Raw genomic sequence first — 144,179 nt, 5'->3', positions numbered from 1 at the left:
GCCAGTACCACAGGACAGACCTCACCCTAGAGGACATAGTGGAGAGAGAGGAGGGTGAAGTGCTGTTTGATAAGCTGGATTCTGGGCTCCAAGGTCAGTACGAGGGGGTAAGAGATGGCCAGCCAGGAGACTTCACCCACTCCTGCTCTACCACACTGTCAACTCCCCATTGCCATCAACCACGTCAGCCAGTCAACAAAGAACTTGTATGTACTAGAATTTGTTTGCATATGTCCACACACCTCAGTTTAAGAAATGCACAAAAGATGTTAACTGGAATTTAAATGAAAACTTGAAAAAAAAATGCACAGAAGAGCTGCATGGGGAGAAAGAACAGGGTAAGTGAAAATTTATTTTTATTGAAAATTATTCCTAAATTGTCTTCCTTTCCCATGTTTTCTTTTTGTAAATAATTCACTTTTAAGTTAGCTAAGGTCTTTTGATGTGTTTGTATGTTTATCATTTAGATGGATAAATAAACGGAGGCAGTTTGCTTAGTGGTTAGGAAAGGACACAGGCCTAAAAGCTGAGGGCACCTCGTTTCTAAGCCTGGCTCTGCCACTCACCGGCTGGGCGGCCTCTGGACAAGTTGCCTTCTCTCTCTCTAAGTCTGTTTCCTCAGCTGTCAACTTGACAAGAATGTTACAAGACTCAAATGATATAAATTAGGTCATTTATGACAATGGTTGTGCAGAAGGAGCATTCAAAGTTCAGCCCTATCATTCTGCTGGCGGCTGTTATCCCTCGTGTCCCTTGGAGATCAGACTGGATGGGTGAGCAGAACTCCCTAAAGGCTTGAGGGATTTCTAGAGGAGTCTATTCCATTCCCCTGCCTCCAAACTCAGACTTTTGGGTTGCAGAAGCACCAGGGTAAATGTTGCTGAACCCTCACCTGGAGACTTATTTCAGTGTCTCAGACCTCAGGGTAAGGACTTTTACAGCTCAGACATCTTTGCTACAGCCCATCTGGATCTCATTAAGAAAAGAATGCAAACAGTACCACTGTATAGTTTTAGAGCACCTGCTATGTGCCAGGCATAGCCGTTATGTGACCAAGAGCAGCGTCCAGATTACTTGGGCCTTTCCACAAGTGGTTTCATTAAGTGAGCCAGGGGCTTCAGGAAAATTTCAGATGATCATTTTTCAAAGACTGAGTCAATTCTCTGAAAAGTAAATTGCTAAGAGCCAATTTACTAAAAGCTAGTCTCCAAAAACCAGTTTGCCAGATGACCAGTTCACTGAAAACAGAAAAAAACTTTAGACTAGGACTAGGGTGTTTTGCCATGATATTACTCCCCAGGGACAGGGGGAAAAGCGTTAAGTACAGAAAAAAAATTGACAAGTTAACTTCCTTTAAGGGAAAGTCTGTCTGTTTGCATCAGGGACAGAGGTGAAACCAAACTTTGAAAAAAATCCTTAAGAATGAAGTGGATGGGTAATTTGAATTGATTTTTAGCAACTTGGCCTGCTTCCTTCTCAAATTGATTATTTTTTAATTATATGGTGCTGATGATGTGGTTAAGGTGGCATAGGTTTTTGTTTTGTTTTGTTTTGTTTTCCATTAACTAAAGTCTATATACTTTATTCTGATTATCTTGGTTCTTACCTAATATCCTTTCTCTGTTCCAAGATCTCATTCAGGATACCACATTACCTTTAGTTGTTGTATCTCCTGAGGCTTCTCTTGGCTCTGACAGTTTCTCAGACATTCCTTATTTTTGATGATCTTGACAGTTTTGACCAGTACTGGTCAGGCATATTATAGGATGCTTGTCTATTGGCATTTGCTTGACTTCTTTTCCTCATGGTTAGACTGAAGTAATGGGTTTTGGAGAGGAAGACCATCGAGGTAAGGTACTATTCTCACTGCATCATATCAAGGGTATGTGCTATCAACATGACTTATCACTGTTAATGTTGACCTTGGTCACCTGACTGAGGTGGTGTTTGTCAAGTTTCTCTACTGTAAAGTTAGCACGCCCCTTCCCCCCCCCCCCATATATTACATTGTTTTTGTGCTTAAGGCTTGATTTTTCTTTTGTCCTGGATAAAGTACATGTACACTTTTACATTGCTCAAGAAACAAATGGATCCTAGAATGTTAGTGTAACCCATACAGGACTGATTTGAGGCACCATTTCCGGTTCTGTCACGTTTCCGTCAGTTACAAAATGTGTTTGTCTCTGGAGATCCAGCCCTGCCCGACCCCCTAAACCTGGCTGTATGAGTTCCTCCTCGTCTGTAGGTTCACATTTGGGAGGTCTGAGAGAAAGGCAGTCAGCTGGCAGCATCTCCACACATGCTCCGCTAACCCCGGCACAGCAGCTGACTCGGAATCAAGGCCCTTATGAAAGTGGCTGATCAGTCTGGGCAGAGTCCACACGGATAGGCGGTGGTCCAGGATTGCTTCACTTTACACCTGCGTGGTTCATACAAACACCGGAGACTGAAGTCTGCTTAATTTTTATTTCTCAATTGGCAAGAGCTCCTAATTCTTTAGCTTTACTTTTCCTTGGCTCATTTCAGCCTCTCAGATAGTTAAATAGGACTAGCTCACATTTATTGAGCATTTAGTATGTGTGCAAGGCATTTTGCTAAGTGCCTAACTGCATTTTTTATTTAATTTCTTCAAGCACAGGAAGTAGGTACTATCAATATTCTCCTTCCATGAATAAAGAAACAGATTCAAAGAGGTTAAGTGACTTATCTAAGGTCATTTGGTAAGAAGGTGGCAGAATAGGTGCAAACCTGGGATTATGTGACCCTTGTGGTGACTCCTGATGAGCACAGCATTTCCTGGGAGCCACAGCTGGAGGATCTCTGCAGAAGGGAAGGGGATTGTAGAGGGGGAGCCCAGGATGGGGCTGCTCCGGGGAGAATTTTCTGCAGAGAGATCTTTTGGGTCAGCCTCAGTATGACCTTTACCCTTTCCAGGCCAAAAGGCTGAGTTCCAAGTTCTGGATGTGGTAGACTCAAAAGGAATGTTGATAGTGAAATTATCCAAAGAAATAATAATTGCAGGGACCTTCCACAGATCCCACAAGCAGAGAATCAAGACATTGGAGACCTGGATACCCAGCAGTATCTGGATTCCCTTGAGAACAGGTGAGGCTGGAGATGGGCAGCAGTGGGGAGTGAGAGGGGGAGATGCCCCTTTTGAGCACCAAGAGCATCTGAGATGGAGGTGCCCCGGCCAGTGCAGTCCCTCACGCCCAATTCCCGGCACTTCCCAAGCCCGTTCCTTACTCAGGCGTGGCCTCCTCTTCCCCCTTCGGAAAGCCTTCTCATTCTTCATGCATCAGCCTCCAGGAAACCCTCCAACACCCCCAGCTCACTTGCTTCCCTGCTACCCTCCAGGGTGATTGATTCTTCTGGCTTGGACCCAAACCTGCTGGTTTCAAGAGGCCACTTTCTGCTCTCCTTTGAGTTGCCAAAATCTGTGTTTTGTGCTGTTTTGCTCTGCCTTGTGGCAAGCCATGCCCCTGTTCCTCAGTGGACTGGGAATAGCTTGTGACCGCAACAGCTTTTACTAACCTCTCTGTGTTTATCCACAGCACACAGTAGGCGCTCACTAAGAGAGTCAAAGTAAAGCACAATGAAATCACAGCACCCCTGTAGAACATTTCCTGCACAGAAAGTGCCACAACTCCACCCCATCAGGGGGGCACTAACCAACTACCACAGAGTTTCTGATGGTTGAGGGCATGGTGCTTCCAAGGGACTTACAGGGACATCACCAGCTTTCTCCCTCAGTGGGCATTTTATTGTTGGTGTGGGTGTTTTCTCCCCTAGCTGAAATCGTTGGAGAGTGTGGAGCAGCTTAGTGGAGGGGACTCAACCTTTCTCCTGGCCTAGCCCTCCTTGAGTGAAATGCCTTTTGTTTTTCCTTTTTAGCTAAAAAGTGAAAGGCTTCCACTGAAATTTTACTGGTCCTTTGAACTACCCCTCCTTACCACAGTGTTGCTGGGGAGGGGTCTTTGGAGTTTTTCAAAGGGAGCTCAATGTTTTCTAGAATGCCTGTTGTTTCTAGTATGAGGCCCTGTGGTGTGTGCATATAGAGTGGGGTTGGGGAGGGTATTAGATAGGTAGAGGGAGGTCAGCAGAGGCAAGGATGTAGGTCTTCCTTGAGGGTTGTTTGCAAATACCAGAAGTTCCATCAGGCTATTTTTAGTCACAAAATACATTTCCTTATGGAATCAGAGATGCCTTCTGGAGCCCAAGGCTGTGGACAATGTGGCCAGGTCCCAGGGACCAGTATGAGGAACTGGAACCCCAACTCCCGAGAACTGGGTGTGATGATCTGGGAAGATGCCTGTCTCAGTGCCATGGGAAGGGCTCATGCTTTGGACTCCTACCGACTAGGATTTGAAATTCAGCTCTACACTCATTAGCTGTGTGACCTTGGACCATTCACAACCTGTCTCTAGGCCTTAGTTTCCTCATGAAAATGGGTGCAATTCTGCCTACACCATAAGTTTGTGGTGAGGGGTGAAATGAAATGCCATGTGAAGTATCTCATGGTGCTGGCACATTGTAGCCTTCCACAGATGCTAGTGAGTTCTCTTCCCACTTCCCACTTCCTTGCTCCCACAGTGGGTAAAGTGACTACGATGGGGTGCCATGTTCTTTGGTTTTCCAGCCCCAGAGACCCTTCATCTCAAATAGGAACTAGCTGATGGAGAGGGAGAAATGTCACTCCTGGGAGCCTGAGCTCTATTCCCCTCTATTCCCTCCAAGAGAAAACTACCTACTTTGTTGCAATCAATCTGGAGAAATGAGAGCAGACCTCTATCTGGTGACAGAGACTCTGGAGACAGCAAGGAAGGAAACCCTGAAAACTGAATGGCAGTGTATGTTGCGGAGCTGGATGGGAGGCAGGGTCTGTGAGAGAACCAGCCTTGGCCCACCCATGGTAAGTCAGGGAGATACCAGCCCAGATGTCAGGCTCTTCAGCTCTCCTTCCAGACCTCCCTGAGCAGTCTCAACTGCTTCCTGGCCTTCTTATGACTTCTCATCTTGCCCCAAAAAAGTGCCTGTGGCATTGCTAAGTCCTTCCCGTCACTCTCTAGTAATGCCCTGTTTTTATTTGCTTCTTAGCATTTCTCGTGGTTCATAATTACATGGGGATTTTTTGCTTATTCACTGTCTGCCTCCCTTTCCAAGATACAGGAGGGCAAGAGCCACAGTGCCTGGAATAAAAAGGTCCTCAATAAACATTTATTGACTCAACAGTGAAAGCAACATGAGTTTGGGGGTCAGATGTGGGTTCTTATTTCAGCTCTGCTACTGGTTTAGCTGTGAAACTGGCTTACCTACTGATCCTCTTTGAGCCTCAGTTCTCTCATCTGTAAAATGGGGATTGTTTGGGAGATCAAGCAAGGTAACTATGTAAAGCACCTAGGGATTAACCAACGTGAACTCCTTTTCCTAGCACCAAAGGTCAGTAACCAACCCCCTAAAGCAGGTCCTGAGCTATTGAGTAAAGCAGCTCATCTTTCCCAACATGGAGAGAATGAGTAAGCAAGGTCTGATGGGGGCAGACTGAGTGCAGGTAGGTTCAGCTAGACTCTGTGTCAGCCTGGAGGGGCCCTGGTGAGCTCGAAGGTGGGGGGAAATTCCAAGGAAGGGGTGGAGGGTTCAGGGCTGGGAAGAAGGACTGAAGCTCCTTGTGCAGACACCCAGGTTTTGCCCCATCATAACGCTAATCCTTCCCTAGCTAGAGGTGTTAAGTCTTATCTCTTTCTGAGCTTGTTTTTTTTTGTTTTGTTTTGTTTTGTTTTGGTGAGGGGCAGGGTATGAGAATGGGGAAAGATATGAAAGAGGAACTTATAGAGAAAGAACTTGTCTTTCTGATAACTGGTTTTCTCACTCTCTCTGGCACTAGCCATTTGTTTCTTGGGTAACACAAAATCCTTTCCAGAAAGAGAATGGCTTTTAGGCCTTCTGTTCATCATTCCAAAAAGGGCAAGGATAGTATTTTTTAAAAGAAGGTAACAAATGGCCCAGAATTATAGGGTTATCAGGGTTGAGAATGGAATAGGATGCACCCAGGGGTAGGGACCATGGTGTGAGCAGGAAAACATCCTGCCTATTGGAGAAGCAGATTGGATTGCATATGGGCCTAGGGTTTCCAGACTCTGACAACTTTGGCCTGCTTTGTGCAGGTTGGTGTGCTGGATCCTGGGGTCCCAGCCCTTACTGAAACCTGGGAAGCATAATTGCATTGCATGTCCAGTTCTCACATGGTAGCACTGGCTGTGAAAGGAGCACTGGAACTAGGAGTAGGAGGGTCTCAGGGTCTAGTGGCTCTGCCACTCACTGGCTCTGTAGCCTCTGGAGCCATGGTTATCCTGATGTTAGCATGACTAGAAGATCCCTGTGATTCTGAACGTTGCTTCCTCTGGAATTTCATAGTCTGCCTCTGGGTCCCAGAAAGGTTGTACTGCCTAAGAAGACTTGGGAAGGGATAGAAAGAGGTCTAGATGTGGTAGAAAATCCAGAAACTCCCAGAAGTTGTAGAAGTGGGTTTTTCAACCCTGGCAAGGTCTTGCTAGCTCAAGAGTGAATCTCTGTCATGTAAAGTGCTACACCTGGGTGGCTCAGTTGGCTAAGTGTCCAACTTTGGCTCAGGCTCACAATCTCACAGCCCGTGGGTTTGAGCCCTGCATTGGGTTCTGTGCTGAGAGCTCAGAGCCTGGAGCCTGCTTCGAATTCTGTGTCTCCCTCTCTCTCTGCCCCTCCCCTGCTTGCGCTCTGTCTCTTTCTCTCAAAAATAAGCATTAAAAAAAAACAATAAAGTGCCATAACAGGGCCATCTGGGTGGCTCAGTTGGTTAAACATCTGACTCTTAATTTTGGTTCAGGTCATGATTTCATGGTTTGTGAGACTGAGCTCTGTGTTGGGCTCTGTGCTGAGTGTGTGGCATGCTTGGGATTCTCTTTCTCCCTCTCTCTGCCTCTCCCCCTGCTCACACGTGCTCTCTCTCTCTCAAATAATTAATTAATTAATTAATTAAACAAACAAACTGCCATAACAGAGGAGGCGGGAGGTAGATTCCAATCCCTGCTCTGACCCACATTTGCTGAGTGACTGAGGACCTGTTGTACCCTCTCTGGGGTTCCGTTTCTTCTTCACTTATCTAGGCGTAATCCTATGGTTGTCTGTATCTGAGGATGTAGGAAGGTGTTTGCGTATATAGTGCTTTGTCATTTACATGAAATGATAAGGATACAGTCTCCCTGGCATGAGCAGTGAGGGCTCAGAGTCCAGGAATGAAAACTCCCACCATTGGGAAGAGAATGTCCAGAGAGGGCTGGAGGTGACCTGAAGACTTTCTGAAATTATTCTTCCCTTCTTTTCAGAGGAAGATGGTTCATCTTGCTTAAGTAAAGATTGGAGCTAGCTGTGTTCAGTGTAGCTGCACACTCACCCTTGAGCCTCCTGGCTTCAAGGACTTCAGCTCAGGTGGGAGAGCCTAGTATATGTGTATGGTGGAGGAGTTGGGGAGAGAAGGGTAGGGCAGTGCCCAAAGCAGTCTTCAACTTTAGTCTGGAGGTTGCATCTGTCTCCTTAAACACAGTGGTTCTCATTGATTATATGTAGACATCACCTGGGGGAACTTTAAAACTAGTGATGCCTGAGTCCCACCTCCAGAAATTCTGATTTAAGTTATCTGGGGATGTGGCCTGGGCATCAGGATTTTTAATCACTCCCCAGGTAATTCTCATGCACAAAGTTGAGAACCACTGCTCTAACTTTGTCTAAATCCTCACTACTACTAGCATGGTCCAGAGACTGAACTTTGAATGGCAAGGACTAAGTAAGTTTTGATTTATTGGAGGTGGAAAAGAATTTGGGATTGGTACTCAACTGGGGTTGAGCTGGGAAGGTGAAGGTGAGGTTGGCAGGAGGCAATGATGATGGGTATCTGGGAAGAAGGGTGCTTTACTTTAACTGGAAAAGATTAGAAGGGAAGCAGTAGAGAAGTGGTCTCATGAAGAATGGGGTCGACAGAGGCCTTGGTAATAATGGAGCTTGTTGGCTGGGTAGGTTGGGTTCTTAACTGCTGCCTCTACAGGGAAATCCTTGAGTTTGGAGGACTTCAGAAACATGAAGGAGAAGGTGCAGGACATGCTGAGAGGCCTCTAGGATCTGACTGACTGTGCTAAGCTGCCTCACTAAGCACCTCAACAAGGAGGGGCAGCGACAGAATCTAGAACAAAGAGTAAGGGACCCAGGAAAGAATTGGAGCAGAGAGAGGGAGGAACCAGCAGGAAGGGCAGTTACCGTACTGAAGACAGTCTGCTATAGTGGGACTGGCACTCATCTCCCCCATCTCCTGGCCCTCGGTGTCTGAGGCCCTGATCTCTGGTGACCTGGAGGGTCCAGCAGATCCTCTTGTAAGTAGCCTTTTTAATGCTTTTTAATGCTGCTGGGATCTTGGTAGAAACACATACAGAATCTATTCTGAATGTCCTGGATGCCTTGATTGGTGAGGAGGGATTTGGAAGTATGCTGGTGTGGAGGAAATGTGGAGCAAAGGGGTCTGTGGGGGTTCAAATCCTGGGAGGAAGGTGACATACATTGCCTTTTACATTTCATGAAGGATAGACTTTCACACTTTAGGAACTAGTCATTTTCCCCAGGCCAGGGGTTGGGGGATGCCTCCTCTACCCGCCTGGCAAGTCTGACCTCCTGCAAGCTAAGAGGGAAGAAAGATTCACCACAAGAGCCCATTTGGAATAACTCTCATCTATCATTGCTAGGGGCTCTCTGGAACCTCCTTCTGATGTTTGTCCCAGGTCTGATGAAATACTGAAGCCCTGTCCCTCTCTGCCAGCAACCCTCTTGACCCTCTTTTTTGCCCCGAGATATCTTAGGAGCAGCATCTTGTGGCTGAGGCCCTGGAAAAGGGGATCCTGTCCCTGTTGAAAGACCAGATAAGACACCCTGGACTGAGGGCTAGGGTCATAGTAGAAGTGAATGCCCGTGTTCTCAAGGGACTCAGAAGTCCCAGGGTACAGTCCTTCCTACTTCGTAGTTCTCTGTCAGTTTACATCCATTCAGCTGGTTTGTGGCAATTCCCTGGAACACATGGTTTCCAGGACAACTCAGGCTTAATAGGCTCTGTTGCTAGCCTATGGGTAAGAGAGGGGGGTGGAAAACTGTTAGTCTCAGGATGGCAGTGCCAACGCTGATTAGCAGTGCCTGTCACTGTGTTGAGAAAGAATGAGGCTCTCCAGGCCCCGCAGGAAAAAGTGCCATTATGGATTATTACATCTGCCATGGCCCAGGATTAAGAAGTGTGGTGAAATATTTGCCATTTCTGGTATGTTTCCTTGTTCCTAGCTTTTATAGTCTGGTGTGTTTCCTTCTAGGTGGAGTCTGTCCTGGAGCAGAACTGGGGTGAGCAGCCCCACGATGTGGGCTGTGACCCTGATGCAAGATTTCTCTGTGCCCTCCGTGTTGCTGTCTCCGTCCTGCTGCAGCTGGGTGAGAAGCCTATCTTAGTGTCTTCCTAACTGTGTTAGCTCTTGAACCATCTGGATGCTCCCCTCCCAGACCGTCCTCTCCCCCTGCACCCCCAATCACTAGAACAATGTCTTTATAACAAACAGCTGACTTTTCTTTGATAGATCCCATTCCCTTCATGATAATGCCCCCAAATCAGCCTACATTATATGCATGGACTTTTCTAAGAGTGGCAGATTGATCATATTAATTTTCTCTCCTTGAAATCTCACTAAATAAAGTACTAGAAAAGATGTAAACCCACAATGATAAAGAGAACAAGGCAGCAGATAAGAGATTCTGACACATCTTTGGAAACTAGCAGGTTACTAAAGGAGTTTAAGCCGGGAGGTGTGGGCCTGAGATGTGCTGGAAGTGTAGGAGGAGACTGCTCTTCTCTCATCTTGAGGCTTTTCTCTTTAATATTTTTAAGACAAGGTAATTAAAAGTAAAAGAAATATATGCTTGTAAAGCATTTCAAATATTTCTCAAAGTTGAAGGCGATCTCCCCTTCTTTCTCTAATATAACTACTGTTAACATTTTGGGGTATGTTAAGAGTCTTCCTATGAAACAGTGTTTAAAATGGTAATTTAGGAGCTTATGGGTGGCTCATTCAGTTAAGTGTCCAACTCTTGATTTTGGTTCAGGTTGTGATCTCATGGTTTGTGGGTTCGAGCCCTACATCGGGCTCTGCACTGACAGTGTGGAGCCTGCTTGGGATTCTCTCTCTCCCTCTCTCTCTCTGCCCCTACCCCACTCATGGGCATGCTCCCTCTCTTAAAATAAATAAATAAACCTCAAAATATGGTAATTTAAACATGAAACTAGGATGATATAACAAATTTGTTTTCTATTTTTTGCACTAGAGTTGTTTTTTCTTTTAAATTTGTAAAAATATCATATGCAACAAGAATTCTTGTAGATGCTGTTGGGAGTGTAGATTGGTCAACCACTTTAGAAAACTGACATATCTACTAAACACAAGCCTATGAGCTGGCGACTCCACTTTCTAGGCACGTACCCAAGAGAAATGAGTGCATGTCTTCACCAAAAGACATACATTTACAAAAACATTAGCATAAGAGCCCCAAGCTGAAAACTACTCAAATGTCCAATAACTTTAGGATGGATATGTATACTGTGCCATATTTATGCAATGAGAACAAATTACTGCTATACATAACAGTATGCATGACTTTCACAGACAATGCTGAGCAAATGAAGTCAGACACAAAAGAACATATTTATATTTGGGTCCTCTGAGAAGCAGGTGCCAAACTAGAATTAGACATGCCAAAGTCTTTTTAAGGGAAGAGCCTGTGAAGAATAAAGGGAGAGGAATGACAAGTCTTCAGTGCAGGTTTAAAACCTGTGAAGGGAGAGAAGGAGGGAAGAATCGAGTAGGAAGAGTCTCAGAATGCAGGGCAGTTTTGAGAGTCTCAGTCAAGTTGACTTCAGCAAAGGTTGTCTACTGGAGGAGCCCCCATCAGGCAGAAATGGCCAGGCTCTAGTATCCCTACCATGCTCAGCCTTTGGCTGGAAGCAGCCCAGGGGAGTTTGATCTCAGGAGGTAGATCTACAGGGCAGCAGCTAGAGGTTGTTAGTCAACTCTGCTTCTTGAAGCAGGTTCTCCTAAAGAAAAATCTGAGTGGCATCCTCCATGGCCACCACAATACTGTATGATTCCATTTATATGAGGCTCAAGAGCAGGGAATGCTTAATCAATGGTTGTTGAACTCAAAATAGTGGTTATCTTAGTGGGAATAGTCTTAACTGGAAAGAGACATGAGGGAATCTCCTGGGGTGCTGGAAATATATAAAGATTCATTGAGCTAACATTTAAGATCAGTATATTTCACTGTATTATTCATCAATAAAAAAAAAAAGTTGGGGCGCCTGGGTGGCTCAGTCGGTTAAGCGGCCATCTTCGGCTCAGGTCATGATTTCGCGGTCCGTGAGTTCGAGCCCCACATCGGGCTCTGTGCTGACAGCTCAGAGCCTGGAGCCTGTTTCAGATTCTGTGTCTCCCTCTCTCTGACCCTCCCCTGTTCATGCTCTGCCTCTCTCTGTCTCAAAAATAAATAAACATTAAAAAAAATTAAAAGAAAAAAGTTTTTTTTTTTAAGTACATAGTGTATAATTCCATATAAATGAAGTGAAAACTGGATGATGGTGGTAGAAGTCCAAATAGTGGGAGCAGTATTGGATAGGAAGGGGCATGAAGGAATCTTCTGAGGCATTGGAAATATTTTATATCTTGATTGGGATAGTGTCTATGTGGATGTTTACCTGTGTAGACATTATTAAGCTATACATTTAAGATCTGGGCACTTTAAGTTTTTTTTTTTTTTTAACTCCACTTTAAGTATTTTTTTTAACTACCATAAAAATTTTTATTTTAAAAACAATATATACACATGAACATACTTGAACAAACAGAAGAATACAAAAAAGTTAAATAAAAATTTCTTCTCAAATTCTTTTACCTTATAAACCTAGTCCCACTTTCTTGAGACAACCACTGTTTTAGTTTTTGTTACTATTACAACTAAAAATGATATTCTTATATTTGTTCTTGATTTATTAACTTTAGATAGTATTTATTGACTTCCCAGTACTATGGATGAATATTGAACAAGAAATACAAAGTAGGAAGAATATTATAAAAAAATCAAAGGTACCTTTTAAAGCGTTTAATAAAAGGTGACAGGTGGTCCCCTCTTACCTCCAACATTTTCCCCTTTCCTCTTCCTTAAATTCTGATTCCAGCCACACTAAACTATTTGCCTTTTATTTAAATGTGCCATCTACTTGTACAATCACATGCTATTTTTTAATTTTTTAAAGATTTTTTAGGGGCGCCTGGGTGGCTCGGTCAGTTAAGCATCCGACTTCAGCTCAGGTCATGATCTCACGGTCTGTGAGTTCGAGCCCCGTGTCGGGCTCTGTGCTGACAGCTTAGAGCCTGGAGCCTGTTTCCGATTCTGTGTCTCCCTCTCTCTCTGCCCCTCCCCTGTTCATGCTCTGTCTCTCTCTGTCTCAAAAATAAATAAAACGTTAAAAAATTTTTTTAAAGATTTTTAAAAAAGTTTTTATTTATTTGAGTAATTTCTATGCCCAATGTGGGGCTTAAACTCATGACCCCTAGATCAAGAGTCACGTGTTCTTCTGACTGAGCCAGCCAAGCGCCCCTACGATGATAAGTTTTTTAAAATACAGGTTTCCTGGGGCGCGTGGGTGGCTCAGTCAGTTAAGCATCCAACTCTTGATTTCGGCTCAGGTCTTGATCTCACCCTCATGAGATCAAGCCCCAAATCAGGCTCTGCACAGAGTGTGGAGCCTGCTTGGGATTCTCTTTCTTCCTCTGCCCCTCTGCCCCTTTTTCTCTCTCAAAATACATAAACATTTTAAAATACAGGTTTCACTCTCCCTCTGTGTAGATTACCTTTCTGCACCTTATCTACCCTTTACACTACAGTTCAAATATTCCTTCCTTAGTAGTCATCCTACTTACCCAAAGAATTTGGATAGTTCTGTATGACCCATAACACATTGAATGTATTTCTATTATGGCATTCATCATATTATACTGAAATTATTAGTACACTGTTTCACTAATGTAAAAGTTTCTGGAAAACAGAGTTTAAATCTAACTTTAATCTTTAAATCTTTGCTAGGGCTCAGTAAACAATTGTTTTTTTCAGAAGTGCCTTTGAGTTGGAAGAAGTTTGGGAGACACTCAAATTTTATAAGGCTGGCTCAACCTCAGAATTACCAGTTGTCAGTAATAATTTTTTTTGTTTTTTAAAATGTATATTTATTTTTGAGAGAGAGGGGGGAGAACATGAGTTGGGGAGGAGCAGAGAGAGAGGGAGACATAGAATCCAAAGCAGACTCCAGGCTCTGACCTGTCAGCACAGAGCCTGATGTGGGGCTCAAACTCACGAACCATGAGATCACAACTTGAGCCAAAGTTGGACTCAACTCACTGAGCCACCCAGGTGCCCCAAGAATTTTTTTCTGTCCTCTCACAATCTCAGCAAGGGAGTACTTGTCTACTGGGTTAGATTGAACTAACCCAGAAGCTTGAGGTTCATATTTCATCTGCTGATTTCCTTCACCTCACATTTCTGATTCCCATATGAAGTTCAATACATCAACTGCATATGTCTGCAAAAGGAATTTCCTATTCCAGCAGTTAAAACTGGTGATAGAGATGACTTTGAAATGGGGGCAGTTGCAATAGTCATTATTTGAGCTTGGAGAGATGTGGGAGACTCCACTAACTCTTACTTATTCTTCATAACTCTTCGCTTAAGTACTACTCCCTTCTGATACTTCCTGTATCTCTCCAGGCTGAGTTAGAGACTTCCAAACATAGTGCACCTACCCTTTTAGGGAAGGAAACCCTTTTGGAGAAATGTTAGTTAAGCCACCTGGGTACAAATATGATCCTATGGAGTTGGATGTCTTGGGTAAGGGGGAAAACTACTTTGTAGGAAACAAAATGAGGAATTTATTGATTTTGCTCCTGAGATGTTAGAGAGGGACATTGAAAGGAGAGAGAATGGAGAGACAGGGAAGCACAGGCAAGACAGAGAGAGGCTGAAATTGGGCAAGGTAGTAAAAACTTGTAGATATTACATATGAAAAACATTTAAGAATGGTGATACCAAACGTGTTTCTGGTAAATAGTAAGCTAGATTGTTTGCTCCAGCTCTCCCACAGAAAACAATTTTAAATGTTGGATAAGACAATTTAAAAACATTCATAAAAAGCATCTAATTGTTGACAAGAAACTGATAAGAAACTCAAGCCAAAATAATTAAAAAGGAGACCCAGGGAGATAAGTGAAGTATTAGAACACTAATGTAATTTTTCCTCATATGAAGGGGATTTACAAATCCAGGCAAGCTAGGGCTTTGCTTTGGCCAGCCTTGTAGACTGATGAGTCTAGAAATCAAGGCCAAGGACCCACCCAAGGTAGGGAATCTAATTAAAGGAGATCTTTCCCATATTAACTGGAATCTCAAAGGGCTACATCATTGAGGTAAGACTGAATCATCAGGAAACCTATAACTCTTGCCTCACCTGCAGGGAAGACTCTTGGTATTGGGTTAAGGGGTTAAAGAAAAAAAGAAAGGAAAAAAGTTCTGAAATGTGGCATAGGCTTGTGTTTTCAGATAACTTAGCCTGGATTTACATCATCTGGGTGTTTCAGAGAATCTCAAATTGCAAAGTTAGTTTGTGAGTGTCCAGGATTGGTTGTGTGTCTAGATGCTAGTCAGAATTAAACACACATCTTTCAGGAAGACATCATCTTCATTTCTACAAATAACTTTTTAAGGACAATGAGTTATTCACAACAAACAGTATCAAAGCACACAAGGAAATGACACAAGAATAAGCAGAAACAAAAGCAAAAAGAGGCACAGAAATATATCCTTATTGTAATTACTAGACTAGTTTATAAACATACTTATTACATTTAAAGAAATTTTAAAATGAGCTTGAAAAATCAATAGCAAGAAGAAACTATAAAAAGTCACCTGTCATATTTGTAAAAGGACCAAATATAACTTTTAGAAATGAAAAATTTGATCCTTTGGTAAAGATTTAATGAACAGGTAAAAGAATATATTGGACATCCCTGAGGAGACAGTGAAATTGAAACCAGAGAAAAATGCTCAAAATATAGAGAGACAAAAGATGGAAAATATGGAGTGAGGTCAATAGACATGGAGGATAGCATGAAAGGTATTAAATATGTTCAATCAGAGTTCCAAAAGAAGGGGAAAATGAGATTAAGAAGACGACAATATTTGAAGAGATGATGGTTGAGAATTTTGCAGAGCTAATGAAAGATACTAAGCCACAGATTCAAGAAGCTCAATGCATAACAGCAAGATCCATAAAAAGAACTCCACATCTAGACAAGTCATAGTAAAATTGCAGAACAACAGCAAAATGTTAAGAGCAACCAGAGAAAAAGATAGCTTACCTTCAAAGGAGTTACAGTTTAACTAAAACTTACTTTAAGGGAAGTCATTTGATGATGAAATTATAACCTCTGTGTGTTGAACTAATTGCCAACCTAAAATTTTATACTTAGCAAAACTATCATTTAAGAACAAAGGTAAATAAAGTTATTTTTTTGACAAAAATTGGGAGAGTTTTCCACCAGTAAGTTCTCATTAAAGTAAATTCTTGCCAAAGAGAAGAGATCCCAGAAGAAAAGTCTAAGATAAAAGAAGTAATGAAGCACAATAATAACAAAAACTAGTAAATATATTGTTAAATCTAAATAAGCAATAATTGTATATAAAAATAATAAAACAATATTAATAGTGTCTTTTGGGGTTAAGTAACAATAAAATAATATAATAATATATTGAATTTAAAGTGTTCTAAGGGTTATATTTTATCTGGGAAGAAAGAAAAGGTATTGCCTCATTTGGACTTTGATCATTTAGTATACATGCTATAATTTTTAAGGTAATCATTAACAAAATAGAAACAAACCAGTTTGGGAAAAAAATACAAAAAATGAGTGAAAGAGAAACCTAGAACAGATGAAACAAATAAAAAACCCAAAGGAAAATATGGAATGAAATCCAAATGTATTAGAAACTACATTGAATATACATGGGCTAAGCGAACCAGTAGAAATGCAAATATTGTCAGAATGGATAAGTTTATCTATTCAGTGCTTATGAGACATATCTAAGACATAAGGACATAAAATATTGAAAATAAAAGGATAGAAATATATTGGATATGTAAATACTAACCAAAAGGAAACTGGTGTGGCTATATTAACATTAGGCAAAATAAATTTAAGGCATAAAGAATTATTAGTGGCAAAGAATGTCACTTAAGAATGATAAAAGTTTCAATTTACCAGGAAGATATAACAATTTTGAATTGTTATGTAATAATAATATAGCCTCAAAATACAGAGGACAAGTATTGACAGATCAGAAGACAAAATATTCAAATATACAACCATAGTGAAAATAACACACTCCCCTTAGTAATTAACAGAATAAGCAGCTAAAAGTATCAGTCAGAATATAGACGTTTTGAACATGATCAGCAAACTTAACCTAATGGACATATTTAGAAAGCTGTACTTAACAGCTGTAGAATATATGCCTGAAATATTTATCAACATTGTCCATATGTTGAGCCATAAAATAAGTTTCAACATATTTCAAAAGATTGACATCATACATAGCATCTTCCCTGCCCCCTATACAATCAACCTGGAAATCTAAGAAAACATTACCAAATATCACCAAATTTTAGGGAAGTAAGGCACATATGTGTAAATAACCCATGAGTCAAGCAAAGGAGATATCCTAGTGAAAACTAGAATTTTTTTTTGTTTAACAATAAGAAAAATATACATATCAAACTTGTGTGATTAAGCTAAAGCCAGTTTTTAGAGGAACAATAATGTATCATCTTAATTATTCATGTTAGAAAAGAAGAAAGACCAAAAGAAAAAAATTCAGAGTTAAGTATCTATATCAAGAAGCTAGGGAAAAAAGCTGGCAAAATAAGTCCAAACAAATAAAAGGAAAGAAAATAAAGACAGGGCACAAGTTAATAAAATAGGAAACAAATAATAAAAAGGTTCAATAAAGACAGACATCAGATCTTTGAAATGACTAATAAAGTAGACATTCCTCTGACAAGAATGAAAAAAAAAAAGTGAGCACATAAAGTGGACAGTCCTACAGATGTTATTACAGGCATTAAAAAGAGAATATAAGGAACAATGTTATACCAATAAATTTGAGATTTTAGATGAAATGGGCACTATCCTAGAAAAGTATAATTTGCTAATGCTAAACCAAGAAGAAACAGAAAATATGAAAAATCCTATAATCACAAAGCATATTATAGTAGTAAAATATCTTCCCACAAAGAAAATTCCAAGCCTAATGGTTTCTCCAGTAAATTCAATTAAGCATTCTAGAATAAATAATTCCAATCTTATACAAACTCTTTCAGGAAACAGAAAAAAGAGGAAGCACTTTCTAACTCATTTATAATGCTAGTAAAATCTAACAAGAACAGGAGAAAGAAAAATGCTGGCCAGTTTTACCCATGAACTTACATGAAAAAATAAGAAAATATATTAGCAAACCAAATCCAGCAATGAAGAAAAGATAATACATTAGGACAAAGTTAGATTTATCTAGGATTTCAAGGTTGGTTTAACATTGAAAAATTAATTTATGTAATTCATGACATTAACAGTTTAAGAAAAAAAATAACATGATCATCATAATAGATACAGAAAATGTACTTGATAAAATTCAATTTCCATTCATGATAAAAATTCCTAGAAAACTAGGAATAGAAGGGAATTTCTTTAATCTGATAACCATATTATAAAACATCAGCAGTAAATATCATACTTAATGGTGAAATGTTATAAGCTTTCTTTCTGAGATGAGAAACAAAATAAGGATGCCTACTATCATTGTGTCTGACACTGTATAGAAGGTGCAAGTAAAAAAACAAAAACAAAAACAAACAAATATATATAAGGATTAAAAAAAGAAAATAACATTACTTGCAGGTGATCTAATGTGTTTATAGAAAACCCAAAAGAGTCTACAGATAAATTGTTAAAGTGAATAAGATAATTTAGCAATTTGCTAAAATCAATATACATATAAACCAATCATATTCTTATATACATCAACAGAAAATGAAATTTGGAAAATACTCATTGTAATAGCACCCAAAATATGAAATACCTAGGAATCTATCTAACAAAAGGTCTGGAAATGTTCTAACACATTAAGTTATACAATCTTATTGAGAGACCTGAGAAGACTTAATTAAAAGAAGAGATACTATGTTGAAGAATGATTACAAGAAACAGTACTGTGAAAATGTCAGTTCTTCCCAAATTAATTTCTGGATACAATAAAATTCTAACAAAATTTCAACAGTTCTGTGTGTGTGTATAACTTAAGCTGATTCTAAAATTTATACAGAAGTGCAAAAGGGCAAAAATAGCTATGATACTCTTGAAGAATGAGGTGAAAAAATCTGCTCTACCAGATTGTCAAGATGGATTATAAAAACTATAATACTTTAGTGCAGCATTAGAGCAGGGATAGACAAATAGAAAAACAAAAGAGACTGCTCAGATATAGATTCTCATGTGTAAATGGACACTTCATATATGAGAGAAGTATCATTGCAGATTAGTGGGGAAAGGCTAGACTTTTCAATAAATTGTGCCAGGACAATTGAGTAACCACATGGATAAAAAATGAAATTTGATCCCTACCACACAGCATATGTAAGAATTAATTCCAGGTGGATTTTAGACCTAAATGTGAAAGGTAAAATTATATTAACATTAAAAACTTACGTTCATCAAAAGGTATCATAAAGAGGTGAAAACACAAACAATAGAGTAGGAGAAGATATTTAAAACATATGTAACTTACAAAGCAAAGTATCCAGTATAGGGAGCTTATATAAATCAATTAAAAAAGATGACCCAACAGAAAAATAGATAAAAGTCTTCTATAGAACTTTTTAAAAGAGAAAATCCTAATGGATATGTTTGGTACTATCTACAATGTATCCCTCACAGGAATGTATCCTTCACAGATAAGCGGGGGAGGGATTACTGTATACCTATGTAATGGAATACTATACAGCAATGGATATAAATGAACTAATGATACATGAAATTAACCTTTAGAAAGAATCAAGGCATAAAAGAATATATTTAATATGATTCTCTCTACATAATGTTCAAAAATAGGGAAACTATATTGTTTAGGAGTCTACACTTTGGTGGTAAAACTCCAAGAAAAGGAAGAGAATTATTATTACAGAGCATCCTCTTTATTTATTTATTTTTTTAAAAGTAAGCTCCACACCCAGCATGGAGCCCAGTGTGGGGTCTGAACTCATGATCCTGAGATACAGACCTCAGCCAAGATCCAGAGTCAGACACTTAACCAACTGAGCCACGCAGGCACCCTTTTAATCATCCTCTTTGAAGGAGGGATATGATCAGGGAGAGGTGCATGGGAAAAGGGTGGGTTTCCAGGATGCTACTTGTATTGTATTTCTCCACTTAGGTGGTGGGTAGCTCAGATGTTTATTTGACAATTATTTGTTAAGCTATACTTTTGTCTGTAATACATTTTTCTGTATGCACGTTATAATTCACAATAAAAGTGGTAGAAAAAAGAAAGAATGGTGATGTTTACTATTCCACTTGAAGCTTTTTGCATCTGTTGTGGCCCTGTAAACCCTTCCTCATCTGCCTTCTGAAATCTTCCCTAAAGTCTACCACTGAAATATTCAAGGGACAGAGGGTCCTAAGCTGCCATCTAGGTCACAATAGCACTTAATCAAACAGTACTGTACTAACCTATCTCAGACGCTAGTCTGTGCCCTCCTTGGTGACAGAGACTGAGACTACTGAGCATAATACTAGTAGTAAATAAAAGCTTATTGACTGAAGTATACAAATTATGGTGAAAGCCATGGATCCCTAGCTGTATAGAATCACCTCTTTATATGTCCCACAATCTAATACAGAGCCTTGAAATTGTTGATTTATGGTTTACAAAGTTCTTTCTTATATATGACTACATAAAGTTACACTGTAAGAGAGGTTGAAACTGGTATTAGTTGAGATGAGAAAATGGTCTGTGCCAAAGATATACTAGAAAATGATGGCGCCAGGACTAGAATCAGAAAGCCAGGGTCTTTCCATTCATAGACTGCAGACTTTCCTCACTTGTTTCCTGTCAATCAGGACAGACATATTTTGGGAGATGCTTTAAAGACCATTGAATTTTGGGCTGAGCACTGGGTGTTGTATGGAAACCAATTTGACAATTACTTTCATATATTAAAAAAAATAAAGACCATTGAATATTAGACTCTAAGAGAGCTGGGTCAGAAGGAAAGGAGAGGCACACGCACGCATCTTTATCCTCAATTTAGTCTTCTTCTGCATTTTAAAATTTGGCTGACTTCCTTCTATGTGAGCCACATTCTAGAAAACTTCCACAGAAATGATGGAGGGCCCAGGAGCCTGTTCAGTCAAAAGCTGTGTGATCTATGTCTGCAAGAAATGGACTTCAAGCTAAAATTTGGACTGAAGTGTACTTCCTCTACCCTCTGAGTTGTTGTGCAACCTTTTCTAATCAGTGGTTGGTGGTTTAAACCACTTCTTTCTCTTTTTTTGCTTCCTGTTTCCTTATCTTTTTTGTTTTCCAAACACCTTCATTGCTCTCTATTTGTTTCTGGATTCAGATACCAGATGATCAATGTGTTACCCTGGGATGATCCAAAGTGATAGCATAGTATCTGTTTATCCAAACACTGCCTCAAATTTCTAGCAGTCTTCATAATAAACGCTGACACTCTGGAACGATACTTTGGCACCAATCATGTTTCTGCAACCTCAGGAGCTTTCAGACCTACATAAATCATTGTGCCATAGCTGTCTGAATTTATATTACTTCCTAACAGCTACAATTTGTTCTTTCTTGGCTACTTAATTTTCAATTCTGAGAAATGGGTTACTGATGAAATGATAAGCCTGCTATGGTAAGAAAATAATTTCTACTCTAGGTCACTGACACCTGCACAAACCTGGCAATCTTGTGTTTTTACCCATTATTCTAACTTAAAAATTATTTTTCTTGAGATCAAGTTTTGTTTTTGACTAAAACTATTCTACTCATAGAGCTAAAGGTAATCATACTAATCTGTCAATTTATCTACTGACATTCTTCCTTCCGAGGGACTGACAAGCTTATGAAACTGAACGTGGAAGGCAAGAAGGGCCCTGAGAAACATTTATCACATGCACGGGCTGTGGGGTAAGGAAAGCTTGCCAAAGGTGAACACAGTTAAGATGCAATATGTCAACAATCTAAAGTGTAAAAGGACACTGGAGGATGAAAAACAATATGTAAAAGGAGAAAATAGTTTCTGGGCTTAGGAAAAAAATTCACAAATTTAAGAGCAGGGCCTACATGCTGTGAGATTATCTAAAGAGCAGGGGAAGGAAAGTGAAGTCACGACTCACATCATCAGAAAGCAGCAGGTGGCAATCTTATGTACTCAGCACCATTGCTAGTTATCCCTTTAACCTGTACTGTTAGTTTTCCCTCACTGGGGTTGGTTAAAATTTGTATTTTGTTTATATCTTATTTGCGTAATGGGCACTTTTATTAAACTTTTATATGAAGAGCTCATATAAAATGTTAGGAATAGTTATTACCTGTTAAGCTAAAACTTCCTATGAAAAATGGAACAGCTAATTATTAAGAGCCTAGATGCTGGAGACTTCCAATGCCAACTCTACCACTTACTAGCTGTGTGACTTTGGGCAAATTACTTAACAATTATGTCCCTCTGTTTGCTCTCTATAAAATGTGAATAATGAGTATGTACCTACTATTATGAGCATGAGGACTACTGAATAAATACATCAAAAACATTTAGAATAGTACCTGGTACACAGTGCTATACATGTGTCAGCTATCATCTGGGAGCGGATGGAGCTTTTCCCTTTGAATTCCCTAGGCATCTATCTCTCTAGGATGGTCCCGGTGATAGTTCTGTTTTCAAGGAGACATTTAATTCTTGAGGGGACAGAAGTTTCCCCTTAGAATTCAATCATTAAAATGTTCATATTCTGTTTCTCACTTTTATAAAATTCTGTTTAAAAATGGGACAATGCTATTGTAAATAAAAAAGAATAATGCAGTAGTCTATCTCAGGGCAACATTATATTCATTAATATGTGTTAATGCTGACAGAGTAAAGCTGTCCAAACGGCAGAGATTTGACCTTACTGGAATAGACACAAATTCTGGGTGTGGATTTGCCTTCTGTGCTCATAATGCTGCTGCCAGCACCAGTGGACTCACAGGATGCCTTATCTACCATCATGACATTCCACACAGCATTGTGTCTGATCAAGGAACTCACTTCAAAGCAAAAGAAGTGAAGCAGTGGGCTCATAACCATGGAATTAAATGATCTTACCACATGCCCCATCACCCAGAAGCAACTGAAAGAAAAATGGCTTACAAAAATCTCACAGTGTCCTTTGGGAGACAATACCCTGAAATGAAGGGGTTCTGTTTCACAGGATGCAGTATATGCTTTGAATCAGAGACCAATATATAGTGCTGTCTCCCTCATAGCCAGAATAGTTCAGAAATCAGAGGTGCAAATAGGAGTGGGAAATTATACATAATAACCCACTTGCAGAATTTTTGCTTCCTATACTGGCAACTTTGAGCTCTACTGGTTTGGAGATCTTTGCCCTCAAATGTGGGATGCTTCCACCAGGAAACAATGGCTCTTGCCTGAATTGGAAGATTAGACTGCCACCTGGACATTTAAGCTCCATATGCTATGGCCAGAAAAAAGGGAGGTGCGGTATTAACCTACTGGATGGAGTGATGATCCTGATTACTAAGGGATAACTGTGTTGCTACAAAATGTTGGCAAGAAGGAGTGTTTCTGGAACCCAGGAGATTTTCTGGGGTGTCTCTTAGTTCATCCTTGCCTAATAATAAAAGTTAATGGAAAACTACATAGCAACAACAACAATAAAAAAGGGCAGAATATGAGGACCCATACCCCTTGGGAATGAAGGTTTTGGTTATTCTACCAGATAAAGAACCAGAGCAACTGTCTGAGGGCAAGAAAAATAAGGAATGAGTAGTTGAAGAAGGAATACATGGGTATCAATTACAACCTCAGGACCAATTATAGAAACCAAGTAGCTTTGCATATTTTCTATTTGCTTGCTATATTCATATGTTTATTTTGTTTTATTTATTTATTCATTTATTTATTGCATGCACAAGTGGGGGAGGGGCAGAAGGAAAGAGAGAATCTCAAGCAGGCTTCATGCCCAGCTCCATGAACTTGGGATCATGATCTGAGCTAAAATCAAGAATCTGATGCTCAATTGACTGAGCCACCCAGTGCCCCCATATGTTTATTTATTCATTTAAAAAATTTTAAGTTTATTTTGAGAGAGAGAGAGAGAAAGAGAGAATGAGTGGGTGATGGGCAGAGAGAGAGAGAGAATCCTAAGCAGCCCCCACACCCAGCATGAAGCCTGAAGCCTGATGTGGGGCTTGATCCGATGACCCTGAGATCATGACCTAAGCTGAAATCAAGAGTTGGATGCCTAACTGACTGAGCCACCCAGGTGCCCCCCCATATATTTATTTTAATTTGCTACCCATTTTCTCACTTTTTATGATTTTTAGTTTATATTCAAGTTGTTGGAAGTTAATTTTACAATTTAGTTCTTAGGAAACTGAATGGTTCTGTGAATGAATTTGGGGATAATTAATATAGCTAGGAATAAAAACAATGACTACTGGGACTATGTGTCTCTATGTTTTTAGGAAATGGTGGATACTTGTAGGATGGATAGCTGTATCTCCTCAGGTAGAAATATAAATTGTCAATGCACAAGAGTTCAAACATGTGTACAAAGGTGAATATGGAGGGGTGCCTGGGTGGCTCAGTCAGTTGAGCGTCTGACTTTGGCTCAGGTCGTGATCTCACGGCTCATGAGTTCGAGCCCTGTGTTAGGCTCTGTGCTGACAGCTCAGAGCCTGATGCCTGCTTCATATTCTGGGTCTCCCTCTCTCTCTCTGCCCTCTCCCACTCATGCTGTCTCTCTCTGTCTCTCAAAAATAAATAAACATTAAAAAAATTAATCAAAGGTGCATATGGAAGCTGACTAGCTAAAGGGTTGCATCATGCCAGTTATTATTTATTGCCTCTCAGCTCCAAATATATCCTTTTTGTCTGCTTTGTGAAAATGGATCTGGGCCCTGTAAATGTTTTCCTTCACCAGCTGGCACAGTGTTAAATTTTGTCAGAAGATGATGTTGGAGTGACACTGCAGGAGGAAAGGAACTTTCTTTCTGGTTCTGGATTATTGCCTTGTCAGGCTCCTGTAGTATGTGTAATATTTCCAGTGTCCATATGCCACAGTGCATGGTGGCCAGCAGCTTTGCCAACAACCTCTCCTCCTTGTGTGATTTTGTAGACTGAGAAATTTCCCCATGAACAGTTTTTCCTTGGCACCCTAGAGGGTGGATCTCTGGAAAGTTACAGAGAGTGTATTTCCAGCATTGGTGACATCTGCTACTCGGTGACCCATGGTTGTGCCCTCTTCAATAAGGTCTGGATGTCTGCTCTGGGAGATGGTACCTCTTTCTTGGAGACTCCATCTCAGTCCTAGTGGCAGTAGCTGCTCTTTATATCTGCTATTCCTATATTCTTAGTGTTATTTTTATATCTTACTAGCCAATTCCTTGCTATTCTAATCCTCTGTATAGTCTTCTTTATATTAAACTTTTCAAAATACTTTGTGTTTTCTGACTCCTAAGAGGGTCCTGACTGGCTCACATGTCTACAATGTTAATACTGATACTAAACAATACTATTATTAAAATCATATAATGATATTACAAGAAAGGAAAACTACAGACCAACATCTCATAAAAATAAAAGCAAGAATCCTCAACAGGATATTAGCAAATCAAATCCAACAACGTATAAAAATGGTTATACACCATGACCCAATGGGATTTATTCTAAATATACTAGGATGGTTCAACATTTGAAAATCAATTAATGTAATCCATCTCATTAACAAGCTAAAGAAGAAAAAATCATATTATCACATCAGTAAATGCAGAAAAAGCATTTGGTAAAATCTAATACCCATTCATGATAAAAAAAAAAAAACTCTCAGCAAACTAGGAATGGAGTAGAAATTCCTCAACTTCATAAAGAACATCTACTAAAAAAAAACTATAGCTAACATCATACTTACTGGTGAGAAACTGGATGCTTTCTCTCTAAGATCTGGAACAAGGCAAGGATGTCCCCTCTTATCACTCCTATTCAATATCATACTGGAAGTTCTAGTTAATGCAATAAGACAAGAAATGAAAGATATACTGATTGGTAATGAAGAAACCAAACTGTCTTTGTTCACAGATAACATGAATGTTTATGTAGAAAATCCCAAAGAATCAACAAAAAACGTCTTGGAATTTATAATTACAGTAAGATCACAGGATATAAAGTTAATATACAAAAGCCAATTGCCTTCCTAAATACCAGCAATGAACATCTGGAATTTGAAATAAAAAAGTTTTGCACCAAAAACTTTAAATATTTAGACATAGAAATCTAAGAAAGTATGTACAGGATCTATGTGAGGAGAACTACAAAACTCTGATTAAATAAATCAAAGAAGACCTAACTAAATAGAGAGCTATCACATGATCCTGGATAGGAAGACTCAGTATTTTTTTTTTTTAATTTTTTTTTTTTCAACGTTTATTTATTTTTGGGACAGAGAGAGACAGAGCATGAACGGGGGAGGGGCAGAGAGAGAAGGAGACACAGAATCGGAAACAGGCTCCAGGCTCTGGGCCATCAGCCCAGAGCCTGACGTGGGGCTCGAACTCACAGACCGCGAGATCGTGACCTGGCTGAAGTCGGACGCTTAACCGACTGCGCCACCCAGGCGCCCCAAGACTCAGTATTTTTAAGATGTCAATTTTCCCCCAGTCAGCCTATGGATTTAATGCAATTCCAACCAAACTCCCAGCAAGTCATCTGGGGGTTTTCCACAAACTCATTCTAAAGTTTATATGGAAAGCCAAAGATCCAGAATAACACAATACTAAAGAAGAACAAAGTCAGAGGACTGATACTAACCAAATTTAAGATGTACTATACAGCAATCAAGAAACATGGTATTGATGAAAGGATAGGCAAATCGATAAATGGAGCAGAATAGAGAACCCAGACACAGACCCACACAAATGTTGTCAAGCGATCATTGGCAAAGGAGCAAAGGTAATTCAATGGAGGAAGGATAATGTTTTCAACCAATGATGCTGGAACTGGACATCCATATGCAAATAAATAAAAATAATAAATAAATCTGGACACAAAACTTATCCTCTTCACAAAATTAATTAATTTTAGACCTAAATGCAAAACATGAAACTATATACTTTCTAGAATATAACGAAAAAAATCTAGATGACTTTGGGTTTGGTGAAGAGTTTTGGGGTATGATGCTAAAAGCATGATCCATGAAAGAAAACTGCTAAGTTGGACTTTACTAAAATTAAAAAACTTCTGCTTAATGAAAGACAACGTTAAAAGAATGAAGGGAAAGAATGGGAGAAAATATGTTCAAAACATGTAAGGAACTTGTAGCTAAAATATACAAAGAACTCTTAGAACTCAGCAATAAGAGGGGCGCCTGGGTGGCGCAGTCGGTTAAGCGTCCGACTTCAGCCAGGTCACGATCTCGCGGTCTGTGAGTTCGAGCCCCGCGTCAGGCTCTGGGCTGATGGCTCAGAGCCTGGAGCCTGTTTCCGATTCTGTGTCTCCCTCTCTCTGCCCCTCCCCCGTTCATGCTCTCTCTCTCTCTGTCCCAAAAATAAATAAACGTTGAAAAAAAAAAATTAAAAAAAAAAAAAAAGAACTCAGCAATAAGAGAATAAAACGATCCAACAAAAGAATGAACAAAGATCTGGACACCTAATCAAAGAAGATACACAAATAATTATATGAAAAGATGCTCAGCATCAGATGTCATTAGAAAATTTCAAATTAAAACAACAATGAAATACCACTATATACCTCAGAATGTCCAAAATCCAAAAAACTGAAAATACCAAAAGCTGGTGAGGATGAGAAGCAAGAAGAACACATTAATTGCTGGTGAGAACACAAAAATGGTAAACCAATTTGGGAGATGATTTGTCAGTTTCTTACAAAACTAAACATATTCTTACCATACAACCCAGCAATCACACTTCTAGGTATTTATGCAATTGAGTTGAAAACTTATGTCCACACAAAAACATGCACACAAATGTTTACAGCAGCTTTATTCATAATCACCCAAAACTAGAAGCAACCAAGATGTCCTTTATAAATCCATACAATGGGATATTACTCAGCAATAAAAAATGATCTATCAAGTCACAAAGAGACATGGAGGAATCTTAAATGCATATTACTAAGTGAAAGAAGCAAGCCTGAAAAGTCTGCACACTATATAATTCCAAGTACATGACATTTGGGCAAAGGCAAAATTATAGAGATAATAAAAAAATCAGTGGTGTCAAGGGTTGTGGAGCAAGAGGGAGAGATGAATAGGTAAAGCACACAGGATTTTTAGGGTGGTGAAAACTATTCTGTATGAAACTGTAATGGTAAACACAAGGCATTATATGCATTCATCAAACCCCACAGAACTGTATAATACAAAGAATGAACCTTAAACTATGAACTATAGTTAATAATAATGTATCAACATTAGTTCATTAATGTAACAAATGTATCACACTAACGCAGGAGGTTAATAATAGAGGAAACCAGAAAGGGAGGGGTGAGGGCATGAGCTGGAGTGGGTATGTGGAACTCTAATATCTCAGTTATTCTATAAATCTAAAACTGTATTTTTAAAAAGTCTTAATTATTTTAAAAACTAAAAGCAAAGGGACCAAAATAAATAACTTTTTTGGTTCTAATTACAACGGTAAAATATAGGCCTTTATATCATATCAGAGTGATTTCAAACAAATTAATATATGGGAGGTATAAAGTTTTTTATTATATTATACTTTGCTACTCTTTTTGATCTTAATATAGCCTTAAGTACAGAACAACAAATTCAGTTTGTAAACAGCAAAACATATTTCATTGAAAATCATCCACTAATACACTTTCCTTTGTACACTGGAGATATTAAATTCCTTCTTACAAATGCCATGTCAACTATCTTTTTAAAGTTCCTAAAATGTATGTTTTCCAATGTTCTGGTCTTACTGATCTTACTTAATGGATCTATGATGCTCTGGGATGTGAACAAATTATCTTATGTTCCCCACCTCCACAAGCAAGTAACAATACTTTCACCTCTAGTCTTCATATTACGATTTTTTATTTGAAGTTTATGTGCAAGATTTAGCTCCATAAATACGGACAGAAACGCAGTTTTGACAAGTAACATCAACATCAGGACTATAAGTCCCAGGACTACAAGCCACTGTAGAGGAAAAAACATGGAGTAGATTATTATAATTTCAGTTAGAGGTATTTTATACTAGTAATATAAATCTGCCCTCAATATCACACTGTTTCTATACCCATGTTATACTGAGTAATGTTCAGCCAATTAAGTTGTGAAAGATTATGAGTTTGAAACATTGTAATTTGATGATCTTAAAGGTAGGAGAAAGTCAGAATCCTATTTTTTCCTTTCAAATCAGCATTTTATAGTATCTTTTGCAGTGCCCCATTTACAAGTTCCTATTTCTAATGCTGTTTTCTAGGTAGGACCATTATGTCATTTTCCTCCATAGCCTAGCAGCTTAACTCAGAATACTATAGAGATGTATTATAATACAAAAGAATGAATTAGGAAAAATTAATATACATGAAGATAATTATATTTAGAAATCTGGGCTTTGAATTTTACTTCCCTTTAAATATAACTTTTTGTGAAAGAATCACTATATTCAATTATCCTATGGGAATTATTCATCTATTCTTCTGACTATATAATCTAAATATTTAGATATTTATATTTTATAATTACCGCAACAGCTAGCACAATTACTGTGTAGACCTTCATTTTTTCCAAAGCCTGGACGACAGCTATCCATACGTACTACTTGAAAACTGTGGTCCACAAAATGCATAGCTGGTATAGTTTTATTAAAGTTGTGGTAGTAAATATATGCTTGGCTCCGGAAAAATTCTTCTATCCGATCTCTTGCCTAAGATTTTAAAATACCAGAGAGAAGTACAATCACTAAACTGTGAACCAAATTTATCCTCCTGTATCAGAGGCAATGGAACATAGTACAAACATGTCATGCTTTATGCAACAGATGAATTCCTAAAAAGTTGTGTGTAAATACGAAAATTAGTCTAGCCGTGACCTTATCAATTATTGTCAATTCATATGTGCAATGGTTAAGAAAAATTAAATTGAGGTTTAAATTATTTGCAGCATGTCTATTCCATGTGTAGACAACTGAGAGTTCATTATTTCTTATTCCAAAGAGCCAAGCAAATTGGAAACCAAAACTGTTCTCTAATCAGCATTAAAACTAATAATGTACATTTTATTTTTTGAGTACAGAATTTAATAATAATTAATATTAACTGAGTGCTTTCCATAAGCCATGCACAATATTAAGGGCTCAAGTAACTAAATCAGGAGAGTAAAGGGATTTTTTTAGACTATGTCCTTAGCTTCTGAGAATGGCAGAGGGAAAGCAACTATAATGGCCAGCATAGATACAATTGTGGAAGAACTACTGGTTTAACCTAGGATTACATGATTGTGGAGTTGTTCTTCAAGATGCTACTTAGTTGCCATTTGGGAAACAAAAACCAGGGGTCCATTCTTCTATCATAGAAGAAATACATAATATTAACCTGGAGAGCTACATATTATTCTAGATGTATTATTCCAAAACAAAACATCTTGAGATGGCCCAGACTCTCACAATCTCTGCTTTAAAAACTGAAACCAGTGGTTGGTGGCGGCGGGGGGGGGGGGGGGGGGGGTAGGTGGGAAGCACCTTGGTGGCTCAGCCAGTCAAGTGTCCGACTTCTGCTCAGGTCATGATCTCACCCTTCGTGAGTTCAAGCCCTGCTTTGGGTTCTGTCCTGACAGCTTAGAGCCTGAAGCCTGCTTCCTATTCTGTGTCTCCCTCTCTCGGCCCCTCCCCTGCTCACACTCTGTCTTTCTCTCTCTCTCAAAAATAAATAAACAGGGGCGCCTGGGTGGCGCAGTCGGTTAAGCGTCCGACTTCAGCCAGGTCACGATCTCGCGGTCTGTGGGTTCGAGCCCCGCGTCGGGCTCTGGGCTGATGGCTCAGAGCCTGGAGCCTGTTTCCGATTCTGTGTCTCCCTCTCTCTCTGCCCCTCCCCCGTTCATGCTCTGTCTCTCTCTGTCCCAAAAATAAATAAAAAACGTTGAAAAAAAATTAAAAAAAATAAACAAACAAATAAGTAAATAGTAAGTAAAAACTGAAACTAGGGGCACTTGGGTGGCTCAGTGGGTTAGGCATCTGACTTAAGCTCAGGTCATGATCTCTCAGTTTGTGAGTTTGAGCCCCGCATTGGGCTCTGTGCTGACAGCTCAGAGCCTAGAGCCTGCTTCAGATTCTGTGTCTTCCTCTCTCTCTGTCCCTGCCCTCGTGTTCTCTTTCTCTCTCTCAAAAATAAATAAACATTAAAAAATTTTTTAAAAACTAAAGCCAAAAATCAATAATACTTTATATTTTTAAAAAGAATAATTTAAATCTACCTGCTTAGAATGTCTATTATTGATAAATATTCACAACATGGAGGAATAGATTTTTGAAGAAACTTTTAAATTAATAAAGTAGGGGCGCCTGGGTGGCGCAGTCGGTTAAGCGTCCGACTTCAGCCAGGTCACGATCTCGTGGTCCGTGAGTTCGAGCCCCGCGTCGGGCTCTGGGCTGATGGCTCAGAGCCTGGAGCCTGTTTCCGATTCTGTGTCTCCCTCTCTCTCTGCCCCTCCCCCGTTCATGCTCTGTCTCTCTCTGTCCCAAAAATAAATAAACATTCAAAAAAAAAATTAAAAAAAAAATTAATTAATAAAGTATTCACAACAATTTTTACACAGCTTTGTTAACTATTCAAATACTTTCCCCCTACATTGAAATTCTTACCTGGAGGATATTATGATTAGTGATATCTTCACAGTCAGCAGAATCATTGCATGCACCTTTCCACCCTGGTGCAAAAGGATTAACTGGAGAGAAATAAAATACCTTCACAAAAGAATTCTAAAAAGTTCCAAACATTCCAACAAAGCCTCCAGTGCTGAATTTAGTATGCATGTGTGCATGTGTTTATCTAATCTTAGTGATAAAGTAAAATACACAAGTTGAATAATTTATACATTATTATTTCACTCCATCTGGGGGCTAATCAAAGTAACTACAAGGGTTTAAAATGAATGGAAATAAATTTGGTTTGGTTCTTCTCTTTTATTAAGTTCTTCTCAAAAATACAATTTAAAATTTTATAAGAATTTATAAATTAAATATTAGCTGCATAGTTAAAGGCCATATTTATAAAGTGATATTGACTTCTAAAAGATAAGCAGCCTGGCTGCTCAGGGGTGCCTGGCTGGCTCAGTCAGTAGAGCATGCAACTCTTGATCTTGGGGTTGTGAGTTCAAGCCCCATGTTGGGCATGGAGCCTATTTAAAAAAATTTAAAAAGAGGTAAGCAAAAATATATCGTCGTTTAAGGTAAATAATTAAAACATTAATTTTTAAAACCATAACCAGGCTAGGACCAACAATATACTTTAGTGCGTAACAAACATTTAGGGCCTACTATTTGTAAGATATCTCACATTAAAGAAATGTTAAAATTTTTTTTTACCTTGAAAGGCTATAAATAGCTCATGTATGAGGCCATGTTTTGGAATTTTAACAAAATGGCATTTATATGATGGTTCTATGACATGGCATGACAAATCAGAGATTAAATTATCCAAGATTTTCTTCAGCACTCTAAAAAGCAGGTCATTATATCTTCCTTCACAAGACTTTGTGGTAAAACGTACAGCCATCTGATATGAGTAATCAGGTTCCCGATAGGCTTTAAAAAATTATGAGAATAAAAACAATTGTGCTTACCATTAATTTCTTCTACCAAAGAACTTGCAAATAACATGTAATATGAAATCCCATTAATCTTGCAAATCAACATAGAAATTTATCTAATAAAAACGTTTTATCAGTTTGTTCTCAAAAAATATATAAAATAACTTTAATGAAAAAAGGTTGTTTTCATCTGATATGTTATCTAATCAGTACAAGAGAAGAAATGGCTGGGTAGATAGATATGTTAACAGTATAAAAAAATAAAATGGTAAAATAGCTTAAAATGCAGAAAGTGTCACTGCTCTCAGCACATTCCAGTGAAAAGGATCATCAATTTGCTTTTATAGAATTAACATCAGTTTTTAAATTACTTGGCAAAATTGTGATATGGTAGATTATACTTGCATACCTAGAGGGTGGGAAGTGGGAGGCTGAAAGAGGATTGTTAAGGACATACTATCTAGATGTCAATTTAAGAGTTTGTGTGGTCATTCTTACTAAATGAAGAGACCATACACTTAATTCTTATCCAAACTAAATGTATAAGTTAAAATGTGCCCATAGTCTTACCAAAGATCATAAAGTCATATCTCTGCTTTACTATTGTTTCTTCTTGGGTTTCTGCTTTGACAGTCTTATAAGAAAGAGTACATGTGTAAAGTCCAGACAAAGCCTCCAGAAAATCTTTCACCATCAGCTTTCCTGTTTTAGTTATATTTATTTGATTATTTCCTAAACAGAAATAGTAAATTATTTGGTTGTTTAACATATAACAATTCAGACACTATTTTGTAAACTTGGGGTTACAAATAAACACAAAAATTTAAAAATTAATGGACTATTTAAACATTTAACTTCAAGAATTAAAAGAAATCTTAATTCTGTTATACTCTTGTGGAAAGCCACATGAGGTAAGCACACTTTTGAAATATATTTTGGTTTTCTTTAACTTGGTTCTTGGCCTCTAATTTCAATTGGTTTATGCTGGTAACTTAGTAAATGAAATTATACTGCTCTGTAGTACTACACAATTTCCTCATGTAAAACAGAAATTAATGCTAATATTCCCCAAAACTCTTCTAACATCATGAAAAAGTATATATTGGATATTCATCTCCAATACAGATACTACAAAGATAACTTTTAGGTTTTCTAAAAACTTTTGAACTAATACCGCTCTGAGAAGTAAGGTACAAAAGGTTTGTATGCTGGTTTTTACATACAGAGAAAATAAGGCACAGAGCAAGATACATAACATGATTTGTCTAAGTATGGAGCAAGTGAAACCCCAGTTAAAATTAAATTTCAGGAGTGCCTGCATGGCCCAGGCATCCAGCTTTCGGTTTTGGCTCAGTTCTTGACCTCACGGTTTTGTGAGTTCGAGCCTTGCGTCAGGCTCTGCACTAACAGTGCAGAGGCTGCTTGGGATTCTCTTTCTCTCCCTCTCTCTCTCCTCCTCCCCTGCTCACGCTGTCTCTGTCCTCTTGAAATAAATAAATAAAACTTTAAAAAAATAATTTAAAAAATAAATAAATTTCAGGGCACCTAGGTGGCTCAGTCGGTTGGGCCACTGTTGATTTTGGCTCTCAAAAATAAATACACACTAGGGGCGCCTGGGTGGCTCAGTCGGTTGAGCGACTGACTTCAGCTCAGGTCATTATCTCACGGTTTGGGAGTTTGAGCCCCGAGTTGGGCTCTGTGCTGACAGCTCAGAGCCTGGAGCCTGCTTTGGATTCTGTGTCTCCCTCTCTCTTTGCCCCTCCCCCACTCATGCTCTGTCTCTGAAATAAATAAACATTAAAAATAATAAAAATAAACACTAAAAAAATTAAATTTCAATTTGTTCATTCTAATAAGTGACAGTGGTTTTCTTTTTAAAAAAGTCCATATCATTTTAAAAGAAGATACTGATATCAAACAAATTACCTGTTAATGGCTTTTCATTAGGCCCAATCCATATGTAAGTGGGGTCCACTGTTTCTTTTTTAGCACGTCTAAAATCCATACAGACAAGGACTGGGCTATGATGATGTAATTTTACATATAATTTCACTGTGACAAAATAAAATAACATATAGCCATATTATTAGCAAAATTAAGAAATACACGTCCTACCATTTTGTCTCAAGGACACACTAATTCTTTTTGGATTTCCCTATTTGAAAAAATAGCCTATCATTATAACATTTAGAATACGAATATAAATTCCTTCTTGCTTCTTACAAGTTTTTAAAACTCTAGATTGATAGTAAATATTCTTTTTTTTCTGTGATATTATAGTTTTGTTTATAAAAATGTACATGATGCATTTAGTTCATTTTAATGTGCAGATTCAGAACTCACTTGAATCAATTTTTTGAAGGGTTAGTGGAATCAACTTAAAGATCAGAAAAGGGGGGCCCTTGGGTGGCTCAGTGGGCTGAGCGTCAGATGCTTACTTGGTTTCCGCCTAGGTCATGATCCCAGAGTCCTGGGATCCAGCTCTGTCTGGGTCTGGCTCCCCGCAGGTAGAGCCTGCTTGGGATTCTCTCCCTCCCATGTTTGCACTCCCCTCCCCTGCTGGCACTCACTCTCTCTCAAAATAAATAAATTAAAAAAAAAAAACCTTTAAAAATAAAAAATAGTCTACTGAATGCCAGCCCCTGAACATACAAAGAAGGTACCGTCCCACGGTTTGGCAGGTGGTGAAAAGGGGAGGGACTCCAAACATGGAGAGCTTCCAAACATGACAAATGCCCAAAGTTATCCCAAAGTTATCTCAAGTTAGCCTGTGGGACCAATTTTTCCTTGGGGAGTGTGGGGAAGTGTTATCACAGTGATAAACAACATTTGAGCTGAGCCTTAAAGGATGTGTAGGAACTCCAAACAGAGGACTTGCAGCCCTGGAAATCACTCTGAGTGGGCCTTGCATGTTGCAAAGCAGTAGAGATGCTTGGAAGAAAGGTGGCATCAGAGAAAGATCTGGATTGAATCCTAGCTCCTTACGAGCTGTGCGACTTTAGGCCAGGTGATACACTAAGGTGTAGCAGGGTCTCTGTAAGGATGAAAGGACGAGAGTGCCAAGCACCAGGTGGATGGTCAATGAACTTTCTCTCCCTTTCCCTCCGCTGGAAGAACCTTAAGCAGGTCCACTGCTCCCCCCCCCCCCCCCCCCCCCCCCCCCCGCTCTTCTGACAGACTCTGCGGGTGAAGAGTCCTTAGTACCTGGGTGTCCGGGCTTGCCATAAATGAAACCTTTGCTTGTGCGTTCCGAAGAACGCCGACCTCCAGCTGCGGAAGAAAGAAACCACTGACTTTTTCGGTAGAAGAGGAGCCGGGGCTCAGAGTGGGGTTAGGGCGGGGAGAAGCGGAGGGGGCAGGACTGGGAAGAGGGACAAGGCTGTGGGGGGAGGACCGAGCGGGAGGAGCCCCACCTCCAGTGAGGTACCAGAGCACTGCAGAGAGTAGGACCCACGCTCGCATCACGGCTCAGGGGCTAGCGTCGAGGGAGGCGTCGAGGGGCGGGCTCCTTCCTACCTCAGCCCCAGCCCAACGCCTCCCCATCTCTCCTCCACAGAGCGGAGCAAACCGCCGGGATCAGCTCCCCTACCCGTCCGTCGCTACCGCGGAGCAGACGCGCAGGAGAGCTCGCGTGCGTGCTCCGGTAGCTCGCGCGCGGGGGCGGGGCCGGCGCGCGCTGGGCCCGAGCGCCGGAGGCGAGCGCCCCGCCCTCTCGCGCACACTCGGCCGCCCTCGTGCGAGTGCCTCGCGCCACACGCCTGGCGACTGGTGGTGTCATTTTCCCGCGCTCTCCGCGACTTAATTCTGTGAACGGCTCCTGGGAGAAGGAAAGAGTAAAGTTAAAGAAGTCAAGGCTGCACGTTTCGGTTACTTAACCTTTCTGGAGGCTGAAGAGATCTACGAGAGGAACACTGTTGGGCCCCCAGTGGGACGATGGGGTAAGGCGAATGAGAGATGCAATTACATTAGGACCGGAGAGCGGGAGAAGCGTCGGAGAAATTTCCTCCCCACAGGACACAAAGAGCTTGTGGAAATTTCCTGTGCCTTGGTTCTCATGAATTCTGCCTGAAGTCGTGTGCACAATCTTTTCCAAACTCTTCCACCCGATTTTTACCTAACTGCATTTCCTACCCCCCAAACGAAGAACCTGAGGAACCACTGGTGCCCCAACAAGGCATCTCCAGCCCTTCCCACTCGAGAGGAACATTTAACCTTTATTTTCCACATCCCAGTATCAGGGTGTGGGGAGACCCCCATGCAAATTTATCTAGGGTTGTGAAGTAATCTTCTTTTGAAAACGGACCCATTTGAAAGGGCAAGATCCCCAGCTCTGCTTTGCCTGTGGGGATGGATGACAAATGAGTCGAGATCACAGAGCTCTGAAAGAGACCGTGCCCCGTCATTCATGGTTCCTTCTTGGCTACCAGTTTGGTGGCCTGTTTGTTGTCTATTTCTTAGCGGTGGGACACCCTGGGTGGTGGTTTTGAGTAAGCTGGTGGGTAAAGAGACCAAGGTTCAGACAGGGTGCAGAATGATTATTTGGGGTGAGATCAAGAGTTTTCAGTTTTATTTCCTTTGAGCCAAGTCAGTACTTGGACTATCTCAGATGGTCCAGGAGCAACCTTTGTCAGTGATTTCATTTTGAGTCACTGTTAATTATACCTACATAGCTGAAGCCATGAAATGTGACTCAGTGAGTCAGATCCACCCATGTCAGTTACTGTGTCTAGATTCATGGTTTAGTCTCAACTGTTCCTTTCTTAAGGTGGTGATAGTGGAGACAGATTTAGGCATTATCTTTAATTCCCTAGTAGTTTGACTTTCCAGTGTTAGTCAAAGTACCTTTGGTAGCTTCCCAGTTATTATAAGTAAATCGATCCTTATAAATCCTGTGTGATAAACTTTGACTACTGTGAGGAGAGACTAAACGAGTCGTGGTTGTTTGCTGAAAGTATGTGTCCATTCTTCTAAAATAAACTTTTAATTTTAAAACAGTTTTAGATTTATGGGAAAATGGGGAGTATAGTACAGAGTTCTCACGTGCTCCCACCTAGTTTTCCCTCCTGTTGCCATCTTACATTAGTACAGTACATTTCATACAGTTAATGAACCAGTGCTGATGCATTACTATTAAATAAAGCATGTACTTTATTTAGTTTCCTTCGTTTTTACCTCATGCCCTTTTTTTCTGCTCCAGAATCCCATAGTACATTAAGTCATCGTGTTTCCTTAGGTTCTTCTTGGCTGTGACAGTTTTTCAGACATTTCTTATTTTTGATAACTTTGACAGTTAATGACAATTTTGATGACATTGACCTGACCTTCACTGGTTAGGTACTTTGCAGAATGCCTCTCTATTGGAATTTGTCTGATGTTTCTCATTATTATACTAAGGTTATAGGTACTGGGGTGGAAGACAATAGAGGTAAAGTGCCATTCCCATCACATCATATTAAGGATACATACTGCCAACATGCTTTATCACTTTTGATGTTATCTTGCTCATCTGGCTAAGGTAGTGTTTGTCAGGTTTCTCTACTCGAAAGTTACTCTTTTTCCTCTCTTTCATACTGTGCACTTTGGAAGGAAGTCTCTATGTGCAGCCCACACTTAAGGATTGGGGATTTATGATCCACCTCCTTGAGGATGGAGTAGCTAGGCAAATTATTTCATGCATCTACTTTTTATCTATTCCCTTAAGTACCATTCTCTGAGTCTGAAATACTCCATTTTGGACTAATAATTTACAGAGTAGTAACATGTTCCACTGCTAAGTGTAATAAAAGTTTTTACATCCTTTTAATAACCAAACAACTATTCATCCTTAAACCATCCCTTGAAAATTTACAGTTCCTCTTCTGCTACTTTTGATGTGCTATTTTTGCTTTTAGAAACTAACAAACAACAAATTTCCCCTTTCAATACTATAATTAGACTTGGTGTTTAGAGTATTTCTCCAAAATGGACACTATCCTGTAGAACTCCAACCCCTACAAGCTACAGAGATACCACATTGGTGTCATGATATTAAAACAAAGCCAATGCAACTTATTTACTCATTAAAGAAAAATTGCCCACCACACATGTATGTGTATGTGTATAGATACACGTGCCTATATGTATGTGTGTGTGTGCCTCCTATACCAAGGCATATTTAAAATAAACTAAAATTCATAAAATTACAACATGTATATTTTAACTTGTAAGTGTGGGTTTCTTTTGATATGGTCTGCTGATGCGCAAACTCCCAACCTTAAGTCGGAAATATACACTAACAATGTAATTTTCTAGCAAGGGTGGAAGTGGCCTTTTTGAGAATCATTCACATGTTGTCCAATTCAAAACAATGGATATCTTTATAAGGATTCACCAAAACAATGTCCCTTAGACTTCAATGTGAAGAAAAGTTCTGCTTTTGAAATATTGTTATGTGGTCACTTCCCCTTTCCTTTTCCTATAGTCAAATTTGTGCTTTACCTCTATAAAGAGGGAGGGATGTTGGGGAAAGATGTTGACCGGTACATTTTTGTGCAGTAACATCTTTGAGTTAATTTTACTATCTTATCACCCCCTCCCCCTTAGCTCTATTTACTTTACTTACTTTTCTGATACAGCGTGTGTGTGTGTGTGTGCGCGCGCGCGCGCGTGCGTGTGCATTTTTTGGTAAGCTGTCTTAGATCCTCCTTTGAAGAAGTCAGAGTAATAGAAAATAAACACGTAAATAGAGTGCATAGTATTTTGTGAGTGGTGGCAACAGTTCTCAGACAGGAAAATAAAAGTGAGAGAATTTTTGCTTCGCGAAATGAAAAAGTTGAGTTGATAAAAGTGCCCAAATCCTTTTGAACTTAGAGTTTTCTGAAAACTTGGACGAAGAATTATCACGTGAAAAGCAAAACTGAAGAAGAAAAACAGAATACTTCAAATGAAGTGTGTTCTCTTTGATAGTATTCATGGCTATCATCCCCCAATCTAGACCAAAAGTTCCAGATCTTGTTACACTTAAGACAGACCTCTCTGAACTTAAACTTGTAACAAACAATCCAGAGCCCCCCTTCCCCCATATATTACGTTCCCATCCATTATCCTTCTTAGACACTTTGGGACAATTTACTGATGGGCCATTTCCATCCTATCTGGGTTCTCGGGTTTGACATTCAAAAAGGGGCTGGAGGTGAGGAACTCGGGCGCTCCGCGGTGAACGTGCTTTAAAGCCGCCGCCAGCCAGCGCCGCTGTAACCCTGTGCACCGGCGGGTCGCCCGCTCCTGCCCCTTTCAATCTGCGCCGACGCGGCGGCGCGATCCCGGGGACTCCCCGCGCCGGGAATCTCCCGCCAGCTGCGCGCTGCGTCCCGGCGACGGCAGGAGCACGTGGAGCGGCCGGGTAGCCAGAGCGGCAGCTCCAGCCCAACCCAGCCCGGCAGCGAGATGGAAGGTGAGCCTCCAGCCCGCTTCTTTTCTAAGGGGTCTTTGAAAAGCTCGACCGGTGCACGCAGCAGAGAGAGTACCTTCTGAATCTCGGTTTTGCTTCTATTTATTTCTTTTGTCAAAAGTAAATATGAGGCATTTCAGAGGGCAAAGCGTGTAGTTCTTAAACATCTCTCATTTTGCCCCCCCCCCAACCCCCACCTAACTTTGGGAAATGATAACTTCTCCGCAATTTTATGTCTTAAGGGTTGTCAGACATGAGGGCTCAACTCGAAGTCTGCAGAGGAAGAGTACTTATGGGGCGTCCCTGAAATGGCAGCAAACCTGGCTTGGAATAATTGATTCTTTTGGATTTTTTTTTTCTTCCATGGCCTCAGTGTCCATTGGATTCAGGCTAACCTGAGTGACTTATTTAGAATTAAACTTAACAGTTTTTCTTCTTCTAAGAGTAAATGCTGTCATATGGGGAAGGTAAATTTTAAACTGGTTGGCACTTGTGGTTCGCTTGGAACTCGATCTTCTAATGGTCCTTTATCCAAAGCAAAAACCAGGATCAATTAAAAAGTTTCATTTGAATTAATTTTGAGAGTCGTGAAACTATCCTCACTTCTCAAAAAATTTCAGTATATACTTACTTGGGATAACTAAAATTTCACACCACTGTTGTAAACTTTTCAACAAGGGTTTGTTACACTGAAAAATGGAAGATTTTCAAGTTGGGGAATGCATTTCAAGTTGGGGAAGGTGCTGATATTTGGAAAACTAGAATTTGTGAGAAACGGATTCATTCTCTTAATAAATGAGATACTGACACCTAATTAAAATGTTAATTTGATAAATATTATGAATAACATGGTTTTTTTCATAATAATGAATTGATCTTTGGCAACCCTAGGTCTAGAGTATATAAAGTTATTTAAATTTAATTAACTACTTTGAGATACAAGATACATGTGGCAGAACTTTTTTTTTTCCTTCAAAATATAATTAAGTGCAATATTGTGGTCCTGAATCCTCAGTTTGTACCTGGGTATGCTTACAATTTTTCTAACTGCTGTGGCCCATATAAAAAATTTTTTTTCTTTAAGTAGAATGCCAAACAATAAGTCAATAAACAGTATGTGTTTAGTATGGATATGACAACTTTTAAATAGCCATTATGAATAATGCTTCAAGTGTTTTATGAAAAACTATGCTTTTAAAATTTTAAATTATTAGGGTTTAAAAAAATAACTCTTAAAATTGACACTGAATATTTTAAAAATGGTCTATGAAGTATAATTGTTAACACGTAAAGGCTTTGTTGACCAAGAACAGGAAAAAAAATTAGGTCACTGTACACTATGAAAAAATAATTTTAAAAATTCTCATGCTTTAATTATTATAAATGAATTGCTGAATTTATTTTGTGAAGTCATAAATCAATATTCAACACTATTTTTTTCTTATTCCTAATCATTTCACTTCTCCAGACTAACATGCAGAATAGTGTAAATCCATGGAAACTAGAGTGTTTCCCTGTAAATGTTAATACTCTTGGATTCATTTATTTAATGTGAAATAAAGAAATTATTAAATAAATAGCATAATTTGGGATAGTAATGCCCTTAACAAAGACTTTTAGATAAGCCTGAATAAAGGCTCTCTGAAAAAGAAAGGAATGAAAACTTGTATAGAATTTGGTTTAGAATGCACAAACTATAAATGGAAAGAGATGGAATCTGGAATATAGGCAGTGATCAACTGTGAGTTTATATGTCTAGATTAAATTCATAGGTCCATAGAGATGGATGGTATATAGTATGCTTAATGCAAAAACTTGAAAGAAAAGAAAAGGTTAATGATATGAATTTGGCTGTGCTACTTGAGGACAGAGTATTTGATGCAGTAAAATATCTAGTTCTTTACCCAAGATTGACTAATCTGGTCCATGTGTTTGATATTTAAAATATTTTTATATTATCTTGACATTTTGGTCTCAATATAAAGAAATTTAACCTGGAATGTATACCTCTCATTTCTTGGTAGTATAAGAAAGTAGAATACTTTATGGAATACCTTTATTTTCTGCCTAATTTGGTGGTAAAATTAACATGCTATAGTTTATTGTAAAATGTGAAGGTGTTTAGTCATTCCTTCAACATATAAAATCTTTTTAAAATTCATTCATCAATAGATGTTTATTGAGACTTTCTATTATGATTTCAGATGAAATAAGCTTTGAAATTGAAATTTTGTCATGTAAAAATGAAAAGTTAATGCATATAATAAATCAAAAGCTGTAACTTTTTTCTTTTCTCACAATCTTTGATCCTAAGTATTTTCTATCCAAAGACTCTTGATGTTGCTAAGTTTTGTTATTTGTGTTATAGTAACAGTATCTTCTTCTTTTTGTTATGGTTGAGAAATGAGGTGGTTCACAAAAATGGATTTCATAGGTATTGGCATGTTTCTCATTTAATATAAAACCTTTCTATTTAAATGATACTGGGTAGAGATCTTTCTAAGTGTATTTATTACACAGCCCCCTCCCTGTCTTATAAACAAAGTACATGAGAGATCACTTTATCTTGGTAACCTTGAGTCACTATTCTGACCATCAGGTAATGTTCTATAGTATATTCTTATGGGGGATTTGATCTGTGCAGAACTGAATGCCGCTACACTAAATATTCCAGGGTTATTGAACAAATTTTGTTTCCTTGATGTCAGCTTCTGCTTCTTATCACATGGCTTTTGTGGAAGCCATTTTTCACTTCTAGGTCCCTTTCTATGTTTTGGATGGTTGAGTTTTACAGAGATATAGCCTCCAAATGGTGGAGTTTACTAGCCCTCCATTATGAGCATATGAAGGATGAAATGGTAAAGTTCAAAGGAACAAAAATGACAGAATATAATTTTAGAAAATTCCTGTGTGTACTTCCTATGATCCAATATGCTATTTCACATTTCCATGTCTTCACTAAGATTTTCAGCCCATTTTCTACCTGGTTATGCTTACTCATCCTTCGCTCTGCAGGTGCCCTCCTTCTGATGACCTTCTCTGATGCCTTCTGGTGGTCTCCCTACTGGTCCCTCACCTCCCTTCACCTAGGCCAAGGTCCTTTCCTTTCTGTACACACTTCTGCCAGTTGTATTTATTGCTTTAAATATTTCTAACCCCACTGGTCTTTAAGCTCTTAGAGGGCAGAGAGTATGTTTTATTTTTGTGTGCTCGGTGTCAGAAATGGTTTCTGTTCATAAAAGACCCTCACAGTTTGTTGCATTCAATTAAGAAAATAGTGCTGAAAAGTAATTTTCATTATGTTTATATGACACCTTTTATTTAATTAATTTCTATGAGTAGGAGATTGGTGCTAGCAATTCTTTGATAGAACTCAGAAAAATTTTAAAGTATTTAATTAAATGGTATAATAGAAAAAACAGAGAAAACAAAAATGTTATTTTTTTTTTTGGCTAAACTAGCCTTAAGGCAAAATCTTATCTATTAGCTATACATCAGCAGATTTCAGGATTACATGTAAGTCTATTAAAATATGAATCAAATATGAACAGAAATTTGCTTTCTCAGTCAGTAAGATAGAAATGACACTGTAAAATTAGCATACAACTTTCCAGTAATACCTTTTTAATACATTATTATAAACTTGTCAATATATTAACTGTATATACTCACTTATTTAGTACTAAAATGTTAGTCATAGATCTTTTATCAGACATTCAATGTAGACCATGTATGAGAAGAACTGAGTGATTAATACAGAAACTTGCCTGGAGTAGGTGCTCAATAAATGATGTTTTCATGCTAAGGGTTCATTAATTATTGTGAAAAGAGATTCTAAACATCACAAGGATATAGAGTGCATTCTGCTATCTAGCTTTTTAAAAATATAACTCTTCATTAGCTGGTATATTTATAATAATTAAGCATAAGGATGACTCTAAGGCCTTTTGAATCACTAAAAAAAGATGAAATAATGAAACAATTATATTTCTATTATATGTAGATTATTTGAAATGTAACCTATGTATAACAGTTATCATTACTATATAACCTATCAAAATACTTTAATCCCCAGTGATTATGAATAATTTTTTCAGTCTTAATTGAAATCTGCTTTCTGCATCCAAAATTAAAGTTCTTAGAGTCCAAAGTGTTGTAGAGTAAATCAAAATAGTGTGGAGTTGATACCATATTATATTAGATATGTGTTTCATCTAAGAGACATAAAAAGTAAGTGTTTAATAAAAGATATGAAACAATAAAATGTATTAATGGAACAATACTCTTCACTCATTGTCAAAAATTCAAAATCCACTTACCTCCTGACTTTTTGTATCAATAGAATTGGCAGCATATTACAAATTGTATTTGTTAATGTATGTTCTTAGAGATGAAATTTTTGGTACCTCAGATTATTTGTGGGTTTATAAAGGAAACTTTTTAAAATAAGAGAAATTGAAAACATTTCAATAGCATCACTGATGAAACAATACAAAGCTACATTTTTTAGTTATAACTCCTAATTATCTAAAAGATTACTTAACTAGATTTCTTGCTTATTTTGGTTGTTAACATACCTGTAGCCCTTCCTAGACTGTCAGGTTCCAAAGCATAGGCATATTTTTTATCATCAGCCCATTCCTCAGCACATAGTACAACAACAGTCATATTTATTGAACAAATTAATGAATGAGTTGCCTGTGTGTTTCGTCATTTGATTATTTATTTGTTCAGCTTTTAGGGCAAAGAGAGTAAAGAAAATAATGACATTGAAACTAGTTAATTATGCTGGTTAATTTGTCAGAGGTACTGTAAAAGGTTTGGTAGAAGAGTCTGGAATGTTGGCTAAATCTAACAATATGAATAGTACCATCTTTTTCTAATCCAATATTGACTCTACTCTGGGCAAAATAATATAGTGCCCTCTAACTTATGGATTTGTTTAAAATTTTTGCAGCATTCTTTATGTCAATGAAGCACTGCACTTTCCACAATAAACTATTTTTCACAACAAATGTTTTGATTCTTAAAGTTGACAATAATATACTTAATTTGAGTTCTCTAACACAGCATATCAGTTCACTTGCAAAGTGATATCTATTTGAGAGACTATTAACTTATCAGAATATTTGGCACATCAGAAGAGTTTCCTGTAATAGTAGTCATGTAGGCTGTGGATATGAAAAAAGATCATGCTCACAAACCTACAAACATTTTTTATAGATGTGGAATTACATCATAGTTAATATATAATAATAGCTCCAGTCTGAAAACTAAGTAATTTTTATATTTAACAACTAATCATTTTTGCTATCATCTATCTTTATCTCTGTAGTTAGGAAAGGACTTGCTAATACTCATTAATAGTTGATTTTATGCTTGCATGCAGTATAGACAGTACCATGTATGTGCATCAGAGGCTAACTTGATTTAAATTTCATTTGACTTTCATGAGTATCATTTACCAAATTTTAATGTGTTGAAGATTATCAATGTATAAATTTATACTCTGACCTCAAAGTGAAACTTTTTTTAATCAACTCTTTGAAACTCTTTGAAATATTAGCATTTTATAAATGTGATGAGTAAGATTACGGTTCTGCACTCTTGGTTTTTTTCCTGTGCATATTTGCTCATGTAAAATTATTGAATTAAGAACATCATTAACTCTTCTATTCCCTGTGTTTAATTAAGTACCTATAAAGGCTCAGGCTAAGGTGGTTGGGACATGCTTTTGTTACAGTGTAGTAACCAACTGCTCAATAACAAAAAAAACACATCATGATTATATATTATAAATTTTTAAAATACTTACTGTAAGTGTTGGGGGTACTTCTTGTCTTATTTTTATGTTCAGAGTTAAAGAATGTGAAGAATTGTTAAATATTTTGAGTGATTCAACTTTGAAACAAAGATAGTTTAAAAACTATTCTGAAATACAGGTGCTTGGGTGGCTTAGTCACTTAATCATCTGACTCGATCTCAGCTCTAGTCTTCATCTCAGGGTCATAAATTCAAGCCCTGTGCTGGGCTCTGTGCTGCGTGTGAAGCCTACTAGACAAACAAACAAACAAACTCTCCTGAAATAATAAGGTGAAACTCTTGCAAGTGGTAACAGTTTTTATATATATGCATCTTCATTTTTTTCATATTGACAAGACAAAATATAGAATAATGTATGTGTTGATGCTGATATAAACTGTAAGTTTCATCCATATCTATAGATTTTTAGTTTTTATTAAAAGGCATATTGTTCTCATTGTTTGACCTTTTGGTAATTATTACATATTTGAACTTACTATACTGTATACTACTAAGATACTCCTCTATGTATTTTACGTATGGCAATCTCTGTAAGATTTCATTTGAAAAATGAAGTCTCTCTTCAAAAAAAATTTTAAAAACTCCTGGGATAGAAATAGATGCTTTTTAACTAAGTAGTCTCTGGAAGCCAGTATTGTCTAAGATTCAGCAAGTTCTGTAAGTTGTGATTGTCAGAAATTAAACTCCTTTTCCCTTGGTTCTACAACTTCCTTTGTTAAGGCTAAGCTTCCTAACTTCATTTTGGTACTGTGGATGTTATGTTGTACCATTCAAACCTTGAGAAATAGCTGGCCCATTGGGCTGCATGAGATATTTGCCTAAAGCAGTTGTGTGCCAGTGGATTCAAGGGGACCAAATGAGAGAAGTTATTCATAACTGGTGTAAACCACCGATTTGCTACCTGTCTTGGTTTGAGAATTATTTCAGCAGGACAAAAGACTTTATGGACCATTCTAACCAACACACTTCTGCTTACTACCATAAAAGCAAAATTCAGTGGGTGAACAATTTAGGATGAGTCATTATTTTAACATTTTTCATGCATTGTAGAAATAAGATTGTGAGCTTGTTTGATAAATAGTAATTCAGTAGAAGATAGACGCTTGGCATTTGTGAATATAACCTGTTGTTTTGACTCTTTGTGAGTGATCCTGAAGGAATACAATAATATGTGGAAATTTGTAAATGTTCGGGCTTTTGTAAAGGTTTAAATGGGATAATGTATATAAAAGTCCTATCTCACCTTTTTTTGCACATTTTTTAATTGGGTTCTCTTTTTTCTTACTGATTTGAAGAAGTTATTTATATATCCTACTTGGTTTTTTAAAATTTAATTTATTTTATTTTTTTAATTTATATCCAAGTTAGTTAGCATATAGTGCAACAATGATTTCAGGAGTAGATTCCTTAATGCCCCTTACCCATTTAGCCCATCCCCCCTCCCACAACCCCTCCAGTAACACTCTGTGTGTTCTCCATATTTAAGAGTCTCTTATGTTTTGTCCCCTCCCTGTTTTTATATTATTTTTGCTTCCCTTATGTTCATCTGTCTTGCATCTTAAAGTCCTCATATGAGTGAAGTCATAGGATATTTGTCTTTCTCTGACTAATTTCACTTAGCATAATACCCTCCAGTTCCATCCACATAGTTGCAAATGGCAAGATTTCATTCTTTTTCATCCTGAGTAATACTCCATTGTATATATAAACCAAATCTTCTTTAACCATTCACCAGTTGATGGACATTTGGGCTCTTTCCATACTTTGGCTATTGTTGATAGTGCTGCCATAAACATTGGGGTGCACGTGCCCCTTCGAAACAGCATACCTGTATCCCTTGGATAAATACCTTGTAGTGCAATTGCTGGGTCGTAGGGTAGTTCTATTTTTAATTTTTTGAGGAACCTCCATACTGTTTTCCAGAGTGGCTGCACCAGTTTGCATTCCCACCAGCAGTACAAAAGAGATCCTCTTTCTCCGCATCCTCACCAACATCTGTTGTTGCCTGAGTTGTTAGTGTTAGCCATTCTGACAGGTGTGAGGTGGTATCTCATGGTGGTTTTGATTTGTATTTCCCTGGGGATGAGTGATGTTGAGCATTTTTTCATGTGTCGGTTGGCCATCTGGATGTCTTCCTTGGAGAAGTGTCTATTCGTGTCTTTTGCCCATTTCTTCACTGGATTATTTATTTTTTGGGTGTTGAGTTTGATAAGTTCTTTATAGATTTTGGATACTAACCCTTTATCTGATATGTCTTTTGCAAATATCTTCTCCCATTCTGTTGGTTGCCTTTTAGCTTTGCTGATTATTTCCTTTGCTGTGCAGAAGCTTTTTATTTTGATGAGGTCCCAGTAGTTCATCTTTGCTTTTGTTTCCCTTGCTTCCCTTCTTACTCTTGCTTCCAGAGTAAGAAGTTGCTGCAGCCAAGGTCAAAGAGGTTTATGCCTGCTTTTTCCAAGAGGGTTTTGATGGCTTCCTGTCTTACATTTAGGTCTTTCATCCATTTTGAGTTTATTTTTGTGTATGGTGTAAGAAAGTGGTCCAGGTTCATTTTTCTGCATGTCACTGTCCAGTTTTTCCAGCACCAGTTGCTGAAGAGACTGTCTTTATTCCATTGGATATTCTTTCCCGCTTTGTCAAAGATTGGTTGGCCATACATTTGTGGGTCCATTTCTGGGTTCTCTATTCTGTTCCATTGGTCTGTTCTTGTGCCATCTACCTCAAATTTAAATTAGTAGGACTGAGAGACCAGAGTACACAAATATATAGTTTATGTGTTATCCTAGCCAACAGCCTCAATGCACATCTCAATAAAAGAAATTTGGAGATTCTCAAAGGACTCCACAGTTTTCCATTGCAGACATCAATGACCTAATATAGTCCTGTTTGCCCCAAACCTAAGAAAACCTGGAGAATTTTTACAGGTAATCTAATTTAGGGATGGAGACACATAATGATTTTAAAAAGTTGATATTAAGAATTAATGTAATGGCTCTTAGATCTTGTAGCTAGTACTCTATACAGTGACACTAATGATTATATGATTGCTCCTTGAGATATTCCATGGTCATGCTCACAGTTAAATAAGAATTTGGATAAGACACAAAAACAGGAAAAAATTTGTTTTTATCAACAGAATGCCCTTGTGTACAAAAATCTTACGTGGGACAGATGCACGTGTGATGTGCCAGTTAAGAGGAGGGAGAAGGCAAAAGACTACTGCTAGGCCTACCTAGCTGCTGGCCCTTTCCTTCTCCTGACACAGATGAGCACCTGTGGCAGCCCTCTGGAACCCTGGAGTTCCATAGAACACATTTTGAAAACTATCCATTCAGACTGTTACATGTTTTTTTCTGCTGGTAACCCTGTATATAGACTTACCTCCTTCAATCCATCCATTTTGAGGATTGCTGCCAGAATGATCTTCCTAAAATATCAAGTCACTCCCCTACTGAAAAAACCATTTTAAGGATTTCTTAGTAAGGCATTTAAGATAATCCACAATGTAGCTTCAATATACCTTGTCAGAGGTAACGTTTGTCCTCTAATGTTACTCTGGACCGCTTAGTATTCCCTGAACATGCATTACTTTTCCTAACTCCCCATTTTTCTAATGTTGTTCAAACCCAACAAGTCCAAAAATTAACTCATTGTCTATCTCTCCAATCCAAACCAACTTCTCCTGATTTCCCAACACTGTTAATAGCACCACAATCCCACTGAAATCCTCATTCATCCATTATGTTCCATCACAAATGCCATTCCTTTTAGGAAGCCATTCTTCATTCCAGGTTGGAATTTATCCCTTTTTCTGAAACTTAGTAACATTTTATGTCTAATGACTGCCAGAACCTAACTCCATTTTATGTATAAACATGAAGTATTTTTGGATGGTTTTAATACAGCCTAAATTGTCTAGCAATGCAACTACTATATAAATGAAGAGAAGATGCTTCTTTGTTATGTTGAGAGCCAAGACTCTTTTGCCATTATTGATGCAACCTGTATCCTTCTGCATTTTTAGGCCTTACATTCATGGTGACTCTACAAATATATCTGACTACAATAATATTATGTTTTCTAGAATGATTGTGCTGGTATATTTACATATTGAAAGACAAATTATTTTGTTATTTTTTTTATCTTTATATGACAGTTGGGGCTTTATTAAAAAAGAACTCACATGTGTGGATAGGTTATATTTAATTCATGATGATAAAAGAGGTATTACAAAATATTTTTTCTAAAAGGGGGACACTTCTTTCTGAGTCATTGACTGTGTGCATCAGAGTGGTCTGAACTGGGGGTCTTTCACCAAGATGCTTCAAAGCCTTTTTAAAAATGTTTGGGTCCCCATGAAGCCCTACTATACCCAAGTGTACCAGGAGATTTGGGTAGGAATGGAGTTGATGGGCTTCATTGTTTATAAAATTGGGAATGATTATAAAAGAAATAAAGCTTTGAAAACTTTGAGTCCTGCACTTGGTTGTGGTCATCATTAACCAGTTTTACTTGGAATACACATCAGCTGGAACGTCAGTCTGTCTATAAATCTCAGTAAGTTAGTTCTGTGCTCTGTTGGATAGAAACGTGAAACATCGCTGTACACTTGTAGACATGTTGTTTCCTTTGTGGCATGAATAGATGTAACTGTGAGATGCAAAAAATAAAAAATAAAAATGAAAAAAGACACTTGGCCTTGATATATTAGGTTGAGAATCTTTCTAAGTTTACTGTACTACAAGAGAACAGCTACAGCCTAAATAAGATAATGTTTATGAAAATCATCTTGTATAGTACTAGACACAAAGTTGAGGTCTAGCAAATGTTTATCTTAGTTCATAAATCATTTACAGGTATCCTTTAGACCCTTGCCAATCTAAATATAATCTGTGGACCAGCATCAGCAACATCTGGCAGTTGTTACAAATGCAGAATCTTAGGCCAGACTTGCTGAATTAAAATCTGCATTTTAACAAGGTTCCTAGGGAATTCTTGTGCACATTGAAATCTTATCAACCTTGCCCACAGTTTGAAAAGTGTCAGTGTAGCTTATCATCACTCTCATAGCACATGTTTGATTAGTAGTGGATCATCTTTATATATGTATTTGGAATATATATTTTATTTAATTGCTGATTTTATTTTTTACTTTTTAAAAACATTTTTACTGTTTATTTTTGAGAGAGAGAGAGAGAGCGAGTGGAGGAGGGGCAGAGAGAGGAAGAGAGAGAATCTGAAGCAGGCTCTGTGCTGACAGCAGTGAGCCTGATGTGGGGCTCAAACTCATGAACAGTGAGATCATGACATGAACCGAGGTCGGGTGCTTAACCCACTGAGCCACGCTGGCACCCCTTAAATGCTGATTAAAAAAATTTTTTTTTAAATGTTTTATTTATTTTTGACAGAGAGAGAGAGAGACAGAGCATGAGCAGGGGAGGGGCAGAGAGAGTGGGAGACACAGAACCCGAAGCAGGCTCCAGGCTGTGAGCTGTCAGCACAGAGCCTGACACGGGGCTCAAACTCACAGACCGCGAGATCATGACCTGGGCCGAAGTCAGATGCTCAACTGACTGAGCCACCCAGGCATCCCTAAATGCTGATTTTAAAAGATAGTTGAACAATGAAAGCTTTAGAGCATTTATTTTTTTACTTATATTGTCATACATTTGTGACACAACCTAATCCAAAAATCAGAAATCTTCATTCATTCTTCATTTAAAAAATATTTATTGAATGCCTATTATGTGCCACATATGCAAAATATTGGCATTACGGTAGTAAACAAGACAGGCAATGCTTTTGCTGACACTGAATTTAGAGTTAGGTAAGGAAGACAGGCCCCCCAACAAGTAAGTAACAAATGAAATAATTAAAATACTAAGTGCTGTGAAGGAAATAAAAAGAGTGCTAATATGGAGATTAATGGTGAGGGACAGAGTTGGTAAACTCTTTTTTGGTTAGAGATAGAGATTTGGTCATCTTCAGCACATAGATGATATTTAATGCCATTAGAATGGATGGGATCACCTAAAGAGAGAATGTATTGTATGAATGGGGACCAGGATTGAGCCTTGAGAAACATCTAACTTAAGTGGTCAGATAGAGGAGGAAGAGCCAGCAAAAGAGAAAGAGCAGCTAGCAAGACAGGAGGAAAACCAACAGAGCATGGTGTAGTGGAATTCAAGAGTTGGGAGTGTTTCATGAAGGAGTAGGTGGTCAGCTATGTTCAATGTTGCAGAAAAATCAAGTAAAGTGAGGACAGAAAGTGTGAGTTGGTTTTGGCAACATAAAACTTGCTAAGTGACCTTAACAAAAGTGGTTTTTGTGGAGTGGTGGGGATGGAGGGAACAGAGGAAGTAGAAACATTAATACAGACTATTTTCCCCAGAAATTAGCTAGGAGGTGAAGCAGAGAAATAAGTGGGCATGTTGCTGGAGAGAAATGTGGATCAAGAGATTTTGTTTGTTTTGTTTTCCAAAGATTAATAACACTTAAACCATCTGTAATATATATATATCAAGCACCAAAATTAAAACAAATCTTGAAATCTCAATTCTCAGGGAAGTTTGGTTGGAGTATTAGCTATCACTGAAAATATCTTTATATATACTTGGCACATAACATTTAAATACATTTCCTCACCGTGAGAATTTTTAAGATATATGCTGCCCTTTTTAGTGGATGGTTGGTATAGATATAATCTGTATTCTGTAGAAGAATCATGAGAAACCCTTGAAAGTCACTTTTTTCAAAAGCGGGAAGATAGTACTATAATTGCATCGCTAAGGTTTGTGATTTTAGATATTTGAAAATGTTTGAGTGTTCAATAGATTTTTTTAAATTAAGGAATAAAAAGAAGAATAAAAAATAAGGAATAACTTATGCAGTGAAGTGCACATCTTATGTTATATAGCTTGATTAATTTTTACCTATATACACACCTTCCTGATCGAGATATGGAACATTTGCATCACCCTGAAGGTTCCCTTGCTCTCATTTAAAATTGGTATCAGCACTTTGCCCCATTTAAACATTATTCATACTTCTATCATCATCGTTCAGTTTTCCTATTCTTGATTTCCATATAAGTGGAATCATATAGTACATGATTTTTTGGTATCTGGCTTCTTTTGCTCAACATACTTTTTGAGATACACTCATATTGTTACATTTATTAGTAGTTTATTTTCTTTTATTATTAAAAGGTGTGAATATACCACAATTTGCTCATTCTACTCTTAATGGACATTTGATTGTTTCCAGTATTTGTCTATATTATGAACATTCATATGCATGTCTTTTTGGTGGACATAAACATTTATTTCTCTTGGATATAGATCTAGGGCTAGCATTTCTGGGTCATAGGTTAGGTGTATATTTAGCTTTGATACATACTGACAAATAGTTTCCAAAGTGGTTGGACCAGTTTACCATCTCTCTAGCAATATTGGAGAGTTCTAGTTGTTTCACATTTTACCAACACTTGTTATTATCAGTTGTTTTTTTTAATTTTAGCCATTTTTGTGGGTGTGTAATGGTATTTAATTGTGTTTTAATTTGCATTTTTCTGATGAATAATGTTGAATACCTTTTCATATGTTTATTGGCCATTTAGATATCCTCATTCCTGAAGTTTTGTAAGCTTTCTGTATATTTTTTTAAGTTGGGTTGTTTATATTTTTTCTTATTTATTTTGTAGGCATTTAAAACATATTTTAGGGGCACCTGGGTGGCTCAGTCAGTTAGGCACCCAGCTCTTGATTTCGCCTCAGGTCATCATCTCACGGTTCGTGAAATCAATCCCTGCGTCAAGCTCTGTGCTGATAGCACAGAGCGTGCTTGGGATTTTCTGTCTTCCTCTCTGTATCCCTCTCTCTCTCTCTTTCTCTCTCAAAAATAAATAAATAAACGTTAAAAAAATATTTTAGAGGGGGTGCCTGGGTGGCTCAGTTGGTTAAGCATCCGATTTTGGCTCAGGTCATGATCTCACTGCTCGTGAGTTTGAGCCCCGCATCAGGCTCTGTGCTAACAGCTCAGAGCCTGGAGCCTGCTTCAGATTCTGTGTCTCCCTCTCTCTCTGTCCCTTCCCTGCTGTGCTCTGTCTCTCTCTCAAAAATAAACATTAAAAAATTTTAATAAAAAATAAAATAAAATAAAATATTTTAGAAACATGTACTTTGTCAGATGTGTATTACAAATTTTTTCTTCCAGTTTGTAACTTGCTTATTTTCTTAATCTATTTGATAAGTAGATTTTTGAACTTTAACTAAGACTAATATATTAAATTTCTGGGGGGAGGATTGAGTGCCTCTCACATCCTGTTTAGAAATATTTGCCTACTCTAAGACCATAAAAATATTCTCCTGAGTTTTCCTCTAGAAATTTGATTGCTTTAGCTTTCACATTTAGGTTTATTACCCACTTTAAATTAATGATTCTGGTTTTTCAAATTTTTATTTGAATTCCAATTAGTTAGTATATAGTGTAATATTGGTTTCAGGAGTAGAATTTAGTGATTCATCACTTACATATAACACCCAGTGCTCATCATAACAAGTGCTGTCCTTAATACCCATCACCCATCTAGCCCATCCCCACCTCCCTCCATCAACCCTTAGTTTGTTCTCTATCGTTAGGAGTCTCTTATGGTTTGCTTCCCTCTCTCTCTTTTTCCCCCTTTCCCATATGTTCATCTGTTTTGTTGATTCTGTTTTTGACCCCAATTATTTTATAACAGAAACTAGACATTTTGCAATTAAAATGAAAATCTTACTTGGAGAATGTTGGATTCAATCATTTTAACACAAACATATAAAAAAAAATTAATGTTTATTTTTGAGAGAGAGACAGAGACAGAGCTTGAGCAGGGAAGGGGCAGAAAGAGATGGAGACACAGAATCCAAAGCAGGCTCCAGGTTCTGAGCTGTCAGCACAGAGCCTGATGAGGGGCTTGAACCCACAAGCTGTGAGATCATGAACTGAGCTGAAGTCGAACACTTAACTGACTGAGCCACTCAGGTACCCCTAACACATTTTTTTAAGTAGCAATGACATGAAATACCATTCTTCCTTTTCTCTCTATATATTCATTTGGTGGCATGTGATATCTGTGGCAAAATTAATATGTATTTATTTTTCTACAACTTATTTTTCTATCAAGGAAAATAACACTAGATATTGAATTTGCTGTTTTAGACCTGTAACCAACAGTCTATAATTTCCTCATTAGACATTTAATCTAGTTGGGAAATAGGATATTTTATTAAAAAAGAATAAGGTAGGAAAAACTGGAATGGTGATGTGGGCCGTATTTGATCTGGTGTCCTTAGAGAAGTAATCTTGATATTTATTTATTTTTTATTTTTTTAATGTTTATTTGGGGGAGACAGAGAGACAGAGTACAAGCAGGGGAGGGGCAGAAAGAAAGGGAAACACAGAATCCAAAGCAGGCTCCAGGCTCTGAGCTGTCAGCACAGAGCCCGATGCAGGGGTCGAACCTACAAAGCGCAGGATCATGAACCTGGGCTGAAGTCAGATGCTTAACCAACTGAGCCAACCAGGCACCCAGTAATCTTGATATTTCTTAACCTTTACCTTAGTCCAAGGTAGAAGAAGGAAAGGAAGTATTTCATGACTAGAGTATTTCATTACTCTCATTTTATATCTTCCTTTCCCCTCAATCATAGTCAACTGAAGTGTTTGAAATTATTAGGTCTGAAATCTTTTCTAGTTTTGGCCTTCTTCTAAAATCTGTAATCTATATAGGAAATCACTTTAAACATTATTTAAATTTTTTGAAACAAAAGGGAAATTCAAGACATGAATCCTGCTCCTTAATGTGTCACTGACATTGTACCCTTAGACAATTACGTGACTTTATATTTTTTGTCTTTCTTTGTGTCTTGAATTTTGTCTATATAATGGGGAGATAATAAATTGCCATTGCACCTGTTTATCTTCCAGAGATGCAATGAGAAATCTTCATTTGCACTACTGGGCTAAGTGGTTGATGTCACATTTTTGGAGAACCACAAGCAAACAAAACCAGGTTCAGAAGAAAGCTCTAACCATGAGTGAGAGTGTTAGCATCTGAGTGATAACTTATCCTATATGTTTCCAGAGAGCTGAACTTGGACCTGAAATGTACATTTCAGGAAATTTGAGTTCAGCTATCTATATTTAAGGAGGAACTTTTTTAACCATTAGACCTTTTCTGAAATGGCAAGGAATAACATTCTATATTACTGGAAGTGTGTAAGCAGAGGCTGTGCAACCCAAATAGGGGGGTATTGGAGGAAATTCAGGTAGCAGAGGAAGAAGAGGTAAGATAGCTAAGATATCCACTCCAATTCTTATATTTTAATTTCATTAGGTTATAAGGATCATTTTTCATTAAACAGAACTATTCTTGGGGAGCCTGGGTCAGTTAGGCATCCAACTCTGATTTCAGCTCAGGTCATGAACTCACATGGTTTGTGAGATCAAGCCCCCCATTGGGCTTCATGCTGACAGCACGTGGACCTTCTTGGGATTCTCTCTCCCTCTTTCCTTGCCTCTCCCCCGCTCACCCATGTGTTCGTGCTGCCTCTCTCTTTCTCTCAAAAATAAATAAATAAACTAAAAAGCATAACTAATCCTGTGTGGTAAGATTCCAGGAATGATTATACCTGGTAGTATTAAGAGAATTAGAGAAAGACCTTTCAGAAATAGTAGCTCACCCTTGTGTTGCCGCATTTATAGTACTAAGTGTTAATTTTGTTATTGTCGAACACATTTTTGTAGTCAATGACTCAGTTTCCTAAGCTTTTGGTTAAAAAAATTAAAAGTGGACCTTTTAGAGAAGAGAAAGTTTTTTTTGTTTTTTTTTTAAGAGGCATGAGGATAGGGGAGTCAGTTTACCGTTATGAAGATAAAAAGGAGTGTCAACACTCAGAGACAGTTTTCTGGCAGCTGTCAGGGACCAATGCTACAGGCAGCTGTCACACTTGGTACAGGATTCTTTCTAAAATTTGACATTTTTCTCTCCTTTAGCACCTACACTTTCTACCAGGAAAACAGACTAGTGAATAAAATCTGATCTCTGAAACTAAGAATAGAATTTTGTTAGCTGATATTCTTCATTGAATGTCAGTTACTTAATAGTATCAAAATAAAGGCAAGTTTACAACCACTTGAGTTAAAAATATGGTTACAAATTCTGTTGCTAATGAAAATGTTTGGTTTTGTTCATAGATAATTTATTTTAGGGGCGCCTGGGTGGCGCAGTCGGTTAAGCGTCCGACTTCAGCCAGGTCACGATCTCGCGGTCTGTGAGTTCGAGCCCCGTGTCGGGCTCTGGGCTGATGGCTCAGAGCCTGGAGCCTGTTTCCGATTCTGTGTCTCCCTCTCTCTCTGCCCCTCCCCTGTTCATGCTCTGTCTCTCTCTGTCCCAAAAATAAATAAACGTTGAAAAAAAAATTAAAAAAAAAAAAAAAAAGAAAATGATAATTTATTTTAGAGTTAAGAGGTAAAAACCTTCACATGTGAACTTTGATGAAATCTCTATTAACCAGACTGCTGCCATTTCCAAGTTTAAATTTTATTTGTCATCTACCCCCTTTCATTTAGCAGTGCATAAAATGCTAGAATCTCTGAGAAAAATCTTAGTATCTTTTTTTATTTTTGAATGTTTATTTATTTTTGAAGGAGAGAGAGAGAGACAGAGCATGAGCAGGGAAGGAGAAGAGAGAAAGGGAGACAAGAACCCAAAGTGGGCTCCAGGCTCTGCGCTGTCAGCACAGAGCCCAATGCGGGTCTCAAACTCACAAATCATGAGATCATGACCTGAGCCAAAGTCAGACACTTAACCAACTGAGCCACCTAGGCGCCCCAAAAAATCTTAGTATCTTAACAAAAATTCTAACTAGTGAAATTGTTTTAAATGGCATCTTCGCCAATGAAAAGAGAATCTGAAGGAATAAAAACAAATTGGAAACTGTCATTTCTCAGCAAACATATGATGAAGGCTTGTTTTCAATACTGGTAGAAAACAATTTGAGATTGCTAGTAAAGCTTTGAGACTCTGGAGTACTTGGAAAGCTACAGAAGAAATAACCTTTAATTTTCCAGTCAAATTCGTTTGTCAGCCATCTCAGTAATATAATAGATATAATTTTTATAACATTTGTTATTTAAAGGTCAAGGGAAAACACTAACGATTTAATTAAAACGTATGAGGAGATTGGTTATTTAATTGTAGGAAGGGCAGGAGGACAAATGATATGAAAAGAGTGTTTGCTAGGGTTTTCTGCTAGATTATAATTTTGGCTTTTAAATGAGATAAGAAAAATGGTTTTATCAAACGATACCAAAAAATCCTAATGGAAATATGATGCTAAGTATATTTGTGCACATACGTGTGAGTATACTTTAAAATATTTTATCTGGATGTTTGGCATCATGTGGTGTTTTATTTTATTTTATTTTTTTACCCTCCAAAAAAGTGACAGTAATGTTTCAGTCTGTATGGAAGGTGTTGCCTAGATGCTTTATATCGTTGATTACTACATTAATGAAAACTATAACTTTTTCCTGAAATTCCAATTGTAGGAATTTTGGAAATATTGATAGAAGATTGCCATTGTTAAATTGTTTCCTGGCATAATACCTTTAGTTTTTTCTTGGTATTTAATTTTTATATGTGTTTTGATTTATTTTTTTCCTGATCCAGAGTTTTAATGTTTGTTTTAAAGAAATAGCTTTGCAGTGGTATCCCAAGCAACAGCAGGATATTCTAAAATCTAGAGCAGTGCCATTCAGTAGAACTTTCTGTGATGATGGAAAGGTTCCTTGTCTATGCTGTCCAGTATAGTAACCACTAGCCGCATGTTCTGTTGAGTACTTTAAATGTGGGTGGTGGAACTGAGAAACTAAATTTTTAATTTTAATTAATTTACATTTAAAGTTAAATCACCACATGTGGCTGGTGGGTACTGTATTGGATGATACAGTATTAGTATTAGTAATAGATCTAGAGCACGGCTTGGTAAACTTTTCTGTAAATGACAAGATAGTGACTTTTATAGGCTTTGTGAGTCATATAGTCTCTGTTGCAACTTTTCAGCTATGTACTCCATTGGAGTACAGAAGCAGCCATCGACAACACATAAATGAATGAGTTTGGCTGTGTGCCAATAAAACTTTATTTTTGGATACTGAAATTTGAATTTCATACAATTTTCCAGGGGCATGAAACAGTATTCTGATTGTTTTATCCATTTAAAAATGTAAAAACCACTCTTATTTCCCATGCTATACAAAAACAGGTGGTAAGCTGTAGTTTGCAGAACTTTGATCTAGAGTGTCTGTAAGGATCAATAATAGAGGTATAGAAATTCATGTGTTCATTCAATAAATATTTATTGAGTGCCCATCATGGTTGGGCACTATTTTGGGACCTGAAGATACAGCAAAATAGTAATAAAAAATACAGACAACATTCCTGTTGTCATGAACTTAACATTCTGGTAGAGGGAGATAGGTTAAAAAAATAACAAATATATGTGTATATATGTCAGGTGGTGACAATGAAGAAATTTTATGAAGAAAAATAAGGCAGGGTAAGAGAAAAGAAAGTGACAATGGAGGATGACATTTTATTTTTTTTAATTTTTAATTAAGTTAAAAATTTTAATTTTAGTAGAGTTAACACAGTGTTATATTAGTTTCAGATGTACAATGTGGTGACTCAACAATTCTATACATTACTTAATGTTCATCATGATAAGTGTACTCTTAATCCCCATCACCTGTTTCACCCTCCCCCCTCCCCCAACAGAGGATGATGTTTTTGTATAGGATAGTTAGGTAAAGCTTGTTTGGTAAGGTGATTTTTGGAAGAGCATTCTGGTCAGAAGGAAAGGTAAATGAAAAGGTCTTGAGGCAGGAGTATGATTTACCTATTCAAGTAACAGGAGAGATGTAGAAAATGAGGAGACTTATATTTAAACAAAATTAACACACTCTGGGATTCTTCTATCATCTGCACCAGTTATGATAAACATCAGTACAGGAAACTATATTTCAAAAGCAATACAGGGACCCTTCATTCTTAACTTTCTAGAGCATTCTTTTGGAAAATATTGTAAAGCCATGTTGACTGCCAACATATTAAAAAGATGGCAGTAATTTAACATTAAAAATATTTATATTTCAAATAGAAAAATTTTGAAGTGTTTTTTTGGACTGAAGTGTAAAGAAATTACAAAATGATCCATTAAAAACTGGAAAGTTTTACTGTACTTAGAAATATTTAACAGGTTTCTGGTCTTCAGTTGGAATTTCTTTCACTATCTGTCTACTACTGGGCTTCATCATTTTATAAGGACCTTTGATTTCAGGTGGAAAAAATGTACTTCAATTTCTTTTGTCCTGTGTTTTAAATATTTTTTAGTACCCAAGAAGAATATCCATGTAGCCTGATAATAGATGGTTTTAATGTTTCCTTCAAGTTCTGAATGCTAAGGTAGTCAGAATCTCCTTTTTCTCTTAGAAACTGTACTCATTTGTTTCTGGTGTTATTTGTAGCACACAAAGCCCACTTGAAAAAATATTGAGAGCTATTTAAATGTCATTGTCAGGGGGTTTAAAAGGTTCAGAGGCTGGGACCTTTTTCCTTTAGGTCACCAAATTAAAAGCCATCTTGCTCTGTAGTAACTAAAGAATATTTTCACATGAAGGTTGTTTATGTGAAACCTTTGAGCTAGTTTTTTTTCTTTTCTTTTTTTTTTCCTGTTAAGAATCCCTTTAGTGTGCAGGTTAAAAGTTTCACATTTAGCTTTTTTTTTTTTAATTTAAAAAAATACTATCAAACTTACAGAAAAGTTGCGATATAGTACAAAAATTTTTTTTCAGAAGCTTTGAGAATAAGTTGCTGACACAGTGCCCTATAATCCTTGAATACTTTAACGTACTAAAGTATACTTCTTCTATATAACCACAAAACAACGTCCAAATCGGGAAATTAACACTGATACATTACTACCATTTAATCCTCAGACCCCCATTCAGATTTGTCCATTTGTTTCTACGGTGTTATTTATTGCAGGAGGATTCAGCTCACAATCACACATTGTATTTAATTGTCAAGTCTCTTCACTCTCCTCAGTCTGGAACAGTTTCTTAGTTCCTCAGTCTTTCATGACTTGACACTTTTGAGGATTACAAGCCAGTTATTTTGTAAACTATTCCTCAGAGTTCCTTTTCTCATGGTTAGATTCATGTTATGTGTATTTGGCAGCAATATCATAGAAGTGATGCTGTGTTCGGATGGCACATAATTTTCATTTGTCGCATTACTGATGATGATCTTTGTTCAATTACCATGGTGTCTACCAAGTTGTTTACTATGTGGTTGCTCTTTTCATCTCTGTAATAATAAGTATTTTGGGAGAAACGCTTTGAAACTGTATAAATACTCCATTCATCATCTGACTTTCATTTTATTTACTTATTAATGTCAATTTGGACTCATGAATTTGTTTTTTTTTTCAATGAGTTATAATCCAATACCATCATTTTTATTTTGATACTTCCCTGTCTCAGATTTGGCCAGTGGAAACCCCTTCAAGATAATGTCTATATCCTCTAATATATCCTCTTCATTCTGTAGGCACTTCCATACTTTGTGACACAACAAAATGTTCCAGACCCATTATGTACTTTTCCCTGCCCAAACCCTAGAATAAGCCATTTCTCCAAGAAGCCTGGATCCTTTAAATGGAGAATGATATTTAGAAATTAATATCTGGGGGCACCTGGGTGGCTCAGTCAGTTGAGTGTCCAACTCGGTTTTGGCTCAAGTCATGATCTCGCAGTTCATGAAATTGAGCCCCGCATCAGGTTCTGCACACTGACAGTGTGGAGCTTGCTTGGGATTCTCTCTCCTTCTCTCTGTCCCTCCCCCACACAAGCTTGCATGCTCTCTCTTTCCCAAAAAAAAAAAAATTAAAAAAATTTAGAAGTTAATATCTGGATGCTAGAAGTTGGTGTAGTGTTACCACTCCCAGGTGCTCTCAGTGGACAGGGCTAAGGGATTATATGTATGTATATCCATACATACATGTAGACATCTATATTTTATATTTATTTATGTAGAGTAGAAGCCATGCATTCACACCAGTACCTTCATTTCCAGTACAGTACCACAGGCTTCCATATTTGTAACTCCCTTCTCTGACAGAGAAAAACCTGGCTCTTATTACCTTATTGTAGTCACTTATTTGATCAATCCACCTTTATATAACCAATCATCCATTGCCACTACCATCCCTTCATCAGCACAGATGCTTTCCTTGCCTCGTTTGGGTTCTTACATCCTGTACCATAGCCACTATGCTATTGGACACCCTTTTCAACTGCTCAGGCTCTGACACCTCCATGTAAAACTATACCTAATAAGTGGATCCCTTCTTCACCCCTCTCAAGTTCTTGCACTGAACTTGCACTGGAGTGATCCTGTGCATAGAAGCTCTCCCCACTGTCTCCATGTGGGTACCTTGCTCACACCCATTTAAGCTCTGAAAACCCACACCAGACCACCTCTATGTACAAATGTCCTATTCACTATGCTCAGGCTCTGACTCATACTAGGCTATCCCTTATCTTGGATACCCTTTTTATCCCTCTTGGACTCCAGCACTGCACATGAGGCAATTCTCCAGCCTGAAGGAAAGGAGCAAGAGGATGGAGAAGAAAAACTATTTGAAGAAATAATGACTGAACATTTCTCAAGTTTAGTGAAAAACATAATTTTACAAAAGCTCAGTGAGAGAGAGGGCCAAGTGGGATAAATTCAAATAAAATAATATGTAGGCATATCATAGTCAAACTGCAGAAAACCAAAGGTAAAGGGAAAATCTGGAAAGCATTCAGAGAAAAAGAATACATTGTATATAGGAAAGCAATAATACAAATATCACTGACTTCTCATCAGAAACAATAGAGCCTAGAAGGTAGTAGAATGTCATCTTTAAAGTGCTGGAAGAAAACTGTCAACCCAGAATTCTGTATCAAGTAAAAATATCCTTTAAAATTGAAGGCAAAATAAAGATATTTCCAAATAAATGAAAACTAGGAAAAGTTGTCACTCACATATTTGCATTACTAGAAATGCTAAGAGAAGCTCTTTTGACTGAAGAGAGATAATACCAGATGGGAACTCAAGTCTTCAGGAAAAAAAAGAAAAGTACTAGAAATGTTAAGTATAAAGTTCTAATTTTTTCCTCTTAATCTCTTTAAAATACAATTGCTGTGTAAATAATTCCTTTTATTCTCCTTGAGGTGCTTTTTAGGGAGGGTAGAGGAAAAGAACAGTCCTGCTCTGAAGGGGAAATCTGCTAAAGCTTCCAAAATAGTATCCTTATTAAATTTACAAACCTCAAATCTGAAAAAAATTAAGTAGCTAATATTTATAATCCTTTTCTTTTCAGATATAAAACCAAATGTGGAACTGAAAAGCACTCAGGAACAGCCTGTGCCCACAGGTAACATCAGGTCTTTCCTTTCTAGAAATATACCTTTACTGAAATTACCAAAGAAAGATGAATATTCTGATTATAGTAAAAATGCTATAGAAATGTGTTGGGAAAAAACATAGTTGTCTCTTTCTGATACAAAAATAACTCATCCATTTACATTATATAAATTATTTGGCATCATAGGGCCAAACCTAATGTTGATCACTGTTTGTTTGTTTTTTCCTTTTAATTATTTTTAACTGACTAGTTTAAATAAAAGCAGTTTTTGTTGACCAATGTAGTAGCTTATGTTTCATCAGCTTGTGATTTTCACTGTAGATAGTGGTCAGCAAACTTTTTTTGTGAATAGCAAGATAGTAAGTATTTTAGACTTTGTGGGCAATACAGGATCTCTGTCACATATTCCTCTTTATGTTTTTTGCAACATTTTAAAAGTGTAAAAACCATTCCTACTTCCTGGGCCCATATAAAAACAAGCCATTGCTTGTGGCTCTCAGGCCATAGTTTGCTGACTCCTGCTCCAGAATAAACTAGAGACATTTAAAATAATCTATTTCCTAAAAATAACTTCCATGTTTCCTAGATTGATTAACCCACTTTGTTTGGATCATAATTTGTGCTATATTACAAAATTAACCACTGGAGTACCTTTTTGTTATTATCAATTATAACCTTATATTTTAATTGAACCAGGACCTCATGTTAGTTGTTCAGGTGTGCACTTTATGTTAGTCATTTTAAGCTTGAGAAAAGTGAACTACTATTTAGAACAGTGTCTTATTGTTCATAGAGTACATGTTACAATATGCAGAAGTTAGGAGTTTAATGTGTTTATAAATCAAAACATGAGTCCATTATAACCATATTTTCAGCATCTGTTAGTCATGGATTTTATGAAATATGTTTCTATTTTACTCCTGTATTCCAGCACAAGTCCTGCTCCATCTGTTTGGTCACAGGTGAGCTGGAAGGAATACCACTGCAGAGTTTCTAGTCACTTCTCCTATTTCACCTAGCGTAAATGCCACAGGATTCAGTTTCTTTGACTATTTGTTGTAGGTAGTAGGTACTCAATAAATATTTTATAAACATTAGAAAGGAGTTTGATAGAGGGACACCTGGGTCTCTCAGTCAGTTAAGCGTCCAATTTTGGCTTAGGTCATGATCTCACGGTTCGTAGATTCAAGCCCCATGTCGGGCTCTGTGCTGATGGCTCGGAGCCTGGAGCCTGCTTTGGATTCTGAGTCTCCCTCTCTCTCTGCCCCTCCACTGCTCATGCTCTGTCTCTCTTTCTCTCAAAATAATAAATTAACGTTAAAAAAAAGAAAAGAGTTTGAAAGTGAATAAGTTTTTAGTTTATTTCTTTTGTTAATATCTTTTTAAGCTACTATGCTTGTACATGAAATAATACGCCACATTGTTCCTTTTTTCTAGTGTCTAATAATATCAGTATTTATTGTACAAAAGTATATTTCTGTTAAACTTGATTTTTAACAAGTTTGCTGTTTGTTTAAGCATGCTTTTATTATGTCTGCTCCCTTTCACTTGTGAACTCACATAATACTTTGTATTTCCCTTACTCTCTTGTCTGAGTCTACATTATACTTATGATCTTGTCTTAATCTATATTTGCCAATTATAAGCTCCTTGAGGACAGGAATTATTACTTATTCATATCTATAGCCTTTTCAGCATTTAGTAAATGTTCAAAGAAATAAAGGAACTTGAGGGCCAATATGTTTTCCACAGAATCACATTTATAATGTGAACAGAAAAGGAAAATAGGATTTGATATACAGTTGCTTATGGGTTTCCTCTTAGGAAAGCATCTTCCCAAATCAGATTATGCCAGTATTTTTGAGCTCAGTATTTCTCATCACTACACAAATACTTCTTGGTCATAAATAACAATAGCATCCTACTGAATATTGTGAGACATACCAAAAGAGAGAGAATTTCTGTCAGGAAGGAACATGAATACATTTTAACTCAGGTGCACCTGGGCATATTTCTAAACCTCAAGAGTTATCACATATATTCCACTTGGTGTATATATGAAAGAATTCTGTCTATCATTGAGATATTGTGCTGAAATGGGAGTCTACTTAATACATGTTTATAAAAACCCTTTAAAATTTGACTGAATAGTTAAAATTCTTTTTATCTCCTAGAAGGTCCAGTGATTTTGAATGACTACGATTTAACCAAACCTCATGAAACAGAAAATGCAGACAGTGTGGAAGGCCCAACCAATGAAGATGAAGATATAGGAGGTGAGCCATTGAGTATGGACTAAAACTGGTTATAGATATGGTTGAGGCTAAATATGTGGAAGAAATCAGAAACTTGCATTTGTGGGTTGAGTTGAAAGTAATTAAGTTTTGTTCATTTTACGAATATTAATATTTAATAATTTGCTAAAGGGTATCAGCAAACTTTGAGAATTTAAGGTGCTTATTCAGTATTCAAGTTATACTAACTTCATTTCTAAAATGTTTATTTGACTCTTTTCTGTTGTAAAAATAATACATGTTCATTATAGAAATTGTGGGGTATTTCCCAACACCAACAACCAATTCTCCAATTCTTCAGAGAATAACTGGGTGTCCCACAATTCCATTAAATTCTCATACTAACTCCTGGAATTAGCAAAGAACCCACATGTTAAAGGCTCAGTCCCACAAGACTGTCCTCACTTTAGACACCAGTTGAAACTACCAGGTCTCCATGTTACCTACATTTCTGTCCAGCTTGGCTACAAATGCAGGGTTTTCCACACCCACCCTCCTCAGGTTTGATAAGTTGCTAGAATGACTCAGAGAATTTAGGAAAGTGCTTTACTATTACTAGTTTATCATAATGGATACAATTCAAGAACAGCCAAATGGAAGAAATGCATAAGGCAAAGTATGTTTAAGACTTTTTATAGAGCTCAATCTTCAGAACCTACCCAGTGCCCCCCTATCACTTTGTCTTTCTGGTGATGAACCCATCCTGACTAGGGCCCTTACCCTAACTCACCTCATTAGCAGAAACTTAGGTGTGATTGAAAAGAGATTATTATAAATAACAAAAGATACTCCTATCACTCAGGAAGATTCCAAGGTTTGGGAGGACTCTTGTGCCAGGAACCTGGGACAAAGACCAAATATATTTTTGTATTTTACCATAGGCTACCCACTGGTCTTTGAGCACAAATCTCTTGTAACAAAGGATCATAGGGGCGCCTAGGTGGCTTAGTCCATTAAGCTTCCAACTTTGGCTCAGGTCATGATTTCGTGGTTTGTGAGTTTGAGCCCCACACCGGGCTCTGTGCTGACGGCTCAGAGCCTGGTGCTTGCTTCAGATTCTGTGTCTCCCTCTCTCTCTGCCCCTCGCCTGCTCACTCTCAAAAATAAATAAAACACTAAAAATTTTTTTACAAAAGGATCGTAAAAGTCAAGATACTGGCACATTACTACAGTCACATTCAGTCATTAATAATTATTCTGGTCCATCATCATATCATTTGAAAATGTCTCCCAGGGTGAGGTCACTCAGGTTTACAGCCTTCCATTTGATTTTGTCAGGTTCCAAAAACAGGAGTGGTCTCAGCAATGTATGGCTTCACCTTTTCAGCATCTGGTATAATTGAACTGAGAGACAATATTTACAAGTTTCTTGTTCTGAGCCTCTCTTGACATTTTAATATAATACTGGATTTCCTTCATTACATAATCCATTGATTGATTTCTTTACCCTCAGCTACTATTCCTTCTTCTCTTCATCTGCCTGAACTTTTCCACTTTTGGAAGAAACATGAGGTTTAGCTGCTGTGCTGGTCTAGATTGCAGGCAACAATACTAGTATAGCAAGTGCCTCCCCCTCAATCCACTCCTGTTCATATAGGGTAGAGTTACTTAGGTACAGAACTAGCAGGCTATTTTTGCCACTAGCAGCATAGCTGCAGTCACTGTTAACCTCAGTTTTGCCAAATGGAGTGAAGGCACAACCTACCCTATCAGGCCTTTAGGAATTCTGACATAAAGGTTTAAAACTGTAGCTACTTGGAACGTGTGGGTGGCCCAGTTGGTTAAGCGTCCAACTTCGGCTCAGGTCATGATCTCACAGTTCATGAGTTTGAGCCCTGCATCAGGCAATGTGCTGATAGCTCAGAGCCTGGAGCCTGCTTCGGATTCTGTATCTCCGTCTCTCTCTCTCTGCCCCTCCCCTGCTCACTCTCTCTCAAAAATAAATAAACGTTAAAAATTAAATAAACAACAAACCTGTAGCTACAGTTTCTTGCTTAGGAATCATCTCTGTTTCTGTCATTTGTTGCAGCGCTGGTCCTATGACTACTGCATCAGGTAGGAAAGAGAAAGCTGAGGTGATGTGGGGAAGAAAAAAAAGTATGGTCATGAAACCAGTGTCCTCTCCTCTTAGGAAGAATTATAGTCATACCAATATTCCCCCCCCCCCCCCCCCGTGGAAAAAATTGCACAGTCACACTAGCATCCTCTTCCATCTCTCTTCCCCAGATTCACCAGAAAAACAGGAATCTATCAACAGGGACATTCCCTTAACCCTGCTCGTGTTAAGTGTGAGCACACATTCTTGAAGACATGTAAACCAGCCAGCCCTTCATGTCTACACGTTCCCGTTTCAAACAACCAGTGTTTCAGTTGCCTGTTCCAATTCTCTATGAAACTATTCTTCTGAGGACAATATCTCTCTGCCCATCATTTGACATTATGGACTGTAAAGTGTGTTCTTCTCCCAAAGAAATGTGATTTGGTGGCCCAAATTGGTGCAGTATCTTCTGATCTGGGTTGTGGGGTTTTTTTATTTGTTTGTTTTTTGGGTTTTTTTTGGTTTTGTTTTGTTTTTTAGTACCCTGACCATTTGCATCTACAACCAGGTAAGCAATACACAGTCCAGAGTCAGTGTCTATTCTGTCAAAAACCATTTGTAAGCCCCCTGGGGCTACTGGCATTGGTTCAGTGTAATCCACTTGCCAGCTATGTATAGGGCCTTACCTCTGAGGAATCTTCCCCATAGCCATCGGAAGCCTCTGTCTCTCTTGTTGACAGATAGAACAGTTATTGTTGGCATTTTGAGCCTCAGAGAGTGCGAAAGGAATATGTCCAGATTCAGCCCTCTGTATTTCTGTGGTCCCCAAATGTCTATACCTTTCATGGACACCATTTGGCCACTTCAAGTAAGTGCACTGTGATATCCACTTGGTTCCAATCCCCTTCCAAACCTGGAAGGGGATTCTTCTGATGGGCATTGACATGTCCTACTTTAATGCACTCCTCAGATTCCTGTAGTGATTTCCATACGGTCATGCCCTATATGGGCATCGCTTTAAAAGACCAGTTTTCAAGGCACCTGGCTGGCTCAGTCAGTAGAGCATATGACTCTTGATCTCAGGTTTGTGAGTTAGAGCCCCACACTGGGTGTAGAGATTACTTAAATAAATAATCCTTATAAATAAATAAAAATAAATAAATAAATAAATAAATAAATAAATAAATAAATAACCAGTTTTCCTTCTGCCTATCCATATGGCCTGGCCACTGGCCATCACTCATGAATCAGGTAAAAACCAAAATGTGGAGGCTTTTGTCATTGTTAAAATTCTTCCATCACTGCTAGGAAAACAGCATGTAATTCATCCCACTGAACTGATGTTTTTACATCTTCAATCAGAGTGGTGGTCTTCCAAACAGGATATTGTTCATTTACCTTGGAACAGCTATCCAGCAGCTCTTTGCTGGTCAGTCAGTAGCTGTTTATCGGGCACTTCTAAGCAATGATAGAATCTGGCAGCCTCATACAGTTCCAAAGTCAGTCCTAGGAGAGAAGAGGCTCACTGCTTGTCAGTACCTCCTGCTTGCATTCCTCAGGTAGCATAATCCTGTATAAACCATTTCCATTTTATTGTGGAACTGTCTTGGGTATTGCCCTCCCAGAAGCATTAGAGCATTTCTGTGACATCACCTAAGATATCATGGGTATGCCAGATGTTAAGATTGTTTTTTTCTGCAGTCATAGGGCAGTTTCAATTGCCTCTACTAATTGCCTCTAAAATGGAATTCTTGATTCCACCATCCCAACAGTCATCGCTGGGAAACACTTGCAGACTTTTGCCATAAAGCCCAGTCTATGCTCCATATGGACCCATCATCTGTCCCCACCAGCGCTGCAGCTTCTCTTCTACACTGTGGACTTGGGCAAGCTTATCCATCCCCATTTAGAATGTCCAATTAATAGGACAGATTTACATGACTTCTGTCTTATGGAAACAATTCCCCAGTCAGACACAATGTCCATGCCCATAATACATTCAGGTGAAAGAGATGCAGCCACTTCAAACATACCAGCTTTCCTCCAGACTTTCACATTAGTCTTTCAACCCTTCCATTCTTAACTGTAGCCTCCATCAGGACTTTATGAACAGGTTTTAGTTTTATAAAATGAAGTAAGGGAGATGTTCCCCAGTCAGACATAATATCCATTCCCATAACACTTTCAGGTAAAAGAGACACAATTTCTTTAAATACAGCCTATTTCTGGGGTGCCTCGGTGGCTCAGTCAGTTAAGCATCTGATTCTTGATTTTGGCTCAGGTCATGATCTCACAGTTCGTGAGACAGAGCCCTACATGGGTCTGCACTGAGGTCTGCGCTAATAGCCAGAGCCTGCTTGGGACTCTCTTTCACTTCTCTCTCTGCCGTTGCCCCCCTTGCATGCCCTTGCTGTCTCTCAAAATAAATAAATAAACTTTTGGGGTGCCTGGATGGCTCAGTCGGTTAAGTGTCCGACTTTGGCTCAGGTCATGATCTCACAGTTTGTGAGTTCGATCCCCACGTTGGGCTCTGTGCTGACAGCTCAGAGCCTGGAGCCTGCTTCAGATTGTGTCTCCCTCTCTGCCCCTAAACTGCTTGTTCACTCACTCTTTCTCTCTCTCTCTCTCTCTCTCTCTCTCAAAAGTAAATAAAATACTTTTTAAAATTAAAAATAAATAAATAAATAAACTTAAAAATAATAAGCAGTCCAATTTCCACCAAGCCTCCCCTTTAATCCTATCAACCCTTACATTTTTATATTCTCTCAAATTGAAGGCCCCTATAAGGCTTCACATAACAAGCCACAGTGAATGAGGCTTCCATGTCAGGGAGTCCCAGAAACTTTTCTTCTTCACCCTCCTAACCATTTTACCCCTTCACATGCTGAAGACTTTAGGTCCCTAGTTAGAGGTTGAGCCCATCCCTTTTGTCATGACAAAGATTAATCTGTCCGACTATTGCCCTAGCTGATTTCAGATCAGATTTCTGTTTGTAATCTTTGCCTTCTGGCTTTGTAAATTCCTGTACACTGAAGAGAAGAGTGGACTTGTTTGGGGCCCTTTAAGGGAGGCGGTCCCTTTGGTCTACCCAACCTTGCACACTGCTGTCTTAAGACCTTAAGACCTTTGTTTCAACCCCATCAATATGTTTCCTTTATCCTGTTTCTTAATAACAATCTGAAGATTTTCACCCTGCTGAGATGAGTCCTTTGACTCTCCCCTTTATTTTTCTTCTTTGCTTTGGACTTACCAATGTTTGCTTTATTCTTCTTATTTCTTAATAACCATTTACAATTTTCCACCTTGCTGGGACAAGTCCCTTGACTCTCCTTTCTGCCTTTTCTCATTTTCTTGTTAATTAACCTAATGTTTTTATTAGCATCTGTAAAACCCAAGAGGGGAAGCTAAGGCAGCAGATTCACTCAGGTTTCTTGGACTGTTACTTGATTTTGCAGCAGGAAGGTTACACGGGGTGCCTGTGCAAAAAGGCAGAAAACTGTGTTTTCTTAGATTCTGTATTTGTCTCTTTGGCATCCATTCACCACAGGACCAGTTTTATTAACTGTATTGTCTTATATTCTGTATTTTGGATGCTTTGACATTTGGGGTCCTTACAGACCTGAGGAAAGGCTGCTTTTCCCGGGGATAGCCAATTCTTACAGATAGCAGAGGGGTTAGCTAGGATCATGCTTTTCATGTACAAATCAACCAATCTGGAGTCTGTATGTCTCGCCCATCTTCTTACCTAACTCTCATACACCAAGTTAATATTTCCTCTGCCCAAAATCATCTTACAATGAAGTATATCAGATAACTAGAGACCATTCTATGCCCCAAAGTCTTCCAGAATTATTCAAACCAGCCAATCCTAAACTATTTACTCTGCCTACCTTGCCTTTTCTCAGAAACTCCAATAAAAACGCTAGCCTAGGATTTCCTTCACTGCTCTTTTCTGCCTCCTGACTGGCACTGGTGCTTTCCCCTGTGACCCTGTGTGGCATGTGGCAGTACCCTTCTATGAGTCCTGTGAGTATAATAAACTTCTTCCTTCAAATCTTTGTTCTCATCTCCTCTTATAGCTCTACCAGCTTCACCATACCATATCCAATATGCATGTTCTTAGAATACCCCTTTAAACCACAGCATATACCATGACCAGGGTAACAGGCACATTCCATGAATGAATATGTCTGTTATCATAAAGCCAATCCTATATGGCTTACATACAAAGTATATCAGCTGTTACACTTCGGTGTTCCACTCAACATTTATAAATGGAGGCAGATAGTCCTCTTCTCAGGGTAAACAGACCCTACAGTGGTTTTATCTAGTCCACCAGACTGCTGTGTGTCTGGATCATGTATAGCCATCTGTGATTATTCCATAGTGAGTTGTGGGCTGGGTATCAACTCAAACATGTTCTTCTTCTCTGTAGAATTCAAAACCAAATATACTTGCTCTAAATTAGTCACTCTTACTGTCCATTTTAGTAATGGCTCTTCAAGAAGCTGATGATACTGATTTACAAAATGAGATGCCTTCACACTATACCCCCTGATTTCAATAGTTTCTCGGTTTTTCCCTCCCTCAATGTGAACTCTCTTTTTGGTGACCGGAGGTCTTAGAGGTCCTCTCTGTTATTACCTCAACATTTTACCTTTTGGGGAAGGTTTTAGCCTAATATCTGAAGCTTAAACCAGCCAAAGTCTGAGCTTGGTCGAACATTAAGGTTTGAGCCAAAACTCTCTTTTCATTTCATTTTCATTTTCATAGTAACCAATTTCACCGTTTTCCGATTGGTTTGCATTTCTTTATGAATCCAGTGAACCACTCCCCAGGAATTGGATCCATTTCTGAAAACCCTTGGTAATTTTACCTTTAGTAACTGATCGTAACATAGCTCCTTAACCATAACATGAGTCACCACATGGCCAGGACTCAGAAGTCCCTAATTTCTTGCTCTTTCTTCCTTTTTCTTCCCAAACCACATGTTTCCACGAACCAGACTGTTCTAGCAAATCCCACTCCTGACACCAATTCTGGGATTTTTTTTTTTTTTTCTTTTCCAACACCAACAACCAATTCTTCAGACTCCAATTGGGCATCTAAAAATTCAATTCAATTATCATACTAACTCCTGGAGCATAGAACCCACAGGTTAAAGGCTCAGTCCCACAGAACCCACAGGTTAAGAGCTCAGTCCCACAAGACTGCCCTCACTTTAGATACCAGTTGGAACTACCAGGTCTCCATGTTACCTGCACTTCTGTCCAGCTTGGCTACAAATGAAGGATTTTCCGTACCCACCCCCCTCAGGTTTGATAAGTTGCTAGAATGACTCAAAGAATTTAGGAGAAATTTTTACTTAATGTTTCTAGTTTAGTATAAAGGTCCAACTCAGGAACAGCCAAATGGAAGAGATGCATAGAGAAAGGTATGGACTGGTGGGGCATAGAGCATCCATGCCCTCTCTGGGCACACCACCCGCCCATCATCTTGATGTGTTTACCAACCCAGAAACTCTCTGAATCTCATTATTCAAGAGTACTTATAGAGCTCAATCTCCAGTCCCTACTCCCCTTCCCAGAGCTTGGTGGTTGTGACTGAAACCCTTAACCCTTAACCACTTGGTCTTCCTGGTGACTATCCCATCCTGAGGCTAACTAAGGGCCCCATCCTAAGTTCATTAGTATAAACTCAGGTATGATTGAAAGAAGGTTGTTATGAATAACAAAAGACACTCCTGTCACATAGGAAATTCCAAGGGTTTTAGGAACTCTGTCAGGAACTGGGGACAAAGACTAAATATATTTTTATATTTTACCACAGTTTGGAAAGTTCATAGAAAGAAAAAAGAAAAAATCACCTCTATCCTTGCCACCCAAGTATAGTCTGTATCAGCAGTATGGAAAACTTCTAGGCTTTTTGTGAATTTGGAACACTATATTTATATTAACATTGCACACATTTTATGCTAATATTTATGTTGATAAATCTGATCACTATTCCTTTATGAATGTCACTCAGATCTCATCTTAGATGTCATTTCTTCAGAGAGATTTTCCCTAACAACCCAGTGACTGTTCTTTTTTATCCGGTCGCTATTTTAACACACTACCCTATTTTAATTCTCTGCATGGCACTTACCATGGATAATTTTGGAGTTTTATTTATTTCTTTATACTTCTACCTTTTATGAGCCAGGATCTTGGGCTGTCTTTTTCACTGCTAGATATTTGTAGCACCTAGAATAGTACTTGGCTCATAGTAGGGTGTACAATAAATATTTGTCAAATAAGTAACTAAATGAGTACATTAGGTTAATTATACATGTGTATCTATGTGTTTCATAAAGGAAGAAAAGAAAAAAAAAGAATGTTTGAGATCTTTTCCTTTTGTCTTAGATTCTTAAGGGACCAAGAAATACAATTCTGTGTCTAAAACTTCTGAGATTCAAATCACAGCTTCAACTAACATTCCAGCTCTGCCTAGTTGTACATTAATTTGTACCAGTTCTTAACCACAGAGACTGAAAAAATGCTGCCTGGCACAGGATGTGGTCATTTGTGCTGAGGAAAGGCATACAATGTTCTATCAGTTTTATGCAACCTCTTGAAGATGCCATCCATGGAGTCACACTCAGAATGAGGCAAACAATAACTGTGCCTTTGGCTTGCATTTTTCTGAATTAGTGTTTCTGAGTTCTGGTAGGTGATGCCATTTAAGTTTATGTTTGAACTTTTGGTCAGGAAATTTATAATTTATGTTAGAATTTGCTCTGGATTCAGAAATAGCTTGTGAGTTTTATGTTTTCAGGTGATCAGAAAAAAAAAAAAAAAACCCAACAGGTTAAACACTCAAACATAAACAAAACACCAAAGAATTTCATTCAACAATAGGAATTTAAAACAAATATTGTAAAAACTCATGTGATACAGCACTTCTCTGGGAATCCATACAATAGGTTCCAGTCCTCTGCATTTTGACCCTGCTCCAGACATGCTTCCAAGGAGAAAAGAGAGAGATTCAGTCTCTGTGGTCCACTCAATCAATTTGGGTCATCTTCAACTGCTGTAGCTTCTGGTCCCATTTCTATCACCTTACCTCCAATTCAATGTCAGTGATGATTGGGATATTGGTGTATTTTTCTCAGTTGTTAGGGGTCTGGGAGTGTCATAATGGTTCTTGGTAGAGACTAGAAGATATAATCAATCATTCTAAATGGTTTGGGAAAGAGAGAAGAAATGGCTGTTTCCTCTAAGCCTGATTTAAAAAGAAAAGAACAGGGGCACCTGGGTGGCTCAGTTGGTTAGGCATCTGACTTGGGCTCAAGTCATGACCTCACAGTTTGTGAGCCTGAGCCCCGCGTCAGGCTCTGTGTTGACATCTCAGAGCCTGGAGCCTGCTTCAGATTCTGTGTCTCCTCTCTCTGCCCCTCCCCAACTTGTGCTCTGTCTCTCTATGTCTCTCAAAGAATAAGTAAATGTAAAGAAAAAAAAAAGAAATGAACACGCTAACTTTAGCATTATTTTATTATTTCATTATTAAACTCCAAACTGATTATTGTACTGTTAATGCTAGCACTTAATCTGAATCATATACCTTTGGAAAAGGATGTTACAAGGTCTCTGCTTTTTAAAAAGATAAAATATGATCAGTACATACAAATTATACATGCTAAATTGAAAAATAATAGAACTGAAAAGTAGCATTGCCTGATAAAAGATATGGCTATTGCGTAATAAGGTACTTCTGTCATATGTAGCATAGAGATGCTTTAAGACTAGTTAGGATTATACTTTTAAAGGTAGTTAGAATTAATTTTTTAAAGAAAATTTAGCTATAATGTAATAATGATTATAAACAAATTTAAAAGCATACTTTAGAGGATCCAATTTTATTTAAGTCTATTGGAAGCATTTTTTCTAATGTTCTTTAAAAAGTTTTAGAACTAAGATCTGTCTTGGAATATTTTAAATTCAGAATAAATGTAATCATGTCTGATTTATATGTTAAAGCAAGTGAAATGTCATGTGCATCTAAGTTTCCAGCTCTTAGAAAATTGTTTTATACCAAAGAGACTCATAAATATGGAGAACAAACTGAGGGTTGCTGGAGGGGTTGTGGGAGGGGGGATGGGCTAAATGGGTAAGGGGCATTAAGGAATCTACTGAAATCATTGCTTCACTATATGCTAACTAATTTGTATGTAAATTTTAAAAAATAAAAAATAAAGTTAAATCAAAAAAGAAAAAGAAAATTGTTTTATAGAAGATTAGAATGCTAACTTTATTTTTCTCTTATGGAATGACAGACTAAATTTTTTAGGGGGAAAGAGTGTTTACCAATTGGAATTATTGTGTGAGAAACAAAATAAAATATTTGGAAAAAAACTTTTAAAAGATAGTAACATTTAACATAAATTCACTTGTTTCCTACCCTCCAGATATTTTGATAATTTTTAGTTTTTGTTTTGTTTTTTAAGTGATCTCTATGCCCAGCGTGGGGCTTGAACTCACAATCCAGAGATGATATATATATATATATATATATATATATATATATATATATATTTTTTTTTTTTTTTTTTTTTTTTTTTTTACTATATATTCCTAGGAGCCTAGTGCAGGAGTTAACAATTTTTTTCTGTAAAGGGCCAGATAGTAAATATCTTGGGCTTTGTGGCCAAATGATCTCTGTTGCAAACTTCTCAACTCTGCTGTTGTAGTGTAAAGCAGCTATAGAACATACATAAATGATGTGCATGGCTGCATACTAGTAACTTTATTTACAAACACAGGCTGTGAGACAGATTTGGCCTGCAGACCATAGCTTACTGACTCCTGGCCTAATGTATACATTTATCGTATGATGAGTTAAGAAAGCTTTTGTTCCTTGAAAGGAACAATGTTCATGTAAATATTTCAAAAGGACATTAATGGGGAGTCTAACACTATTATTTTCTAAATTAGAAAAATATAGGAGCATCTGGATGGCTCAGTCAGTTAAGCATCCCACTCTTGATCTCAGCTCAGGTCATGGTCTCATGGTTGGTGAGTTCCAACCCTGTGTTGGGCTCTTTGTGTGCAAGTGGTGCGCTCTCTCCTTCTCAGAATAAATAAATACACTTTTTTTTTAAAAAAAGAAAAGAGGGGAGGCACTGGGGTGGCTCAGTTGGTTAAGTGTCTGACTTTGGCTCAGGTCATGATCTCAGGATTCATGAGTTCATCATCGGGCTCTGTGCTGACAGCTTAGAGTCTGGAGCCCGCTTCAGATTCTGTGTCTCCCTCTCTCTTTGCCCCTCCCCCACTCACACTCTGTTGCTCTTTGTCTCAAAAATAAATAAACATTAAAAAATTAAAATTAGGGGCGCCTGGGTGGCGCAGTCGGTTAGGCGTCCGACTTCAGCCAGGTCACGATCTCGCGGTCCGCGAGTTCAAGCCCCGCGTCGGGCTCTGGGCTGATGGCTCAGAGCCTGGAGCCTGTTTCCGATTCTGTGTCTCCCTCTCTCTCTGCCCCTCCCCCGTTCATGCTCTGTCTCTCTCTGTCCCAAAAATGAATAAACGTTGAAAAAAAATTAAAAAAAAATTAAAATTAAAATTAACAACTACATGGATGGAACTACAGGGTATTATGCTCAGCGAAATTAGCCAGTCAAAGAAAGACAAATATCATATGACTTCACTCAGAAGAATTTAAGATACCAAACAGATGAACATAAGGGAAGGAAAGCAAAAATACTATTAAAAGAAGGAGGGGGACAAAACATAAGAGACTCTTAAATAAAGAGAACAAACTGAGGGTTGCTGGAGGGGTTGGGGGGGATGGGCTAAATGGGTAAGGGACATTAGGGAGGATACTTGTTTGGATGAGCACTGGGTATTATACTTAGGGGATAAATCACTGGAATCTACTGAAATCATTATAGCACTATATGCTAACTAACTTGGATGTAAATTTAAAAATAAATAAGTAAATAAATCAATTTAAATTTTAAAAAAATAAGAAAAAAAGAAAAGAGGGGCACCAGGGTGGCTCAGCTGGTTAAGCGTCTGACTTCAGCTCAGGTCATGATCTCACGGTTTGTGAGTTCAAGCCCTGCGTTGGACTCTGTGCTGACAGCTTGGAGCCTGGAGCCTGCTTTGGATTCTGTGTCTCCCTCTCTCTCTGCCTCTCCCCTACTTGCAAGCTCTCTCTCTCAAAAATAAACATTAAAATTTTTTTTTTAATTTTTAAAAAATTTGAAAAGAGAAAAGAAAAATATATATCACCACTAGCTTTGTTTATCTCACACATATATAGTGATTATGGCTCTGTACATAAATTAATTGGTCACAAATAAAATATGTGGATTAAATGTTGTGTTACCACTTAGTTGGCTCCTCCTTTCTTCTTGAAAATTTAAATCTAATAGACTAATGCACTGGAAATATTTACATCAATTCAAGTTAATTTCCTCCATGAGACCTCCTTGTACTATCCCAGCTCCCTCAAGTGTAGTCTTAGGGCTGAGTTTTTGGAGTGTGTTTAATTAATACTTGTTTAAGCACCTAATTATACTGTATCTGGAATTGTTTGTGCATGACAAACTTTCACCCAATTCCATTATAAACTTTTTTAAAAAAAGAGCCCTAATAGCTTACATTTATATCTTTGTAAAAATACCTACCTATGAGGTGATATAATCCAAGTGAATTGAAAAAAAAAGACCTGAAGATGTTCAGAGTTCTTTTTCAAGCCTGGTCATTGACTCCTATGAAGAATTATTATTTCTATTCTTCTCAGTGGTGACCAGACTGATCTTGAGCAGTAGGAAATAACCAAGGATCCCTAAGTCTTTATTTTTGTTTAGCATTTGATGAGTGCAGGGGTATTGTAAACACTTCACTGAATATGAAGGACATTGGGACCTTCCTGTCAGACCTAAGATGTCATTGAGAAACCATAATGTCAAAAGCAGAAGTTAAAGAAATATTTACAACATTTCAAAAAAAAAAAAAAGAATATCCCTATTTCTTGTGTTCACTGAGGAACCCAATAAAATAAAAGCCTCTGGACATCAGGGCCAGAGATCAGGTGTGGTTCATAGTAGTGTACCCAGGGATATACTAGGTAGAAATGAGACAGCTGGTGGAATGTCATCACAGCAAGGCCCTGTAAAAAAAAAAAAGTAATGAAGTCGAGTACAAAATGACTGAGGTAGAACCTTACAGCTTTTTGTTTCAGTCCTCCTTTTGAAATTGGATCCCCATCTTTGCCATTTCCCACTTTGAATATGGAAGAAAAGATTCTGTCATGAGCAAGTAAGTTTTGAGATTGTGATTTGATATGCATGTGCTGTTGGCTTTACTTTTCCTCTTTGAATAATTAGGAAAAATTATTGTGGCCCCCAATTCTCTACATTTAACACACTACTAGCCCCCAATTTTCAGCAGCCCCTCACAACCACCATCTCTTTCTGCCTACACAAGCAGTTTGTTCTGGAGCTGCAATGGGGCCCAAAATTATACAACACACCTCAGTATCCATCAACACCACTGTTTGTCCTGCCTAAATTGCACATTTACCCTTTGAATCAGCTACCTAGGGCTTCTGTAACAAACTACCACAGACTGGAGGGCTTAAAGCAACAGTAATTTATTCTCTCACACTTCTGGAGGCCTGAAGTCTCACTCAAATCAGGGTGTCAGCACGGCCATGCTCCCTCTGAAGGAACTTCCTTTGCTTCTGTCTAGTTTCTGCCGGCTCTCAGCAACCCTCAGCGTTCCTTGGCTCATGGTAGTGTGACTCCAACCTCTGCCTCCTTCACATGGCCTTCCCCCTGTATATGTCTCTGTATGTCTTCTATTCTTATATAGACACCAGTCATTGGATTAAGGGCCCATCCTAATCCAGTGTGACCTCATTTTAACTAATAACATCCACAAAAGTCATTCTTAGATTTCTGGCAAACATGAATTTTGGGGAGATACTTCAATGCACTACATTATTTCTGTCTCTAATCTTCACAACTATCAAATACCCCTTAAATAAAATAGATGAAATAGATTGCTTTTTAATTATTTGTATAGTGGTGATCAATTAGTATTTATTTAATTATTTCTGTAAGATATAAGATTGTACCTGCTTCCATGAGAAAAGTTGAATTTGATAATTTTTGATAGGCCTTAAATTTTCTCTATTGTGATATCTTGTGTGATGCTTAGATGAAATATAAAAAATTTAATTAAAAAGTCTGTTGAGAGGCGCCTGGTGGCTCAGTCAGTTGAGGATCCGACTTCGGCTCAGGTCATGATCTCATGGTCTGAGTTCGAGCCCCGCGTTGGGCTCTGGGCTGACAGCTCAGAGCCTGGAGCTTGCTTGGGATTCTGTGTCTCCCTCTCTCTGCCCCTCCTCCACTCATGCTCTGTCTCTCTCTTTCTGTCAAAAATAAATAAACATTAAAAAAAATTAAAAAAAAAAAAGAAAGTCTGTTGAAAGGGGCACCTTGGTGGCTCAGTTGGTTGAGTGTCCGACTTCAGCTCAGGTCATGATCCCATGGTTCAGGGGTTCTAGCCCTGCATCAGGCTCTGCACTGACAATGTGGAGTCTGCTTGGGATTCTCTCTCTCTCCCTCCCTCTCTCTCTGCCCCCCTCCTCCAACACTCACTGTCTCTCAGAATAAACTTAAAAAATATATTTAAAAAAAAAAAGTCTGCTGAAAAAAAATTCTTCCCACCTTAGGACCTAAGAAGATACAATGCCTGTCTTCAGTAGCTTTCCATATCAGAGTCTCAGTCTCTTTTGAGGTGTACAACGTTTTTGCGCTCATGAGAAATACAAACTACTTTGATGCTTCTGAAAGGGGGGGAAAAAACCCAAGCCACATTTGTGGTTTATGGATGCTAATTACTGCTACATTTAGATGTGTGAAGGAGGGGTCTATGGCTGGAGCGAGCTGGGAGAGACCAAGTCAGCCTCGCCTAGGTGCTCACTGAGGTTCCAGTGGTACTGCTCAGCACACGCAAATATATGCTTCAAAAGGAAGTGCCGTTTTTATCAAAATATTACATCTCTCAAGCCCAGATCAAGACCTGTCGCTCATGGGATGCAGGGGTTATCTTACAAAATCAGCAGTGCTTTGCTGCAGAAGTTCACTCACAGGGGATTTCTGTAAGCGCTCACAATGGGCAGAGGCTTTACCGCTTCTACTGTGTCAAACGGGTAAGTTCTGTTGGTGACAGAACACCTCTCCTTGAATCTTTTTAACAGAAAACATCTCTGGACTTTTTTTTTCCAACCAAGCTGTGTAGCACAGTGAACTAAAAGGAACTTAATAGGAAGATATTTGGCATCTGCAAAAGAGGAATGGACAATTGTGATGGTTGACAGAAAAATGGATCTGCTCACCCACTGCTCACTTAGTGGGTCCTCAAAGACTCTTCCCCCCTTCCTTTTGTGTTTCTTTAACTGTGGAGCAGGCATACATGTGCCTCCTTGGAGTGGAAACAAGATGCATGTGAAATAAAATGTAGATTCCAATTCAGTTGGTTATCTGTATTCATGAAACACCCATGTGTGCCTGATAACTAACTCTCATAGGATCTGATCTTGCCAAGCGAGTTCAGCTGCTCAAACTAAATTTGGCACCAGGCATAGTGACCTGGGCCATTGTGTACCCTGGTGCAGTTTGGTAACCACATGAAGGCACCCTGCTGAGGAATAAGTGAGGAATCCCAGTGGTGTGCCAGAGTCAGCTCATAATCTCTTATTAAACTTTCAGGAATTTCGTCAGCCGGTTGACTTCACATTGGTAGCTTGAATTGGGCCATGGTATTTGTACCACTGACATCAGCAAGTGCTACAAATAAGCCCTTCCCCCGCTCTGCATTGGTTTTTAAGCACTTACCAGCATACCACTAGACTGAGGACTGAATGAAATCCTGTTCTGGCTCGCCAGGTCATCATTTTTCATAATCTGTCAGAGGGGCCTTTTTTTCTTTTTCTTTTTCCTTGTAATTTGCATGGGGGAAAATAGTGTTGGAGATGAGAAGAGTATGAGACCTTTCCACAACATGGTAGGTAGGATCCACAAATTTTATCTTTACAGTATAGGGATCACATGATTGTAAAGTTAATGGAATAATAGGAGGAACTGTTACAAAAAGCACAAAGCAATGACAGTGAGGTTTAGACTAGACACAACTGACCATACCTTAAACTTAAAATGTCCCAAAAAATCATGAGTCGGTTACTTCCTTCTGAATCCCATAACAATTTTAGCTTGCTTCTATCAGTGAACGGAGGATGAGTGGACAGCTGGAGGCAATTACCAATCTTGTTATATTAAATTTTATACATACTGCATTGTGGCAGCTCTTACTGTACTTTACTGTCTTCCAAAGAGTTGACAACATGGCAAGGGCAGAGTCTCTTTTTTAGTATTATTCTTCTTTTAGGCCAGAGGTGGGGTATGTAGTAAATACTCAGTATTTACCCATTTTTCTTTCTGCCTTTCCATCCAACCATCCATTTATCCATTCATCCCTGCATTGTTCCAAGTGCTCACTAAATAACTGTCATTCGGTTAAGTAAAGTGAAGAAGAGCATATGAATACAGTTTGGCAATGGGGCTTTTTTAGCTGTGTTCTTCAAACTGGGATATGGGAAGACTTTTCAAAGATGACATAGGGGTGGGTAATTTTCAGAGGATCTACTTCAGTATGTTCTCTTTCCTAAATCTGATCTGCTCTACAAAGCTGTTGTAGTTGAGGTTCTTCTTCTGTGTCTCCCCTTTCACATTGATCCTTCTCCACTTTATAAAAGAAAGACACATCTCTTGCCCATCCCAAATCTTACTCTTTGCCCTAAGGTGTAAATACTTCCAGGATGCCAAATAAGGGGTCATTTAGATAATTTATTTTTTAAGATGATTTTTTAAAAATGTTTATTTATTTTCGAGAGAGAGAGAGAGAGAGAGAGAGAGAGAGAGTGGCTGGGGGACAGAGAGAGAGGGGGACAAAGGATCTGAAGCAGGCTCTGCTGTTATAGCAGTGAGCCCAATGTGAAACTTGAACTCACAAACAGTGAGATCATGTCCTGAGCCAAAGTCAGACACTCAACCAACTAAGCCACCCAGGCATTCTGATAATTTCTTTAATCAAACTTTTATAAAATGCATACCCCTCCACCCATATCATTAAGAGATACATTTCCAACAAATTTTAGTTTTTATATTTAACAATTATTGATCAAGGTTTGCATTATACCTATTTTGTTTTAATCAATTGTGTGCTAATAATTGTAATAACTCAATCCAGAAGAAATTTTTTAACACTTAGCACTGCATGGTAACAAAAACATTTTTATTTATACATATATTGTTGTAGAGACATATGATAGGATGAGCAATATTCAAGCATAAGAGAATGGTGCATAAGGATGAAGTTCTATAGGAAAAGTGAAATGGAAATAGAAGTTCAGGGAGAAATTTTCTGATTTTTTTTTAAAAGCTTATTTATGGGGCGCCTGGGTGGCGCAGTCGGTTAAGCGTCCGACTTCAGCCAGGTCACGATCTCGCGGTCCGTGAGTTCGAGCCCCGCGTCGGGCTCTGGGCTGATGGCTCAGAGCCTGGAGCCTGTTTCCGATTCTGTGTCTCCCTCTCTCTCTGCCCCTCCCTCGTTCATGCTCTGCCTCTCTCTGTCCCAAAAATAAATAAACGTTGAAAAAAAAAATTTAAAAGCTTATTTATGAATTTTTAAATTTATGATGGAGTAAATCAAATCACTAATATATGCATTCCATTGGCTATATCTGGAAGAGTGTAATAACAGTTTAAACCATTATAATTTACTATAAACAAAATGTGTGCTTGTAAAATGTTTAAATTATGAGGGGTGCCTGGGTGGCTCAGTAGGTTAAGCGTCTGACTCTTGATTTCAGCTCAGGTCATGGTCTCGAGGCCATGAGATTAAGCCCCACATCAGATTGAGTGTGGAGCCTGCCTGAGATTCTCTCTCTCCCTCTCTCTCTGTCCCTCCCACTCTCTCTTGGGCATGCTCCCTTTCTCTCTCTCTCAAAATAAATAAACATCAAATAAATAAGTAAATAAATAGATAGAGATGAAAAATTGTAGATGTCAACTTAATTTCCACTTAATGCCCACTGGGTACAGGGGAGAAATATATAACTTTCAAAATTCTTTTGAATATACTTGAGCAAGTAATTTGAAGGCCAGCCACTATCATATAAATTATATACAGTACACTGTATATAAAGGAGCCTTCAATTTAATCCTAACCCTATTTAAAAGCCTGATACAAAGATTCTCAATCCAAAATCTTAAGGTTTGGGAAACCTCTCTTGTGAAATTTTGAGTTTATGGGCACGTGTGCCTTTTTTCTGGGTCAAGAGTACAGTTCTCATAGAAGTCCACAACCCAAAAGATTAAAAAGCTCTGACCAAAGTGTATGAGGTCTTAAGCCTTCTTAACTTTGCTGTTTTTGTAATAGTTTCATATGTAATGGTCTATAGAATGGCTCCCAACATAAATAATTTTGAGTCAGCTCTGTATGTATATAAAATAACATATACTAATAAAAAAAATCATGAAATAGGCATAATCCCTCTTGGGGCGCCTGGGTGGCTCAGTCAGTTGAGCGTCTGACGTCCACTCAGGTCCTGATCTCACAGTTCGTGAGTTCAAGCCCCACGTCAGTCTCTGCTGTCAGCACGGAGCCCACTTCAGATCCTCTGCCCTCCTTTGTTTCTGCCCCTCCCCAATTTGCACTATCTCTCTCTCTCTCAAAAATAAACATTAAATTTTTTTTTTAAAGAAATAGGCATAATCCTCCTTTTTGTCACAGACCTGAAACCTATTGTAGGGCAGTCTTTTAATTTTATTCCTTGCCAATTCAAAGATCTTTCCCTTTTCTTAATTTTAATAAAGAAAGTTACAGATGTTTCATCCACAGAAAAATGCCAGATGGAAATTTTTTAAACAGTTTTTTAAAAAGAATAGATAGATATCATTTGCCCCTGACAATTCTGTTGTGTGGTATCTAATTTAGCATCTAATACTCAGTGGTCTAGTAATAGGTTGATATAGTTTTCAGGCTTAGAATTAGGAAGATTACATTTGGAAGTGACTGATAGCACAGCAGTTTGAAAGCTTTGGATTTTAAAGTGTCACACACACAGCAGATGAGTGAAGATGTCAGAGCCAAGCCTAAAGGAGGACCCTCGTAATCCAGCCCTTGGTGTATAACCTTCAAACACCAATAAACAAGATTATCTGGATTTAACATGTGACCTTTTTCATTCTGACTGGTAGGTCCAGATGTTTTCTCATTCAGCTGCCTGGTTGAAATCTGCTTTTTAACCGACTGCAATTGGATCTAGATTGGAGGTTGTAGAAATGACAGTCTTGAAAACTCTATTCTGCAGGGGGTGATGCTGTCTAAACAGTAACATATGGAGACTGATGGTTTAATAATTAAAAATAATTTGTGACCTTACCCTTAATAGATTTGTTAATTATGTCAACTGAATAAGTAAAAATGGGATTGTGGTAGATATTTCACTATATTAGTCAGTCTGGTGGCATTAAAAACATTGACAAGATTTGTTAGAACGAGGCTTTCTTGCACCTGTGTCTACAGAAGCAGAAATCCCAGTCATGCCTTTGTTACCCTTTGTTACCCCTCAAGGAAGTTCATGGCAGCCCTAGAGACAATAGGAAAGCCTCTTTATTAGGTTCTTTTAAGGCAGTCTAAGCTTATGGCTATACTTCTCATCCACCCAAACTTGGGCACAACTTACTGTACGTTTATTCCCTCTTTTCATTGTTTGGAGCCCAGGACTATTTCTGGAATTTTGTTATAAACTGTTCATTACAATCATCTTGGTTTTCTGGTTCTAGTCCTTTAGGTTGTACTGGTCCTGTCTCTGAGACTATATGGAAAAAATATTTATTTTCTTCTTTTCTTATGGGAGTATTAAACTCTCACATCACTGGGTAAACCCTCAGAGAGCTTCCCCATGGGCTTTTATACCACTGCTGACTTGTAGGTCAGGGATAGTCCTCATTAATTAATTAATAATCATAGCCTAGTAAGGCACACTAAATTATTAACAGAATAGAAAGTAAGACATGAAAGCAAAAAAAGACATAAAAGCACAAAATGTGACAAGGAAGTAATATAATTAGAAAATCTGGATATTTATGGATTTTAGCACAACTTAGCAAAAATCGGTGTTATTTAGGTATTCTCTGAAGTTAATACTAAAATATTATCAATCTGGTTGGTTATAAAATAATTAAGTATGGGAAATGTCTTATGAAGCCAACTCTTACAGTTACTTTAGTTTTCTTTCCTACTGCCAAGTAACAGATGCACCTGGTGTTTTTTTTAACACAATACTTATTAATTTCTTTGAGAAGGGCATGATTAGTTACACAGGAACAAAAGGAGTTAAAGATAGTTTCATGAGGATTTGTCATATGGGATTAATCGTAGGTCAAAAGCTACACTTGTCACAATGCTTCCTGTAATAGTTGGTAAATAAGTAGCTAAACTCTACCTTCTTGAGACAGAATCAGTATCCGTGTAGCTAGATATTAGTTGTCGGGTTAGTTTTTTTTTTTTTTAATTCTTATAGAGTTTTTTTAAATAGCTTTTTTAAAAATGTTTATTTATGTTTGAGAGAGAGAGAGAGAAAGTGCAAGCGGGGGAGGGACAAAGAGAGAGGGAGACAGAAAATCCAAAGAAAGCTCTAACCTGTCAGCGCAGAGCCTGACATGGGGCTTGAACTCACGAACCATGAGATCATAACCTGAGCTGAAGTCAGACTCTCAGCAGAATGAGCCACCCAGGTACCCCTAACAGCTTTTAATTTACATACATTTAAGTGTTCAAGTCAATGATTTTTAGTAAATTTACAGAGTTGTGCAACTAGCACCATGTTTTGGAACATTTCTATCATCCTAAAAAAATCCCTGGTACCTGTTTGCAGTGAATCCCCATTCCCAGCCCAAGACAAGTAATAATCTGATTTTTGTCTCTATATAGATTTGCCATTTCTGGACATCTCATATAAAAGGAATAATACAATATGTAGTCTTTTGCTTCTGGCTTCTTTCACTTAGCATAATGTGTTTTTTTTTTAATGTTTATTTATTTTGAGAGAGAGAAAGAGAGAGGCAGAAAGAGGGAGAGAGAGAGAGAATCCCAAGCAGACTTCGCGCTGTCAGGGCAGAGCCTGATGCGGGGCTCAACTCACAAACAGTGAGACATTGACCTGAGCCAAATGTGTTTCTTTTTTTTTTTTTAACTTTATCTGTATTATTGCATGTTTTAGTACTTTGTTTCTTTTTATTTCTGAATAATATTCTATTTTATTGATGAAATACATTTTGTTTATTAATTCACCAATTGGTAGACCTTCTGACTGTTTCCATTTTTTGGCTCATGAATAATCCTGCTATGAATGTTTGTGTGCAAGTCTTTGTGCAGACTTATGTTTTCATTTCTTTTGGGTAGATACCTAGGAGTCAAATTGCTGGGTTGTATGATAAATTTATGTTTAATTTTATAAGAAATATCTATATTAGTTATCTATTACTGTGTAACAAATTACCCCAAACCTTAGCAGCCTAAAGCAATACAAATTTATTATCTCAGAAATACAGGCACAGTTTATTTGGATTCTCTGTTTCTTTCAAAGCTGCAATCAAGGTATTGACCTAGACTGTGGTTTCATCTGCAGGCTTGACTAGGGAAGGATCAAATTCCAAACTCATTCGTGTAATTGTCAGGATTCAGTTCCTTGAGGGTTCTTGGAGTGGGCCTTGTTTCCTAGGTTGGCTAGAAATAGCCTTCAGTTCTTCACCACATAGGCTCTCTAGCTTACTTCATCAGAGAAGCACATGAGAAGCACCTGAGAGAGAGTGAGAACAGGATGGAAATCGTAGGTTTTTATAATCTAACAACAGAAGTGATTTCCCATCGCTTTTGCCATGTTCTTTTAACTAGAAGCAAATCACCTAGGTCCAATCCACATTCAAGGGGAGGAGATTATAAAAGGATATGAACACTAGGAGTCAGAGATTATTTGGAACCATTTCAGAAGGCTATCTATTACACAGCCAAATTTTTCCCAAATGGCTGTGCCATTTCACATTCCCACCAGCAGCATATTATGAGTGCATATTCTCCATATCCTTACCAACACTCATAGCTGTCTTTTTGATCACAGCCATTGTAGTGGGTATGAAGTGGCATTTCATTGTGCTTTTAATTTGCATGCCTCTAATTACTAATGATGCTGAACCTCATTTCATTTGCTGATTGTTCATTTGTGTAATTTCTTTGGTGAAATGTCAATTCAAATATTTTTCACATTTTTAATTGGATTATTTGGCTTACTATTGAACTATAAGATGTTTTCATTTATGAATCATGCCTTCAGGAGGGCGCCTGGGTGGCTCAGTCGGTTATGCATCTGACTTCAGCTCAGGTCATGATCTCACAGTTCATGGGTTTGAGCCTCACGTCGGGCTTTATGCTGACAGGCCAGAGCCTGGAGCCTGCTTTGGATTCTGTCTCCCTCTCTCTGCCCCTTTCCCCACTCACACTCTGTCTCTGTCTCTCAAAAATAAATAAATGTTAAAAAAATTTTTTTTAATGAATCATGCTTTTGGTATCATATCTAAGAAATCTTTGCCTAACTCAAGGTCACAAAGATATTATGTGTCAGCTACTATGCTAGGCCTTTATATACATTATTTTGCCTAATGTAATTACAGTAACAGCCCTGTTAGGTGTAGATAATATCATCATTGTACAAGTGAGAAAATTTACAGAAATCAAGCGACTTGCTGAGATCACACAAGTAGAGTACAGCTTGAACCTAGATTTTGTCTACTCCAAAGCCTTTTCTCTTTCATCAGAACTTAAAAAAAAATACATTCAAATCATTTTTAGTGGGCAACATAAGAGGGAAATACCCTATTGTCTTTTCCTTATAATTATCAGTACCCACTTCGGTGCTATTTGAATACTGTTAATAAAAACCTCTCTATTCATTATCATTGGAGGTTGTCTTTTGAAGTAGAAAAAGACTTGTACTCCAGTTTACAGCTAGATTCCATCCTGGTTTTATTCTGCCCGACATTATACCCTCCACTGTTTCTGGTAGAGCAACAATGGATCTTTGCTTGCAGTCTTGAAGTGTGTTACTGGGCAGCTGTTAAGCAGTTGTTATACTTTACCCCCAGGGACAAGCATGTTCCAGTGACAAGATAGCTTATTCCCTTATGTGCTTTTAGCATTGTACATTCACCTAGGACAAGTCAGTGCTGAGTTTTTCCTTGTATCTTAGTGCTCTAATTCCATTATTTGAAAACCAGAGAGAATGGAGGAAGCAGAGAGGAAGAAAAGTCCAAACAATATGTAGCAGATAGTAAATTTTATTTTATATGTATTTTGTTTTAATCAATATAATGTTAAAAAGAGCAAGAATCCTCTAATTCTTAATCCATATATTCATTTTCTTCTCTTTCAAGAATGCTTTAAATCCTTTGGGTCTGGTTGGTATACCATAAGTTAGAAATACAATTTGTTGTTTTCCTCTGCTGTGGCCTAACATGCTAACCTTAGGCAAAATTACAATCTGCGCAATTTTTAAAAAACGTCTCCAACCTTAGGTTTGTACTTGAAGCAAAGAACAGAATAATTGTTCACCCCTTCCTTCCTTCTGGCCTTCTTTCCTTCCTTTCTTCTGTTCATTTGGTAAGCAGTAACTAAGCTAAACTGTGTTCCTGGCACAGTGCTACATGTTAAGTTTGTGAGTGGAATAATATACAGACATTGACAATAAGCAGCCACTAGGTAAAGGGGAAAACAGGGACTAGTATAGCGGGAGCAGTTTGGAAGGAAAGTCAAAAAGAGAGAAATAATGAGCTAGGTTGCAACTTGTTGAGTGTGGAACAAGTAGAAGAAATCTAAGAAGTAATTGGAAGTACCTGTTGGGCTGAGCAGGGAGAACTAGGCTAGAAATAGAGATGGGGTCATCCACAACAGAAGGTTGGATTAAGAGAATATGTAAAGTGAAAAAACAAAAGGTTAAAGAAACAGGCCCCAGGAGACCATTGACACCTAGGAGACCAAGAAAAAGGAGTAGACTGAAGAAACAAATAAGTGAGGTAGAATAGAATCAGGCAGGAATAGAGCTCAGGGAAGAGGTTTAAGAAGCAGGGACTGGGTGGGGGTGGGGGGGGGCAGTGCCTGGGTGACTCAGTGAGTTAAGTATTTCTTGTTTTCAGCTCAGGTCATGATCTCTCTCAGTTCATGAGTTTGAACCCCGCATAGCGTTCCATGCTGACAGTACAGAGCCTGCTTGGGATTCAATCTCTCTCCCTCTCTCTCTGCCCCTCCCCTACTGCCACATTCACTTTCTCTCTCCCTCTCAAAATAAATAAATAAACTTAAAAAAAAAAAAAAAAAAGCAGGGACTGGTCATACTATTCCAAAGGATGACATCCTGTTCCAAAGTGAGGGAATAGGGGAAACAAAAGGCTGACCACCATGAGCAAAGAAGTCAACTGGAGAACTGGTTATCTATCACTGTGGGGTTTGGGTGTTTTTCGAATGTATCATGAGGAGAAATTCTGCTTACCACATCTCAGCTTCAGAGTGTTGTAGACAAATTAGGGAGTGGTACAGCAAAGTGGCTTATTCTTTCTTCCCTTCCTGGCCGCCTTCTTCTTCATCATCTTGTTTAAGTTTATTTTGAGAGAGACAGAGAGAGTACAAACAGGGGAGGGGCAGAGAGAGAGGGAGAATCCCAAGCAGGCCTGTGTGGTCCTTGCACAGAACCTGATGGGGAGCTCAAACTCATGAACCTGGAGATCATGACCTGAGGCAAAATCAAGAGATGGACGCTTAACCGACTGAGCCACCCAGGTGCCCCCCTTCCTCTTAAATTGGTTCAGGCTGCCCAAAGAGTTCATTCATCCATTCATTTATTCATTCAATACCTAGAGTAAGTGAGCCCTCTGAAAGCTTCTGGGGACACAAATATTATTAAATATTAAAACCTGACCCCTGCCTTGAAGATACTCCTAATCTATATGGGAAATAAACATGTTAACTGTCATGTAACACAACACATACTATGCAGGAACATACCAGGAACATACCAGGAACTTCTGTAGTGAATGTGGAGGCATTTTCATTCCTTTCTTTACCTGTGATCCTCAGTTTAGTGTTGTGTCAGTCAGGATATTTTTAGCCAATTTAACTGTATTTGGACGATAATTTTTTAATTTTTCTAAGTATTCTATTTTAATATGCTTTAAATGTTTTAATTGCACTCAAAAAAGAGAGTGAATATTCTATACAAAGGAATTATAAATGAAAAGGAAGATTTTTCTTCTGTATTTATTAATGAAATGTCTACTAGGTAAACAATCTCTGATTGGGCAACATCTTAAACCTCAACCTCTTTATTTTTTAAATATATTTTTTAAACTTATTTATTTATTTTGAGAGAGAGAGAGTGAGAGAGAGAAAGCAAGCACATGAGAGGGGAAGAGGCAGAGAGTGAGGGAGAGAAAATCCCAAGCAGGCTCCCAAACTATGAGATCATGACCTGAGCTGGAATCAAAAGTTGGCTGCTCAACTGACTGAGCCACCCAAGTGCTCCAAACCTCAACCTTTTTAGATATATTTTCATTCTTTATTTTTCAATGGATAGTAGTTACTTCTCAGAAATAGAAATATAAAATAATACATAGGTTAAATGATCAATAGAAAAGTTCATAGTTATAATAGAGAGAAATGAAAAAGCCACTATATTTGTATACTGCTTTATAGTTTAGAAGGAACTTTCACACACCATGTTCTTCAATCCTCACAACTGTAGATGAAGACATCTGAAGAGTAAATTTAGCCCACTGAGCAGCTGGAACCTCACCTACCACTGATATGTAGTATATTCCTGTTAAAAGTAATAAATCTCCTCTTGTTCTGATAGGGAAGCAAAGCATCACACTGAAATTATTAAACAAAATTAGTTTTATTATTATGGCAATGAATGAGCTATTTGATAGTCAGATAATAAGACAAAGATTAACATCATTAGTTAAGTGGAGAATGGTTCCTTTGCAACAGAAACCTTCTTCATGTTTTCATGCTAAAGTTTTTGAATATGAAGCGACATGATTTAGCAATTACCAGTTTAGATTTTTTAAATGTTCATTAATTTATTTTTGAGAGAGAGAGGGAGAGGAAGAGAAAGAGAGAGAGAGAGAGAGAGAGAGAGAGAGAGAGAGAACGAGCAGGGGAGGGACAGAGAGAGAATTCCAAGTAGGCTTCACACTCAGCACAGAGCCTGACTCGGGGCTCGATCATGACCTGAGCTGAAATCGAGTCAGACGTTTAACTGACTAAGCCATCCAGGTGCCCTACAGTTGAGATTTTTTTAAGAGCAGATTTAAGTCTGATAAGAATATGTTTTAATGAAAACTTTAACCAAACCAAAGATTAGCCAAACTGCATATCTCTTATTTTGCTGCTATTAAGATATATTTCATCTCTTAGCCATCTGGTTCACCTTTTCCAGTTTTTTCCTAATTTTAAAATAGGTGTTTTAAAAATTAATAGATGTCTACCATTTTAAATTTTAAAAGAAGAAAAAAAGGAAAACATAATAGATCCTATAAATCAATGACCAAAACTTTTGCTTTCATTGAAGCTTTATAATTTTACTGGTTAGCAAATACTAGAACTTAGTATTCTTTAGTTGGCAAAATAGCATTGGTTTTCCTCCCCCCTCACTTTACAAATAAAAATGTAAATTAGAAAATGAAAATGACCCATGATTTCAGTGTTCTTGTTTCTGATACAAAGAGACCATTGTAGGAAAGGAGTAGAGATATTAATTTTATAAGGAAAACTGTTTTAGTCAATCTATTTCTGTTGTATTGGATGGTAGCAACAAATTCTGTAGGCTAAATACCTACAATACATATATCTCCCGTTTTGCTCTTTAGTGCTTCAAGCTTCTAAATCCTATTAACAGCTGTCAAAACCTGGTAAACTATTTAGATGCTTTCACAATTTGTTTAATTGGATAGTTAGAAAATGGCATGCTAGAAAAGCCCACCCCCCCTTTCTTTTAGCCTGGCTGAACATCTGTAGCATTAGGGCCTCATTATCTCTGAATTGGCATAGCAAATCAGTGGCATCATTAAAATGCCACATTAAGATGATTAAGCTTCTTTGTTATCCAGTTGACTTTTGCATGTGCTGAGGATTTCATGGTTATGACCCCTAATCCTTGTAAAACACTTAAACAACATCACCCTTTTGTGTCTTCCCTGTTCAAGAGCCTCTATCTTGTTTTGCCCCTTCTCACAATATCTCTGGCAAACTTAAGGCTATTACTCCAAGCTTTGTCCTTCTTTGAGTTGGATTCTGAGATCCATAATTCAGAGTGGAAACTCAGAACCCCCTTTCTGCACTGGGAAATTCCTACTAACGTGCTATCTAAGACATCCAAGTTGCCTGTTCCATTTGCCATCTTTGATAGGTTCTTCTCTCCAACTGAGCATTTTATGTGCCTGTAAAAACAAACTGAGGCACAGTTGGCTGAGAGTGCTATTGCCCCTGAAGGATTTAGATGTTGGATCCTTTCCAAGACCCATTGTTTTTGCAGTGTCTCAGGTGAAACCAAAAATGTCTACTCTGGAGTGCAAGCCTTTCATGTGATAACCATCACCCCAGGAAATGAAACCATGTGCATCAGCCCCAGTGAGCCAAGCCTTTGTTCTCTTCAGCCTACAAAATTCTCTCTGGGGTGTGTGTGTGTGTGTGTGTGTGTGTGTGTGTGTGTGTTAGTGTATGTCATCTTCCTAAGAGGCCTCCATAACATAGACAAAGATGGGAGCAATTGTACCCCAGAGTAGCTCCTTTAGGAAGAAGTTCAGTTTAATCTAATTTTCTATGGGTTAGATTCAATTTAGACATATTTTTCCCCCCTCTGGGAATGTTAAGCAATTACCTTTATCAGCAATTTGTGGTTTGGTATGTTCTCTTCTCCACAAGTTCACTTATAAAAAATTTACTCAGGAAGCCTTTAACATTTTTTACTATGAAATATATCATACACACAGAAAGGCAAATATAATTACATGTATAGTTGAAAGAATAACTACAAAACAAGAATCCATGGACCCACCACCTGAATTAAGAAATAAAATATTGCTAGTGCCTGTGAAGATTCTTGATAGTATTTTATTTTTTTTAATTTTTTAAAATGTTTATTTATTTTTTTTTTTTAATTTTTTTTCAACGTTTTATTTATTTTTGGGACAGAGAGAGACAGAGCATGAACGGGGGAGGGGCAGAGAGAGAGGGAGACACAGAATCGGAAACAGGCTCCAGGCTCTGAGCCATCAGCCCAGAGCCCGACGCGGGGCTCGAACTCACGGACCGCGAGATCGTGACCTGGCTGAAGTCGGACGCTTAACCGACTGCGCCACCCAGGCGCCCCTTAATGTTTATTTATTTTTGAGAGAGACAGAGACAGAATGCAAGTGGGTTAGGGGCAGAGAGAAGGAGACACAGAATCTGAAGCAGGCTCCAGGCCCTGAGCCATCAGCACAGAGCCTGATGTGGGGCTCGAACCCACAGAGCTGTGAGATCATGACCTGAGCCAAATTCAGGCGCTCAACCGACTGAGCCACCCAGGCGCCCCTTGATAGTATTTTAAGTGGCAATTTAAGTTGTGTGCCTAAGAAACCTGATACATATGATAGGAAACTGGAATTTACAAAAGTAAGATATGAAATTATTCACATTACAAAAGGTTTATTTACTTTACAAAACCTTCCGGATATTGTTGGACAGTTCTTCACTGTATTTAACTATTTCTTGCCAGATCTTTAATATTTTCTACTTTTAGGGGCCCCTGGGTGGCTCAGTTGGTTAAGCATCCAACTTTGGCTCAGGTCATGATCTCGCAGTTCATAGATTCAGAACCCGCATCGGGTTCTGTGCTGACAGCTTAGAGCCTGGACCCTGCTTTGAATTCTGTGTCTCCCTCTCTCTCTGCCCCTCCCCACTCACTCTCTCTCTCTCTCTCTCTCTCTCTCTCTCTCTCTCTCAAAAATAAATAAACATTAAAAAAAAATTTTTTAAGGATTTTCTGCTTTCACTAACAGTTCACATGTTGCCAGTTACTGACAACTGAAAATCATAGAAAAATGAAGAGAAACATCTCTGGATGTATAATTTAAATCAGTGGAACAATATTATTGGTTTTACATGCAACACTTTATGAACATATCACCTATATTAAGGTGAATCTGTACAGGCTTAGTGATATGCTAAATATAAGGGAGAGTGAGGTAGGTATATGAGAAAGCACAGAAACAAGAGAATTTTTTTTCTACTTTAGAGTATCAAGGAAGACTGCATGGAAGAAATGGCATTTAAATAGCATCTGGAAGTTTGAATCAAACGTTGATGTCAGAGAAGGGCATGTTAGGTATGGAAAAGACTAGAGAAGAGGCTTGGAAAACTGCAATTAGATTGCTGCTATACTTCTCAAACTTTAATGTGCATAGGAATCCTTGAGGGTTTTGTTAAAATGCAAATTTTGATCCAGTAAGTCTGGGGTGAGACCTGAGAGTCTGCATTTCTAATAAGCTCCCTGGGGATGCTGGAACTGCTGATCCAAGGACTTCATTTTGAGTAGCAAGGCTCTAGTCTAGAAAAAGTGTTGATTCAAGAAGACTAGTGAGAAATGAGATGATTGGGAAGGCTCAGGGCAGGTTCTGGATAGGCCCTTGATGGTCTTGCTAAGGAGTTTAGACTTTGTTCTAGAAGTAGAATGAAATCATAGAAAGTTTTTGAAAAAGATTTTTAGTGCTACAGGTTGATTAATCTGGAAATAAGATATAGTATAAAATAGAGGTCACATATACTGTGGGCCATTTAGGAGGCTAATGCAGTGGTATATTCATGTACTAAGTATTTATTATGTATGTACTTTATGCAGAATACTGTGTCAAACTAGAGAGTGGCAGTTCTCAAACTCCATTGTATACAAGATCTACTACCCAAAGAGCTAGGGGCGCCTGGGTGATTCAGTCGGTTAAGCGTTAGACTCAATTTCAGCTCAGGTCATGATCCCAGGTTTATGGGATCAAACCCTGCATCAGGCTCCAAGATGAGTGTGGAGCCTGCTTCAGATTCTCTCTCTTTCCCTCTGCCCCTCTCCCCATCTTGTGGGTGCTCTCTCTCTCTCTCTCTCTCAAATAATAATCATAATAATAACAATGATGATGATATTTACTGGGGCACCTGGGTGGCTCAGTCGGTTGGGAGTCAGACTTTTGATTTTGGCTTAGGTCATGATCTGACCTGTTCATGAGATGGAACCCCATGTTGGGCTGCACATGCACTCTCTCTCTCTCAAAATAAAAAATAAATTAACTTTTAAAAAAAAGATTTACCTACGGAGCATATTTTTAATGCATATTTCCAGTCTCCACATCAAATTAGTAGACCCCCAAAATTTCTATGTTAAAACCTCACAGTCTTGTATCAACAGATACAAGTTAAGCAGTGTCACAGGGGATACTGAGTTAAAAAAAACAAACCTGTGTAACTTCTGACCTCAGATAGCTTACATGACCACATGGGAGATGAAGTAAATTTATAAATAATTCAGAGAAAGAAGGAACAGATTATTTTGCAGCTGGGAGTGGGGTGAGGATCAGTGTGTGTGTGTGTGTGTGTGTGTGTGTGTGTGTGTGTGTCAGGGGGGAGATGGCATACTAGTTTTGGCTTTAAAGGATCTGTAGGATTTGGACCCACCCGTGACAACATTAGGGAAAGATCTTGTATGTAAGCAGTGGAAATAATAAAAGCAAGAATATTTAGAAGTTGTTGAGTTTGGTTAAAGAGATCTGAGAATTCAAAATCAACATTACAAAGACGGGGTGGAGCCAGATACTGAAAGCCCCTTTAAATTCTTTCTGAGTTTGGACTTTATTTTGTTGGCAGTATAGTATTGAAGAATTTTCACGTGGCCATGATATGACCAGAGCTATAGTTGAGGAAGAATAGTGTGGTGGTAGTGTATAGGATGAACTGGAAAGAAGAGAGAAAGGAGGCAAGGAGAATAAAGTGGAGAGCATTAAGTTCCTGAGATTCAGGATACTAGGAATGCACAATAGTGGGGAGGAGAAACAGAACTGGAGAGAGGATACAAAAATAGAACCAAGGGATGATTAAATGTGGGGTACAAACAAGAGGAAGGAAAGATGTCTGTAAGGAGTCTAGCCTAAGTAACTGGAAAGATACTTAGGAGGCCTTATAGATTAGAGGACTGAAAGGGGGGAGAAAGATTACACCTGGAGATATATATATTTGGGAGTTAATCACAGAAAATACTAGTTGAAGCCTGAATAGTAGATGAAATTGCCACAGGGGAGGGGATGTAGAGGGAAGAAAAAACAACATTATAGGCCGTATTTATGAGGCAGAGGGAGGGAAAAGAGCTAGAAAAAAAACACAGCAGAAAGGTAAGGAAAGAAGTTACGGTTTCACTGAACAAATAGTATAGAAGAATGAATGGTGGTCAATAGTGTCAAGGGCTACAGAAAAGCTGGGGAGAATGGCACACAAAAGGCCAGTGGATTTAGGAATCAGGACATTATTGATGCTCTTCAGGGGAGTAGATTCAGTGAATTATGGAAGCGGAAACCCAGTTAGAGGCAATTTTACATCAATTTTGGGAATATACAGGCAGAAAGCATAGCATACTTTGTAGTAAATTTGTCTAAAAAGGAGTATTGAAAGAGGATGAGAGGCTAAACTAAATTGCACTGCGAATGGAAAAGAGGAATTAGCATCCAGAGAGCCTGAGGACATAGAATCTATAGGTCTTGCAGACTGAATTGATGTGGAGACTGAAAGGAAAAGGATTCCATTTTTAAGACTTGGAAACTGGAAGAAGGAAGATGCCATTTGGAAATATAACAAAGTCATAAATTAGAAGCAAGCTTGGGTTCAAAGATGATTTTAAACATGATTGATTTTAGACAAGTTTGACTTTAGACATGATTTTAATATTTTCAAAGGATACTAAGTAGCAGAATGCTCCCCTTTCTTCTGCAATAAATCTTCCTCCCAAGAGATGGAATGAATCTCTTCATTAGAGCAGACAAGTGTCTGTGCCAGTCGTTTTGGTGGACTGTATTTGGAGGCTGAGACCCAATAATGTCTCAGAAATCCCATTCATATCTTAGATACTAATGTTTTCTAATGTTCAATTCTGTGTATCTTTACATGGTAAATCATGATGAATTGTTGATCCCAGTAACCATGCAGAGAGGCCATTCAGGTCTTTCATCTAAAAGTAGTAACTCTCCTGGGCTGCCCGGGTGGCTCAAAGTGGTTGAGCATCTGACTCTTGATTTTGGCTCAGGTTCATGAGACTGAGCCCTGTGTCGGGCTCTGCACTGACAGTGTGGAACCTGCTTGGGATTCTCTCTCTCATCCTGTCTCTCTGCCCTTACCCAGCTTGTTCTCTCTTGAAAGAAAGAAAGAAAGAAAGAAAGAAAGAAAGAAAGAAAGAAAGAAAGAAAGAAAGAAAAGGAAAAGCAAAGAAAAGAAAAGTACGAGTTCCAAGGCAAACCAACAACTGTACCAGGAACTCTTGGTCCATTAAGTCCAACGGACTTCCCTAATACTCTGTCCATGAGTCTCTTATGCTTTCCCTTAGGGCTCTGGGTCTCAAATACCATATTCCTTGTTCTACAGCTAAATCCTAAGGGACCAAAGCCAAGATTTTCTCTTGGGCCAGGTTGGTGTGGTATTGAGTTCTAGATCAAGCCCAATAAGCCAAAGTCCTGAGGGAAGTAGCAACTCTCTTTTGTCCTGCCATTTTCAGAAAGACCCAACACATTTATCTTCCTAGTTTTTAACTGTCACTGACCATGGAATGGCTCAAGTTTGCTCATATTAACATTTTATAACCAAAATGAAAAGGATCTTTTTCTGCGGGCCCCTATCTGCTGTTTTTGGTTTTCAGTAGCTGAAGTTTTCCGTTGAGGTTCTTTTAAACGCCTACATGCAAACTGAAGAGCACTCAAGCTTTGGTGGGATATCACCCACAGCTGGAGTGATGGAGGAAGGGAGGAGGGTACAAGCCTCAGGTGCATCCTTCTCTTAAAAAAAATTTTGTTTTAAAAAGCAAAACCACTTGAGCAAACCAATTCCATCTGAAAGCAGGTAAGACCTATCCAGAGAAAGAAGGGAATGAACCTCTTTCCATGTGGAAATGGATATGGATTCATGTATGACCCAGATGTACAGAATGGACAAATTTGAAAAATGTTTGACTGATCCTATAGCCTTGCATCTCTTCTAACCAAAGAGTGAAAGGCTATGAACCATGAACTGTGGTGAGAAGCAGAGGAACAGTGTTGCAGCAATGGCTCCTCGGTTGGTGGTTAGGCCCTGTCTTGCTCTATTAAGCAAACACAGTTAATATAGATAAAAGGTAACCTTGATAGAAGTGAAAATTGAAACTCGAGTTGAAGGTAGCAAGCCAGGCACAGCTGCAGTTGTACTTCCTCCTGTGTGGCAACAGGAGCTCTGCACTCACTGGTGTTTTTTTGGAAGGGATGCAGTTTTTTTAAAATATCTTTTCTTCAGAGTGTTTTGGTTTTTAATGTCTTCACCATTGATGAGAGAGTGGAATATGTTAGTAAGAAGCCACTTAGACTTTCTACATCTAGTGTGTGAGGTCAAATCCACGTTCAGCATTCTAATCACACCTCTGCTATTAAGTGGCTGTGTAACCTTGGACAAATCACTGAAAATATCTCTGGTGTCAGATTTCCTTATCTGAAGGACAAAAGGGGGTTGGATTAGATGATCCCTAAATTCCCTTCCAGCCCTAAAATTCCATTGACTTATAATTCCTCATGAGGAAGCATAACTTCCAATTTCTAAGAACAAATGTTGGGAAAAGTAAGCAGTTTATCTTATATATGAAAAGTCCCTTGCAAATGTTTATTAAGATTAATATCAGGCAAATATTTAGGTGTTATCAGTGTCACTACATATATTTGCCTTCTTCACTTCTATGCTCTTCAACTCAAGAGTGTGGCAACTCTTTTTAAGAGACTGCCTGGTTAGCAAATTCTTTTGGGCCAGTCCCTCCTCTCCTCTCCAGTTCTATATAGTTCCAGGATCTTGAGTTTCATCCTCTCTAACATGGGTACAGGTGCCTTTCCCCTTGTTTAGGTTGAGCTCTATTTACCTGTGTCAATGAAAGTGACTCCTTAGAAGATTATGTTAAAGAATTACTTCTCCTTTTATCTTTCTCAACAGTATTTCACTAGTACTGCCAGCTTCCTCTATATTCAATGTTGTTTCTTTATCAGTTCCAAGAGAAACAGAGAGATAAGACTCTTTTTAGCAGTGCATATACATGGAAGGGGAAAAGGCAAAGCATGGCTTAAAATGAGAAAAACCATAACAACTATTCAACTCTCACTCTTAGTGGCTTAAATTGAATGCATTTGAAGGACTGAAACAGTATTTTCTTTTTGAAACCAAAGAGCTCCATCACCTTACCTTTTAACTGCGGCCACCAAAAAAGGTACTAAATCTGAGAACCTTTCTTCTCCCCCGGTACTGGAGAAGAGTTGCTCAAAATGTTTTTTTCATGGTCGCTTTGAGCAGTGACAGCTAAATCTATTCTGTCTCATTTTCTGGATGGTGCAAGTTATTGTCACGTGTGTGTGTGTGTGTGTGTGTGTGTGTTTCCCCCTGACTGTGGTTCTGAATTCAGATAATGAGTGATCATCCTAATGGTGCTTTCTTATTTTGTAGATGTACAATATTATGTTAACTTCATTTGGTATTTGATTGTCAGTTGTGGGTCTCTCTCTTTGAGCTGCTTTGATAGCTCCAAATACAATCATTGTTCATTCCTTGCATTTTCCTGCCTGCAGATGATTCAATGAAAGTGAAAGATGAATACAGTGAAAGGGATGAGAATATTTTAAAGCCAGAGCCCATGGGAAATGCAGAAGAGCCTGAAATTCCATACAGCTTTTCGAGAGAATATAATGAATATGAAAACATTAAGTTGGAAAGACATGTTGTCTCGTATGATAGTAGCAGGCCAACCAGTGGCAAGATGAACTGCGATGTGTGTGGACTCTCCTGCATTAGCTTCAATGTCTTAATGGTTCATAAGCGGAGCCATACTGGTAAATAAGTTTCCTTCATCCATTCTTCTGAAAACTGTCCTAATGCAGCCATGTGAGAAATGAAATGGTGGAATTTGGGACTTTTGATTACTTTCATTGATTTTTGCTATAATACTGATGTACCTCCCCCTCTCTGCATTTTCATTTACCCAGTGATTTTCATTCCTGCTTTACTATGCATTTGGCAAACATTGCATATGCCATGAATAAAAACACTATAGTAAGCACAGTGTTCTAGGTCAGCCAAATATTTTTCTTCAGCTAATAAGTAGGAGTTGAATTTTGTGATATGCTTCTTAAGCATCTTTCATACATTTTTGCATAACTTTTTGAAAAGCAGACCTCCTTATTATATCGGGTTCAAATTTGATAGATGAAAGGATATAGTTTTTATTATCAGTTTAAAATTTTTATCTTCAGACAAATAAACAGCCAGTCTATAGAACTGCATACAAACACAACAGTCCCATTGAGCCCAATAGATTCCATCTGACATTTGATATGAAATTTTAAAAAAGAGGTATTTATGGCCCTCAATACCTTATTAGAGTTTGAGTATGTGATTCTTTTTTTCAGATTGAGATTATATTCAAACAGAATGCTAAGTAATGTTACAAATTTACATCTAGAAAGCACTTCTAGAGCTCTTTCTCCCCCTCCCCACCCCCCCCCACTCTGATCCAAGACGATACCTAAAATAGCCTTACTAGATGAATGCTTTTTCTCTTCTACAGAGAAAATTCTAGAAGTAAATTGTATGCTTGCCTTGAAATATAGTTCCCAGCTGATCCCAATGTGATATGAACAGATATTGTCTAAAAGATGAGCTTTTGCCATAGGCGTCTAATCTGTGCATATGCTTTGCCACTTGCTGGGTGATCAGAAGTCTCCTTTTTGTCCTTTTTAAAGGTGAACGCCCATTCCAGTGTAATCAGTGTGGGGCATCTTTTACTCAGAAAGGTAACCTCCTCCGCCACATTAAACTGCACACAGGGGAAAAACCTTTTAAGTGTCACCTCTGCAACTACGCATGCCAGAGAAGAGACGCACTCACAGGTCACCTTAGGACACATTCTGGTAAGTGAGAGCAATGAGCATTCCATATCTAGTAAATTTGTGTTTCTTAGTGCCCATTGAGGAAACTAGAAAGAGTTAAGTATGGAGGTTTTAATCCGTCATTCCTGTTCTGAAGGGTTACAACAGCAGAGACCTCTAGGGCTAATTACACTTCCATTAAGGCATTAATTGCTCTCCGTCTGGCTCAATGGAGATGATCATCTCCTCACCATCCTTGTTCCCTTAGAGAACAACACAGTCAGACAGGAAGAGCCTGCCCTATAAAAATGCCTTTTAAAATTTTGTGAAAAAATTATAGTCATTGGTATTTTCTTATGGTAAACTTTATTAAGAGATTATTTTCCTAAGAAACACATGCACACACTTTTCATTCAGAAGTCTGGACAAGCAAATGATGTACAGTTTGCAAACTGAGTGTAATTAATTGTCAGATGGTTTCTTTTGGCCATTCTGAGCTAAAAAATTTTTAATTGGGATATAACTGACAATGTGACATTGTATTAGTTTTAGGTGTACATGGGGTAAATTTCTTAAACCTGACTTTTTTCTTGATCAGCCTATTTATTTTTAATCTCTAGAAGATGAGCAGAATGAAAAAAAAACAAATAACTATGTTCTATCTTAATGTTTTCACATTTTATTTTAACCAAGCAAGATAATAAATTTTTTTTTCAACATTTAGAATTTCCCTCCTAGAAAACTAAAACTGAGTTTATTTTCAAATTTGGGACCTCATGTTCTTGATGTTATCTGGCAAACTTTTAATTGAAAAAAAAAAAAAGTTTGTTTTTATGTCAATCCACGTACTGCTTTGACTAAAACCCAGCCCCAAACCCACAACTGGTCACAATTCAGAGACTAAGGATTAAACAAATCAGCCCCAGCGAAACCCACCATGAGAGGTATTAAGTGGCAAAAGAAAGGTTTCATTTACAGCTCATCATTCAAAGTAATGAATTAAAGATGAGTTTAATCCAAAAAATTAGAACAGTCTTGTCTATTGCTTTTTTCAAGTAAGATCCAAATACAGTGGTCATTTTTGAGATAGATTCTAGAGGACCCCAATTTATGCAGAACACTTAAAACATTTTTAGCCCTAGCAAACCTGCGTTCATTTTAATTTGGGATTCCAGAGGGATTGTTTAGTGCTTTATGTCCCAAAGACTCTGTTTTAAACAGAGCAAGAAGATTAAAAAATAAAAGTCTCAGTTCCTAAAACTCTGACAAATTCTTAGGGTACACTTTATCCACAAATCAGAAAAACCAGCCCTGCACAGTTGAAATTATTACTTACATATTTTAAGCAATAAAGCACTTGGAGGAGTTGGGAGGACAAAGGTGGTTTGAATTGTTGAGGAAATTTTGCTTTATCTCAGAAATTAAGATAAAGTCATTTTTGTAATTCATTCTTATTTCTATTATTCAAAAATATCTTCAGTTAGCTCAGTTTTTATTGATTTAGCCCAGATTTCACTATAGCCACTTGGCAAGGATAAGCTAAATTTATCCAAATATGTCAATGCTCTGAAAAGGCCATCAACTGGCTGAATGGCTAACTCCCAGCATTCTTTACTTACAAGCCAGATGGATGTCACAAAATAAGGAATCTCTTTCTGTTTCATTTTTAAGCCACACAAACCTCCTTGAAGAATAAAAAGGCCCTATATATTTTCCTAAAGAAAAAGATTGGATCTGGAGCCAAAACACCATGCTCAGCGATAGTCATTATATCCAAATCCTTTCATTTGTGAAAGGAGGCTGTCCTTCCGAAGAAAACTCTAATGTGACCATAACCTGATTTTAGTTTATTAAATTTAAAAGTAGTATAGATGCAAAAATATCCAAATATCCTGGCTTCTCTCAGCAGTCTCATTCCTAAAGGATAGTTTGCATAGGACCCCAAGACATCATTTATTCTGTAACCGTGAGGATCACTGAGTGCCCCTTGTGCTCTCCTTATAGTCGAGAAACCCTATAAATGTGAGTTTTGTGGAAGGAGCTACAAGCAGAGAAGTTCCCTTGAGGAGCACAAGGAGCGCTGCCGTACATTTCTTCAGAGCACGGACCTGGGTGAGACTGGTGAGTTCATGCAACACTCGTTCTATCTGCATGTAGTGAGCATCTGCTCTTCTAGGTGGTGGGATATAGTAGTAAGTAAAACAAACAAACAAACAAACATCTGCCCTCACAGTTTATATTTCAGTGGAGAAAGGCAGACCATAAGCAAAGCAAATAAGTAACATATACAGTTTCTTAGAAGATAGTTAAGTATTATGAAGAAAAATGAAGCAAGGAGGTACCTAGGTGGCTCAGTAGACTAGGCATCCAACTCTTGACTTCAGCTCAGGTCATGGTCTCATGGTTCTTGGGAATGAGCTCCACAGCACAGAGCCTGCTTGGGATTCTCTCTCCCCCCTCTCTCTGCCCCTCCTCTGCTCATACTCCCTCTCCCAAAATAAATAAATAAACTTTAAAAAAGAAAGGATGGAAGAAAAGGAAAGGGAAAGAAGAAAAAAGAAAAGAAAAGAAGAAGAAAAATGGAGCAGCTACTGGGGGCAGAACCTGAGTCAGGGAGCTGACATTTTAACAGGCTTAAAGGGACAAAGAGAAAGCCCTGCAGATAAGGAGGAAATAGCAAGTGCAAAGGCCCTGGGGCTTGAGTTTGACAAAGTATAAATAGTCCTGTGTCTCTGGAGCAGAGTGGGTAATAGAACATGTGGCCAGAAAGGAAAGGGGAAACCAGATCTTATCAAGCCTTGTGGGCTACTATAAAGGCTGACTTTTACTCTGAATGAAATTGAAGATCTTCAAAACATTTTGAAATGAAAGGTAACAATTTTCTCATTAAAAAAAAAATCACTCGGGGCGCCTGGGTGGCGCAGTCGGTTAAGCGTCCGACTTCAGCCAGGTCACGATCTCGCGGTCCGTGAGTTCGAGCCCCGCGTCGGGCTCTGGGCTGATGGCTCAGAGCCTGGAGCCTGTTTCCGATGCTGTGTCTCCCTCTCTCTCTGCCCCTCCCCCGTTCATGCTCTGTCTCTCTCTGTCCCAAAAATAAATAAACGTTGAAAAAAAAAATTTAAAAAAAAATCACTCTACTTGCTATTGAGAATAGATTGTATTTGCAGCAAAATTGGGAATTGTTTGAGAGTCCAGTTAGGAAGCCATCGTAATAATTCAAGCAGGAGAAAATTGTGTCTTGGTAGTGGTAGAGGTGGTGAGAAATGTTCTAATTCTATATATACTTTAAAGGTGGAGCCAACAGGATTTCCTAACAGATTGATGTGGGATGTGATGAAGAATGCAGTTGCATGGGGCACCTGGGTGGCTCAGCTGGTTAAGTGTCCAACTTCAGCTCAGGTCATGGTCTCGCAGTTCATAGGTTCAAGCCCTGTGTCAGGCTCTGTGCTGACAGCTCAGAGCCTGGAGCCTGCCCTTACCCCACTCATGTTCTGCCTCTCTCTCTCTCTCAAAAATAAATAAACATTAAAAAAAAAAAAGAATGCAGTTGCCATTAACTGAAAAAGCAATTGAGAGTAGAGTGGGTTGAGGAGTGGCTAGGGCAAAGTCAGTTAAAACTACAAGGATTTTCTTTGTCCAAGGCCCCAAAATCATATATTTGTCTACTCCTATGATTTACTGTGATGCTTATCTTTGCCTTTGGGAGTTTCACATTTTATTTAGTGTTTTGAATTATATGCCTAGGAGAAATTGGTTGAAATACTAGATGCCTTTCCATATATCAATTATGGTTTTATTTCCTTTTCATTCTTCAGTTGAAATAGCATGAAACTTCTTTGTGTCACATCTCTGCAGTTGTCCTTTGTCCCATCCAGTTGACCATCATCCTGGTTCTGCAGCTTGGGTTGTCTGACATTTTCATTCGAATACTTGAACCGGTTGCATATTCAGAGTATCAAACCCTGAGGGGATTTGCTGTTTGACAGCAGTAGGTGCAGTTGAGTGGTTTGAAGGTTCTAAAGCAGAAAGATTACAAAAGTATGACAGAAATAATGGGAAATGGAGTGGAAATCATAAGTAGCTTAGCTGTACCTATTTTGAGTGAGAGGAAACTTTTGTTTTAGATAAAGCCTATTTTACAGTGTTAGGAACTGGCCAACTGAATTCCGTTGGTTTGCACGCTTCTGCTTTTTATCCTGATGGCATCTTTGGTTTTATCAAGGAGTTGGATTTCCTCCTTATTTCTAAAGAGAAATGTTTGCAACAGACAGTACTCTTAACTGTGAGACATTCCCAAGTTATCAACATCAATTGTATTCCAAATAGAATTATTGTATTTAAAGCTAGAAGGTTAAAGAGAGCATCTAGTCCTACCATCCCATTTTAGACATGAGGATATTGAAACTCATCAAAAATTCAGTGACTTGCTTAAAAATCACTAGAACTTTTCATGTTCCCATGGTTAAATATATTTTTTATTTTCAAAAATTCATTGCAATATAATTCACTTACCATAAAAGTCACCTTTTAAAATGTACAATTCAGGGGCGCCTGGGTGGCTCAGTCAGGTAAGCATCTGACTTCAGCTCAGGTCATGATCTCACAGCTTGTGAGTTCAAGCCCCATATCAGGCTCTGTGCTGACAGCTCAGAGCCTGGAGCCTGCTTTGGATTCTGTCTCCGTCTCTCTGCCCCTCCTACCCCCTGCGCGCGCGCGCACACACACACACACACACACACACTCTCTCTCTCTCTCTCTCTCTTTCTCTTAAATATAAATAAACATTAAAAAATTAAAGTGTGCAATTCAGTAGTTTTTAACATATTCACAAAGTTATACAACCATCACCACTAATTCCATAACATTTTCATCACTCTCAAAAGAAACCTTGTACCCATTAGCAGTCATTCCCTCTTCCCCCTCTCTTTAGCCCCTGGCACCCACTGATCTACTTTCTGTCTTTATGGGTTTGCCTATTCTGAATATTTCACATAATTAGAATCATATAATACATGGCCTTTTATGTCTAGCTTCTTTCACTTAGCATAATGTTTTCAGGGCTCATCCATGTTTAGCATGTATCAGCACTTCATTCCTTTTTTATGGCCAAATAATATTCCGTTATATGGATTTACTGCATTTAAAATACAAATCTATTTATCAGTTAATAGACATTTGTTTTTTTTTCCACTTTGGGAAAATATGGCTTGATTAGCTATTTTTTAAGGTTATACATTATCTGGTTAGTAAAAGAAATATGGTAACACACATATGAGTAGACACACACATATGCATGTATGTATGTCTTGATTCTCTTGGAAGTAGGGGAAAAGTCAGTACACTATCCCCTATGAGTAGCAAGTTCAAAATTATGGATTTTAAAGTAAGGTTACCATCTCATTTCCCATATCCACAATCATTTTTAGGAATTTCAAATTAGGAAAGTATCAAAGAAATATTTTAGCTGTCTTCAGTGGCTTAAGGTGATTCAGGAAATGCTGAAATACAGAAGTTGAGTTAATTTGCATTTCATAGGGTGGTTTGATGGATGCATGCAACATACTTTAAGTTTCAGTAAAAATAAACAAATAAATAAAGGGTTAACTGAGTCAGCAAGTTTTAATTTTTGTTGTTGTTGTTTAAAACAAGTATGTTGTAATGGTGGTTTCATGTTACAAAATGTTTAAAGTCAGTTTAATCAAGTATAATAAATACTGCATGTCAGTCAATATATTATTCTCTTTTATATTTCAAATAGTTCCCATGATTTTTCCTGAATTCCAAAATGTAAACATTAAAAAAAAAATAATTTTTTTAAGTTTATTTATTTTTTTTTTAGTAATCTCTACACCCAACATGGGCCTCAAATCCATGACCCTAAGACCAAGGGTCATGGGCTCTTCTGAGTGAGCCAGCCAGGTGCCCCCAAAAACATAAAGAATGTTTATCCATACAAGCCAATCTTTTTTTGGGGGGGGTGGTGTTGAGAGAGAGAGTACAAGGGGGGAAGGGACAGACAGAGAGAGAGAATCTTTAAAAAAATTTTTTTTATGTTTATTTATTTTTGAGAGAGAGAGAGAGAGAAAGAGCATGAGCGGGGGGGGGGGGGGGGGGCGGAGAGAGGGAGACACAGAATCTGAAGCAGGCTCCAGGCTCTGAGCCATCAGCACAAGAGCCTGACGTGGGGCTTGAATTCACAGACTGCAAGATCATGACCTGAGCCGAAGTCGGACGCTTAACCTACTAAACCACCCAGGCACCCTGAGAGAATGTGTGTGTGTGTGTGTGAGAGAGAGAGAGAGAGAGAGAGAGAGAGAGAGAGAGAATCTTAAGCAGGCTCTATGCTGGGCATCCCATGACCATGAGATCATGACCTGAGCTGAAATCAAGAGTTGGATGCTTAACTGACTGAGCCACCCAGGTGCCATACCAAACTTTAATTACTGCCACTGCTTCCTATATGGTTTCCATTTTTGTTTCCTTCTTAAAATTGGGAGTCCCGGTCTGGATATCATGTTCCATTCTGAGCCTAACCAACATAGTATCACCAGTGGTATATCTTATCCCTTCATCCCTAGTTTTTAAAGTAATGATAGTAGTAATGTGCTACTGTGGGTATAGCATTTATTCATCAAGTACTTATTTTTTTTAATTTATTCATTTATTTTGAGAGCAAAAGAGAGTGTGAGTGGGGGAGGAACAGAGAGAGAGGTAGAAAATCCTAAGCAGGCTCCACACTATCAGCACAGAGCCCAATGCAGGGCTTGATCTCATGAACCGTGAGATCATGACCTGAGCCAAAATCAAGAGTTGGATGCTTAACCTATTGAACCACCCAGGCGCCCCCATTAAGTGCTTAGTGTAAATTGAAGTGCAGCCTAGTCTAAGACCCAAGCTTTGAGACAGACCTGCTCCCATCAGGAAGCAGGTCTTTATGGAAGCAGAACAGATAAAAAGACCTTGGACTGGAGACCAGTTTGCAAAAGAATGTTGTGTTGGGAAATAGGACTTCTGGCCTCTTTTTATTATTATTATTATTATTATTATTATTATTATTATTACTCAGATAGCATTTGTTAGATTCTCTAGGTGCCAGAGCTGTGGCAGAGTTGTTTGTAAAAATGAATGAAAGTTTAGACCCTATCCTTGGAGAAATCACAATCCAACAAGGCAATGGGCATTTGATCTATTAATATAATACAAAGGTCTAAGAGAGGTACATGTGATACAGCTACTTCAGGCCAAGTGTTTACTCCAGACCTCATGAGTGACATCATCAAGATAATCCAATTCTGCTGTCTTAATGGAATGTATATGAAAAAAATAGAGAAGAACACGGATTTCATTTTCTCATTAGCTTGATTCTTATCCCAGAAAGGGACTAACAGCTGGCATAGAGATTCATTTAGCCTCATTTCACACAGATTATGAGTACTTGGAGCAGGACATATTTTTGTATGACAATGAGTTCTAGCAATAACAAGATTTTTAAAGTAATTGAATAATTATATTTATTTATGAATCTGGGAGTCACAACCTTTTATCCTCACTCTCATTGTTTCAGCTGAGCCAATACAAACATGAGAATTTTAGAATAAACTTATATTTTTCTCAAGGAGCAGACCAAAGAAAAAGTTTAAATGTTTTAAAAGTTGATTTTCCCAACTGATTTTTCTTCTTAAAAAGTGATACTATCTCACAGGTAGTATTCATTCTACTTGCTCAAAAAGGCAACAATTTTATGTAGCTTTTTTTGTTAGAACCTGCCTCAGTCTTTGATAGCAATCTTTTGTTAGACAATTCTCGTTACACAATAACACCCCTTTGTTCCACTGTCCATTAGCCACTTACTGACCACACCAGAGAAGAGACAGGAAGCAATGCCTCTTATTTGAGTTCCATTTAACACTTCAAGATCAAATGACAGATTTGGAACAAACACAAAAACACAACCAATTACACAGTTAAATCTGCAATCACTTTGAGATAGAAATTGCATCATGGAAATAGTTAACTGAAAGACAGACAATTAAGACTTGTGTGGCGATTAAAGGTACAAACCTGTTCTGTAATTATGACTTCATATTAGTTTTAATATTTTTTTCAACATGTCTTTAAAATCATTTTGCTAATGAAAATTGGTATAGCCACTATGTAGTAGGCAAGTGACATGAAGGGGAATTGATCCAGAATTACAGTCCTACCCCTATGCTCACTCATGAACCAAGTGTGTAAATTGCTTTTTGCCACTATCCCGTATTCCCCACACCCACCCCTTGCAACATTAAACTGCCAAACACCACCCAGGAACGGATTTCCTATTTCATCATTTAAACCCATTATCTTGTCCCCTTACTATCTTGCCAAACTGGTTTCCCTCCACTTACATTTTTGAGACATGATGTGGCAAGATAACAAGTCTAGACTCTATAAGTAGACAGTTGGGTCTTCAAGTTGAAGCAGAGGACCAAAAGCCAGTGGTCCTCTTTGTTTGCTTTTCAGTGTACTGCCTAAACTCCTCGTAATCCCAAAGAGATCCTCTAACTGCAGAGCATTTCTTTGTGTATTAAAGAGCAGACAGCAGCTGACCGATAACTGCAAGGCAAAAGACCTGCAGTTAGGGAAGAAAGAGTGCAGCACGTTCAATTGAAGTGTTAGCCTTTGCCTAACTTGCCGATTTGACAATGGTTAACTCAGTAAAGATGAACATAATCTCTAGAGCGTGTTCACATGTCCGGTGATGGTTGGGATCTTGGAGTTGCTATTTTGAGTGAACAAGCCAGAGAGGGGCTTAGGGGGACAGAAGCCCTCTCGATTCGCTTCAGAGGATTTCTTTCACTCTATTGTGGGAATGGGAAAGTCTCCACCCATGTCCCCAATTATCTGTCCATCCACACACTTCAGAATGTTATCTTTTTAAATGTCAGGCATTTGGCCACTGGTTTACAGAGTAAGATTTATCTAGAAATGACTGTCAAGAGGAGCTTGGTGAGTAACCAGGGATAAAAGATGATGTTATCTCGGAAGGTTGCCATTTAGTGACATGCCCTCATTACATTATTTAGGTCATGTATCCCCGCTCTAGCATCCTCCCAAATATAGAAGATATTGAGTATGTGTCCTCAGAAAGCTGCTTGTGGTAATTGATAGTGACTTGGTAAAATGTAGACAGTGACTACTGAGAGCTCAATGGGAAAACTAGGCTGGCAACATAATGCTTGGGGTGAGTCCTGGGGCTGAAGGCACAAGATCTCTGGGAGATGATTGGCCCATTAGAAGAGTGACTGAAGATACCAATACAAATAGGGGTAAAATGGGGATGGAATTAAAAATTCCCACAGGACTGTTTTTTACTCTCCTTTCGCTTTAAATCTTTCTGATAATAATACACAGTTGGGGGTAGGGAGAGGGCAGGGTGTGGATTTAATCCTCCCAAAGTTGCTCAAACCACAATGAATGTTCCCAAAGCACCCTTAGCTGTTTCTAAGAAAAAGCCTCCTTATAACAGCCTCAGGAACTGATTTCAAATCCCGGGCCTTTGTCTTTCATCTCTTTGCTCTTGGGGCTCAGGGTAGTGCCACATCTGGTGGTGGTTTGTGTGAAAGGAAATAATATATATAATAGTTTCCTGTTTGGTCATTTAAACCTGTCCCTGTGCTGGACAGAATTTGACCCACTTCACTCAATAGCAACGTGTCCTGTTGCTAAAGTACCCATTATTTACAATGGCCAGCCAGCCAAAGTGACAGTGCTTTACCACCAGCCCCAAAGCTGCCCAGGCCCCTTATTCCGACCCTTACTGTTTTCATTGACACATAGAGTGTTGTTAATAGCTTAAACCAGAGACTGGGACTTATTTCTTTGGAGCATATAATTATATTTGACAAGAAACTCACAAAGTCTAGTAAGTATGGTTATCATCCTCTTCTCTTAATCCTTTTTGGAGCCAGATTCCATTTTATTCCTGAATTTTAAAAACCGTGAGCTTTATAATTTATTGTGTAACGACCGGCAACCAAAAACTAAGACACGCTAATAATACAATGAAACATATTTGGTATTTTGAATTCTCTTTTTCTAATTTGACTTTGGTTTTCTTGCCCTGACCATAATTGACAGTCCTGCCCTGGAGGTTTTTCTCTTTTGTTTACTTGCAGAGGTGGCCAATTTTCTTCTCTCTGGGCATACCAATTTGTGGTACTGAATGTCTGAGAGACCATGGAATTTGTGACATTATTTCTGTATATTAGAATCTGTTCACACAGCAAACTCTTCAACTACGGAATGAGCACTGACCATCCCTAAATCTGTGCATATATTTGAGAAGAAAAAAATCCATTCTGCGGCCATCACTTGCTTTTTACTCTAGTCTCTTAAACTAATTTCAATTTCTTCTTCCTTAGAGACATTAGAAATGTATGGATACATCATTTTAGTTTGGACCTCCTGAAATGCTTATGATAAAACAGAGAGGAATGTTTGTAGTAACACAATATGATTATGGAGGACAGGAGTGAACAAACTGTGCCCCATGAGCCAAATGTAGCCAGCAGACTGTTTGTGTACGAGGTTTTTACATTTTTAAAGGGTGATGGGTTGGAGGAAAAATCAAAGAATATGGAACAGAGACTAGATGTGTCCCACAAAGTTGAAAATATTTACTATCTGGCCCTTTACAGAAAAGTTTTCTGATCTGTAGCTTGGGCTAGCATCGTTTGCTAAAGTATAAAGCCTTACATCTCAATCAGCTGGTATCTCTTTGAACTTTAGATACAGACTGTTATTGAGTACTACCTGCTATACCAGGGCAAATTATACTATACTTATTCCAATTTACTATTTAATCGATTAGATGTTAGCACTATCTATATATTCTAATGGTTTTCAATTCTGGCTGAATTTTAAAATCATCTGAAGAGCTTTAAAAATACTGTTGCCTAGGTGCCTACACCAGAGATCCTGATTTTAGGATCTGAAGGGGAAGCTGGGCATAGGTGTTTCCTACATTCTCTTCAGCTGATTCTAATGTTCAGGCAGGTCTGAGAACCACAGGCCTACACCATTTAGGGGTCTATTCGTGGATTAACAACTAGACCATATTCTTAGGCAGTTTTTATTTACATTGTTCATTAGAAATATAATAAAGATGCATTATACAAATTGCTCTTTAATTTCAAGACAGAAGTGTTGCTCAGGGAAATTCTGAGACAATTTTGAAATGTGAGGAGCATATGAAACAGATAATGCAGAGCCCAGAGAAATAGAATTTAAGAGATAGGAACTGAAAGGAACATGCTGGAAAAAAAGAAAAGGAAAGGAAAGAGAAAAGAAAACCACTCAGAATTACAATACACAAATCACTGAGTAGATTTCTTGCTGTCTGGGTAAGTGTATCTATTTTCAAAAGTGCTATTAACATAAACAGAACAGTAAATCTGGGGCACCATACTTTTTTTTTTTTTTTTTAAGTTGTTTAGAAGAATTATATCAGTCTGCAGGTGTCACACGCAGTTACTCAGAATCAGAAAGAAGGCTGATCGGGGGTTAGAAGATCTCCATCTATCTATCTTTTTGCAACCAACCACGTCCAGGCTGTTTATTTAATACTTCCTCTTGCTAATGAAGATACTGGTTGGGGATGGGTCGGGCTTTCCCATCTCAGCATAAGACTGCAAGATTTGAACGTGCCCCGGTGCTGGCTTCACTGACCACAGCAGGTACCCCGGGCAAGAATCTGAGCAGTAATAACAGGTAACAACAGAGTGTGCATCAGATGTCTGATACTTTTCCTTCCAGTTTATTTCCTTTTCTCCCTCATTTACCACCGTGTTCTTTTCCCTCTTCTTTTTACATTTTTCCAAACCAGCAAGTGCGGAGGCAAGACACATCAAAGCAGAGATGGGAAGTGAAAGAGCTCTCGTTCTGGACAGATTAGCAAGCAATGTGGCAAAACGAAAAAGCTCAATGCCTCAGAAATTCATTGGTAAGAATACAACCCTTTTTTTCCTGCTGTTGTTAGCAGATAGTTTAAATGAGATAACGTAGGATGCTTATATATTACACAGGCCCTTCCTAGCTTAATCTCTGTTAAAATAAGGTAATTGGTTTTCCATTGTACACTTTTATTCTTCATGCTTCATTTTGATACCTAGGGCAAATAGAATAAGATATTTTAACTGAATAATCTTAACTCCTGAAGATGGAAGTATTTGATATCCAATTTCCTAAATGGAGTTGGTGTTAAAAATGCTGTTCCTTCCTCTTCATTCCGAATGACATATGTTGCATGACAAAGTTTGTGCAATTGACACCAGTGAGATGTTTGAAATAGCATTTCTGTAACCTTTTGTAGTTATATTTTACAAGTTGGTTCTGTAATCGTGCCCAAACTTTTTTTCATGCTCTAAAACTTACTGCCATTCTTTCTTGAATTTGATTGAGGACTGGCTTTAAGAGAATGTGGTTGGGACAACATGGATTTAAATAACTAGGCTGGATTCAATCATTTGTCTTACAGGAGTTAATTTTTATGCCATTGGTTTTCACATTGTCAAACAATGGAGCAGAATGAGATGGCTAAAAAATAATTATGTTCATTAAAGTGTTAGGACTGCTGAACAGCAGAGATGTTTTGCCCAACTCTCCCAGATGTTTACATAAATGTGACCATGGTATTTAAAATAGATTTGTATTTGTGAAGAGGGCAGCTGAATTGAATGTATCAGTTTTGCTATAAATTGAAATTCAGTGATACTGAACAAAAATAGTTGTCACACGAAAATAGACCTCCCTCAACACCAGTAAAATTTTAGAGGACTGTCATTCTGTTTTTCCAAAGCTACTTGCTGCTATTGATTTCTCACTACAGTTCTTTTGTGCTTAATCTTCCCAATAGCTTTTACAGATATTACGTACCTACCTGGTTTTTAAATCTGGTTAAATTTTGTTATGGTCTAGGTCATTTTTTTACAGGCAGATATTTTATGTGAATTATAGAGATTTATTGAAAGAACTAATGTGTTTCAAAATTACCTAGCTTTGTATTTATGCTTATTTAGGTACTTATGCCTTCTTTATTTTATTTTGATTAGCTGAGAAGTTTTTGTATCCTTTTAATCACTTTAAGAATTGTGTCAGACTAAAGTTGGTGCATTTCAGTTTAGAAAGACACATCCGCCCCCCCCAACCCCCATTACCATTTCCCCCCTCCCTGGTGAGAAATGTCAAGGGGCATGTAGTGACTTCCATGTGGAGTTTAGGAGCAGTGGATCAATTGTGATTCCACGGCGCAATCTTAAGACATTGCTCATATATCTTTTGAGCTTGACTCCTGTGAAGAAGTTCTGACTGGAGTCAGAACAAAGGGAGAGTATAGTTGTTATTCTATGAGTGTAATTTACCTTGTAATTTATTTTGGGGAAAGTTTTGACTCTAGAAATGGCCGTACTTGATGTGGAGAGGGACATGGAGAGAAATGGGCAAGGAAAAAATGTGAAGTGATGCAATTTCAATCCAATTATAGTCAATGCGTTTTGGTCTAAGAGAACTAAAATATGAGAGAAGGTGCTTAGTATAGCTGCCGTACAGCAATAGTTGAGCCAAAACCCTACTTAATATAATAAAAAATATAATAAAAGTTGCTTTGTTATATTCATGGGTTTAAGAAAACACATTTCCTGTGTTCACTTCCATTCCACTCTACTTATTACATCAGGGATCTGTTCCATTTGTTACCCTTGTGACCGGAGGATTTCCACTCCTTCATTTCCAGACTCATGAGAGATGCTTGTAGGTGCTGATTTCTCTCATCTTCTGAACCATCATTTTCTCTCTATGCTGGAATCAGGAAACCCAGTAGAGTTAGCTCTTGATTTGAGCTGAGACAGCAACTTCAAGGCCCTGAATAACTGGGGGAAATTTTGTTTGGTAAATTGTGGTATGTAGTGCAGTAGGAAGAACACTGGATTTGAAGCCAAATCACCCAGGTTCCGATTCTAGCTCAGTCATTTCTTAACTCTGTGTGTTCAGACAAATCACATAACCTTTCTGGGCCTCTGTTTATTCATCTGTGAAATGAGGAGACTGAATAGGTGATGAAGTGATCGGGAAGGTCCCTCCCAGCTCTATCATTCTACAAGTCAGTGAGATGAATTAGCAAAGGCTGCAATTATGAATACCACTTTGTGTTTATAAACCCGTATGTGTAACTTCAGGTAACTGTTTTCTCAAGGCTGTACAGACAAGGTATTTATGTTATAAACCATATCAGATATTTTAGTTGTTTTTTTTTTTTTTAGGAAGGTGTGGTTAAATCTGAGAATCTATCAAACAGCTGCATTTGGCCAACATTCATATATCTTACTGAGGGCATTGCTACTTCTTTGGCTCTTTCATCAGGAAATGGGGATAGCGCTCCTGCCATATCCATGATGTTCTTGTTCCTAAGCCCTGTTTCTAATCTTCTAGCGTTAGCATATATCTCTTCCTTTTAGAGATTATCTTTAAATAAAGGGTTTCCTTTATTTATTGAATCATTTAATGGAATCAACCTTTTTGATAGAAAACAGTAATATCGGGGAGAGAAAAGGAACATTTGACACTGCAGTGTATGGGATGAAGAGCTACAAAACATCAGGGCTAATATTTTCTCTCCTCTTCTCTTCTGTCTCCTGTATTTCCTCTCCAAGGCACCATTTTCTGAAAAGATTCAGCTGCCAGGGAAATGGCAAAGGGTAAAGTGTGAAGGAAGAATGAGTCACTCCCTTTAATCCTTGCTGACAGTTGCACAGCACTCAGACCAAACTTTGCTTCCTTGACCTCTTGAACTATGAGGGTTAAGGTGAAGTTATACCATCAGGTCAGCCTGTTACTTTCCCAACAGGCTAGAGATAATCACCAGTAGGTAGCATCTTCCATCAATTAGAGATTAACTGAGGAAGAGGGACAGATTGGGTTAAGCTCAGGTGCATTTAGAAACACAAAGGAGGTACTTGGGTAGTTCAGTTGGTTAAGCGTCTGACTTCGGCTCAGGTCATGATCTCACTGTCTGTGAGTTCGAGCCCCACATGAGGCTCTGTGCTGACAGCTCGGAGCCTGGAGCCTGCTTCAGATTCTGTGTCTCCCTCTCTCTCTGCCCCTCCCTTGCTCATGCTCTGTCCCTCTCTCTCTCTCAAAAATAGATAAACATTAAAAAAAAATTTTTTTAAAGGAAACACAAAGCATGCCTGTATTGAAGCATAGGAGTAAAATTAAATTGCCTACATAGGAGAAAAATAAAATAATTTCTTTCCTAATTCTCTAAGATGTTTTATTTCACTTTCCGTAAGATAGGACATAAATCAACACACATTCATTAGAAATCAGCATCTTTACATCATCAAAATAATTCTTAGTTGCTCTTTTCAAAGGACACGAAGGCCTCACTTTTAGCACCTAACCCTTTTAAGAGTTGTCCTTTCTCTGCATCTTATTCTCCTGTTATAAACTTGTTTGAATAGACTTCTAACTAGGCCATCTTCAAATACTTGGCTCAAAATAGAGGCCAGATTTCTCTCCTGGAGGGAGGAGGAAAATGACTACATTTCTGCATATTTCTTTTTCTGATTTTCATTCTTTCTCCAAAAACAGATGTGTTATTCCGACCAAAGTGGTTACCATAGCATCTCCTTATTATTTTTAATTTTATGTATTACTTTATTAAAGGAAGTTTTTATGTTGAAAAGAACACGAAAACAGATCTCACTCAGCCGCGGTAAACATTCTGGTGAGGTTTTGACACTTCAACAAACACCATCGATTCTCCTTGTGAAGTAACTAATGAGAAATTGTCTGCTTTGGTTAACAGAGCGACAGGAAGCAGTTTGAAAACTCGTTTCTAACAGCAAAAAGTATCTTCTCCCACCCCTTCCCAAAGGCCTGAAATCTATAATCCTGTAAACATTATAAAATCATAGCATTTTAGGGCTTGAAGGGATATCAGGAACACCCAGCGAGTTCTTTCACCAGAGGAGGAAAAATTGGAGAGATGGCGAGATGCAACTAGTAGGTGACAGAGCAGGGTCAGGGCAAGGCCTAAAACATGCTGCAGTCCAAGGCCTTCCTTCCTTGGGAGGTCACCCCGAGCAGTGCATGTCATGTGTGCTACACCAGAGCTTTGGACAGTGGGGAGTGTAGTCATTGAAAGCTGGTGGAAAAAAAAGTCCCTGAAGAAGGGCAATCACTCTCCCTCGAGGGTGTGTTTTCTTGAGAAAAGAAGTCTTCCCCTGGTGACTCCATCAGGACCGATGACATCCAATAGTACCTCTCACAGAGGACAAGGCTTCTGCAACAACAAAACAGTCTCCAGCTCAGTTTTCCTCACTGCCACCCCCATCACTCTCTCTCTGTTTGCTCCCCTTCTTGCCTGTTCTGCGGCTCCCCACTGCTTTCCTCCTCCTGGAAGAAATGTTAGTCACTTTGGTCTCATTTAGATTGAGATCAGAGCCATCATTTCATCAGATATTCCATTTACCCTACTTACCTGCCCCCCTCCCTTTTTTTGACATGTACTTGCAGTAAGAGTAAGCGATAATACGCATGGGATATGGTATGAAGGTAGTGGCAAATACATTTCAGTGACTTGAAGAAACTTCAAAAGAAAACCTGAATATTTCACATCACCCCTCATGATGACTATAATAGTAGAAATGTGTTATTTTCCTAAAGTTCAAATCATTCCCCCCCATCTTCAAAAAAACCTTTCAGTGGCTTTCCAATGGAATAAAATCTGAACCACCCAGGTGTTCTGAGCCTTGCACAATCTGTCTCCAAGTTACCTTTTCTCATTTTATCATTTCAGCCAAGTAATCTTTTAATTCAGCCACAGTGAACTACTTCCACTTCTGTGTAATACTTTCCCTCTTATATGTAATGGTTCTGTCCATGCTGTCTGTCTGGAATACCATCACTCACATCTGCCTTTAGAAGTACACATGGTCAGGGGGCGCCTGGGTGGCTCAGTCGGTTAAGAATCTGATTTTGGCCCAGGTCATGATCTCACAGTTTTTGAGTTCAAGCCCCACATCGGGCTCTGTGCTGACAGTCAGCTCAGAGCCTGGAGCCTGCTTCGGATTCTGTGTCTCCCCCTCTCTCTACCCCTCCCCTGCTCACGCTCTGTGTCTCTCTGTCTCTCAATAATAAATAAATGTTAAAAAAATAAAAAATAAATAAATAAAAGAAGTACACATGGTCAGGAGGTGCCTGGGTGGTTCAGTCGGTTAAGTTTCTGATTTTGGCTCAGGTCATGCATGATCTCTTGGTTCTTGAGATCAAGCCCCTCATTGGGCTTACTGTTGTCAGTGCTGAGTCTGCTTGGGATTTTCCCTCTGTCTGTCCCCCACTCTTGTACTCTCACTTGCATGGTGCTCTCTCTCTCAAAATAAATAAATAAACAAAAACAACAAAAAAAGCACACACATCGTCTACATTCGCATAGTCTCCTGAGTCCTCTCTTTACTCTGTTCTCCCCCTGCACTCAAGGCAAGCTTAAAACAGTTTGGTGATATATAGAACTGTCTTCACCACAATCACTGCCACCACCTCAGATAACAAGGAGACTTTAAAGAACAGAGGCGCCTGAGTGGCTCAATCAGTTAAGCATCTGACTTTGGCTCAGGTCATGATCTCTCAGTCCTTGAATTTGAGCCTCACATCGGACTCTGTGCTGACAGCTCAGAGCCTGGAGCCTGCTTCAGATTCTGTGTCACCCTCTCTCTCTGCCCTTCCCCCGCTTGTGCTCTGTCTCTGTCTCTGTCTCTCTCTCAAAAATAAATAAACATTTAAAAAAATTTTTAAATAAAGAATAGATTAATATTTGTCTCACATTACACGACATATTTGAGAAGCTGTCCATATTATTCTCTTTACTCTCTTGACTACTGTATGCTTTGTATTAGGGGTACTGATTTGTAATGAAATTGCATAAATGCTACATTTCCTATTGGATTGCAATTATGTTTATATTCCTCAAAGCATGTAACATGGTGTGAGGCTAATAATAATAATAATAATAATAATAAATGATCTACCACTTATTAAGTGTTTACATTTGCCAGGCATTCTTTTAAGCACTTACAGATACAACAATTCTGTGCATCATAGATATTTCTTGAATGCACGTTGCTGGTCCATTTGGAATAAAGCACAGTTGCTGGTCCACTGCTTATGGGAACCACCCCAGCAGAGAATCTGAAGTCACTGTCCATGGTGGGATTGTGCAGCCATGGGCAAGGTAGCATCCAGGAAACAGCAGTTAATGCTCATGGACAGATATATTTAGGCCCTTAGATTGCATCCTAGTTCTCCATTTACTGACTAACCGACCTTAGCAAATTAACCTGTTTGTAGGTTAGGTTCTTCATCTGACTAAGAGATGCTAATTCACCTTAGGCAAATGAGACAATATACAAAAAGTACCTAGGACAGCACTGGGTATATAGTAAGGGCTCAATAAATAGTAGCTATTCCTTTTAGTATTATATACAAGGCACAGGGCTAGGTAGTGTGAAGTATAAAACCCAGAAGTAGGGGCGCCTGGGTGGCTCAGTCGGTTAAGCGTCCGACTTCGGCTCAGGTCATGATCTCACGGTTCATGGGTTCAAGCCCCGCATCGGGCTCTGTGCTGACAGCTCGGAGCCTGGAGCCTGCTTCAGATTCTGTGTCTCCCTCTCTCTCTGCCCCTCCCCTGCTCATACTCTGTCTCTCTCTGTCTCAAAAATAAATAAAAATATTTAAAAAATAAAAATTAAAAAAACCCAGAAGTAAACAGATTAGGGTGGTGGGTATTGCTTGGCCCCAAAGGCAGAGGTCTAAATCCGTGTGCTCAGCTAAGTTCCCTTTTAGCTCTAGGCTGTGATTCTGTCTGTACTTTCAAGTTGGCACTTAGAAGCCAACAACCATATGCCCTCACCACATCGCAGCAATTCAGGTCAGGCAGTTGCTCAGTTTAGAGTTACCAAAGCCTAGATGGTAGGGATTGAGGGATTGACACCTTTAAAAGGAAACACGGGTAAGTAATGGCCCAACCAGGCAGCCTTGGTTCCTAAACTCAGAACTTGTTGCTGCCATTTGTACTTTCATCAGAAGGAAACCTCTAATTCAGCCTGAAGCTGCTATCATTAATCATTCAAAGGTGTGGTACGATTTTGACTACAAGCTGGACTAGAGGCTCCGTGCAGGTTTGGGAGAAGTTACACTCTTGTGGTTTGACTAACCTTTTTTATGAGTATGTTACTAAAGAAACGTGAGCTGTTGGCTTTTCAATTACTGTAGCTTACCCCTTCTGAGTTTCATACACATTGAGTCATCGTGTCTACAGGTGACTGATAATCATCTGCACTACTCAAGTTACCGTAACTCAGAGATGAGGGGATCTGATGATTGTAGGTTGCGTGCACGTGAAGATCTGAGGCTCTCCCATCTTCACAATGAACAATGGTCTGTGTTAACCACAGAACTCAGTCACATATTTCCACTCATCCAAGGGTTTATTTCCCTCTTACTGTTTTGCCTCTTACAACTTTAGCACTCAGCTGTTTTCTGACATGTGCTGCAGGTTGGTATAGACTCTGAAACTGTAGGCCTAGTTCAGTAAAGCGAACTCTTGGGAGAAAGGATAAAAGCAGAGTTTATGATGTGCCTACCCCACCCCGGAAACTTTCTGGAACCTCTCTGTTAGGTGAAAAGATAAAAAAGGTTCTCACGGACCCCTGGTATCTGGGGAGTTGAGTAGAACCAGCCACACTGGAAAATCATCGATGACCTTGAAAAGGCCAGGAAACCAAAGTTCATCATTTCTGTGTCACGTTCAGGAGAATGAATATTTGTGACCTTAGCTGGCTTTCATGTTCTCAGCCTCATTCTTTCAAACAGCTTTGATCAAAGATATATTCAATCTGGAAGCTGAAAATAAGAACCACTGATGACTTTGGCAAAGGTCTACTTTTCTGTTGCTTTTTATTGAGTTGCCAAAGCAGGGTGTTTTTCTTTGCATATTTTTTCTCTCAGGTATTTGTCTAGAAACTATCATGTTGGCCGTAAGGTAGTGGGGATGCAGGACAAATCCATCTGATTCCATTAGATCTTCTAGCTGCTCTTTCTGGCTCCCATTTCTCACTGTTCTGGTCTATCTTACACTTTGCTGTTTCATTAATATCCTGAAAATAAAATTTTGACCCAAGCCTCCCTTGCTCAAGGGCATGTGGCAGTTTGTTCTTTGTTCAAATCCAAATCCAATTTCAGAATGCCCATCGTTTGGTTTCACCATGTGTTATCTTTTTTCAGTATCTCCCCAAATGTGGAATGCAAAATGCCAGGAGGCCCATGGGGCAAGAAAATTATTTTGTTTTTTAGTTCTCTCTCAATCTTCTTGATTATACCAAAGGAAAAAGGTTTAGATTTAATTTGATGTTAGATTTCATTAATACTAATCTCACACTTGGCAATCTCTGTTTTTAGCAGAGAGAGGGGATCTTTGTTTACAAGTAGTCACAGTATCTGATCAAAACTTAAGTAAATCGCTCTATTTCATTGTCTTTATTTTTCATAACTACCTTCTATTTGCTGTAAGTGATTCTGGTTTTCCATTTGTGTTAGTAATATAAAGTTTACTTAAAAAGCAAACTTGCGGGGTGCCTGGGCGGCTCCATCAGTTAAGTGTCAGACTTAGGCTCAGGCCATGATCTCACGGTTCGTGTTTTTGAGCCCTGCGTTGCGCTCTGTACTGATAGCTCAGATAGCTGGAGCCTGCTTTGGATTCTGTGTCTCTGTCTCTCTGCCCCTCGCCTGCTTCTCTCTCTTTCTTTCTCTTTCTCTCTCTCTCTCTCTCTCTCTCTCAAAAGGTAAATAAACATAGGGGCGCCTGGGTGGCTCAGTTGGTTAAGCATCCGACTTCGGCTCAGGTCATGATCTCGCGGTTCGTGGGTTCAAGCCCTGCGTCGGGCTCTGTGCTCACAGCTCGGAGCCTGGAGCCTGCTTAGGATTCTGTGTCCCCCTCTCTCTCCACCCCACCCCACCCCTGCTTGTGCTCTGTCTCTGTCTTTCAAAAATGAATAAACATTTTAAAAAAAGGTAAATAAACATTAAAAAAAGAAAGAAAGAAAGAAGAAGCAAACTCAGGGCACCTAGGTGACTTGGTCAGTTAGACATTCAACTCTTGATTTCGGCTTGGGTCATTATCTCAGGTTCATGAGATAGAACCCCACATCAGGCTCCATGCTTCTAGAGCAGAGCCTGCTTGGGATTCTCTCTCTCTCTCTCTCTCTCTCTCTCTCTCCCCCCCTCTCTCTCTCTGCCCCTCCCCCACTGGCACACGGGCACACACACTCTCCCTTTCAAAATAAATAAACATTTTTTAAAAGAAAATTCATTTTAGCAAAAAAAAAAAAAAAACCAGAGAAAGAAAAGGCAAGCTGATTCCAACAAAACAAAAAGTCCTAACATTTACCAAGTGCTTTCTATGTACTAGGCATTTTTCTAAGCACTTCCCAGTGACCCTGGGTGGCAGATACAATTATTATCCCCATTATACATGAGGACATGGAGCCATAGACACGTTAAGTAACTTGCCCAAGGTCACACAATGGGTAACTGATGAGCCAGCATCAGATCCAGTCCCATCTGGCCCTATTGCCCAGGCACTCAACCACCACACCACCCTGAGGTGCCAGTATTGCAGAACGTGAGGGAATAAGTGAAGTTTCAGAAATGCTGTATTTCATTCTTCCTGAAGGAGAGCTACAGCCATACTCTCTTACTCTTCCCTGCTTGTGTCCTGTGTAGTTCCACTTCTCTGCCTTCTGTCATGCTCCTCCCTCAATTAGGATGTCTCATCAACCTCTCTGAAAAGCTACGTCATACCAGTTCATCAAGACCCTTCTCAAAATCTGGGTCTTCCAAGAAAGCTTTCCCTGCCCCAGGTACTCTTGAATGTTTTTCATTCCCTTAACACTTAAATAGACAATTTCTACCAGACTGCCTTACCCTTGCCTTATAATTCTTTTTACAGAAGATGTGTACTCCCCTACTTAACTGCCTTAAGCATGGCATTTAGAATAAAATCAAAGACCTCCATAGAGCAGGGCTGTCCTTTCATGACTTCTAACATTTATTTTTCTCTGCTTCCATGCATACAGGTCTTGTTTCTCTCCCACTAGTTTGGAGACAGCTCAAGAACAGAAACCAGTTCTTCCAATTCTTCTGTTTTCTTGAATTCTTTCATTATTGGACCCTTTACTGTATGGCAGGGACAAGCTTTGGAACCATAACATGCCTAGGGAATGTTACAGAAGAGAGGATCTGGTTCAGCATATCCCCCCAGAATCTAGTGTCTACAAAATAAAAAAGCATCAGCAATACCTTAGCCTCACTTTCAGTGCTTGACACATCCACCCGTTCTCTCTTCCCTCTACCAGCCACTCACCGCTGAGCACATCTGCCATCACTGCAGACCCTGTTCCTGCCTTCCCTGTGGCCAGAGAGCCTCTATTTTCTAACACACAACACCCACACCCCAAAGGTGGCTAAACTCTGTTTTCAGAATTTCTCAGCAGTTTGACAGGAGCAGTAGGACAGGGTGACCACAAATACATTTTTCAGTTAAGTGTGAGATAGGTCCTAATGATCACCTGTGTATCAATGATACATTTTTTTTTCAAACAAAAGCATGACATACTTTATGAAAGGAATAAAGACTGTGATCTTTCATCAAGGAAGCTTTTCTAAAACTTTCTACATTTGAAGTTCATTTACTTAAATCTCAGTCTGGTGACAATTTGTTTGGGGAGTGGTAAGTTGGAGGTTTGGGGGCTACTTTTTCTGCCCCTGTAGCTATTTAAAAAGCTGCAGAGGCTAGTTGCTGAGCATCCCCGCTGTTTGCAGCACTTCCGTTCCCCTGGCTCTCTAGTATTACTAGCAAAATAAGAGTTTGGGAATTGATTGGGTTGAGAGTCCAGGAACAGTAGAAGTGCCATGCTCCTGCACAGTGGTAGCTCCCCAGCCTTCCGTGAACCCTGCCCCAGTGTCCTCTTGCTTCTTTTTCTCTCCTTTTCTCCAGTGTCCCCTCTGATGTGAGCAGTGGAAACAGTTCACGTTGTAGCCTCAACTTAATGACATCTCTGACACTCCCTTTTGTCTGCCTGCTTAATTTATTTTGACTGTCCAAACATGTACTGTCAGCCACTGTCCCTTGAGACTTCAGCACCCATTGGAGCCATTCTGCCTGGGCTGGGTGTTCTTGTTTTTTTTTTTTTTTTAATGTTTATTTATTTTTGAGAGAGAGAGAGAGACAGAGCATGAGTGGGGGAGGAGCAGAGAGAGAGGGAGACACAGTATCCAAAGTAAGGTCCAGGCTCTGAGCTGTGAGCACAGAGCCTGATGCGGGGCTCGAACCCACGAATCGTGAGATCATGACCTGCCGAAGTCGGACGCTTAACTAACTGAGCCGCCCAGGCGCCCCAGGGCTGGGTGTTCTTGAGCAGGTGGCACATCCTTCCTCCCTTTTCAAGGACTCTGGAAAATCATTTTACAAACTCTCTGCCCGTGTGTTCTTCCTCTTGTAATTATTTCTTTCACTTGTTCTAGGTGAGAAGCGCCACTGTTTTGACGTCAACTATAATCCCGGCTATATGTACGAGAAAGAGAGTGAGATGATACAGACCCGGATGATGGACCAAGCCATCAATAATGCCATCAGCTATCTCGGTGCAGAAGCCCTGCGCCCCTTAGTCCAGACACCACCTGCTCCCACCTCTGAGATGGTTCCAGTGATCAGCAGCATGTATCCCATAGCCCTCACCCGTGCGGAGATGCCAAATGGTGCCCCCCAGGACCTGGAAAAGAAGAATATCCACCTGCCAGAGAAGAGCCTGCCTTCTGAAAGAGGCCTCTCCCCCAACAATAGTGGCCATGACTCCACAGACACTGATAGCAACCATGAAGAACGCCAGAATCACATCTACCAGCAAAATCACATGGTCCCTCCCCGGGTCCGCAATGGGATGCCACTTCTGAAGGAAATCCCCCGCTCTTATGAACTCCTCAAGCCCCCACCCATCTGTCCAAGAGACTCCATCAAAGTGATCAACAAAGAAGGGGAGGTGATGGATGTGTATCGATGTGACCACTGTCGAGTCCTCTTCCTGGATTATGTGATGTTCACTATTCACATGGGTTGCCATGGCTTTCGTGACCCTTTTGAGTGTAACATGTGTGGATATCGAAGCCATGATCGGTATGAGTTCTCATCTCACATAGCCAGAGGAGAGCACAGAGCCATGCTGAAGTGAACATCTGGTCTCCAAGATGATTTACGCCTGAGCATTCAACATAATTTGTAAAAACCGACACCCCACCTAACGAATTATTCTCCAAACTCATTTCCAAACTCCCTTCCATACCATTTTTAGTGTCCAAAGAGTCATGTTCACATGGGCAACAGGGAAATGCTGCCTTCATTCAGAAATTGTTTGCAGATAATATCGTGTTATCATTTTTGTTAAACCTTTGTTTTCTCATTAGGAACTTGAATTTTTATGATATTTAAAAGCCAGTGAAGTATTTGGTCATTATCTTTTGCAGCAATGGAACAAGCAGTCCTTGGAGTTTGTTGCCATTCAAAAGAATCTCCCAGTTGTGCTGCAAGAGACATTCTTTCTGAGATACACAGATACATCAGCCATATGTGGAAAAGCATTTTGGTCATCTGCCTAGGTCCACAAAGAAGAAGAGCTCACCAGCTAACCTGGCTCGGAAGCCATGCCCTTCTGTACTTAACACAGGCTGAAAGTCTAGGATATAGTCTCCTCATCCCAAATTATACTCTAATGGTAAGGAAAAGAACAGCCATAAAACAAGTATCTGTTACCAGTAACTGAAGACTGAAGTCTCTAGGCAGCAGACCCATTTCTTAGCACACAAGGGGGAAAAAATCAAGTCATCCAATGATACTTCTGCCTCTACCCTTTAACCTTCCCATCATCAATTAAAAGTTGCTTTAGTTTAAACCAGTCATGAATAGGAGAAATTCTATATCAGAAGAACGGATGGCTTTAAACATAGACCATCATTGAAACTCCAGGAAGTTGTCGGCTTTGGACGATGGCATCCATTTCCTATGATCAAGACTGGCAGAACTGGGCTCTGAGGGGGAAATGGTTCAGAAGCACCATGGGGCAGTGAGGGGGGTGGGTAGTTACCTAAAAGTTCTTGGTCTCCTTCATGGAGCATTAGTGTACAGACACTTACCAATGATTTCTTTTTTTGACAAAAAACCACCGAAGATTCCAAAATGAGTGACTTAGTCTCCCCCTCCCCACAGGAGAGGAATCAGGGACAGATGTCATGTGTGTTGTTTGGGTCTTTGATGAGCTTCCTGATGGGGTGAGGAGGGGGCAACTCTGCTGACAGGTTCTCCTTGATCAAGCAGGGTGGGTTTCTCTCTCCATTTTAAGTGGAGCTGCTGTATGCCACGAAAACTCCTGAAAGATCTTGATTCTGCACATGTATCGGTCAGCTTTGTCATCTGTTATGGGAAATACGCTATCAAGGGAAAGTTCAGGGATAATTGTAAAATTAGTATTGCAATAGGGGTCACGAAATCTGTTTGTGAATTCCATATTGGCTGCTAATTAGCTGTATGACTTTGGGCAAATCACTTAACTCTTAAAACTAAGTTTCTTCAACCATAAAGTAACAGTTGGGTTTATACATTCTCTAAGGTCCCTTCCAGCTTTAAATGTATGCGATTATGCTGTAACCACAGTTACTTTTTAGACCTCTTAATGCATGGGTATTAAGCAGAAGAGTATGTATATGAATATCTGTTTCACATTGCTTTGGTGTGAAAATGGTAGTGTTGTTAAATTTTTCCTTTAACCACTGAGTTGTGAATGTGAAGAGGATGGTGGGGAGGAACAAAAAACAGGAAGGTATTTTGATCTTGCCCCAAAGTATATACACAAAGTGGCACCTGCAGCTGCTTGCCAAAGCCTTTTTTTCTCTCTCTCTCTCCTTTTTAAGAACTGGTGTTAGCGAAAATAAATTCTGCTTCCAGGGACAACTTCATGGAGCCTAGTTACACATTAAGAGTCAGCTTTGTGCACCTTTCTACCAGAGCCAAGAATCCCCAATTCCTGGTAGATTAGTGTTTTATGTATCTGCCTTGATATTTCGAAAGGGCTTAGGCATTAGACTTCAACTCAACTAATTTATGTGCTGCCAGTAATTAAAATGTTCCACCTCAGACTGCACAAATGGCTTATCCTTCTTTGTAGCATGGCGTCTGTCTCAGGAAAAAAAAAAGACTTTGTGAAATTCCATGGTAACAGTCCCAACATGTCTGAGATTTCAGCTAAAAGACTAGACGTATTTCAGTGCGTAGTCTTCACTATGTTTCCGTAATCCTAGACCCCAAGCTACGCCAGGTTGCTTACACCCGTTGTGGCCGAGGAGCTGCTTATTATACTCTTGAAATGCCGCACATCCTGTTGGCTCTTCAGGGGACAAAAGAAAGACTATTTGGAAGCAAGAATTAGTAGGAAAGAAAGCTTGGGAAAGCGGGCATTTCCACCAGATTAGTGGGAAAGTCCTTCTGCAGAAGCCAACTCTTGCACCTTAAGAGTGAAAGAGGCCCATCCCACTAACCTAGGGACTTTTGTGTAGATATGACCCTCATTTTCCCTGTGACTAATAGATTTTCTAAATGATTTCTATTCTTCTGAGGTCAGTCTTCTGAGTGGGGTGGCCACTCAGAAATGCTACTTTCACTGTAGCATTCTGGGCCTAGATTGGGACACACCGAGTCCGGAGAAAATTTGCATGTACAAACTGCATATTCTTAAATCTTAAAGTCGAACCAGTTAATATGTAGTAGTGGTTGTCACCACACAGGTGAATATTTCCTTCTGTAGGCACTCCTTATACCAATTAATGTCCCTGCCCACCGCTTGCTGGTAAAGAGGGTAAAGGAGAATCTTAGCAAGATTGCTTAGTGAGAAGGGCAGAATCAGGATTCACGTTCAACCATGTTGGACAGTGAGATCTCCTTTCCCAGCCAGAGTCCCTCTGAACATGAACGCGGTGGGTCTTCGCTCATCTTCATTTCCCACCACACACCCAGGAGGCCACAATCTGAGGAACAGCCAACCCCATGGAAAGTTCCCTTGCAGCCAAGGTGACAGAATTGGGGTGAGGCGGAAAAGGAAGAGAACTGGCTCTCCAGATGTTCCTTACCACCACTTGAATCATTGCACAGGTATTTCCTAACGACATAGAACTAAACAGAAGTTATCTCCCCCATTACCCTCCACCACCATCACCAAGGACAAAAAGACATTAATAAACCTATCAGTCTTGGGGCACCTGAGTGGCTCAGTCAATTGAGCATCCAACCCTCGGTTTTGGCTCAGGTCATGGTCTTGCAGTTTGTGAGTTCAAGCCCTGCGTCAGGCTCCACGCTGACAGCCTGCTTGGGATCTCTCTCTCCCTCTCTGTCTGCCCCTCCCATGCTCATTCTCTCTGTCTCTCTTGAAATAAATAAATAAACTTAAAATTTTTTTAAATAAATAAATCTACCAGTCTTTAGATTCTTTAAGTCATTCTCCCCAAAAGATATTTGCCTTGACACAGATAAGCTAACTAATCTTATGCCTTGTTACCTATTTTGAGCTGTTCCTGACTCAGCTTCTGATTTTGTCAGTGACAAGATTTCTCACCTTTCAAATGCAGTGCTTAACATTTGCTAGGCCCATACTCATAGTGGTGGCCCAGATATAATATGACCTCAGATTTCTTTTGCAAAGAAAAAGGTCTGAAAACACAGAATTTTGCTTAGTTGAAACACTGTGTTATGAACAAATCTCACACTGACATGAAGTTTTTCCAAGTAGTCTCTGTATCACTATTCTTATTCTCCTCCTCTGCTTTTTCCCCTCTGATAAATGTGAGGTTTAATGTGTTTTAAGGGAAAAAGCAATACTGCTGATAAATATCCCAGCACAGACACAGTAAGACCGTAATGGAAATGTTAAATGCTTAGAGTCCTAACTTTAAAATGTACCCCACAGAGAACAGGTCTGTTGGTCTCCAGTGGAGATTTGGAAACTCCAGGCCACTCAACATTTGAATCGTCAGAGATAGCCAACCTCTTTCACAAGGGCTTGGAATTGAGATTTATGAGCTCAAGAAGAGAAAGAAAGGGGAGTGATAAAAAATTTTGCCCTAGGAAGTAGCATCCAGTTGTGCAGAAGAGATACTTCTCCTTTAAAGAATTGGGAGCTAATTTTTTAGGTTCAGACAGTACAGTTCAGAGAACTCTCTATAAGCAGAGTTCAGAAAAGCAGAATGGATTTGAAACTTCCGTGCCTGTGAAGAAGACAATTTTGGCCTGAAACCAAAGGCTAGAACTGGGCCACTCTAGGAAAAGGATGCTGTTCTCTAAAGATAAAGGACTGACTGGTTCTGCAAATAATCAGTGAACCCAGGGCTGGGCACTGCCTCTAAAGACCGTGGACTCAGAAGAGCCTGGAAAAGAAGTGTAGGCTTTAGACTTGTGTGAGCTCAGAATACAAGACTGTAGCTCCATTCACCCCAACTGTAGATAGTGTGTACCCCACCATGCCATCAACATGATAAACAGGTCTTTGCACTTTGAAAAAGTTGAATGCAAGTTTCCTCCGAATATTACAAGAGTGGACTGCTGAATATTCATATCGATTGAGCTGTTCTTTGAAAACGGAATGTTAATGTTTTGATTAAAAAATGTAAGGACAGAATATCTACCTCCCAAGGATGTTATGAAGTTTTATGTAATTTTGTCTATGGGGTGATGTTACTGTTTTTTTTGGGGGGGGGGATTATGTTGGATGGTTACAAATTTTCCACTACGTGTACTGTATGTGGATTTAAAGACATGGAGATATTCCAAGGCCATACTAGGACCACAGTTCAGTCATTCAGTAGCCAGTGGAGGCATGTGATCTCTAGCACAGTCTCCTTCATGTTATTTTAATTCATAAGAGTAAAGAATATGCTGAATATTAAAACCAATATGAGTTAACCACATGCTACAGACACTTCACGGCACTGCAGCCAGGAAAGTAGAATGGCTTTGCTCCCTCCCTGTCTCATGAGCTCTTGACTATTAACTCCCCAAGTAACTTAGAGTTTCCTCAAATGCTCCTCACTATCCATCTCCCTATTGACCCTACTCTAGAAAGCCTGGAGAGCAGTCCCATAATGTAACCCCCCTTCTCCCAAGCCTGTGCCACACCTCTGTGGGGCCTAGCTTCAGATTCTGAAGCTGCTTTTCTTCTTCCTCTCATAAAAAGACTGAGAACAAACATTTTAACATAGTAAGAAAATGGAGCAGCCTTGAAAATGATCCCATTGTCAGTGACTCATTTATACAAGGACTTTTCCAGGTTAGCAGACAAAAACCCTTGTTGGTGGGCCTGCTTCTGTGGGTTCACAGAAACCAAATTACTGTGGGTTGCAAAGAATTAGCAGGTCATTTGAAAAGCAGACATCCCTTCACCCAGACTGTGGTTTTGCATGCTCAGGTTCTCAGTCTATGAGCTTTGGTGAGGGATCATTTTGGCTACTGGAAAAACCATAGGTTATTTTTAATTTCTGGTTGCCAAAGCCACCACACGTGTGGTCTGTGGATGACCCTTGTCTGCAGAATGACAGGGGAAGAAGGGAACCTGGTTTGGGGGTTCAAAGTGGCCTTCCCCCCAGGAGGAAGGGAAGGAGCCCTTGCTGAGTGGTTTCGACACGGCCTGTGCTCATAGCATTCTCTCTGGGTTTCTCAGAAATGCCCTCCCTGCCCAGCAGTGACCTTCTCTCTTAACTCCTCTCAAGTTTTACCCAGAGTCCAACTATTTTAGAGCATCGTAAGGTGCCCTATTCCTCTGTAACGACTGTTTAAAGAAAGTCAGCTTCTGAAATGTAGCAATGCTAACCTTGCCAGAACCATAATGAGCGCATCACATAAAAAAAAAAAAAAAAAAAAAAAAAAAACACACAAAAAAACATAAAAAAAACGAACAAACAAAAAAAAAAACCTGCTGATAGTTTTCAAGATTTCTATATCATGTTTGATTTTTACACTGAAAAATAAAAAAATATATACTGGTGTGTTTAAAATTAGTCATTGTGCATGCCTATCATTTATAGCTGTCAGAAAATGGAAGGACTTAATTCTGCCTCTAGGACTGTTTTCTTAATTTAGTCCCTGTGGCTATTTCTTAAGTCTAAGTACCAAGGTGAATGAAATTATCACTGAAATAAGGCATCTACTCTGGTGCCTTCCTGAGCCTGCCATTGGCATCCTGTTGCTGGCCCCCATACCCCTATACTGGGGTTCTCATTCCACCGGCCCTTAGTTCACTAAGGAGACCCAAGGAAGTTGGGACCTGGATTTGGCTGGCTCAACACTGCAGTGTCTCCCAGTGCCAAGACACTGCTCTGCCCTTGTTCCCAGCATGGGTTCTTTCTAGAAGATAGGCAAGCCCTGGCTTTTTCACTGCTAGGGTCTCAGAAACATCCACCTCAGGAAGTTCAAGTGAAGTCACTAAACTCAGCCACACTTACTTTTTTTAAGGTTTTATTTATTTTTTTAAGTCTTATTTATTATTTTGAGAGAGAGAGAGAGAGAGAGAGAGAGAGAGAGAGAATCCCAAGCAGGCTCCACACTGTCAGCACAGAGCCTGACTCAGGGCTTGAACCCACGAACTGTGAGCTCATGACCTGAGCCCAAATCAAGAGTCCAATTCTTAACCAACTAAGCCACCCAGGTGTCCTAAGATTTTATTTTTAAGTAATCCCTACACCCAACATGGGGCTCAAACTTACAACCCCAAGATCAAGAGTCTCATATTCCCCCGACTGAGTCAACCAGGCGCCCCAGCTGCATTTAAAAATAGTCTTAAGAGGGGCGCCTGGGTGGCTCAGTTGGTTAAGCGTCCGACTTCAGCTCAGGTCGTGATCTCACGGTCCGTGGGTTCAAGCCCCGCGTCGGGCTCTGTGCTGGCAGCTCAGAACCTGGAGCCTGCTTCTGATTCTGTGTCTCCCTCTCTCTCTGACCTTCCCCCCATTCATGCTCTGTCTCTCTCTGTCTCAAAAATAAATTTTAAAAAATTAAAAAAAAATAGTCTTAAGATACTTGGAGGCCCAAACCTAAGGTGCTGGGGAGAAAGTCCTAGGAGAATGGCACAGACATTATTCAGCTTTCGCCTGGTCTTGATATCTTCTGGTCTCTCTTAGAAAATATCAGAAAAGAGAATGGGAGGTCATCTGGTGTTCTGCTCAACCTCTTCCAAAACGCCTTCCTTTTCCCCTCCTCTGTGAGAGAGGCAGAAAGAAGCCATTTCTGAAATTTAGGATCAGCAAAGGTGGGGCCAGGTTGGGGGCAGCTTCCTCTGTCTCTACGCTCAGCACCATCTCCTTCCCTACAGCACCAGACTGCTGGAAGATCTCCAGCAGGTTTTGCACTCTCAGCACTAAGGGAAGGGAGAGAGGAATTGTGTCACAGCCCGCCTTTGTATTATTACATTAAGTACTTTGAAAAGTGGCCTCTGGATAACTGAGTGGTGTGTGGCCTTTTCCTCCCCACTGCCTTCCCAAAGCGAGCAGCTCAGAGAGAAAGGGAGACCAGGAGACCCCATCCCATTTGCCAGTGAGCAGTGGAGAGAGCTGTGAGGCTGGCTGGTGCTGGGCTTGGGGCTGGATTGGCTTCCAGCCTAAGGACAGTGTCCTTTCCTAATTCTTGGAACTGATGTGACACTTTAGAGGGTGGTAGGCCTGGCAGAGGAGGCCACCCCACACCTGCACCTGCCTCCTTCCCCTCCCCCATCACTCAACACAACCAGGCCATTCACACTGCCAGCGGTGCCCAAACTTCCACCTGCAGGCAACTGCCATCCAAGGGCAGGCAAGGGCACAAGGACCTGTGTCTCTCCCCTCGCCTCTTATTCCCTAGCACCCAAAGTTTGAGCAAAAGTGGAGATGAGATCTCTGGGAAGGCCAGGAATGGTGAGGGATGGTGAAGGAGCACATTGGGCCCGGGACACAAATTCTGGCTGCAGAACATTCCCGGTCAGACAGTTGTTTGCATAAAAGCCAAAAACCACTGCACCTGGGGTGGGAGGCCCTCTGGGGAGGTACTCCCTGGCTTGGGGGAGAGGGGGAAGGAAGGTGTCATGGAAAGTCCCTGAAGGACACGGGGCGTTGAATTTGCTGCGGTTTTGTTTTTAACTCTGTCTTGACCTGTGAAGTAGGCAGCTGCCTCCCTTCCCCCCAAATAACAGACCTTCCCCCAGAATAACACGAACATACCCAAGGAAAGAGCACTGCAGTGGAAAGTATGGAGGTTAGAGGGCCTGTGGGTGATGTAAACTGCCCCCCTTCCCCAGGACTGGTGGGGCAGGAAGCCCAGAGCAGTCTTTTCCCATCACCTCACCTCCCCCCCTACCCCCCAGGCCCCCTGGCCCAGAAGAGCTGCCTAGTCAAATAAACCACAGCCCTGGGGGTGGCTGGTGGGAACTAGGGGGGGGCAGATGCCACCTCTTCCCCAGCCTTGTCCTTCCACCAGGTCACTCCCCATCCCACCCCCACTGGAATTTGTCTCTCTGCCTCCCTGTCACTCACAGAGCCTACCACCCTCCCTAGACTCCTGGATGACGGGGGTGAAGGGGGAAACAGAGTCAATGAATAGAGCAAAGCTCTGAAATGTCAGTAAAGCAAATGGCAGCCTGGTGCAGACTCCAGCTGAGTACTTGGACTCCTGCGGTCCAACCCCAGCTCTGCCACTCTCTGGGTGAACCTGGGCACTTTGCTTTCCCTCTCTGGGCCTTCATTTTTCCCTGGAACTGAATCTCTGAAGTTCCTTCCAGCTGAGACCGAGTCTGGCCTCAGCCCCATTGTTCTGGCCAGGCCCTTCCTCTAACTCGAGAAACAAGAGGAAAGAAAGGGGGTACCGTGCCCTCTTCCTTTTCTCCCCACCACCCCTCAGGCATTCACAGGGAGGTTCGGCGCTGGAGCTAGGGTTATGGCGGCCTATGATTTTCCCAAACGATCACTTTCTAAACCATTCTATGAAATTCCAATCCTGGCCCACAGGAGTGTGGGGGACGAGGAGGTGACAGTGGAGTTGTAGCCTCTGAATATGGGCACCGAGGCTGGGTCTGAACTCCCGGTCCCGTCCTCTCTCAGTTTCTCTTAATTCTGTGTGGACGCCACACCAGATTCCCGGGTTGGGGGTGCCCAGGTGAGGAAAACGAAGGCCAGGCGGAGGGGGGAAGAAGGGGTGCCGTGCGGCTCGAGGTGGGAGCTGAGGGGGGTGTGAGGGGAGGGGCAGCTGCACTTCTGAGAAACAGCTCCGGCGTCTCAGCAGCCCGCAGCCTAACCCCCTGCCTGCGGCTTCACAGCTCGCTCCTCCTGCCGCCCACGCCGCTCGGGGCCTCTCCGGGGGTCGGCAGCCCCCGCGGAGGCGGTGGCTGCTGGGGAGGAGCCGCAGCCCCGGAGACAGCGGAGTGGAACCCATGGCGTGGGGGTGGAAAATGCAGGGAGGCACGGGGCGCGTGACACCCCGGGAGTAAAAAGTCATCCCTCCCCCGGGGTCCCGAGCGCCAGCCCTCGGCACGCCTGTGTGTCCCCCCTCCACCCCCACCCCAGATGCTCTTCCATCACACCGGGGTAGGATCCAGAAGTGAAACTGCTCGGGGTCACAGCCCAGCGCCGCCGCTGCGCCCCGCCCCGCCCTTCCGGGCACTGCAGCCCGGCAGGATCTCCCAGCTCTCGGGCGACTGCCGCGGAGGAAACTGGGGGAGGGGGAGGGGAAGTGCCCCGCGGGGCAGTCTGCAGAGCGCGGCCTTCTCTCCCGGGGGTGCCCGAGCGTAACCACGAGTAGGAACCTCGAGAGGCGCGGACTTCAACAGCGCGAGCGGAGCGGCGGCGTCTGCACTCCCCGCCACAGCCGCTGGGTGTCACTGCCGCCGCGCGGCTGAGCGGCTCGGGCGCCGTCGGAAGGCGGGGGCGCGGGTCCCAGGGAGCGGGAGCACTGGGCCCGCCGCGCCCCGGAGGTCCTGCCTGGCCTTGGCCGCGGAGGCCCCGCGAGGCTTGGCTGCGACGCTCAGACCTCCCTCCACGCCTGGCGTCCTGAGGCCCCCACGCAGCCCACCAACTCGCAGCGAAGAACAAAGTAACCCCGGGCCCCGCGACGGATGGGCCCGCTGCCGTGGCGCCACGCGAGCCTCCTCCAGGAGTTCCAGAGACCGAGGAGCGTACTCAGCGGCCCCGAAGCGCGCCCCCTGGCGATGCGGGCCGGCCTTTCCCCGCGACCGCAGCTCCCCGACTGCTCGACGCCCTCCAGCCCAGCAACCACGCGCAGGCCGCGTCGTTGGGGACGGGGGAGGGGGGAGGGGGGCCAGGAGAAGGGAACCAAAGGACAGGCGGCGGGTCCAGATCACCTTCCTCCTGTGCTGCGGTGCCAGAGCGACTGCTGGATTCTCACTCTGACTCCTGCCTCGTCCGACTCAGGCCTCGCCTTACTCGTGCAGCGGCCCCTGCGCACCCCCCCAGGTCATCCCTTAGAAGTGTGGGACGCGGTGGCTCAGCTTGGAAGTAGAGAACCAAAAGGTGGGAACCCGTATCGGGACTGATGGGTGTTAAGAGGGCTGGGAGAAAGGAGATGCCCTGGAATCTTTTGGAAAATGGAGGTAGTGTCTGCTAGGAATACCCACTGCTGTCACGTCCTGAATCTAACTCAGGGCGCGGGGTGCGCAGGTAGATGCAGAGGAATACGTCCTTGGGACAGGTCAACCCACATGGGACTGAATTTCAGACCTCAGTAACGCCCGGTAAAGCACAACCCTTCTCAGCCCAGACAGCACCCACGCTTCCTAACACTCCTTCCTGTATGGAGATCATGGAGAACCCCTCCGTCCCCAGGATCACCCATCCTGTGGCTGTAGACTCCAGCCTCCAGTTGCAACATCCAACTTCCCCAAGATCCCAGTGTCTTTTCCCTCCTCTCTCAACTCCCTACCCCTGCTGGAAGCTCAGAATCCTCTGTCCTAAGAGGCCACACTGCACACCTCACTCCCCAGCCCCAAAGCTAGGGTTCCGTCCAACAGTGCAGGACAGGAAAGCAGACTCTGCCGCAGATCTTGCCTCCGTGCAAGTTGGATCCACCAACCCCTGACCTCTCTGCTAGACCAAGTCAGTCACACAGTAATGGAAGCCTTTTTTCCAAATACACCATGAAGCGGAATTCCCAGATATAAAGGCAATCAATGCTCTCCCCAACCCCACCCCAACCTGCCCCCCAATTCCTGCTGCAACCCTTGGAAGCAGGAAGCCAGTAGTAAACTGCTTATGTAGACAGTTTGGAAGAAAGGATCCTCTGAATGGCCGTGGTCTCCCCTGCCTGTCTCCTTTTATTCTTCCCTCCCTCCCTCCTCAGGGTGCCTGGCATGGGCACAAGGAAGGAGCCAGGCAGGATCACTGACCCAATGTTGAACCCTCTACTGGCACCAGGAGGGCCTCCACCCATGAACTTGGAGGCAGTGCAGGTTTCATTGAACAGGATGTCTGGGGAGCAGGGAGAGCAGAAATTGTCCAGAACGTTGTTTGGATGTCCCACGTAGGGCAGCCTATGGGAGGTGGACTTTCCTAGACTCATGCCCACCTGTTCCCAAGGCCAGAAAGTTGGCAGTAGCCCTCCCTGCCCTCCATGCTTGACCAAGCAGGGAGGTCATCCCTGTGGCCACACCCTCCTCCAGGCCCATGGTGCTGCCAAAGACAGCTATACCCTGGCACCAGGCTCACACCAGCCATACTAGCCCCAGGAGCTGGTGTCTGTGATGTACTATAGGCCATTTAGAGCCAGCCCCCTGGATGTGGGCCCTCTCTCAATGCCTGGGTCCTCCTCAGCATAGGGAGATTACAGGGAATTTCCTTTTCTTTTACAGAGGCTCTTTGTAATTTCTGAAATGTTCTTTCATAGGCACATATACTTTTTATAATCAAACCCAATAACTCGATGTGGAAAAGACAGTATCTGAGGTGCCAGCCTCTACCTTCTCCACGGTGCCCCTGCCTCCCTCCCACCAGCCCAGTCTTCCTCATAGCCACAAGCCTCCTCTAACCGCACTGCAGCTATCCTTGGAATTCCCTTGTGCTGTCTGGCCTCTGTGGCTCATGCTTCAGCCTCTTTTGGCAGGAGAACAGCATTCTTCCCGTGTCTTCAGAGCTGGGGAATCTTGCCCTGGGTCCCTCTGCAAGCTGATCTTGAGGGGCCCTTGTCCCCCACACTGTCAGCTGCTGCCTTTCCTCCAAGAAGCCAGAGAGCTCAGCCACCCAGCAAGGATGTTCCGCTGCTGATTTCCAGTATCCAGCTCAGGGTCAAGCCAGCTGCCACCTCGAAAGGTCCCCGATGGCCCAGATCCTTCCTAGTGGCCGGCACCGACAACGGAGAGGACAGAGAACAAAGGGCAGAGAAGGGCTATGTTCTACCACTTGCAAGCTGGGCTGAGTCTGACCTCTGTCTCTAACTCCATGTAGGACCTCAGGTGGGTCCTCGCTTTGAGCCTCAGTTTCCCATTTGTAAAGTGAGAATGATATCTGTCGCACATACTCCGATTAGCTGATTGACAGAGAAGGGCATTGTCCACTGCCTGGTGTCTCAGACTGTGAGGAGACACTGGGTCCTGTTTTTATATAGCCTAAATCCCTGGACATGCTTAAGAAGTGACTTATTCTGGTCCCTTTACTCCCACCCCAGCATGGACCCCTAGCACCCACACCTTAGAAGTGGCCCTGGGCATTCCTGGCCAGTCACACGTCCAGCACCAGTCAGCTCAGGACCGAGGGGCAGCCAGTGCTGGGATGGTTCTGGAAGCCATCCATGGCAGGCAGCACACAGCAGGTTGCTCTGGTTCCCGCTAAAAAGAAACAAAACCTGCACCCCTCTCATGCCTTGACTGCGGTAATTTCTTCGGGGTAGATCCCCAGAAGGTTCCAGGCTACAGGGTGGATGAGGACTTTCTACCCACCTCTGACAGGCCTGGCTCCCCAGCCTGGGATTAGCCAAGGTTGGGGGTGCCTTGGTCACAAGTGGCTGCTGGGGCTGCCAAACCTGGCCCAAGGGCTGGCTATGGTGGCTGGTCCTTCTCAAGGTCACTTCAGGACAACCTGCTCACCGGAGACCAGGACTGCAGAGAAGGAAAGGGCTCTTCAGGAGAGGACATTCCCGCCCCCCACAGGCCATTTGGGAATCCCACCTGGAAGTCAGCCATGCAGGGCTAGCAGAACAGCCCAGACCTGTATTCAGACCTGAGGTGATCTCCTGGCTCTCTCACTGTGACCTGGGGCAGGTCTCCTCACTGAACCGTCAATTTCCTCACCAGCAAAACAGGATCCCACCATCTCGCGCCCAATCTCAAAGATTTGAGGAGAGGTTCTCCGTTTAAAAAAATCTGCAGGGGTTGGCACCTGGGTGGCTCAGTGGATTGTCTGACTCTTTGGTTTCGACTCAGGTCGTGATCTCACGGTTCGTGGGTTCTAGCCCCACACCTGCATCAGGGACTTAGGATTCTCTCTCTCTCAAAATAAATAATAAAATAAAACTTAAAAATTTTTATTATAGAATTTTCAGGCTTACACAGATTTAGAGAATTTAATCAATCCCCATGTACCCATCACCCAGCTTCAACTATTAGCAACTCATGGTTAACCCATGACTATACTCACACCCTCTCCCCTAACCTTGGAGTTATTTTAAAAACAAAGCTAAGACATCATTTTACCTGTAAATACTTCAGAACGACTCTCTCAAAGATGACGACTTAAACGCACACACATAAACACGCACACGCACACACAATACGGTTATCACCCCTTGAAAAGTTAACCATAATTCCCTAATATCATCAAACATCTCACCAGAGCTCAAATTTCCCCCAATTGCTCATAAATGTTTTTTACAGTTAGCTAGTTTGGATTTGAATCAAATAAGGTCAGCACATAACATCTAGTTGACATATGTCTACATTTCTTGAGAGCTAGAGATTCCCCATCTTTTCTTGTAATTTTGCTATTGTGGAAGAAACCGGGTTGTCTATTCTGTAGTTTCCTAGTCTTGATTTGGGTATTTGTATCCCCATGTGTAATTTCACACGTCCCTCTGTCCTCCATATTTCTGATAAATTAGTAGCTGGATCCAAAGGATAAGACTGCGGTTTTTTGTTTTTTTGTTTTTAATTTTTGTTAACGTTTATTTATTTTTTTAAATTTTTTTTCAACGTTTTTATTTTATTTTTGGGACAGAGAGAGACAGAGCATGAACAGGCGAGGGGCAGAGAGGGAGACACAGAATCGGAAACAGGCTCCAGGCTCCGAGCCATCAGCCCAGAGCCTGACGCGGGGCTCGAACTCACGGACCGCGAGATCGTGACCTGGCTGAAGTCGGACGCTTAACCGACTGTGCCACCCAGGCGCCCCAGTTAACGTTTATTTATTTTTGAGACAGAGAGAGACAGAGCGTGAACAGGGGAGGGGCAGAGAGAAAGGGAGACACAGAATCGGAAACAGGCTCCAGGCTCTGAGCTGTCAGCACAGAGCCCAACGCAGGGCTCGAACTCACGGGACCGCAAGATCATTACCTGAGCCGAAGTCGGATGCTTAACCGACTGAGCCACCCAGGCGCCCCGAGACTGCGGTTTTATTTTTTGGCAAAAATAATGTCTAGTCAGAGTTCATGTGTCTGAAAAGAGGGTCTCTTTGTGATTTAAAAATCAAGTGGCAGATTCGGGTGTTGCCAGTTTGACAGAGTTATAAATCTTTCCTGTCACATAAGAGCTAAGACTATAAAATTCCCTCTTAGACAAAACTCTTTAGACAAAAACAGACCAGCATGGGCAGTGGGGAGAGGCCAGACCCTGCAGGATCCATCTGAACTTGTATTTTGGAAAGATCACTCTGGATGTTGGAGGATGGGTTGGAGGGGGAAGCCAGACTCAGAGGGCTGAGTGTTGTAGTGTACCCATTATATGACTTTCTGGAAGGAACAGAACTGTAAGGACGGAAAGCAGGAGGGAGAGGGGTTGACCATGGGGGGCATGGGGACTTGGGAGAGATGATGGGCCACGTGTCCAAGTAGGGGTTGTAGACTCATTAACTGTCAGGACTCATCCCAGCAGTGGGCCCAGGACTTGCAGAGGATACATGCTAGGAGAGTCCACTCCAGCTCCCAGGCCTGTTTGAGTTACCCCCACAGCTTTAGGTCCTGTCAGGAGATCTCACCTGGATGACATTCCCTTATACATTCATTTATTAAACAAGAAGTTACTAGGCACCCACTATGGACCGGGCTCCATGCTGGACACTGGAGATCCTCAGATGACCAAGACCACCCTGCCCTCAAGAAACATCCAGGCTGGGGGTGCCCGGGTGGCTCAGTCAGTTGAGCATCGGACTTCAGCTCACGTCATAGTCTTGCAGTTCATGAGTTCAAGCCCCACATGGAGCCCTCTTCGGATCCTCTGTCCCCCTCTCTCTCCCTCTCTGCAAGGAAGAGAGAGAGAGGAAGAAAGAAAGAAAGAAAAGAAACATCCAGGCTGGAGGGTACCTGGCCTGGATCCATCGGACACATTTGCCAAGGCTGGTGCCCTCTTCTCCCACTCCCCTTCTCTACTCCAGCTAGCCAGGTCTTACCAGACAGAACCCATAGATGTATCAAAAAATAATCTTTATTGTCACTAGTATAAAACATAGCAGATCAACTGGCCTCTCAGTCTATACAAAGTGTGGGGCATAAGACCACCTGGGCTACCCCATTTCTCCCAAAATGCCCTGCCCAGGGCAGTGCCCAGGAGTTCCGTGAAGGGGAGGGCCACCCCAAGTGCCTTCTCTTGAGGAGACAGGTCGGGGGCGGAGTGGGTGAGGAGCACTTTCTGCCTGAGGGAGGCAGAGGGGCCGAGGAGAAGACCCTCTGGAGTAGGAGAGCCCTCCAATTGTTCATGAGCCTGTCCCCACCTTCTGCCCCCTCCAAGTCCACCCTGTGAGCATCGGGGGCAGTGGCCAGCCTGGAACAGGCTGAGACCCATGCCTGCTTCTGTGGCCGTCAGAGGGCCACGCGGGTACAGCAGTGGCGCAGCAAGCATGGCAGGATGCCACGGTTCAGCTGGTGGAACTGCACAAGCTGCAGCAGGTCCGTGAAGCGAGTCTGGCCGTCATCCATGCTGAAGTAGAGGCGGCCCTCCTCCTCGCTCTGGGGGGACGGCCACAGGGGGCGGGGTGGAAGGTCAGGGAGGGACTCGAGGGGATCCCTCCTGATCAGGGCCGAGGTCCCCAGTGCTTGTGCAGGGGCAAAGGAGAGAGCGGGAGGCCCCAGATATACCGCGGGCCGGGGAGCTTCTCGAGGGGGCCTGGTGAGGAGACAGGGATTACTCACCGGGAGGATGAGATAATGTTTGACCTTCTGCAGGTGGCACAGAGAGAGGACAAAGCCTTGTGGGTTCCGTTGACTCTCTCGAACAAGGAACAGACTGCCAGGAGACAGGGCAACGTTACCCGAGGACACGCAGCTGCCGCCTGGACACGGGGCCTCTCCTGTCCCTGGGTCTGTTGGCCTGCTCAGCCCTGCCCCTTACCCGTCCACCAGGCCCTGCTGCCCGATGAGCCGCTGGCTCTCCTCTCGGGAGATGCGTCCATGGAACCAGGGTTGGGTGCGGTGGATGGCTGGAGTTGGGGGAGGCAGATGGGCCGTCACTCTGGGGAGGAGGTCCCCACACTAACCTCCCCCACCGGGAATGCTCAGAGAAGCCACGGCAGCCCCCACCCCTGGGGACGCCGGATGCTCACCCACCTGCACTGAGACTCGTGCCTGAGCCTGGGGTGGGCAGGCTGAGACGATGGTTCTTCTGCAGAGCAGTGGGGGACACAGGGGATCAGGGCGTGACTGAGGTATCACCCGGCACCTCGAGAACATAGAGACCCTTTCCGCACCTGGCGGCCCGCCTTACCCCACTCTTCATCCCACACCATGGAAACCCACGTGGAGAGAAGGTGCCCAGTATAAACATGCAAATGGGTACAGGCCCCTCACCCTCCAGGCCTGGGCCTCCTCCAGGGCTGCACTCAGAGCTTCCCGGGGGTTCTCGATGACACGCCCAGCATGGCCAGAGAAGTCCATGGCCACCAGGGTGTTATCAGAGACACTCCTCTGTAGATGGGATAGGATGGAGAGGGGTCAGACGGGGTCAGGGCACCCACCCCCAGCTAACCCCCCTGTGTACACTCACCAAAGGTGGGGAACCCACACAGGACGGACGCAGGTGGCGAGACTGTGCCTGCTGATAATTCTTATACAGCTGCACCCCATACTGTGGGTTGGAGAGAGAAAGAGAACCTGAGGTCAAGCAGGTGCTGGCAGCTGGGCTGTGAAACCCACACACACCAGAACTCTCCAAGGGCAAGACTGCATCTCTGCCCTGGATAAGGAGCTTTCTGAAGCCGGAGTGAGGACTCCAGCCTTGGGCCCAACATACTAACAGAGCAAGGCTATGATGCCCCCTCATTCCTGGGGGCAGTTATAATTCCTCACTCATGCCCCCATGCCACTCCCAGGGTCTTACCTTGAAGAGGCGGAAAGCTGCTAACCAGCAGGTGCGGCTCTGCTCATCCTCGCTGCAGAAGACCCGAAGCCCCTTGTGGCCATTTCGAAGCTTATTTGGCTGTAGAGAGAGGAAACCAGCTGGTCCCATATCTGCCATTAGGACCAGATATCTGTCTCCGTAGGGCAGGACACAGGGCAGAGGGCAGGGGGAGGAGCCTGGGTGTCCCAGATGGGAGCTCAAAAGCCCTAGGTAAGATCCCAGGGCCTGAGCAGCTCCCGTTGCCTCCCAGGCCAGGCCAGGGTCTTTACCTTAATACAGAAGCCGAAGTCCGTGGGCATCCCATAGAGCTTGCGGCCCTGGGTCACCACGTACACGTTGGACTCGTTCACATCTGCTACATACTGCAGATGCCTTGGATCCTGTGCAGCACGGGTAGACAGGACTTGTAACAGGCAGACCCTGTCCCCCTATTATTGTCCCAGTAAGCCAGCTGGGGAGATGTCAGGACCAGAGAGGAGCAGAGAAGTGCCTCAGGTCCCACAGCAAACAAAAGCAGAGCCAGGGCTCGAACTCAGTTTCACCTGCCTTTCCCACCACTACTTCCTGGGGTAGGTAAGCTAGGAGGAAAAGAGGAGCAGCTGAGGGTCTCAGGGTCCAGGGGAAGAAAGGTCCAGGAGTTCCAACAGGGAAGGGACAACTCCTAGAAGGACCAGGAATGGGATACCCTAGGGGCTGGGGCTGTCAACCTTCAAGACCTCACCTTGGAGGTGCCCTTGGTGGAGTAATAGAGGCCAGACCGGCGCAGGAAGCAGAAGAAGCGTTTCCAAAGCTTCCGTCCTGACCCTCGAAGCTGCA

General features: G+C 40.2%; 5 protein-coding genes across 7 annotated transcripts in view; 3 read left to right on the top strand and 2 right to left on the bottom strand.

Moving 5' to 3' along the window:
- The window catches only part of GSDMB (gasdermin B), a 10,746-nt gene extending 804 nt beyond the window's left edge, over nt 1–9,942 (top strand). The window contains 12 exon segments of the mRNA XM_053722188.1: nt 1–93; nt 2,935–3,072; nt 3,075–3,105; nt 3,358–3,469; nt 4,673–4,972; nt 5,432–5,516; nt 8,078–8,159; nt 8,161–8,223; nt 8,348–8,417; nt 8,419–8,489; nt 8,867–8,943; nt 9,382–9,942. The exon segment at nt 1–93 is cut by the window's left edge and continues 804 nt beyond it. Coding sequence (XP_053578163.1) covers nt 1–93; nt 2,935–3,072; nt 3,075–3,105; nt 3,358–3,469; nt 4,673–4,972; nt 5,432–5,516; nt 8,078–8,159; nt 8,161–8,223; nt 8,348–8,417; nt 8,419–8,489; nt 8,867–8,943; nt 9,382–9,521 — 1,262 coding nt within the window. The 3' untranslated portion in view covers nt 9,522–9,942.
- An 18,548-nt stretch (nt 9,943–28,490) lies between these two features.
- On the bottom strand, nt 28,491–35,805 carry ZPBP2 (zona pellucida binding protein 2). The gene is made up of 8 exons (XM_047080914.1): nt 35,675–35,805; nt 35,466–35,531; nt 34,188–34,313; nt 32,832–32,993; nt 32,038–32,256; nt 31,315–31,397; nt 29,202–29,382; nt 28,491–28,649 (listed from the first exon to the last, which is right to left on the bottom strand). Exons 1-8 carry the CDS (start codon nt 35,721–35,723, stop codon nt 28,555–28,557), a joined length of 981 nt encoding a protein of 326 aa, XP_046936870.1. The 5' UTR covers nt 35,724–35,805; the 3' UTR covers nt 28,491–28,554.
- Nucleotides 35,806–39,548: 3,743 nt separating this feature from the next.
- On the top strand, nt 39,549–129,133 carry IKZF3 (IKAROS family zinc finger 3). 3 transcript variants are annotated; one of them, XM_047081227.1, is made up of 8 exons: nt 39,549–39,693; nt 62,985–63,038; nt 65,207–65,305; nt 100,381–100,641; nt 101,551–101,718; nt 103,681–103,797; nt 113,543–113,659; nt 125,293–129,133. In XM_047081227.1, exons 1-8 carry the CDS (start codon nt 39,687–39,689, stop codon nt 125,994–125,996), a joined length of 1,527 nt encoding a protein of 508 aa, XP_046937183.1. In that variant the 5' UTR covers nt 39,549–39,686; the 3' UTR covers nt 125,997–129,133. The 3 variants fall into 3 exon arrangements, with proteins under 3 accessions (XP_046937183.1, XP_046937182.1, XP_046937184.1); XM_047081226.1 differs by having other exon boundaries at nt 65,204–65,305; XM_047081228.1 differs by lacking the exons at nt 39,549–39,693; nt 62,985–63,038; nt 65,207–65,305; ... (1 more) ...; nt 101,551–101,718; nt 103,681–103,797 and adding an exon at nt 113,138–113,427.
- LOC124513331 (ATP synthase subunit ATP5MJ, mitochondrial-like) lies at nt 48,214–50,599 on the top strand. Its single transcript, XM_047081229.1, has one exon. It carries the CDS (start codon nt 49,833–49,835, stop codon nt 50,013–50,015), a length of 183 nt encoding a protein of 60 aa, XP_046937185.1. The 5' UTR covers nt 48,214–49,832; the 3' UTR covers nt 50,016–50,599.
- A 12,252-nt stretch (nt 129,134–141,385) lies between the features above and the next one.
- GRB7 (growth factor receptor bound protein 7) overlaps nt 141,386–144,179 on the bottom strand; it is an 8,476-nt gene continuing 5,682 nt past the window's right edge. The window contains exons 7-15 of the mRNA XM_047080553.1: nt 144,085–144,179; nt 143,633–143,743; nt 143,343–143,441; nt 143,010–143,090; nt 142,814–142,930; nt 142,574–142,628; nt 142,359–142,446; nt 142,160–142,253; nt 141,386–141,976 (exon numbers count right to left, since the gene is read on the bottom strand). The exon at nt 144,085–144,179 is cut by the window's right edge and continues 43 nt beyond it. Coding sequence (XP_046936509.1) covers nt 141,830–141,976; nt 142,160–142,253; nt 142,359–142,446; nt 142,574–142,628; nt 142,814–142,930; nt 143,010–143,090; nt 143,343–143,441; nt 143,633–143,743; nt 144,085–144,179 — 887 coding nt within the window. The 3' untranslated portion in view covers nt 141,386–141,829. The remainder of the gene's footprint in view (nt 141,977–142,159; nt 142,254–142,358; nt 142,447–142,573; nt 142,629–142,813; nt 142,931–143,009; nt 143,091–143,342; nt 143,442–143,632; nt 143,744–144,084) is intronic.

Source organism: Lynx rufus, unplaced genomic scaffold (genome assembly GCF_022079265.1).
Source record: "Lynx rufus isolate CCGP_SWC_20201006 ecotype Redwood Valley unplaced genomic scaffold, mLynRuf1.p SCAF_18, whole genome shotgun sequence".
NCBI classification, from domain to species: Eukaryota; Metazoa; Chordata; class Mammalia; order Carnivora; family Felidae; genus Lynx; species Lynx rufus.
The sequence above is the reverse complement of the archived record's forward strand: the minus strand, read 5'-3'. Positions and strand labels throughout refer to the sequence as shown.

Excerpts from the sequence above, each read along its gene's own strand:
- ZPBP2 (XM_047080914.1), bottom strand. The coding sequence starts at position 35,723 with ATGCGAGCGTGGGTCCTACTCTCTGCAGTGCTCTGGTACCTCACTGGA. Across the intron at positions 35,532-35,674 it reads GCTCTGGTACCTCACTGGAG|CTGGAGGTCGGCGTTCTTCG; the intron begins GTGGGGCTCCTC and ends TTTCTTCCGCAG. Across the intron at positions 32,257-32,831 it reads ATATGACTTTATGATCTTTG|CCTATCGGGAACCTGATTAC; the intron begins GTAAGACTATGG and ends AATTTTTTAAAG.
- LOC124513331 (XM_047081229.1), top strand. The coding sequence starts at position 49,833 with ATGCTTCAAAGCCTTTTTAAAAATGTTTGGGTCCCCATGAAGCCCTAC.
- IKZF3 (XM_047081226.1), top strand. Across the intron at positions 63,039-65,203 it reads GGAACAGCCTGTGCCCACAG|AAGGTCCAGTGATTTTGAAT; the intron begins GTAACATCAGGT and ends TTTATCTCCTAG. Across the intron at positions 103,798-113,542 it reads CACGGACCTGGGTGAGACTG|CAAGTGCGGAGGCAAGACAC; the intron begins GTGAGTTCATGC and ends TTTCCAAACCAG.